The 144179-nt window shown below is 39.8% G+C and overlaps 1 protein-coding gene across 3 annotated transcripts; it reads right to left on the bottom strand.

Moving 5' to 3' along the window:
* Nucleotides 1-45958: 45958 nt before the first annotated feature.
* LOC143887656 (zinc ion binding protein) lies at nt 45959-75399 on the bottom strand. Of its 3 annotated transcripts, XR_013254326.1 has the most exons (8): nt 75091-75399; nt 74815-74889; nt 74205-74335; nt 52441-52966; nt 51672-51785; nt 51452-51574; nt 46654-47066; nt 45959-46546 (listed from the first exon to the last, which is right to left on the bottom strand). XR_013254326.1 is itself a non-coding variant. In XM_077391771.1 (6 exons), the coding sequence occupies exons 1-6, from the start codon at nt 75379-75381 to the stop codon at nt 51506-51508; spliced, it is 1206 nt and encodes a 401-aa protein (XP_077247886.1). In that variant the 5' UTR covers nt 75382-75399; the 3' UTR covers nt 51190-51505. The 3 variants fall into 3 exon arrangements, 1 of the variants encoding a protein (XP_077247886.1); XR_013254325.1 differs by lacking the exons at nt 45959-46546; nt 46654-47066 and adding an exon at nt 51190-51363; XM_077391771.1 differs by lacking the exons at nt 45959-46546; nt 46654-47066 and having other exon boundaries at nt 51190-51574.
* Nucleotides 75400-144179: the final 68780 nt, after the last annotated feature.

Below are 144179 nucleotides of genomic sequence, written 5' to 3'. Positions count from 1 at the left end.
ACCTCCGGACAACCATGGAGGGGAGAAGTCGTGCGGCGGACAAATTGGCGGTGGCTCGACGAACGCATGCCCGAGAACTGGCGGAGGCGCGCGAGGAATGGCGTGACTCAGTGGAGTTCCTTAAGGCCGCGGCCGCGTTCAGTGTGGACGTTGAGATCGATGCTTTTGCTGGATGCCGGCGGCGCGTTCTAGAGGTTGATCCTTCCTTCCCTCTTGACAAGCTGATGCACGAGTCTGAGGTCGATCTTTTGCCGGTACCGGCGGAAGTAGTAGAGTCGGCTGAGGAGGTGGTGGCTGCCTCGGTAGATCATGTAGTCGCCGAGACTTCTGAGGGGGCTTAGTAATGTTTGGATGCCTTAGGAATTTTGCTCTTCCCTTTTTTTTTGGTCTTACTATCGCATTTGGTATGTAATAACATTTGAACTATCTTTCCCCTTTTTTTTTGGTCTTACTGTCGCATTTGGTCTGTAATAACATTTGAACTATCTTTCCCCTTTTTTTTTATATATATGATGTGCTGCGAGCTCTTTGCGCTTTCGATATTGCTCTTTGGGTGCACCCCGTAGGGCGTCTTTTTGTGGAAGGACTATCTTCCCCTCGAGTGATCAGTTCGGGGTTAATGGGTCCCGCCTGCCCTTAAAGGGGAGGTCTTTTTTTCATGGGGAGCGTTTTAGGGTATTCTCGGGGGGATCGGCCCCGATGCTACCTCTGTCTCACTCCCTGTCTTTTGTTTTTCATGGGGAGCTTCTTAGGGTATTCTCGGGGTGGTTAAACCCGAGGTTACCTCTGTCTCACTCCCTGTCTTCTTTCGGGTCCCTTATTTATCGTGGGTCGGAAAGTGGAGATACGCGCTGCTTTGGTAGAAATTCCTTTCTATTAATTTGTTGGGCAAAATACATCTTTGCTTCTAGAAACACAAAAAGGAAACAAAAACACTCGTCATAGTTTTAAAGGAAAACACGGAACTTACCCTATCTTTTTACTGGTAAAACTCTCGGAGGTTGTCCATGCTCCAACTTCGAGGGACTGGGGTCCCGTCGAGGCGTTCTAGTTGGTAGGCCCCGGGGCGGAGTGCTCGAACGACCCTGTACGGTCCTTCCCATTTAGGTGCGAGTTTTCCGGTGTTGCGGGGGTCGGATACCTCCGCACGCCGTAGTACAAGGTCTCCGGGTTTTACCGAGCGCTTTTTTACCCGGGCGTTGTAGTACCGTGCCACCTTTTGCTGGTAGGAGGCGGTTCGGAGGAGGGCTTACTCTCTTTTTTCGAGCACGAGATCGAGGGTGTTCCGGAGGAGCTCGGAATTTTCCTGTTCGTCATAATTCGCGGTGCGGAAGCTGGGGAGGCCAATTTCTAGCGGAATGACCGCTTCGGCCCCGAAGGTTAAACTAAAAGGGGATTCTCCAGTCGCGGTCCGCGGCGTCGTTCGATAGGCCCAGAGGACACTAGGTAGCGCTTCCACCCAGTTTTTCCCGGCTTCTCCCAATCGCTTCTTGAGGCTCTGAAGCAAGATTTTATTAGTTACCTCTACCTGCTCGTTGGCCTGTGGGTGTGCTACGGAGGCGAAACGGTGTTCGATGCCTAGGTTATCGCAGAATCTGCTGAACTCGGCACTTGCGAACTGGGGACCGTTGTCTGTTACAAGTGTCTTTGGAATGCCGAAGCGGCAAACCACGTCGCGATAGAAGAACTTCTCCGTTGCTTTCGAATTGGGTTTTGCCACGGCCTTGACCTCGACCCATTTGGTGAAGTAGTCGATGGCGACGTACATCATTGTATGCCCCCCGGGGGCTTTCGGGAAGGGTCCGAGTAGATCCATGCCCCACATGGCGAAAGGCAGGGGCCCTGCTATCGCGGTGTATGGTGTGGCCGGTTGGCGGGGGGTGGTCGCGTACCTTTGGCATGGGCTGCATTTTTTGACGAACTCCTTGGCGTCCCTGAGGACTGTAGGCCAGAAGTAGCCGTGCCTTACGATTTTCTGGGCCAGAGTCCTACCGCCTCCGTGGTCTCCGCAGATCGCTTCATGTACTTCTCGTAGTGCGTAGTCTGACTCGGAGGGCACCAGGCATCGGAGATACGGCCACGTGTATGACCGTTTGTAGAGCCTGAGCCCGTGGACAACGTAGTGGGCGGCTCTTGCGGTTAGGCGCCGAGCTTTCAGCTTATCTGTGGGCAGTATACCGTCTTTCAGGTATCTCATGATGGGATCCATCCAGTTTGGTCCAGGTGGAATCTCCAAAACTTGCACCTCGTCGATGTTGGGGTGGGGCAGTATTTCTGTGAGCACGGTGCCGAAGTCATGGGTCTCTTCGGCGGCCATTTTTTATAATGCATCCGCTCGATTGTTCATGTCTCGCGGTACCTGGAGGATCTCTACCTCTCCCATTCCCTGCAGTTTTTCTTTTACCTTCTGGAGGTATCTCTTCATTCTGTGGCCTTTGGCTTCGTATATTCCGTTCACTTGGTTGACGACGAGCTGGGAGTCGCTATGGACTTTTAACTTTCCTGCGCCGAGCTCTGCGGCTAGACTCAGTCCTGCCAGTAAGGCTTCGTATTCACCCTCGTTGTTGGAGGCTTTGAAATCTAACCTGAGGGCGTATTCCAGTGTAAATCCTTCTGGGCCGTGGAGGACCACTCCCGCCCCGTGCCCTTTTTTGCCTGCTGAGCCGTCAACGTGCAGGGTCCAACGAATCTCGTTGCTTTGTTCCGCTGAGTCCGGCGCCACGCAGCTGCGAGCCGTCTGTTCGGTGGGGCCCTCGCCGTTCTCCATTGTTGCTGGTTTCGCGGCCAGGGCCGTGGATTCTACTATAAAGTCAGCGAGGGCTTGGGATTTGATAGCTGGCCTCGGGCGGACATGTATGTCGAATTCTCCCAACTCGACGGCCCAACTTACCATCCTACCCGAGGTCTCTGGTTTTTGGAGAATCTTCCTCAGGGTTTGATCGGTCAGGAGCACAATGGGGTGGGCCTGGAAGTAGGGGCGGAGCTTTTGGGCGGCGCTGACGACTGCGAGGGCGAACTTTTCTATGTTTAGGTACCAGACTTCTGCACCGTGGAGAGTCTTGCTCACGTAGTATACCGGGTGTTCCTTTTTGTCGCTTTGCTTGGCCAACACCGCACTCACCGCCGTGGGGCTGACGGCCAGGTATAAAAATAGCTCTTCCCCCGGCTCGGGTTTGGCGAGCACGGGTGGTGTCTGAAGGTATTGCTTCAAGGAGTCGAAGGCCTCTTGGCAGGCCGGGGTCCATTCGAATTCCCGTATTTTTTTTAACTGTTTGAAGAAGGGTTGGCACTTTTCTGCCGATTTGGGCATGAATCGACCGAGGGCCATGATTCGACCTACGAGCCTCTGTACTTCTACCGCTGTTGTCGGGGGTTCCATGTCTAGGATGGCCTGGATCTTCTCGGGGTTGGCCTCGATCCCTCTCTGGCTGACGATGAACCCTAAGAACTTTCCAGAAGTTACCCCGAAGACGCATTTTGTATATGGAGGAGTAAGGAGTGGGATAAAAGTATCCGACTAGTTGGAGAGTTTTGCGTTGCTAGTATCAGTAATCATACTTTGTGGGGAAAAACGCAGATGCTCATGCTTTCCTGCTTTCAGCCATGACCTTTAGAAGGTAGCATCCGCCCCTGATGGGATGATGAAGTCACCCTTGTCGATGAGTTTCTGGATGACGTGCTTCAAGGAGACACATTTCTCAGTCGGGTGGCCCTTTCCTTGATGATATTCATAGAATTCCCACTCATTGTAGTTTATCGGTAGTGGATCTGGGGGAGAGCTAGGTGTACGAGCAATGAGCTTATTGTTCTTAATCAGAAACCTCATAACCGTGACTTGGTCAGATGGTAATGTGGAGAATTCCATGTGGAACCGTGGTGACGGTTTTTCCTCCGGTTTTCTTTTTTTAGCTGAAGCGTTGTTACTTCTGTCCCTGATTCAAGATTCTTGGAGTATGCATGCTTTAGGTTGGAATCGTATTCTGATTCAGAGTTTGGCTCAGAAGAGAGGACAAACTGTTTCTTTTGATAAGGTCTTGGATAGCATTTTTCAAAGCGAGACATTTATCGGTCAGGTGTCCCCTACCTTGATGGTATTCACAGTAATCTCCGTAGTTCCAAGTTCTTGGCAAAGGCTTAGAAGGCGGACGAGGTGTGAGCAAGAACAACTTCTTTTCCCCGGAGAAGTACCCTCATGATGGTAGAAGGATTGGCAGGTAAGGGAGAAAATTCCCTTCGAGGTTTTTTTATGATGGTAAGCACTCGGGGTGTATTGCTGTGTTGCCAGATAACCGGTGGTTCAGAAGCTTTTGTGATTTCCTTTATTACCGTGTTAACTTCTTTGGGGACAAGGGGTTTCTGAATAATAGCCTCTAGAAAAAGTTGAGCATTATCAATCCATCTACGAACCATATGGGCCTCTATTTTGCTTTCCGTGTCTGTGAAGCACTTTAGACTTGCGAAACAATGAACGGCCATGTCACGGGGGAGGGGAGTGAGGTTCTGCTACCTTATCCCAATCCTCTCTTGCAGAAAGAGATCCAATATCGGTGTTACTGGCTGTTGCAAATCCTGAGTATCCTGGGACAGGTCCATTGGTTCTGCCATGATGGTGCGAAGAATTGAAGGACCAGACGATTCTGAAATTTCTACCGAACGAGTGGGTATTAGAGAACTAGGTAGATCCAATGTTTTCATCAGAAGAGCTTGGGTACGAGTCCAGGCTTTTGAATTCTTGGGTGTAATGGTTTTGATTGTACGAACTTCCTACCTGCAGATGGGAATATTCATACACTAGTTATAGAATTTCCATGCAAGGTAAGAAGAGTTACGCAGACATTTAGAAGATTACAAACAAAATTTTATTTTATTTATATGTCTGATCAATATTTACAATTTTTACAACAAGGCATGTGCTAGCCTGACTTCTAATGACATTTTTACAAACATTTACAAAAGGGGAAAGAACAACTTGATATCTTCTATACAGAAGCAGTCCATAGGCTGGTGGTTATGAGCCGAGCGGACGGTAGCAGGGTACTAGATGGCTTCTGGAGGCTGTTTATCCGAAGGGATGTGTGACAGGAGTGCCGAGTAGTAATCTGAATGTATCCTGTCAGGGGATTGTCCAGGGACGAGGGATAGCTACGCGAACCTTTAGACATAGCCAGGGAGATGAGTGTACCGAGAGACGCTATCTAACCCGTTGAAAGTTTCGGCAAGCATGGAAGGTATTGGGCTAGCATCTAATGACAATTGGTCCACAATACTGAGAAGGGCGAGAGAGGCTACAATAGATTCTTGACATAGAAGATACTTTGCGTACACACAAAGTATATAGGCTTCTTGACGACGTTGCTACAATACTATGTCTTCTAGGCCTCCTTCTGGGATATAGGCATCAATGAGCCTACCTACGTAAAGACCATCTGAGGGTCCCCCGGGTCTTGTTCTGGCATGCAAAGCAGCCAAAGACATGTGAATTTGTTGATTCTAAACCCAAGTTTGAGACGGATGATGAGTCTGTTTCGTAGGTATTGCAAAAAGGGTACAACATTTTTTTTAAAAAGTGGGACACACTTCCTGAAGACTAAGGCGAAAGACGTGATACTGGGGGTCCTAGCATTGAGCCGTTGCTTTAAGGAGGTTCCAATCTATTAGGATGGAATCATACAAGGAGAAGGTTTTGCTCATGCTGAGTGAAATGACTGGACCATGAATAGCTTCTTGACTGACCCTAACTTCGTATCCATTCAGACATTATATCAGCAAACATGGTCTGTTCCGTACAGAAGATAACAAGGAAATTTTCAGACAAATAAAAAGATTGATACAATACCTATGCACATACTTTTTATTTGTTCACATTTCCTTTTTCTTTTACACAGAGGCCTTTAACAGGCTATTAATAAAAGAAAAGACGGTGTTCTCTATCTTTCGTGCGGGTTGATCAACGTCCGAGAGCAGTGGTTCCTTGAAGGACATCCCTTCCTAGCAACGAATAATAATTGATTGCTACTTCATTTGCATGTGGAGTAGCCAGCTCATGAGTGGACATAGTCTGCCTGTTCTTCCATTTAAAAGTAATGGTCTTGGCGAGATCATTAGAGAACTCCGCGTTAAAAGTAATGGTCTTGGCGAGATCATTAGAGAATTCCCGCGGAGGAAGGAAACGAATGATTGGTTCAATGACCTCTTGCTTGGCTCCATATTGACGCACGGTACGCTTTGGGATGTAGAAAGAAGTGTTTTTCAAACCAAGGAGTTGTATGTAGGAAGATCCAGGTGTTGACATGACAGTTCGACAATATGCGTGAATTCTCCAACAAATATTTTTAGATTTTAGGCTAGACATCCATGCATAACAGTTGGATACTATCTCTAGGTGTTGAAAATGGTGCCACTCACGGTAATTATAAATGGAAACTTCTAACCGGGTACCTGGGGTGGCAATGTAAAGTTTCAAACAAAGCTAGATGTATAGAAGGATAGGAAAGCCTGTAAACTGATGGGCATGATTTTCTCGGACTTTGTCTAATCCATTTAGAGTTTCGGCTAGAATGTGTAGACACCCCCATTTTGCTCCGCTTTAATCAATGAAGTGGTTAGTGTCTTTCTATCGGTTTTCTAGTGTTTTTTTATTTTCGTGTCCATCTCTTACAATCTTTTCGGTCGTTTCCGTCCTAATATGCATTTTTCCGCTAAATGTTGAGGATAGTTATTCACAGGAATCTAAATAAGAGAGAACTTTGGGATAATTTGCTTCGGGCAGAGTCAGTCGAATGGGGCCCGCGCAGTATTTTGGGGAAGAAATGAGTTTTGGCTTACTGGGATCCAATACTTGAGGTTTCTCGTGGGGGGAACTCACTTTGATGTATCCTAATGAATCTATGGTTCGGATCATACGGGGTTAATTTCTGTTCGCATCCCGTTGTGGCCTCGCAAATGAATGATTCGAATTGCTTGTAGAAATGATTTAGGGGTGCGGTACCAAATCACATCCCATTTATATTGTAGTCCAACAAATGGACAAATTGGATCGTCCTATGGAATTGACTTGGGGGTGTAGCATATTCACATCGCGGCCCATTATTTAGACGGATCAAATCAGCCCATGGAAATGTTCTAACAGGTGCAACCAATTTATGTCAAAGCCCATCAATTGGACCGTTTGGATTATCTCATTTAAGAAGGGGAGCACCCAATTTATATCGTGGTCCACCAAATGAACCGTTTGGATCATCCCACGAATATGATTTATGGGGTACAACATATTTACGCCGTAGCCCATCAATTGAACGGTTTGGATAATTCTAAAGAGATGATTAGGGGGGCCGCAACTAATTTTATATCATGACCCATGAATTGGACAGCTATGATCATCTTATGGAGGGGATTTTTTGGAACGCAACCAACTTGAATTGTGGCCCCACTAAATAGGCAATTCGGATCACCATATGGAACAAACTTTTTTGGCACATAATTATTGCCCACCAAATGAACAAATTAGATCATCCTATGAAAATGGTTTTGGGGCGTCACCTACTCGCATAGTGGATCATAAAATTGATGGTCGAGATCATTTTAGTGTATTTGCATGGTAGCCAATCAATTGGACGATGAGGATCACTTCATAGCTCTCATTTCCACCCCCATTTAGCCGAATAGCCGAATAACCCAAACCCATGCATTATGTGCATTCACGTGATGTGCTCCCCTGAAAAGGCAAGAAAGTATGCCATATTATATTCCTATCCAAAAAAGGCTAGAAAGCATGCAATATTGTATTCCTATCCAAAAAAGGCAAGAGTTTCTTTTCACAACCGCAATCAGTCTTTGGGATTATGGCAATTTCGTGAGATCCATCCTTTGTAGATAATTTTGGTAACTAAACTCGATTTTGTAGCTCATTAAAAGGAATTCAACCAAACTCTTTCTCTGCACTCTTGCTTTATACAAGGCTTTAAAAGGGAGGTTGTCATTAATTAGTTGTGATGTGAACATCTAAGTTGCTACATTAATTGAAGAAGGAATGCCATCCGAGTGCTTATTTCTATCTTGATGATTGTTTGCTCAATATATTAATCAGTGTTGCTAATCACATCGGTACCAAGGTAGGATTTTTCTTACTAATTACACTAGATACATAATGCCCTTATATTTTGAAGAGGAGCTCAATTGGGAAGGACGATAATGAGATTGAAACTTGCTATTATGAGGTAAACAATGGCTGAAATAGAAAGCTAAAATATGATGTATGCAATTTACCCATGTGAATAGAACTATAGAAGAACCTTGCTGATCCTGGAGTATATATTTTTCTGATATTTAAATTCCATCTTTGGATATTTATGGTATTCCAAATTGAAATGTGGGAGAGATTCTTTTTTTGGTTCCTGAAGGAAAAAGGCAAGCCTCAATCTATTCTAATTTTTTTTGCTTGAAGTTGGACGAAAGTGAGGGGGAGGTTGATATATTTTTCAGCCCAACTCTCCCTCATAGAAAAAAGAAAAAAAAGAAAAAAAAACCAAACCGAGCAACCCTTTTTTTGGTTTTGGTTTGGAGGAACAAAAATTAATATCTCAACAGCCCTCTCATCTCTCCCCTCTCTCAACAACCATCTCTCTCTCTCTCTCTCTCTCTCTCTCTCTCTCTCTCTCTCTCTCTCTCTTGGACCCTTGGGTGGTTTGGGCCATCTCTCTTAGTGTTCTCCATTGAAGAACAATTGGAGTTCTTCATCTTCACAACTTTATCAAAGGGGTTTTTCTAGAGCATATAAAAGGGTGCGACAAAGCGTATACCTCGGATTTACGCACCCTAGAGACAAGGAGCGCGATCAACGGTAGGTTCCTTTATTTTTTATAATATCAAAGGTTGAAAAGCATGCTTAGAGCCGTTTCTTCTTTGTTTTCTTCATGATTTTCGTAAAAGCTACCATGCATGATCTAATATGATTTTGGTGGGTCAATTTATTTGATTATCGATTTTGGTAAAAAAAGGAATCGTTATATGAGAAAATTGGGTTTTTAATCGATCGGGATATCTAGTGGTTTTTGAATCATTTTACAAAGTGAGTGTTTTAAAACCAAGGGTTTTTCGCGAAACTATGTTTTCTGGGTTTTAATGAGGTTAAAAGAACACCAAAGATTTAACAATTCCGGTAGATTTCATTTGTTTTGATGGCTCAAAAAATTCGTTCAAAAAATACCCGGAAATAGGATTTTGATAGTCCTAAAAATCGTTCATATAACAAAACAAGTTAACACTGATTGAAATTTGGTCCTCAGTAGATTTTTGATGTTTAAATATCATACAAAAATTTTCAAAAGATTTGGATTTTATTTATTATTTTTACTGGAATTGTTTTCATAAAATCACTGATTTTCATATATATATATGAAGGGCATATCATTAAACGAACTCCTTAAAAGCTGAAATTTGGTAGCAAGATGGACTGACCAGTCAGAATCATATTGTGAATTTCTCAAAAATTTTCGGCATATTTTACTATTTTTTATTGATTTTTAATTGCTCTGACCAGAACATAATATATCTGTTAAAATTAGACAATTATTGAAATAATGTCTGAATGTTTTCTCATAATTTTCTATTTGTCTAAGAATGGTCTGGTAAAAGTTTAGTTGGATTTGGAATTAATTGGCTATATTTGTTAGTGTAATGTCATCAATCTGACCTGAAAGTGGAAAATCAATTAAAAATCGAATTTCAATCTTTAAAATCATGAAAAATTAAAGCAGAATATATATTTCAAGAATTAATCATATCCTAAAATTTGTGGAATAGATAACTTAATTAGCTATAGGCTTCTTTGTAAAATCATTAATCTGATCCAATTGTGATAAATTCATTTAAAAATACAAATTAATTCAAAGCACCTTGAAAATTTTCAGAGAACTCTAACTTTTCATAATCTATTCAATCAATAAGCCATCTGAAACAGAAATCTTAGGAGTAATAGATTTCCTTTGTAAAATAACATGCTAGGATAGTTTAGCTGTTGAGATCGTAATCATAATCGTATACTAATGGCGATCGATCCAGCATAATTCGAGTGCGTAAATTATAATATGTTATTGGCTCCGAGGTCTACTGTCCACGGAAATCCTGAGAAATATGCCAGGCAATAAGATACCATAACTTACGTGCTAAATTATACAAGGGTCGAGAGCATGATTTCCTTCTATGGTTGCGATTCAAGGTCGAAACTTGTGAACCATAGAGCCTTTGGTATTCCTTAGATGTTTAGGAATCGAAAATCCTTGAAATCGAAAATTATCAACTTCAACAAATTGAACTAACTCACTCCAAGTCTTTCGGAACCGTTGGATTGCTGTTTCCCTCATAAGAACCATTAGAGCCCCATTTAGGAACACTTGTGTCACGTTGTGTCTTAAGTTTTAGGGAGTCCTAGAGTTAGGAGTCCAGCCTCATCACGGGCGTTTGCTATGGATAACAACCGTGTCATAGATCTAGTTACACTAGTCACCTCACTTTTCCCCTAGGACTAACCTAGTTACCTAGGATGTAGGTTAACCTGCATTAGTCTAAGGGACGTCTTGCACTTAGATATGACCATATAGCTGTGGGACCCGATCTCGCGAGAGGGTTGAGGCGCGAGCCGCCACGCTCTCTCTTGGTCTCTCGTACCCAAGCGAATGGCGTGTGCTTTTTATTATTAATTTTAATTACCCAACCAAGCAGGCAGCAACCAAGCCATACGGTGCAAACAAATGTGCAACCCAGTACCCATAAGGGCAGGGGTAAGCCGTCGAGCCTAGCAAGGTGTGATTTAATTCATCTTTTCCGTGAACTTGGGATCACTAAGGCAATCCGAATTTCACACAAAAGAGAGTGACACAGTCGCTACCTAGATGAGGGATCTAGGACCCATAATTGACCAGAAATCTAGACTCGTTACCTGGTTACGAGAATGGAAGGTATGGGGAGTTACCACCACATGCACCATTCCTGCCCGATAATCGGTCTTCAATTCCAAAAGTTAACTCTTTTGAATTTCTTTTAAATTGCTCATTTAACTCTATATTAATGTGCGAACTACGTGACATGCATCCTAAGGTCTAATTTCAGTGTAATCCCTAAATGTGTATCTTAATTTTCTTAATTTGTTTGAATTCAATCTAAGTGAATGTTCTCCTAAAATTCTAATTTCATGGAAAGTCCTAAGTGATTTAATTACTTTTAATTTAAGGATTAATGTACAAAACCCCACAACTTATGTGTGGAGCCGACTCGTGATTGGTATGCCATCAAGCATCCAAGCTGCCTACGTACCCAAGCATCACTGGGATCAGAGTCGATCGTAGTTTGGTGCACCTGAACTAAGCTATTTATGCCTAACTCATCTACGACACCGATCTAGACTGGATTGACTGTTTCAACAGTTTTAAGAGAAATTATTTAATTCAAGTTAAAGATTTTATTATCCTAGGACTTCATCTAAGATGCTATATGGTCCTATCTAAGTGCAAGACGTCCCTTAGACTAATGCAGGTTAATCTACATCCTAGATAACTAGGTTTGTCCTAGGGGAAAAGTGAGGTGACTAGTGTAACTAGATCTATGGCACGGTTGCTATCCATAGCAAACGCCCGTGATGAGGCTGGACTCCTAACTTAAGACTCCCTAAAACTTAGGACACAACGTGACGTAAGTGTTCCTAAGGGGCCCTAAAGGTTCCTACGATAGGAGACCGTAATCCAACGGCTCCTAAGACACGGATCGAGTTAATTCGATTTGTTGAACTTAATGATTTTCAATTTTTGAGGATTTTTGATTCCTAATCATCTAAGGAATATCAAAGGCTCTATGGTTCGCAAATTTCGGCCACGAATCGCAACCATGGAAGGGAATCGTGCTCTCAACACTTGTATAATTTAGCACGTAAATTATAGTATCTTATTGCCTGGCATATTTCTCAGGATTTCCGTGGACAGTGGACCTCGGACCCAATATTATACTATAATTTACGCACTCCAATTATGCTGGATTGATCGCAATTAGTATACGATTATGGTTACGATCTCGGCAGTTAAATTGTAACAGCATAGCCAATTTACAAAGGCAATCTATGAACCCTAAGGTTTCTGTTTCAAAAAGTTAGGGATTGAATTTATGATAAAAATTTAAGGTTTTTTGGAGATTTTTACTGACTTTTGTATTGATTTGCAATTAAATTGTGATTTAATATCATTAAGACCAGATTGCTAGGAATACACAGTAACCCTAAGTAATCGAACTCCAAATCAGTTGAAATTTTTCCAGTAACAAGATATGGATGATTGTGGCTTACTGGAAAAATCTCATGAATTATCATTAAGATTTGATATCAATTCCCGATTTTTAAAAATTCAAATCAGATTATAGATTAACACAGTAACCTATAGCATATCAATTTCAAATCAACTTAAACTCTTACAGTATAAAGATAATCATGAGATTAGATTACTGTATGATGTTCATGGATTTTTATGACGATTTGAAGCCCATTTAAATTCACACAAAAATCAGATGAAACCAAAGAATTACTTCAAAAGCAAACATAATGGTATCCTAAAATCAAATGAAAAATTCCAGTAGATATATAATAGATTATATAATTTATTATCAAAATTTCAAAACTTAAAACGTAAATCTCCTCCATAAATTGGTTTTTAAATATAAGAGATCAATTTGTTTCCTAGGCGTTAAAACCCGTTTATTGAAATAAATTGTAAAACCTTATCAAATCTTTGTAAAATTAATTGAAAATATTTCTCTAACATTCCAGTAACCAAAGTTACTGGTTTGTAAAGAAAAAATTTTAAAATATATTAATTTAACAAGAAAAAGAATTATGGCACGTAAAACGGGGAAGCGATTAGAAAACAGTAAAAACCATATTTGTTTTAAAATATTTTTCAGTGGAAACTTTCATTTATTATTAGGCTTTAATTCTGAAAAGTTTCATCAATTTTTAAAATGATTTGGTATTTATTAAAAATAGCCGAAATTTAAAATAATTAATAATCCGATTAAATAAACTCCAAAAATATGAAATTTTTTGGGTGATCTAAAAACCTTGTAAAACTACTGGAAACAAACTTTCACTAAATTTGAACATGATTTGATATACTTTTGGCTACATTTATCAAGAAATAACCCTTTTCGGGGTTATTCTTTGAAAAAAAGAATGAAAAATAAAACGGCTGAACCGCGGTTGGAAATTAAGTTTCCAGTAGTTTTGTATTTTATATAAAACCCAGAAAATATCAGTTTTTAAAAAGAACCATGTTTTCAAACACTTGCTTTGATAATCTAATTTAAATCCATATTGAATAAAAACAAAAGAAAACCATTTTTAAATGGAGAAAAATTAATTTTTTGATCAAATTTTGGATTTTGAAAACTCATAATCTATATTATAACATACTGGAATTTGAAAGAAAAAATCATTGATTTGATCCATCAAAATTAAAACCCTAGCATGCTTTTTCTACTTCACAAAGATGAGGAATCCTTACCGTTGATCGCGATCCTTGTCTCTAGGGTTGGTGATCCAAGATATACGCTTTGTCCAACCCTTTTATACGCTAAAAAAAGATCTAAAGAACCCTCCAATAATCTTTGATTGTGTGATGCCTTGGAGAAGAAGAAGGAATTCAAGAATTCCTTTTGTGAAGAACACTTGAGAGAGAAATCACACCTCAAGAGAGAAGAGGTTTTTTTTTTTCTTGGGAGGAAAGAAAAAGGACGAATTTGGATTTTTTTCAATCCTTTCTAGCATTGTTTGCTTTAATTTTTATACAAAAAAAGCTAGGGTTAAGAGAGAAATAGTAATTTCCAATGTGAGAGCTCCCTTTTTGGCTTGTGTCTAATTTTCCCCTCTTGCTTTCTTTCTTTCTTATTTTCAAATTGGATTTGATTCCATCTTAATTTCTTATCAATCAAGATATGCTATTCTCATTCCACATTGCTTCTTTGGAAGAAAACTTTTTTAAGCAATCATTCCTCTTTTCCTTCTTTCCTTCTTTTCATTTTTTATTCTTTTTATTTTTCTTTTAACAAATATGATGTCACCATTGTGACATCATCAAGGTTGGGTGCTCAACTCATGTGGGTCAACCATGTGGGCCTCCCACCATGGTGGTTGACTCATATGGGTGAACCCACATGAGCTCCATCTTTGCGGGCTTTAGCCCAATGGGCCATTTCACACGGGTTTCGGGTTTTTCCGTAAAAAATCAATAAAATCTTTCTAAATTCAACATTCTATATATGGACCCAACCCATTTGACATTTATGGTGCATCCCTCACACATGATTGGACCATCTTTTTTGGAAAATAACTTTTCGGACCAAAATGCCCCTATTTGACCATTAGACATCCAAACGCGACCCAAAATACCCTCAGATTGATTCATCCCTAAAGGGAAAAATTAAAAATGGAAAGTCTTTGTGGTCAAACTTCAAAAATAGAAACTTTTAAAATTGGGTCATTTCGGTGAGCAATATTAAACAGGATCATTTGGTATCCCCTGAAAATACCCAAAATGCCCTCAACACTTAGAATTTCCAAATTAAGCGAAACAACTGAGAAATTCTAAATTTAGCAGGTTTTTCAAAAGTCAGGAAATCATTCATAATCTGCCAGACATATTTCGGGGATCAAAAGAATTACACAGGAAAAGACCAAATTACCCCGAGGTGCTAGAATTTGGCAAGACTAGGGAAAACCCTGGGAAATTCTAAAAATAGCAGATTTTCGAAAATTTATGAACAGACTAAAGATTTCTTAGACACAACTTAGGGACCAAATATGATATGTTTGGAAATGTCTAAAATACCCCCGAAGTGCAAGACTAAGAGAAAATCTTGAGATCTAAATTTAGCAGGTTTCTCAAATCTTACAAAATTACTCTTAATCCATCAGCCGTACTCTCGAGATGGTTTTGGACATATGAGAAATGATTGAAATATCCATAAGATGATGAAAATGTAGAAACCCCATGAGTTTCTAAAAATAGCAGCTTTTTCAAAATTTGTAAAATCACTCAAGATTTCTCAAATATAACTCGGGGGTCAAATGAGACACATCGGGAATGACAAAAATACCCCTCAGTTCAAAATAGGCAAAAATGAGGGAAACCCTAAAAATTCTAAAAATAGCAGGTTTTTTCATTTGCCTGGAAACTTGAACTTTCATCTTCTAGAGGCCAAAGGAACCCCCTAGAGACCTTCAGGATCGCGAATCAACTTCAAAACTCCTATAATGAAATGAAATCTACCCTAAAATGCATGGATGCCTAATCTAATGCTGAATACGGATTCAAGACTCGATGATACTACCGAATCTTTTGCTTTTTAAAGCGTAGCAAAATAGGGTTGTCTACAGATGCCCCTCTTTGGTAGAGGCGACGTAGTCATCGAATACCAAAGCAAAAAGTGACAGAACCGTTTTGCGCAGCTTTAATCAACAAAGGACTCTAGACAAAATGCAGCCTAAACGAAAACATATACTCCCTAATGCAAGACCCTAAACGAAGTCCTAGAATTGGAATGTAATAAAAAATTATTTATTCTCGCTACCATGAGCTGGTAGTTCAGATTAAATGGAGAAATGAATTCAATCTAAGAGCGAAAGTCACGCAACTTAGAATAAAAAATAATCACGATGCGGCGCTGTTCACAAACGGGCAATGAAAGAATGAGATATCATTTTCGAATGGATTCTGAAGAGAAGGAACAAAGATCGTTCTCAAACGGTTTTTAGAAGAAAATGAGACACCGTTCACAAGCGGGCTCAAGGAGGATAAGAGACCATTCACAAATGGACTTGGAAAACGAGACACCGTTCACAAACGGGCTCAAATAGGATAAGAGACCATTCACAAATGGACTCGGAAAATGAGACACCGTTCACAAACGGGCTCAAAGAGGATATGAGGTCATTCATAAATGGACTCGAGAAATGAGACACCGTTCACAAACGGGCTCAAGGAGGACATGAGACTATTCACAAATGGACTCAGAATATGAGATACTGTTCACAAACGGGCTCAAAGAGGATATGAGGCCCTTCACAAAAGGACTCAGAAAATGAGACACCGTTCACAACCGGGCCTAAGAAGGACATGAGACCATTCACAAATGGACTTCAAAAATGAGACACCGTTCACAAACGGGCTCAAAGAGGATAAGAGACCATTCACAAAAGGACTCGGGAAATGAGACACTGTTCACAAACGGGCTGAAGGAGGACATGAGACCATTGACAAATGGACTCAGAATATGAGATACCGTTCACAAACGGGCTCAAAGAGGATATGAGGCCCTTCACAAAAGGACTCAGAATATGAGATACCGTTCACAAACGGGCTCAAAGAGGATATGAGGCCCTTCACAAAAGGACTCGGAAAATGAAACACCGTTCACAAACGGGCCTAAGAAGGACATGAGACCATTCACAAATGGACTTCGAAAATGAGACACCGTTCACAAACGGGCTCAAAGAGGATAAGAGACCATTTACAAATGGACTAAAAAAATGAGACACCATTCACAAACGGGCTCAAGGAGGATATGAGGCCATTCACATATGGACTCAGAAAATGAGACACCGTTCACAAACGGGCTCACAGAGGATATGAGGCCATTCATAAATGGACTCGGAAAATGAGATACCGTTCACAAATGGGCGGGTAAAAGATAAGAGACCATTCCCAATTGGACTCGAAAAATGAGACACCGTTCCCAAACGGGCTCGAAGACAAGAGACCATTCCCAAATGGATTCGAAAAATGTGATACCGTTCACAAACGGGCTCGAAGAATTTTAAGAGACCATTCCCAACTGGACTCGAAAAATGAGACACTGTTCCCAAACGGGCTCGGAGAAGATAACAAACCATTCCCAAATGGACCCGGAAGATGAGACACTGTTCCCAAATAGGCTCGAAGAAGATAAGAAACTATTCTCAAATGGATTCGAAAAATGAGGCACCGTTCCCAAACGGGTTCGAAGAAGATAAGAGACCATTCCCAAACGGACTCGAAAAATGAGACACCGTTCTCAAACGGGCTCAAAGAAACGAGATAGCTTCGATTGATGAATTCAACAACGACGAATTTAGAGATTTTTCACGAATTTGAATTTGAGGTAAGATTGGATTTGATGAATTTTAGATTTTTTGAACTCAATGAAATCAGGGATAATAGAGATCGTGCCCGATAAAGATATTGGAATTTAAGACTTTGACGAATGATGAGACGACAAACCTTAGGAACGAAGAAGCATGACTAACGAGAATGGTTTAGGAACACTTTCATGAAGCTTCAACAAGACTTTTCGCAAAGAGACTGTTGGTCTTGTCTTCTGGGGATTTTGATAACTGAAACCTTGATCTAAATACTTGAAGTTGGTAATCTAGAACAACAGCTCTCTTGGATACTAACATGGAAAAGTGGGATTTGCCTCTTGACAGGTGTTTAGATAAACATTTCTTGACCAGGATAGTATTTAAGTAACTGGAAGGAAATTTTAAATTTTAATGGTTCATCTTTCTGAGAAATTGGCTCAACCACCATTGCATCTGAGGTTCTTCTAAGCTTTAGGTGCCTTCCTGGGGTAGGATCTTCTTTGGAACTGGGCTTTCCGATGTTTCTACTTCTGAATTCTTCTGAGTTGATCTTCTTTGAAATGAAGCTGTTTGACTAGATTCTCGAGCTCTTTCAGGTACAATCGCAGGGAGCTGACGAGGCCGGGCCTCCTTCACCGAGACAGTTGCATCATTTGGACATAAAGACGACGATGGACTCTTTCTAAAGAGAAAACTTAGATAAAAGGCACTACTCAAAGGATTGAGGAGCTCTGAAGGAGTGAACTTAGAATAACAAAGATTGACTGACTATACTGACAAATAGAGTGATGCTTCTTACTTAATTAATATTTTATTTGGTAAATCTATCCTTTCGAGGAATAGTTTCTCAATTGGTAAATACTGGACTTTTCCCTTAAAACAGTAATGCCTCAAGGATTTAATTACGACTCCTAAGATTGCTTAGTTTCAATGCCCCCAGTTTTGAGGATGACAGTTGAATTTGCCTGAACTTCTGTTGATCGTCAGTCTTGATACCGGCTGTAGCCTTCTTATAATGATTCTTTTACCGTGACCAAGTCACCTCTTCTGAGTTTTTAACTTGGCGGATCGTGTTAGCCTTAACTTTTGCCTGAACCACCTTTCTAGGTTTTCGATCCAGCAGGCTATCCCCTTAGCTTTTGCCTAAGCCGCCCTTTCGGGTTTTCAACTTAGCAGGGGAATGATCTTAAATTTTGCCTAGACCGCCCTTTCAGGTTTTCAGTCTAGCAGATCTTCAAACACCGTTCTTTTTTTTCTTTTTCACTTTTTGTGTTTCGGGACCTAGATCATTAATTCTGAACACTGGAAGGACTTTATAGGTAGGATAGGGCTTTTCAAAGAATGGCTTAAGGTTCAACAAAGATTTCGACCGAACCTGTGACAGGTTGCTTACGTATCCCAGGGTAGGAATCAGGTCGTGCGTAGTTCAGGACGAATGCCCCTAGTTTGAAGATAAATTGTTTGAAGGTTAATTGATTTTTATTTTTTTCTTTCTTTCTAGAATGATTGACTTCTCTTCTTTTGGAACTTGTCCCTCTTTTTTTTTCCAGAAACGATTGAATTTCTTTTCTTTTTTGAATCGATCGAACTCGGTTTAACCGAGCTGCCTACGTACCCCAGTGTAGGGATCAGGTCTTGCGTAGTTCGGGGCGAATGCCCCTAGTTTGATGGGTTTTCAAGAAAATTTCATTCAGGCTCAAAGGATTTGCAAACCGGTATTTTTTTGACATTGGGTTATGATTTTGGGATTTGTTCGGCCAAAGGAGGCCTTCCAATGTTCAGGTTTGGAATTGATCTAAGTTGAAGAGTTCTCTTTATTATTATTTGTTTTTTTTTCGGAGTTTGACGGCATTTTCAGGTAAGAGATAATGGATCTTCTTCTTTCAAGATTATAATATGTGCTTTCGACTTTCGTAGAGCGAAACTTGTTCTTTGACATCCTCCATCTATGGATTTGTAACTCTTGATATTTGATGATCACTTTTCAATGCTTGCTCTTGAACTTCTTATCTTGAATTTGTTGGCTTCATGTTATGAATTTGAGAACCAAGGTCATTGATTGGAAATATGAAAGTTGTTTCCACACTATGCCCCTTGTATAGCATATGATATTCACTTCATTCTTTCTTGAACCTTCTATCTGGGTCTTTCTCATGGCATTAATGGTAGCGCTTACTGAACTATCTCTTTATTCTCGAAATAGGTTTATCAATTCCTCACATTCTTCAGAGGGTAATGTATTTTCAAGCGGCATTCACTGAATCAAAGTTTCAGTGCCAGTGTTTACCACTTCAATTTTATCTTTGAAAGGCTGGGATTGGCGCTCCTCCTCTTGTTCAAGTAATTGTTGTGACTCAAGTGGAGTTTCGTCAATTTTGTCCTCATTTGAGGAGGGAGTCTTACTTTAAGATCAGAAGCATACTTAAGAAATAGATAACTTGCCTGGACTAGGCATTGACCTTGAACTGTAAGGCCGGACTCAACAATTGTACTGACCATGATGACTGACTCAACATAAAATAGTAAATGACTAAAACTTTAACTGCTGCAACTGTCTAGCTTTGGAGGCTCAGCGAAGGCTGGTTCACATTAGGATAGCAGCTACTAGAACATCTTCACCGTCTGTATCTTCTTCTTCTTCAAAAGGATCTGACCCAGACTTTCAATGGTAGGTTCTAAGGCACAGATAAGAGTGAGAGGATCAAAATTTGGGTCTCCTATGGTTATAGCATTGACAACAGCAGCCGGGTTTGCATGATCAGGTAATGGGTTATTGGTAGCATTGGGTTTTGGCTCGAACACAAGGCCTTTATTGTCGAGCAACCTCTGGATTCTGAATTTTAGGGCAATGCAATTATCAGTGAGATGGCCGGAATTTCTATAGTATTCGCAGTGCTGATCTGTTCGCCAATTTGCTGGCAAAGGATTGGGAGGAGCCCTGATTTCTCAAAGCGCGACATCGGGCCTTTTGAATATCAACAGCGCCTATGTGTCCAATAGGAGGGTAAGTGTCGATCAGCTGTTGCATGGACACTTCTTGGCCTTTTATGAAAGAGTCCATGGATTCATCTGGATTATTCATTAAGCGAAGGAACAAAAGACGATAATCCGGCACACAGGATGGCTTCACCAGAGGGCCATCCACAGGATATTCCAACAAGGTACACCATTCTTCAAAAGTGGGACACATTTCTTGGTTGCCAAAACGGAAGACATGATGATCGAGATTCCAACACTCTGATGCGGCATAGAGTAATCCCCAATCGAGCTTAATGGTTGCCATGTAGCCGAAGAGATTTTTCTCCTGCTCACTTATGGCATAGATGTGTGATTCCTTTAATGTGCCACGGATGCAATCGAGAATTTCACGAGTAGACATGGTGCCTGTAAGCCAAGAGAAGGGATACAAGAAGGATCAAGATTACATAAACATGAGATTGGGACATGTTCCTGCCAGTTTAAAGGAAGTATGAAGACATGATCGAATCGTATGAATGAAAGACACCTGATCAAAAGATTAGATGAAATTGCATAGGATTGCTTTCAACGGGTAGATCAAGAATAACTAATCCTATGAGATCTTAGGAAAGATGAGATTTATATCCTAACCCCAAAGGGAAAGTTGGTTTAATCTTTTTACATTTTGACAAGGGTTACCTGAAGGCATCAATCCTAATCCTAATCTAACGGAGTGGAGAGAGGATCTCGACTCATGACTTTGTTTGTGTACCTGAGGACCGATCGTAGCCATTGGAAGATGGACTACGGCCTAATCTAGAGACAAATGGGTAAGATATCCTAAACTAGGCACACACACGTGATGCACGTGTGTTCGTATACTACATGCATGTGTGGGTTAATCTAGGGGTAAGGCCAAGAGTTCCCTTAGCGCGAATCCGTGCTCAATATACTGTACCAGTGTCCGGCGTATCAGTACGTGAACAAGAGATTCGTTTACGTACCATAAAGGTACTAGGCTAAGAGTGGAATGCTTTTATAGCACAGAGGCACCAGGTGATGAAATCCCAGTCAACCATGCTAGATAACACTCCGGGTTCCTGAAATAGGACATGTGTGCATGTGAGATGCAAGGGTTTATATGCAAGTGATGTAAATGTGTGCAATAAGTTTGCGCAATCTATGATGCCTTCAGGTTTTGTTAGATTAAATTTGAGTAAAATATGATGAGAAAATAAAACATACAAACTAATCTAACAAGTATAAGATATAAGATAGAGTTTTTTATGAGCCAGTTAAAATAAATTCAAACGAATTATCTTTTGAAATTTTAATGAAGTTAGGTGATCCCCAGTGGAGTCGCCAAACTGTGGGACCCGATCCCGCGAGAGGGTTGAGGCGCGAGCCGCCACGCTCTCTCTTGGTCTCTCGTACCCACGCAAATGGCGTGTGCTTTTTATTATTGATTTTAATTACCCAAACAAGCAGGCAGCAACCAAGCCATAGGGTGGAAACAAACGTGCAACCCAGTACCCATAAGGGCAGGGGTAAGCCGCCGAGCCTAGCAAGGTGTGATTTAATTCATCTTTTCCGTGAACTTGGGATCACGAAGGCAATCCGAATTCCACACAAAAGAGAGTGACAGAGTCGCCACCTAGATGAGGGATCTAGGACCCATAATTGACCAGAAATCTAGACTCGTTACGAGAATGGAAGGTATTGGGAGTTACCACCACATGCACCATTCCTGCCCGATAATCGGTCTTCAATTCCAAAAGTTAACTCTTTTGAATTTCTTTTAAATGGCTCATTTAACTCTATATTAATGTGGGAACTACGTGACATGCATCTTAAGGTCTAATTTCAGTGTAATTCCTAAATGTGTATCTTAATTTTCTTAATTTGTTTGAATTCAATCTAAGTGAAAGTTCTCCTAAAATTCTAATTTCATGGAAAGTCCTAAGTGATTTAATTACTTTTAATTTAAGGATTAATGTACAGAACCCCACAACTTATGTGTGGAGCCGACTCGTGATTGGTATGCCATCAAGCATCCAACCTGCCTACGTACCCAAGCCTCACTGGGATCTGAGTCGATCGTAGTTCGGTGCACCTGAACTAAGCTACTTATGCCTAACTCAATTACGACACCGATCTAGACTGGATTGACTGTTTCAACAGTTTTAAAAGAAATTATTTAATTCGAGTTGAAGATTTTATTATCCTAGGACTTCATCTAACTCATCTACCGAATTTTTTGCTTAACTCATCTACCGAATCTTTTGCTTTTTAAAGCGTAGCAAAATGGGGTTTTCTACAATAGCATCTTAGATGAAGTCGTAGGATAATAAAATCTTCAACTTGAATTAAATAATTTCTCTTAAAACTGTTGAAACAGTGAATCCAGTCTAGATCGGTGTCCTAGATGAGTTAGGCATAAGTAGCTTAGTTCAGGTGCACTGAACTACGTCGACTCTCATCCCAGTGAGGCTTGGGTACGTAATCAGCTTGAATGCTTGATGGCATACCAATCACGAGTCTGCTCCACACATAAGTGGTGGGGTTTTGTACATTAATCCTGAAATTAAAAGTAATTAAATCACTTAGGACTTTCCATGAAATTAGAATTTTAGGAGAACTTTCACATATATTGAATTCAAACAAATTAAGAAAATCAAGATACACATTTAGGAATTACGCTGAAATTAGATCTTAGGATGCATGTCACGTAGTTTGCACATTAATATAGAGTTAAATGAGCCATTTAAAAGAAATTCAAAAGAGTTAACTTTTGGAATTGAAGACCGATTATCGGGCAGGAATGGTGCATGTGGTGATAACTCCTCATACCTTCCATTCTCGTCACCAGGTAACGAGTCTAGATTTCTGGTCAATTATGGGTTCTAGATCCCTCATCTAGGTAGCGACTCTGTCACTCACTTTTGCGTGGAATTCGGATTGCCTTAGTGATCCCAAGTTCACGGAAAAGATGAATTAAATCACACCTTGCTAGGCTCGGCGGCTTACCCCTGCCCTTATGGGTACTGGGTTGCACGTTTGTTTGCACCCTATGGCTTGGTTGTTGTCTGCTTGGTTAGGTAATTAAAATCAATAATAAAAAACACACGCCATTCGCGTGGGTACGAGAGACCAAGAGAGAGCGTGGCGCCTGGCGCGCTCGCGACCCTCTCACGGGATCGGGTCCCACAGTTTGGCGACTCTGCTAGGGATCACCTAACTTCATTAAAATTTCAAAAGATAATTTGTTTGAATTTATTTTAACTGGCTCATAAAAAACTCTATCTTATATCTTATACTTGTTAGATTAGTTTGTATGTTTTATTTTCTCATCACATTTTACTCAAATTTAATCTAACAAAATCTGAAGGCATCATAGATTGCGCAAACTTATTGCACACACTTACATCACTTGCATATAAACCCTTGCATCTCACATGCACACACGTCCTATTTTAGGAACCCGGAGTGTTATCTAGCATGGTTGACTGGGATTTCATCACCTGGTTCCTCTGTGCTAGAGAAGGATTTCATTCTTAGCCTAGTACCTTTATGGTACGTAAACGGATCTCTTGTTCACGTACTGATACGCCGGACACTTGTACAGTATATTGAGCACGGATTCGCGCTAAGGGAACTTTTAGCCTTACCCTAGATTAACCCACACATGCATGTAGTATACGAACAGACGTACATCACGTGTGTGTGCCTAGTTTAGGATATCCTACCCATTTGTCTCTAGATTAGGCCGTAGTCCATCTTCCAATGGCTACGATCGGTCCTTAGGTACACAAACAAAGTCATGAGTCGAGATCCTCTCTCAACTCCGTTAGATTAGGATTAGGATTGATGCCTTCAGGTTACCCTTGTCAAAATGTAAAAAGATTAAAAAAACTCTCTTTGGGGTTAGGTTATAAATACTATCTTTCCTAAGATCTCATAGGATTAGTTATTCTTGATCTACCCGTTAAAAGTAATCTTATGTAATCTTATCTAATCTTTTGATCAGGTGTCTTTCATTCATACGATTCGATCATGTCTTCATACTTTCTTTAAACTGGCAGGAACTTATCCCAATCTCATGTTTATGTAATCTTGATCCTTCTTGTATCCCTTCTCTTGGCTTACAGGCACCATGTCTACTCGTAAAATTCTCGATTGGATCTGTGGTACATTAAAGGAATCACACATTTATGCCATAAGTGAGCAAGAGAAAAATTTCTTTGGCTACATAGCAACCATTAAACTCGATTGGGGATTACTCTATGCCGCATCAGAGTGTTGGGATCCCGATCATCATGTCTTCCGTTTTGGCAACCAAGAAATGTGTCCCACTTTTGAATAATGGTGTGCCTCGTTGGAATATCCTGTGGATGGCCCTCTGGTGAAGCCATCCTGTGTGCCGGATTATCGTCCTTTGTTCCTTCGCTTAATGAATAATCCAGATGAATCCATGGACTCTTTCATAAAAGGCCAAGAAGTGTCCATGCTACAGCTGATCGACATTTACCCTCCTATTGGACACGTTGGTACTGTTGATATTCAAAAGGCCCGACGTCGCGCTTTGAGATTCTGCTCCTTTGTTAGGTTCCTCACTGTCCAGCCCTCTCGCTTGGCGTCAGCTGTTCTTTTGGATCTCGTTGATCAAATAGATCATGGCGCCAATCCAATTCCTACTATACTTGCAGAAACCTTCAATGGGTTAGATGATATGGCTCGCCTTCGTGCTAGCTCAGATCCAGGTCGTTATGTTCGCTCTTTCAATGGGTCCTTCTCAGGATGTCCTGCATTACTCCAAGTGTGGTTGTGCCACAAGCTAAAAATTGCAGCTCCTGTCCATTTTGATCATACATTGTATACCTTCAGCGAGTGGCGTCATGATGTTTCCTTCGATCATAAAAGCGATTGGGCCGATTGGTTAAGTTCTTGCCAACAAGATCAGATTTGTTGGCAAATTTCTGGAATCCAAGAAGCTGTCTTCAACACTGGAGAAGCTAACTACGTTCGCCTTCTTGGTCTCAAAAAGACTTCCTTTTATGTTCCTGTCAGGATTCTGCGTCAGTATGGAAGGGAGCAATCTATTGTGCCTCTCCTTCGTCATTTTTATTCGCCTGAGGATCTCAAGCCCAAGATCGTCAGAGCCATTTCATCTGCTTGGGATGTCAAAATCATCAAACCTTTAAAGGAGTCAGTTGAGGAAGATTATCATCCGAAGAAAAAGTCTAGAAAGAATGTTTAGTCTTTTTAGTCCTGTCAGTTTATCTGTGATTTAATAAGAGTGAACCATGTACTCAAGCTTTAATGATTGATCAATAAAGTTCATCTTTCTCTCTCATTATCCTGGTCTATGTATGTATCATTGTCTGCTTCCTTCTGTGATTTTAAAATATGTCTTTCAAATATTTCAGGGCAGTAACACCATAGCTAAGCCTACTACTCTTTGGGTTCGGATTTCTTCACGGCTGGAGAGGAAATCGGTCTCTCCACCACCTTCTCTGAGGACCCCGTCATCTGCTTCTTTCTCACCCTCATCCTCGCCAATGGCAGAAAGCCAAGATAATCCTCCACCCGTTGCTGTTACCAATACTCTCACCTTAATTCTCCAGCAACTTCAAGAGCTCAAAGAGGAGAACCGAGTTATCAAGGCTCAGCTTTCTGAGAAGTTGGGGCCGTCGTCTTCCAAAGATAAAGGGCCTATGCACCATGCAGCTACTTCAGCAGCACCTGCCCAGCCAGTGTTCATCCCTATCCCTGATAAAACCGAAAAAGACTTAGAAAAAGAACAGTACAGCGAGGATCGCAGTAAGCCTTCTCAGTCCACGGTTGATAAGACAGTTATGGAGAAACTAGAAAGTCTTACCAGGAAAGTTCAATACATCCAGCTTCAGGACCAGGGCGGTTTCAACCTAAGAGATCTTACATTGTTTCCAGAAATCCGTCTCCCTGCCAATTTTCAAATGCCGGATTTTGATAAATATGATGGTGTGGGTTGTCCAATCACCCATTTACAGATGTTTACCATCATGTGTCAGCCTCAAGGCTTATCTCCTGAGCAGATGGCTCAACTGTTCCCTGTTTCACTTACTAAAGTTGCTAGGAGATGGTTCATGGTCCTAGACAAAACCCGTTATAAGACATGGAAGGACATTGGTGAACAATTCATTAAGCAGTTCAAATACGATGATGGGACAGAAATCACTAGAAAAGATTTGGAGAAAACCAAGCAAGACTCAAAGTAATCTTTTCTAACCTTTGTAAAAAGATGGAGGAGACTAGCAGCGCAAATGATGGAGCGCCCTTCTGAGGAAGAGCAGGTTCAAATAATTATGAAGAATATTTCCCCCCAACTTTAGTATCACATGTCTTTATAATATTATCCGGATTTCAAACATTTCATCGTGGCAGGCACCCAAATAGAGGAGGCTATGGCTCAAGGAATATTTAACCGAAGTAACCCGAATACCAAAGAATTCAGGAAGCCTCCATCAGCTGAAATTAATAACCTTTCCCGCTCCAAGCCTCAGCCTCCAAAACCTCAGAACCCCATGATGATGGACTATACCCAACCTGCTGCCGAACCTCGACCACAGGCCCAGAAAGAATTTACCCCACTCCCTCTTCTACCATCTGAGATACTCAAGGAGTGTCTAGCCTCAGGTCGCATAACCCTACCCGACATTAGGGCTCCTCCCAATCCTTTGCCAGCAAATTGGCGAACAGATCAACACTTTCAAATACCATAGAAATTCCGGCCATCTCACTGATAATTGTATTGCCCTAAAATTCAGAATCCAGAGGGTGCTCGACAATAAAGGCCTTGTGTTCGAGCCAAAACCCAATGCTACCAATAACCCATTACCTGGTCATGCAAACCCGGCTGCTGCTGTCAATGCTATAATCATAGGAGACCCAAATTTTGATCCTCTCACTCTTATCTGTGCCTTAGAACCTACCATTGAAAGTCTGGGTCAGATCCTTTTGAAGAAGAAGAAGATACAGACGGTGAAGATGTTCTAGTAACTGCTATCCTGATGTGAACCAGCCTTCGCCGAGCCTCCAAAGCTAGACAGTTGAAGCAGTTAAAGTTTTAGTCATTTACTATTTTATGTTGAGTCAGTCATCATGGTCAGTACAATTGTTGAGTCCGGCCTTACATTTTAAGGTCAATGCCTAGTCTAGGCAAGTTATCTTTTACTTTTCTTTTTATTTAGAGTTGTGAATCCTGAGCATGTTCAGGATAGGTCGTCAGATGTAATAGCTTTCTCTTTAAATAAAATTTCAGTCCCAATAGTTCATTTGTGTCTATTTCTTAAGTATGCTTCTGATCTTAAAGTAAGACTCCCTCCTCAAATGAGGACAAAATTGACGAAACTCCACTTGAGTCACAACAATTACTTGAACAAGAGGAGGAGCGCCAATCCCAGCCTTTCAAAGATGAAATTGAAGTGGTAAACACTGGCACTGAAACTTTGATTCAGTGAAGGCCGATTGAAAATGCATTACCCTCTGAAGAATGTGAGGAATTGATAAACCTATTTCGAGAATAAAGAGATGGTCCAGTAAGCGCTACCATTAATGCCAGGAGAAAGACCCAGATAGAAGGTTCAAGAAAGAATGAAGTGAATATCACATGCTATACAAGGGGCATGGATTCGAAACAACTTCCATATCTCCAGTCAATGGCCCTGGTCACAGGTTTCACCAGTGACAATGTAAAGCCATCAAATTCAATATGAAAAGTGCAAGGGCAATCATCTCAGAGCGATCATCAAAATATCAAAGGCCACCGATTCAAGGATGAAATGATGTCCAAAAACCAGTATGCACCCTCAAAGTCAAATTATTTATCAATATCCAGAAGGAAGAAGAATCATTCTCTTACCGGAAAATGCCGTCAAACTCCGTGAAAATAATAATAATAATAATAATAATCAGTACCAGAGGGACTATAGTAACCTAGATCGATTCGCAATCTGAACATCGGAAGGCCTCATTTGGCCGAATAAATCCTAAAATCATAACCCAACGTCAAAAGAATACCGGTTTGCAAACCCTTCGAGCCTGAATGAAATTTTCTTGAAAACCCATCAAACTAGGGGCATCCGCCCCGAACTACGCGAGACCTGATCCCTACACTGGGGTACGTAGGCAGCTCAGTTAAACCGAGTTCGGTCGATTAAAAAAAAGAAAAGAAATTCAATCGTTCCAGAAAAAAAGAAAAAGAGGGACAAGTTCCAAAAGAAGAGAAGTCAATCATTCCAGAAAGAAAAAAATCAATTAACCTTCAAACAATTTATCTTCAAACTAGGGGCATTTGCCCTGAACTACGCACGACCTGATTCCTACCCTGGGATACGTAGGCAACCTGTTCACAGGTTCGGTCGAAATCTTTGTTGAACCTTAAGCCATTCTTTGAAAAGCCCTATCCTACCTATAAAGTCCTTCCGGTGTTCAGAATTAATGATCTAGGTCTCGAAACACAAAAAGTGAAAAAGAAAAAAAAGAACGGAGTTTGAAGATCTGCTAGACTGAAAACCTGAAAGGGCGGTCTAGGCAAAATTTAAGATCATTCCCCTGCTAAGTTGAAAACCCGAAAGGGCGGCTTAGGCAAAAGCTAAGGGGATAGCCTGCTGGATCGAAAACCTAGAAAGGTGGTTCAGGCAAAAGTTAAGGCTAACACGGTCCGCCAAGTTAAAAACTCAGAAGATGTGACTTGGTCACGGTAAAAGAATCATTATAAGAAGGCTACAAGCGGTATCAAGACTGACGATCAACAGAAGTTCAGGCAAATTCAAGTGCCATCCTCAAAACTGGGGGCATTGAAACTAAGCAATCTTAGGAGTCGTAATTAAATCCTTGAGGCATTACTGTTTTAAGGGAAAAGTCCAGTATTTACCAATTGAGAAACTATTCCTCGAAAGGATAGATTTACCAAATAAAATATTAACTAAGTCAGAAGCATCACTCTATTTGTCAGTATAGTCAGTCAATCTTTGTTATTCTAAGTTCACTCCTTCAGAGCTCCTCAATCCTTTGAGTAGTGCCTTTTATCTAAGTTTTCTCTTTAGAAAGACTCAATCGTCGTCCTTATGTCCAAATGATGCAACTGTCTCGGTGAAGGAGGCCCGGCCTCGTCAGCTCCCTGCGATTGTACTTGAAAGAGCTCGAGAATCTAGTCAAACAACTTCATTTCAAAGAAGATCAACTCAGAAGAATTCAGAAGTAGAAACATCGGAAGCCCAGTTCCAAAGAAGATCATACCTCAGGAAGGCACCTAAAGCTTGGAAGAACCTCAGATGCAATGGTGGTTGAGCCAATTTCTCAGAAAGATGAACCATTAAAATTTAAAATTTCCTTCCAGTTACTTAAATACTATCCTGGTCAAGAAATGTTTATTATCTAAACACCTGTCAAGAGGCAAATCCCACTTTTCCATGTTAGTATCCAAGAGAGCTGTTCTAGATTACCAACTTCAAGTATTTAGATCAAGGTTTCAGTTATCAAAATCCCCAGAAGACAAGACCAACACTCTTTGCGAAAAGTCTTGTTGAAGCTTCATTAAAGTGTTCCTAAACCATTCTCGTTAGTCATGCTTCTTCGTTCCTAAGGTTTGTCGTCTCATCATTCGTCAAAGTCTTAAATTCCAATATCTTTATCGGGCACGATCTCTATTATCCCTGATTTCATTGAGTTCAAAAAATCTAAAATTCATCAAATCCAATCTTACCTCAAATTCAAATTCGTGAAAAATCTCTAAATTCGTTGTTGTTGAATTCATCAATCGAAGCTATCTCGTTTCTTTGAGCCCGTTTGGGAACGATGTCTCATTTTTTGAGTCCGTTTGGGAATTGTCTCTTATCTTCTTCGAATCCATTTAGGAATAGTTTCTTATCTTCTTCGAGCTCGTTTGGGAACGGTGTCTCATCTTCCGAGTCCATTTGGGAATGGTCTGTTATCTTCTCCGAGCCCGTTTAGGAACAGTGTCTCATTTTCCGAGTCCAGTTGGGAATGGTCTCTTAAAATTCTTCGAGCCTGTTTGTGAACGGTATCACATTTTTCGAATCCATTTGGGAATGGTCTCTTATCTTCGAGCCTGTTTGGGAACGGTGTCTCATTTTTCGAGTCCATTTGGGAATGGTCTCTTATATTTTACCCGCCCATTTGTGAACGGTGTCTCATTTTTCGAGTAGATTTAAACCCTATGATGTTAGATCTAACATTTTTCATTCATTTTCCCTTTAGATTTTTCATTTTAGGCTAGATTTTTAAAGAAACTCTAAAAATAAACTCAAAATCTGCTAACCTTGTGCTCTTCTCTTAAATCTCTCCTTGAAAGCTTCTTCTTCTTCCTCTTTCTCTCTCTAGATCTCATTCTTTCTCTCTCTAAAATTTTTTCTCACTCTAGAATTCTCTCTCTAGAATCTTCTTTCTCTAGAAAGCTTTCTCTTTCTCTCTAGAAAAACTCTCTTCCTCTCTCTAGAAAGCTCTCTCTCTCTTAAGCACAAACCCTAGATTTAGAAGAGAGATCTCCAAATGAGGGCCCTTGATCTCCTATTTATAGAAAAAATATTTTAATTTTTACCCCATAAGTTTCCCCAAAGAACCATCTTTTATGTATATTTTGTGCTTTGACTAAAAAATAGGTAATTTCAAGTAAAATTCTTCATGGACGAATTTACAGGGATAACACACACCCCTTTCTGCTCTAGTGCAAAAACTGGCTGATTTACAGGATATTTCACTTCCCTTTTGCACTCCAATTCTAACTCGGCTCGTCTTATTAGGCAATTCTAATCCGATTTTTCTGACATTTTGCAAGCACCTACTTGAGATCCTAACCTACCTTAGGGAGAAGTTTGGGACCCTAAGTCACTTATTTGGAAGATTTTCTATTTACACAAGGAGGTTTAGGGTTCGGTCAAAATGGGGTGTCTACAGATGCCCCTCTTTGGCAGAGTGTGCTTGTCACATGAATGACAAAGCTGAAGAGACAACACATTTTGGCCGACTCGAAAATGAAGTAAAGCAAATCTTGGATTTTCAATTTTAAAATGGTATTCACAAGGGTAAACTAGTAAAAAGGTCTAAACAAAACAAATTTTTAGGTTTTTGGTTTTAAAACAGTATTCACAAGGGTAAAATGGATTTTAGTTTTAAAATTTCAACATTTAACAGGACTTATGATTAATTTGGTGAAACGCTGGACACATTACTAAGCATTCAAAACATATTGGTGAGACAGTCTCCCACCAAACATATAACTCGGATAACACATCGGTCACACAGGTATTCCTGACTCCGCACTTGGGTGGAGGTACACGGTGGAACGACGGATCATGACTTGACTTTTCATTACTAACAATAAAATAACTAGATAGAGTTACGGTCCAGCTTTTCACCAAATTAGCCAAGAAAGAACAACAGTTGAATGAAAATTGTGATCACGGGTCAATGGCAATAAGCCACGAAGAGCCATGCAGAGAACAAGGGTCCAAGGTGATAAACTACGAAGAGCTAAGCAAACGGGAATCGAGGGTCCGTGGTGATAAGCCACGAAGAGCCTCGCAAGCAGGAATCGAGGGTCCATAGCTATAAGCCACGAAAAGCCTCACGAAAAAGACACATTTTTTTTAGGAAATTGTATATCGAGGGTCCATAGCAATAAGCTATGAAGAGCCAAGAAGTAATCAAGGGTCCACGGCAACAAGCCGTGAAGAGCCAAGCCATAATCTGGGGTCCGTGGTAATAAGTCCTGAAAAGCCCAGCAAGTAGAAATCGAGGGTCCATGGTGGTAAGCTATGAAGAGCCTCGCAAGAAAGATATTGGGTGATTAATGGATTAGAAAACTAGGAATCAAGGGTCTAATGCCATAAGCTATGAAGAGCCACGAAATAATCAAGGGTCCACGGTGACAAACCATGAAGAGCCACGAGACAAATCTAGGGTCCATGGCAATAAGCCACGAAGAGCCTAGCACTAAATTTAGGGTCCGCGGTAATATGCCACGAAGAACCCAACAAGAATAACAACAAGTAATGGAGATGAATGAAATGAGCATGGATAGTGGGTACATGATATATCCTAAAGGACAGATCAAGAAGAGCCATTCGGGGGGCAAAGGTCCATGATGTGCCTGCTTGGCAAACCACGAAGAGCTAAGAATGAATAAGGATAGTGGGTCCATAATACAGCCTTAACGACAGATCACGAAGAGCCACTCGGGGAGCAAGGGTCCATGATGTACCCAAATGGTAAACCATGAAGAGCCAAGAATGTACAAGACTTACACGGAGGACTTATTTGTTGATTAGAGAATCAATTTTTAGATTTTTAGACTTTGAGGAATTCTTCTGGGATTAGCTTTCCCTTGCCGAGAAAATTGGGAGTACGAGTTCCTTGCTGAGGACTGGACTCAGGTAACTTGACGGGGATTTCGGGTATTGTCCCTTCTTTAATAGGTGCAAATCATTCTGCAGAGGTTTGAAGGTTACGGGAGTAAATTCTAGACTCTGCTGAGGTAGTTGATTTTCTTTGAAAGTTAACTCCTCTAAAGAGTGGACTCATATGAGGAGTTTAGAGATTTGGATTGAGATGTGCTCGCATCTCTCTTATCTCAACTTGATGAAAACATTAGCACTGATTGCCTTTGTGTGTTTGATATCTTTTATGACGCAAGTCATAAAAGATGCCCCTTGTGTATTGTACTTCCATGGCAAGAGTCCCAAGGAAAACAGAACCAGGGTAGGTAAAGAAAATTTGAATTTGTATGGGTTCTGTGTTTGGAATAAAGATAGGTAATGGCTAAGCCCGAAAATTTCTCCTTTCATTGTTGTTCATCACTTGAGGTTCGATGTCTATGGCAAATATGAGTGAAATGTCACTTGCCCTTCTTTGATTCCTATACCAGGATTTACTCAGAATTTTCTTCGCATTTCGGAAGGTATACCCCCATTCTTTCAGTACCGGACAACTTTGGACCTTGAAGGAAAACGAATATGAATGAGGAACAGACTTCGAAGGACTCTATAAAAAAAGATGTACATTATTCGAGGGACTCGACTCGCTTTTGATTCACCCTTAGACCTGATGTGTTATATTTATTTTAAAAGATAAGGCTAACCACTCTCAAAATAATCTCGAAAACCATGTCAAGAGGCACTAATTTCTTCCATTAGGATTTCCGTCATGGTTATTACCCCCTTCGGATTGCTCAGTCCTAATGCCCTAGTTTAGAAAGATATCAAAGTAAGTCTTGCCAACACTACTCAGATTCCGGGATCGGGCCCTGTTTGAAGACTGCTTCTCCATCTCATTGATTTCTCTTCTTGAGATAATCGCAACTCTCATGACTTTTGTCTTTCCAGGTTCTCAGTCCAGCAGACCACTCATCTCAGCTTCTGCTTGGATTGTCCGTACCATTTGTACTTTGGAATTCTTCCTGGCTGAGAAACTCCTTCTGCATATCATAAACTCCATCTTTATGAGAAGTCTTCACCCTTGACTAGATTGCCTCTTCAAATTTTCAATCTAACAAACCGCTACCCTCCTTTTGCATAAGCAAACCCCTTTGGTTGTTGACTTAGCAAATGCATGACTCTAAGCAACCTAGTGGGTCTTCAGACTCTCATTCTTTCTTTTCTTTCTGTTTTTGTTCTCATTTGCCTTGAACCCTGCTTGTTTCACCAGAATGACTTTCTAGGTAGGCTTGGGTTCAAAAAGGTTGGATATCTAAGGTTCTAAGGATTTAGACCGAATCTGGTCTAGCCAGACTGCCTACGTACATAAAAAATGGAGGATCAAATCCGCGTAGTTCGCCCTTTTGGGGTTTAGTAAAGAATGGTTTAGCTTTTAGCTTCAAAAAGATTGACAGGGAATAATTTTTACTTTTATCCCGAAGGTTGACCGAACTTGGCAAGCCAAGTTGCCTACGTACCCCTGAAGAGCTGGGGATCAGGTCTGACATAGTTTGGGTATATAAATGCCTTTAGTTTATAATGTGGTTAGAAAGAAATGGATTGATTTTTACTTTTCGGCCCAAAGGGTTACAAATGGGTTTTCCAACATTAGGATTTTGGCAATAAAGGTTCAAACGCCCAAGGATGGCCTCCTTATGATGTTTTGACGTACAAGCTCTTGAATGTTTAAGGTTCAAGACTTTAAATGTTTTTTGTCGAGGAGTCTGGCGGTTTTTGCAGGCAAGACTTCAAGGACGATGCTCCACTCAAATTTATACTCATCTCAGAGATCTTGACATTATGTTCAAGACTCTACAACTCTCATTAGTCTCTAAATGCTGAAGACAATTCATATATTCAATATATCTCATTGACTCCATCTGGGTCTTCGATAATCCTAAGGAGTTGTCTTATGGGGACATTCCCTTCTCCTTCTTGTGTTTTTCTCACGCTTTCTTTTCTTTTGGATGCACTCTTTTCTTTGGACATGAGAACTGTCCCTATCCTCTAAATATAATGACTTGAACTCCCACTAAGATGTACAACCCAAATGCTCTTCTTAGGGATCAAGTCTATGACTTCATTTTCTTAAAATCTTCTCTCAATGTTTTCATCAGCTTCACTTAATGCTTGATGTTCATATCTCTCTCGAATTTCGCCTTTTGATTGAATGTCTAAAGTTGATAGAGTCTTGCTTTTCATCACAACAGGGCATTCCCCTGTTTATCCTTATAGGATCAAGCAAGACTACCTTAAACCCCTCTAAACAGGTTTATCAATTATTCGCCCTCATCGGGAGAAGTTTTGCCAATCCATCTTTTTCGAGTTTCGGATTTCGATACCACTATCGGTAGCTTCGATTTCTTCTTTAAGTGGTTATACTCGACGCTCTTCCTCTCGTTTGACCGTATTTCAGATCTCGAGGGGAATTTCGTCTGCATTCTCATCCGAGAAGGGTGTCTTTTGTTATTCAGTGAATCATAGAATATCAAAGATATGAAATCAACAACTTTATTGAATTGAAACAGTATGTACATCAGTAACACTTCTTTTTTTGATGCGCCTCAATTGGCTCTACGTTGGACTTGACAAAGGACTGAAACATGAACTTATATTGAAAAGAACTAACTGACTCAACATACCGAAGATTGATATTGACACGACTTGACTTACCAACTTTGAAACAAGAGTTGGCACAGACTCAACAACAGACAGACTCTAAAACTGGACACTTCTTCATGAGCAAGAGACTAGCACTAAAAGTTTATAGGCGGCACACCTTCTTTCATGATAATGTTGACTACAAAATTCACCCTGGTGTAGGTCCTATTGATCTGGCTTGAACTGATCTTCAATAACTGGCATTGGTAATAATTTTCCTTGGCATATAATCTCCTGCTGACATTTCAAGCTCAGGCATTCCCAAATGTGTAGTTGAAGCACCCCCTAACTCAAAGGTGGGACAGATAATGACAGAGGGATCTTCAAAAGGTTCAGTTGTCGAGATGGCTTTAGTAGCAATTTGATGAATTGTCATCTGTTTAGGCAAAGGATTCTGAGTAACATTGAACACATGCCAAATGGGACGGTCCTATCTATAAGGTCTTGGATTGCAAATCTGAGGGAGCGACAACGATTGGTGATGTGACCGGGGCCTTGGTGATATTCAAAGTACTCATCCTTATTATAGAATCAAGGAGGAACCTTGGGTGGTGGCTTTGGAGCCATGAGTTTCAATTGCTCATCCTTAACAAGTTTTCGAAGAATGACAGCTGGAGGACTCGGTAATAGAGTAAACTTCTTCTTAGGCTTCTATGCTGGTTTCTCATCTCCTTGACCAGACTTAAGCACAATAACTTGAGGTGCTTGATGGGGTAACTCAATACCACTGATTTTTTTAGAATTAGCAACTGGTTTGTTATCATTCCTTAGATTCTTTATACTTATCAATGGTCAATTTTTCAATCTCTTTACGTTTCTTCACCTGTCCTACTGAAATGGGAGATGGGAGACACTTCTCTTCAACATGTCTCTTTCCCTTAGAATCATCAATATGTGCTACCGTGACCGAGACAGGAACAGGGATCATAAGAGACAACTTCTCAACCTCTTTAGCAAGTTCTTTCTCCTTTCCTATGACAGTGGGAGGTGTAAAACGCTTCTCTTCAGTAAGTTGTTCTTCTTTAGAATCACCAATATGTGCTATCATGGCCGGGATATGATCAAGGGTCACATGAGGATGATTTTGGACTATAGAGTCCTCAGAAGTTATGGGTTTCTCCTTAGCTTCATCTTTCATATGATTGTTTCTTTATTCCAAGAATATATTATTTTCCACATTTCAGCCAGGTATAGCTTATTGTTCATAGTTAGCTTGGCCATCTAGGTGAAGGGAAAACAAATGAAATGGAAGTAGTGACTTAGCCTCAAAGGTTAATAAGATCCAATAGGTTCAGAAATAAAGGCTCTTTTGGTATCAACAACAAGCTAGTGGCTAGAACTCCTGTCATGGAAGTAACAAACACCAGTTTTAGTAGAAGGCAACCACATGGCAATGTTATACACAACTTGAAACATGAGATAATACAAACACTTCTCTCCCCTGGGTAGGTACCAGCAGCATAACAATTGTAAGAAGGATCATGGTATGGTAAACACATGATTTATCAACAACCCTAAAGGATGGCGGTCACACTCAAAATGTTTCAGGGTAAAATTCGGCGGCATGACGGCCTTACAAAAGAATCATGGTATGGTAAACTCATGGTTTATCGACTAACCTAAAAGGATAGCAATCACACTGAAAATGGGTTGGGTAAAATTTGGCAGCATAACAGCTATATAAGGAGATCCTCATAACTCAACATAAGGGTAAATGAATAGAAAGTCGGTAATGCAGGACTCTCAGCAAGGATACTTGCACCCAAATAATAATGGCAAGATAAACTCATAATCGGTAAGCAGAATGATCACTGAAAAAAAGGTTATCAAATGAAGAACTGACCATAGATGATGACATTTGGCAATGGGTCGGATTTGCGACCAAAAGACCGAAGGATAGATCGTGGCTATGATAATGATGACGTGAAAACCATCGATCTGATCATAATTCGAAAAAAATAGATTTATTGAATTGAATTAGATAAAGAACCATAACTAAGAGGAGAACCCTAATCTAGGAATCAAATAATCTGATGATAATTCACAGAATGGATAGATATGAATAATTGATTGGATTAAGAGAGAAAACCTAACTAAGTAGGCCCTAATCTAATAATGTAAATCCATGATAGAAAATACGGATCAATTTTATGACTAATAGATCAAGGGATAGAATATGGATAAAGATCCAATAATCTAATTGATAATCCACAGAATGGATAAATAGAAAGAATTGATTAGATTAGGAAAAGGAACATAACCAAGAAATAAACCCTAATCTAATAATGAATATACAGTATGAGAAACAATGTCGTATGATATACTCAAATTTACGATCAAAGGATCAAGGAATAGATCATGGCCATACGGGTGGTAAGTAAAAGCCACTGACCAAATTTACGTATGAAAAATAAATTGAGATAATTGATTGAATTACATAAGGAAATCTCATTTGAAAAGTAGGCCCTAATCTAATAATCAATATATATATATATATATATATATATATATATATATATATATATATATATAGAGAGAGAGAGAGAGAGAGAGAGAGAGAGAGAAAACGGTTCCTACACATGTGTAGAGAGTTCTCTACACACTAGCTTAAAATACAGTGGGGGCCCACATTGTTTGGGTGATCCAAGCCATCCATTTTAAAGGCCCTCACATAGATAGGGTGTCTACAAAAAATCAGATCCATAGGATCATCCCAACCCTACGATTTATGGAGGCAAAATGGATGTCTTTAAACCTTCACAAATTAGTCCATTTTTTGTCTCCACAGTTCGAATGGTTAGGATGATCCTATGGATTTGATTTTTTGTGGCCACCCTATCTATGTGAGGGCCTTAAAATGAATGGTTTGGATCACCCAAATAATGTGGCCCCCACTATATTTTAAGCTAGTGTGTAGATAACTTATCTACACATATGTGTAGGAACCGTTTTCTCATATATATATATATATATATATATATATATATATATATATATATATATATATATATATATATATACACACACACACACACATATATACAACATAACCAGGGGCACTAACCCTAGTCTAATCTAGCGGAGTCAAGGAAATCTTGACTCATAACAGATAGATGAGTACTAAACAACGGAGCGAATGGCGGCACAAGGCGAACCACTCTCCTATACTAAATAGGTCAAGGCTAGGTTGTAACTAGGCTCACATGTGCTAGTCGCACATGTACGTCCTATATACACATATATTTACTTGTGTCAAAAATATGGCCCCATTATACACTATGAGGGTGAACTATGCTTATATATTATGAATACATAGCAATCCGGCAATGACCTGACTAGTTATCTAAAACTTCGAAAAACCAGTCAGTTCGATTGCGTTCAAAATTCACCGAGCACAACCTCGAGATAAGAACCAAAACCGAACATGCGGTTTAGCATTCTGAAAAAATCGAAGTGTTTCAGCACGGGTAAAACAAAAATCAGTCAGTTCGGTTGCATTCAAAATTTCACTGGGCACAAACCTCAGGATAAGAACCAAAACAGAACAGGCAATTTAACATTCTAAAAAAACCCAAGTGTTTCAGTTTGGGTAAGACAAAAATCAACTAGTTCCATTGCGTTCAAAATTCACCGAACACAACCTCGGGATAAGAACTAAAACTGAACAAGCGGTTTAACATTCTAAAAAAAAACCAAGTGTTTCAGCTCGGGTTAAACAAAAATCAGTCAGTTCGGTTGCTTTCAAAATTCACCAAGTGCAACCTCGGGATAAGAACCAAAACCGAACATGCGGTTTAACATTCTAAAATAAACTAAGTGTCTGAGCTCGGGAAGAATTCAAGCCAACTGTCACGGGGAAACAGTTCAGGACACAACCGGTATTAGAATCCATCTCGTCTCGTCTCGTTGCGTCTTGGAAATGCGTTGTTTATAGCACCTTTGGTCGCCACTGGTGGTTAAGGGGGTTGGTTGGCCAAACACTATAGGAGGAGGTGACCCTGTGACTTGTGACTTCTCCCCCGTTAGGCCCAGCAGGTGTGGGCGGGAGCCTTGGTGGCTTGCTCATGGGTTGCAAGAGGACTTGCTTGTGCATCTGTTGCACACAGTAGGAAATCATACTTCAACTCGTAGGCGTGCCCTAAGGGAGCTTTGGGTGCGGACTGCGAGCTATCCATAGGGATGCTCCAGTTTCTTTGGTTGAGGATGGGGGCCAAAGACAGTGCATGTTGGGTTGGGTTCCCACATGCATTGCGCGGCGGACCGGTGCAGGGGGCTACTTATACTGTTTGCCCCTCTGCACCGCGGTACGTCTCGTGGGTAGGCCATTCTCTAGGTCTTCCATGGGTTCGTGCCGGGACGACTTCGGTTGCCCTCGCGAGGTGTACACCTTGCGGATCAGTCCATGGGGCATCTTGCTCCTTGGATGACCAAGCCCTAGTGCTTGGCGGATTGGTGCGTGGCATCGTCATGCCTCGTACTCGATGGACTTTGCATTAGGCCCCAAGGCCTTATGTTCGATGTACTCGTGATGCAGGCTGATCATGAGTGTGGGTATCTAGAAGCGCATGTCAAGATCTGAGCCAAGTAGCCTGTTGAACAGCTTAGAGTTTGTGTGCACATTTGAAGCATCAAGGGGTGTTGGCGTGCAGGGCCTTTAAAGGCTTGCACGATTGAAGGCTGGCCCTAGCATTCGTGCATGTTGGGGCGCCGCACGGGTTATTCCGTTGCTCAAATATTTGGCCCATGACAGTTGGTATCAGAGCAGAATGTCCAAGCTATGTATTCAGAGTGTGCTTTGAGAATTGGTGCCAGATGGTATCTAGTGCCAGATCAGAGGAGTTATGAATCAAGAGTTTTTCAAGGAGCTATGATACAGTTGGTGTCTGTGTTGGCATAGTTGCAGCAAGTGGCAGTGTTTGCGGCTATGATTAGCGCATCTCTAGTGCATGTTGCTTTGCACAAAGGAACGGGAAATGCTTTCTGTTGTGGCGGAGTTGGAAAGAGCTTGAATGTTAGCACACCAAGTTGGAAGTGCTAAGTTGCGGATGTCTTTGAATCTAACACTTTGAAAGTCCATTAGTCAGCCGAAGAAGAGCTAAAATTGCGTGGGTATGTTCCTTTCTGTGGACTCTCACTTATTCTACTTGAGTCGCGCAACAGAGGCGCGATGGCCTGGAAAGATTAGTACCATCAGTGTTTGTTCAAGCATTGCTCAATGGATTTGCTCGAAGCTTGATACAGTGTTAGAGCTGCAACCATCAGCGAACAGGTTGGCATCTTTCAGTGACCCACCGATGTGTGAGATCGGAAGTGGCAGTTGGGGAGTTGTGAATGCTCCGTTGCAGTGTTGGCTAAACATTGATGTGTTAGCATATGGCCTTAAGGGCTTGCTATGAAAAAAGGGTTGGCTGCTGGTATAAGCCTTCCCCTATCAGATGAGGTGTCGAACGTGTCGGCACCAAAGCGCTCACCGAAGTGAATTTGCTTGCTCAGTGTGATGGCATAAGCAGCTTGACGAATTAGCAGACATGCTCAGGATGAAGAGCTGGTCAATGACTGAAGTACTTTTATGGCAGTTCACAATTACAATCGAGCATGCGTGATGCTCTTCTCAGAAAGACCTTGGAACGAACGCCAAGGCCGCTTAGATTTGATAATGGGTTTGCTGTGCTGATATGGGACAGTGTGGTGAGCTCAGATGGCATATGGGCAGACTGTGTTGGTATGGGACGACATGGTATGTTTGTGTGTTTCTTGCTGCTTTAGAATCTCTTAGTTTGTCGAAATTGAAAGGACAGCTCAATCTGAATGATGGAATATTTGGGGTGGTTAGCAGTGTGAGTACTAGCCGCAAGTGCCCAAGGAGACCATTTGTGGCATAAGGGTTGATTGTTCAAATCAAGTTCTATAGTGTTGAACCGAAGCAGGCAAGACTAAGCGTCGCAGTTGATTGATCCCAACAGGGGATTCTTGGCCTCAGGAGGAGGCGAGACTGATGTGGTGGTCTCTTTGCTTGGGAGTGCTTGTGGACTCCGTGGTTGGTTTGCACTTTGCAGGTGGCAAGTGCTGCACTTGGCCGAAAGTGAGGCAGGTGCTGTACCAGAAGTGGTGGCACATTCAGGGAGAGACGAAGCGGTGCAAGTTGGCCATTTCGGAAGACCACTCCAGAGGAAGCTCGAGTGTAGCTGAGGAGGAACTTGAGAGTTGCTTGAGGAAATGATTCAAGCTGGTCGCTCTGCCCTCATGGAGTTTGGTGGAGTGCTCAGAACCATCATCACCGGTTGTAGGTGAGCCAAAACCTTCCGTGCCGAAAGTAATGGCACGCTACCCGGTTGTAGGTGAGCCAAAACCTTCCATGCCGAAAGTGATGGCGTGTTATCCGGTTGTAGGTGAGCCAAAACCTTCCATGCCGAAAGTGATGGCGTGTTATCCGGTTGTAGGTGAGCCAAAACCTTCCGTGCCGAAAGTGATGGCACGTCATCCACAGCGTTTGTAGGCACCGTCAGAAAACCTTCGCCTAGTTTGATGGAGTCCGGGAAAACCATCGTTGTTGAAGATAACTCCAGCAGAGCTATAGTGCAGTGATTGGCAGAACTTGAGGCAGTGTGGTATGCAGTAGAAGTCAGAATACGCTGATTGTCGAAGTACCAGTGGCAGCTGTTTTCAAGATTGAGAAGTCATTGTTATTGTGGAACTGAGCTTCATAGAGCGTTCAGTGTCGACGAGGGCGTCGACGTTATCAGGTGGGGGAGTGTCACGGGGAAACAGTTCAGGACACAACCGGTATTAGAATCCATCTCGTCTCGTCTCGTTGCGTCTTGGAAATGCGTTGTTTATAGCACCTTTGGTCGCCACTGGTGGTTAAGGGGGTTGGTTGGCCAAACACTATAGGAGGAGGTGACCCTGTGACTTGTGACTTCTCCCCCGTTAGGCCCAGCAGGTGTGGGCGGGAGCCTTGGTGGCTTGCTCATGGGTTGCAAGAGGACTTGCTTGTGCATCTGTTGCACACAGTAGGAAATCATACTTCAACTCGTAGGCGTGCCCTAAGGGAGCTTTGGGTGCGGACTGCGAGCTATCCATAGGGATGCTCCAGTTTCTTTGGTTGAGGATGGGGGCCAAAGACAGTGCATGTTGGGTTGGGTTCCCACATGCATTGCGCGGCGGACCGGTGCAGGGGGCTACTTATACTGTTTGCCCCTCTGCACCGCGGTACGTCTCGTGGGTAGGCCATTCTCTAGGTCTTCCATGGGTTCGTGCCGGGACGACTTCGGTTGCCCTCGCGAGGTGTACACCTTGCGGATCAGTCCATGGGGCATCTTGCTCCTTGGATGACCAAGCCCTAGTGCTTGGCGGATTGGTGCGTGGCATCGTCATGCCTCGTACTCGATGGACTTTGCATTAGGCCCCAAGGCCTTATGTTCGATGTACTCGTGATGCAGGCTGATCATGAGTGTGGGTATCTAGAAGCGCATGTCAAGATCTGAGCCAAGTAGCCTGTTGAACAGCTTAGAGTTTGTGTGCACATTTGAAGCATCAAGGGGTGTTGGCGTGCAGGGCCTTTAAAGGCTTGCACGATTGAAGGCTGGCCCTAGCATTCGTGCATGTTGGGGCGCCGCACGGGTTATTCCGTTGCTCAAATATTTGGCCCATGACAGTTGGTATCAGAGCAGAATGTCCAAGCTATGTATTCAGAGTGTGCTTTGAGAATTGGTGCCAGATGGTATCTAGTGCCAGATCAGAGGAGTTATGAATCAAGAGTTTTTCAAGGAGCTATGATACAGTTGGTGTCTGTGTTGGCATAGTTGCAGCAAGTGGCAGTGTTTGCGGCTATGATTAGCGCATCTCTAGTGCATGTTGCTTTGCACAAAGGAACGGGAAATGCTTTCTGTTGTGGCGGAGTTGGAAAGAGCTTGAATGTTAGCACACCAAGTTGGAAGTGCTAAGTTGCGGATGTCTTTGAATCTAACACTTTGAAAGTCCATTAGTCAGCCGAAGAAGAGCTAAAATTGCGTGGGTATGTTCCTTTCTGTGGACTCTCACTTATTCTACTTGAGTCGCGCAACAGAGGCGCGATGGCCTGGAAAGATTAGTACCATCAGTGTTTGTTCAAGCATTGCTCAATGGATTTGCTCGAAGCTTGATACAGTGTTAGAGCTGCAACCATCAGCGAACAGGTTGGCATCTTTCAGTGACCCACCGATGTGTGAGATCGGAAGTGGCAGTTGGGGAGTTGTGAATGCTCCGTTGCAGTGTTGGCTAAACATTGATGTGTTAGCATATGGCCTTAAGGGCTTGCTATGAAAAAAGGGTTGGCTGCTGGTATAAGCCTTCCCCTATCAGATGAGGTGTCGAACGTGTCGGCACCAAAGCGCTCACCGAAGTGAATTTGCTTGCTCAGTGTGATGGCATAAGCAGCTTGACGAATTAGCAGACATGCTCAGGATGAAGAGCTGGTCAATGACTGAAGTACTTTTATGGCAGTTCACAATTACAATCGAGCATGCGTGATGCTCTTCTCAGAAAGACCTTGGAACGAACGCCAAGGCCGCTTAGATTTGATAATGGGTTTGCTGTGCTGATATGGGACAGTGTGGTGAGCTCAGATGGCATATGGGCAGACTGTGTTGGTATGGGACGACATGGTATGTTTGTGTGTTTCTTGCTGCTTTAGAATCTCTTAGTTTGTCGAAATTGAAAGGACAGCTCAATCTGAATGATGGAATATTTGGGGTGGTTAGCAGTGTGAGTACTAGCCGCAAGTGCCCAAGGAGACCATTTGTGGCATAAGGGTTGATTGTTCAAATCAAGTTCTATAGTGTTGAACCGAAGCAGGCAAGACTAAGCGTCGCAGTTGATTGATCCCAACAGGGGATTCTTGGCCTCAGGAGGAGGCGAGACTGATGTGGTGGTCTCTTTGCTTGGGAGTGCTTGTGGACTCCGTGGTTGGTTTGCACTTTGCAGGTGGCAAGTGCTGCACTTGGCCGAAAGTGAGGCAGGTGCTGTACCAGAAGTGGTGGCACATTCAGGGAGAGACGAAGCGGTGCAAGTTGGCCATTTCGGAAGACCACTCCAGAGGAAGCTCGAGTGTAGCTGAGGAGGAACTTGAGAGTTGCTTGAGGAAATGATTCAAGCTGGTCGCTCTGCCCTCATGGAGTTTGGTGGAGTGCTCAGAACCATCATCACCGGTTGTAGGTGAGCCAAAACCTTCCGTGCCGAAAGTAATGGCACGCTACCCGGTTGTAGGTGAGCCAAAACCTTCCATGCCGAAAGTGATGGCGTGTTATCCGGTTGTAGGTGAGCCAAAACCTTCCATGCCGAAAGTGATGGCGTGTTATCCGGTTGTAGGTGAGCCAAAACCTTCCGTGCCGAAAGTGATGGCACGTCATCCACAGCGTTTGTAGGCACCGTCAGAAAACCTTCGCCTAGTTTGATGGAGTCCGGGAAAACCATCGTTGTTGAAGATAACTCCAGCAGAGCTATAGTGCAGTGATTGGCAGAACTTGAGGCAGTGTGGTATGCAGTAGAAGTCAGAATACGCTGATTGTCGAAGTACCAGTGGCAGCTGTTTTCAAGATTGAGAAGTCATTGTTATTGTGGAACTGAGCTTCATAGAGCGTTCAGTGTCGACGAGGGCGTCGACGTTATCAGGTGGGGGAGTGTCACGGGGAAACAGTTCAGGACACAACCGGTATTAGAATCCATCTCGTCTCGTCTCGTTGCGTCTTGGAAATGCGTTGTTTATAGCACCTTTGGTCGCCACTGGTGGTTAAGGGGGTTGGTTGGCCAAACACTATAGGAGGAGGTGACCCTGTGACTTGTGACTTCTCCCCCGTTAGGCCCAGCAGGTGTGGGCGGGAGCCTTGGTGGCTTGCTCATGGGTTGCAAGAGGACTTGTTTGTGCATCTGTTGCACACAGTAGGAAATCATACTTCAACTCGTAGGCGTGCCCTAAGGGAGCTTTGGGTGCGGACTGCGAGCTATCCATAGGGATGCTCCAGTTTCTTTGGTTGAGGATGGGGGCCAAAGACAGTGCATGTTGGGTTGGGTTCCCACATGCATTGCGCGGCGGACCGGTGCAGGGGGCTACTTATACTGTTTGCCCCTCTGCACCGCGGTACGTCTCGTGGGTAGGCCATTCTCTAGGTCTTCCATGGGTTCGTGCCGGGACGACTTCGGTTGCCCTCGCGAGGTGTACACCTTGCGGATCAGTCCATGGGGCATCTTGCTCCTTGGATGACCAAGCCCTAGTGCTTGGCGGATTGGTGCGTGGCATCGTCATGCCTCGTACTCGATGGACTTTGCATTAGGCCCCAAGGCCTTATGTTCGATGTACTCGTGATGCAGGCTGATCATGAGTGTGGGTATCTAGAAGCGCATGTCAAGATCTGAGCCAAGTAGCCTGTTGAACAGCTTAGAGTTTGTGTGCACATTTGAAGCATCAAGGGGTGTTGGCGTGCAGGGCCTTTAAAGGCTTGCACGATTGAAGGCTGGCCCTAGCATTCGTGCATGTTGGGGCGCCGCACGGGTTATTCCGTTGCTCAAATATTTGGCCCGTGACACAACGGACTGAGTTGCACTCACCATGTGTCCATTAATTAATAATTTGGGAATAAGTTCGTTGGAAATACATAAGCAAAGATGACAAACGACGAACTCAAACACTTATAGAAATTTTGAAGTCTTTCCATTCCAAAATGCCCCTAGGGGCAACGTACACAAAAAGGCCCCCAGGGCCGAGATACAGAATAACAGAAGAGCAGAAAAATGAAAATACACTGCAAAGACCGAGCAGATGACCCAGAAAGATGGAGAGACGAGAGAGACGGCCTAAGGGTCTGCATGGACAACTTCCTGACCATCTTCTTGAGCAGAAGGATCTACGACCTTAGGAGGAGCTGAGTTTCAACCTTCCTCCTCGTCGTCTGCTGATCTAGATGGAGTCACGTCGTCCAGAAGAAGATCCGCATACTTCTTCTTGACATGGGTCTTGCAATCGTCAAAAGCCATCTTGTAGGAATCAGTGGCAAGGGTGACCAGCTCATCCTCCTTGGTCTTGACAGCCACCTCCAACCTGGACTGAATTTTCTCCCTCAGCCTGTCATAAGCACCAACGGCCTTCGCCGTCAAATCCTTCCGAGCTTTCAGGTCTTCCTTCAACTTATCATTCTCCTCGTCTCTCCTGAATAATCTGGCCCATACTAGCCTTGTCCTTCTCCAGCTTCTCGATCTGAAGATTTGAGTTGGTTATTACTCTGGAAAAGTTTTTACACTTTTCTGACATGTTAGTCCAATAACAACCGAGCTGCAGAACCATACAGAACAGAAGGGAAGCATTATTAAAAAAAGAGAGGAAGATTGTACATACCCGAAAATGAACACAGAACGAACTCAAAGGGAAAAAGGAGATACCAGGTACAACATGGCGTAAGAGGCCACTTCAGCTGTCTCATGAGGTTCATGAAGAACTCAGAACCTGTCACTCTTCAGCCGGCTCTTCATGACGATCTCCCGAGCCACATGGTTGTCATCAAAACCGCTCTCATCCTTTTGAACTCCCCAGTTCAGACGGAAAACATTGTCCGCCCCAGAACGAACAAAAGGAGTAACCTCCTGCCCGGCCGTCGAACCACCACCTCCAGTATGACCAGCGTGAGTTCCCTTCGAACTCTTCGCAGCCTTGGAAGTCTTATCGCCCTTGTCTGCGAGAACGGACTTCCCCTTATTGTGAACAGAGGGAGGAGTCAGTTCCAGAGCTTTCCTCTTTTGGCCTTTCCCCTGGGCGGCTTGTCGCAGCCTCGCTAAGGCAGTCTGTTTTTGCATTTCTGCAGTCAAAGAAATTGGCTAAGAGTGAGAGGTCGGATTAATATTTCGACAACATAGCAAACCAGCATGAACAGGATTTAAGATATTATTCTTAGTCCAAACAGCCTAAGACACCTACGTGCCATGGTTGCAGCACTAACACTGATCTCAACCAAGATCTCCTCTTTGGAGAACTCCGGACAGTGAATCAAACCCTCCCTACAAATCTCTTCGCAGATCTCCGCAAAGGTCACCTCGTCCTCACCTTCCAATGGTGATTCGCGACTCATCGCCTTTGTATTAACAGATGACCACTTCAAAGGAACCGGCCACCCTTCCAATGGTGGTTTGCGACTCATCGCCTTCGTATTCTTCCAACCATGAATTGAGGTCGGTATCCCGGTGATCATTTTCACCTCCGGTCATTGGCTGATGTAGATCCAACCTCCTGATCGGTGCGTCTTTAAGTGTGCACACCTTCAGAATAGAGTCGAGGACAGATTCCTCTTCAACCTGTACCGCACCAAATACATGAAGTCGACTAGCTACCTCCAGGAGTTCGGTGCCACTTGAGCTGGGGCCAAACCATAAAACCTTAACACCTCTGCGATAAAAGAGTTGATGGGGAACGTAAAACCGGCCTTCAAGGCCTCCTCATACACATAGACATCAGTATTGTTGTTGCTTGCACGGTCCTCCTTAATAGCCGCCCTCAAAATAAACCTGTCAAGGATACAGTACCGATCCCAAATGTCACCAAGCCTAGACTCGTCCAAGATGTTCTCCTGAGCAGCTGAATGTCGTATTTAGGATCGGCATTCATCAGAGCTGTGGCAACAACATCAGCCGCCCTGCTTCCCCCAAAGGAGCTGGATGTCCCTTGGTCAACATCATCTTCCTCATCACTGCTCAATCCTGCTGCATCTGGACTTTCCACCCGTACAATACTAGTGTTTAAGTCCAAGATAACACCACCCTCGACAATCTCTACATCCTCGTCATCACCTTCCCCCTCAAGATCGATGATCACGTCATCCCCCTGGCTCGAATCTCGACAATCTCTACATCCTCGTCATCACCTTCCCCCTCAAGATCGATGATCACGTCATCCCCCTGGCTCGAATCAGATCTTGTCCTTTCGGAGGAACTAGTTCCAGATCTGCTCGAAGAGGAAGTTTCTCCCGAGGACGAACTGGAACTAGATCTTGAACTAGAACTACTGGACATTAAAAAAGAAGAAGAAAACGCAATGCAAAAAGATGAATTGAAGAAAATTACCTATCTAAAAGGTAAGACCTCCCCGAGCTCAAACGGCGGCAAGTGATGACGAACCGAATAGAAAGAAACGAGCTGAACAGGCAGAGTAAAATGAGGAAAACAAATAGCGAATGAAGAAATGAGGCTCGAAGGCTCCTCTTATAGACGAACCTGTTAGGCGACCGTTCGTATCCACGACTCACATCCCGCCACGCGGCAAAGTACTAATGAGGCGGCCCGAAATACGACGCGACACGACCCTTCAAAAAAAAGAAAAAAGGGCGCAAAAACTACTAAGTGTGATAGTTCGTCCAGCAAAATTCAGATCGTCTGAAGCCGTTCAGGATATGATGCAATCCGCTAAATGACAAAATCCATATCGTCTGAAGCCGTTTAGAATATGACGTAATCCGTTAAACGACAAAATTCAGATCATCTGAAGCCGTTCAGGATATGACGCAATCCACTAAACGAAAAAATTCAAATCTTCTGAAGCCGTTCAGGATATGACGCAATCCTCTAAACGACAAAATCCAGATCATCTGAAGCCGTTCAGGATATGACGCAATCCGTTAAAAGACAAAATTTAGATCGTCTGAAGCCGTTTAGGATATGACACAATCCGCTAAACGATAAAACTCAGATCGTCTCAAGCCGAACTGAATATCAACCTTGGAAATCAGTTCGTCCGATCTTCCAGATCGTCTCAAGCCGAACTGAATATCAACCCTGGACATCAGTTCGTCCATTCTTCCAGATCGTCTTAAGCCGAACTGAATATCAACCTTGGACATTAGTTCGTCCGATCCTCCTGATCGTCTTAAGCCAAACTGACTATCAACCTCGAAAACCAGTTCGTCCAAGCTTCCAGATCGTCTGAGGCTGAGCTGAACTTTTATCCTAAAAATCCCCTTTTAAAGTCAATTTCGGTGAGCCACCAATCACTCAGATCCTCCGGGTCATCTTTTGTATAACCTTTAAGCTTCCCAAGTCATCAAAATGACTTAAGGAATCGGGGGCAACTGATGGGGTGTAAAAAGAACCCTCCAATCACCAATCGACACGTGGCATTGAGACAAAAGCAAAATTACACACTAAAGCCGGGGGTAAAGCCTTAAACTAATCTCTACCCAATCACAGGTTGACACCTGTCCAAGGTTGAGAAGCTCCCACTATAAATAGCCCTCATAAATCCAAAGGTAGGGGTCCGAATCCCAAAATTTACTATTCATAGCTCTGCTTTCCTTATCTGATACATCATACTGACTTAAATATCGGAGGACCTATCTGGAGCTACCACTCCGGGTTGGTCGTCCGACCGGGTGCCACCTTGTGCAGGCCATAGCTACATACTGAACTGACCTCTACGTCCTTTTAGACCAACTTTCACTCACTCCTACCCAGGCCGGACCGGTTCATCCTTGACTACCACATCGTGTTACAGATTTTGGCCATAACACCTATAACACTAGTAATGCAAAACAAATACAACCCAAAAAATTATCTTGAATAAGGTTGGGTTTATGAATCTCAGGTTTTCCCATGAAAAAACCCGACCAGATCTGAATACTTTCTCGTGTAGGGTAGGATTCTGGTAAATCCTACCTGCCCAACCCGAGTTGCAAACCTCAAGTAATATCTTTGGCCATCAAACGTCCAACCCAATGCTCTTGATCTCACCCTCATTGGATGATTGCAGACATTTGATCAAGCATGATGCAAAAGAGATCCTAAAGAAGTCTCTAAGATGTTAATTTTTGCAGGCCTCACTCTTGTGAATGAGATCTTCGCTCAGCCGATGGGTCCATCAGATCAACTGTCTCAATCACAAAAGCCGAGATGGCATATGTGCATTTGATTACGGTTGTTTTCGTTCATCAAGACGAGATCATCTTGATCGTTGATCTCATTATGTACCGTATAAATAAGTCCCGACAGTTTATGCTCGGGCGCCCTTACATCTATCATCCCTCAGTATTTTATGTCTACCAGGGTAAAATTAATTGAACCAATACAACTAACATAGTTTGCAATGTCTAAATTAATGGGGGGACCATGGCAATACCAACTCCCAAATTTAAAAAGAACACTGCTAGAAAAACAGTAATCCGTTTTGGGGAAAAAAACGGGCATCAATCAACAGAGTAACGTACCTTAAAAGACAAAGGGAGCACAAATCCCCATAAAAGCAATAAATACAATTTGAAAAGGGTCAAATCAACGGTCATGTCCATCCCATTTTTATTTTCCACACGCAATCCCGTTTTCAAAGTGTTTCCCATTTAAAAATGATATTTGGTTGCATGGGAGAAACATGAAGATCAACGTTTTAATTTCCTTTTCACATTCCAAACTCGACCATGGAAAATGCCCTTTTCCAAATGTCATTTTAAGTTTTAAAAAAACAATTATTAATAAGGAGAAGTTAGATTGCATGAAAAACATTTCAAAGATTTTCCTAGAAAAATTTCCCCTTCCACAATTTAAAAAGGTCCGTCTTAAGTAAAAATTGAATAGGGTAGGTTCAAGTAATCTTTTTTTTGTATGTAAACAAGTAAGAAAATTATGAAACATTTTTCCTTTCAACTTTTTCCAGAATATTCCTGCAATCCAAACAGGGCCAAAAATTTACTTCATTTTCAAGAAAATTTAAACAAAATGGGGGTGGAAACATGGCCATTTCTAGGAATACACAAACAAAAAGGGAGTGGAAATACTATTTTCCAAAAGAACAATATTAACCATTTCAGCATCCCACTGATTTCTCATGGCAGTATTTCATATCAAAATCACCCCATCGTTGGGATCACAGTGGTCACCAATTTTTTATGGCTTCGATGTGCAAACCAGAGTATAAATTTGGGTAGTTTTAACTTTTAAAGCAAATAAAATCATCCAACATTTACCAGATAATTTAATTACTGAAATTGTTAATTTGCACAAAGTTATTCTAAAAATAACTCACTTAGTCCCGAAGCAGCTATTTAGATCCACCCTTCTAAGCTACTTTCATTTCTTGAGCCTCCTCAAAGAAAATCAATACATGTTTATGCTCAGGTTCTAGCAGTGAAAAGATGTCAAAAACAAATGAGAGAACAAGTTATGATGAATTATTGAGTGAAAAGATAAATAAGAACAGACTACTCACAACAATCCACGGAACCATTTTCTGCGACAAAATTTTGAGTCAGACATCCAAAAGTCATGATGCATTTTTGGGTGCCAGGCGGATGAGCTTGTTATCGAGTATGAATCGAGAACTTGAATTAATCTGGACCATCAAAGAAAGTTGAAGAATATGAATGTAGATCATCCAATTTCTTTCAGTGAGAGAGATGAAGGTTGATGATAACTCATTCTTGACTTACCTTGCGCATGAGTTTGTCCTGGATTTCAGCCTCATCTTGGTTGATCCCCAACTCCCCAAAGGCCTTTACAACTAGCTTTTGCAGCTTTCTCATCTTCAAAACACCATCTGGATTCTGCACCAACATATAAATAAATAAATAAACATAAAAACCTACATGTGTAAGGCTTATATCCAGCAACTATTAATGATGACCAAAAATAAATAAAAAATGTCAGACTTCTCCTTCACACAGATGACAGAATTTGAACAAATCCTAAGAATTGGGATGCTCTGGAAATACAGAATTCCTGATTCCATCCAAGAACAACAAAAAGCTGTCAGCCACTAAATACAAATAGTGGTTATGCATTTGAGAATTGACCTATAAGGAGCTAAGACTATTATTCCCTTACACCTATAAAACCTTCAACCTGCATTAAACAATTCTGGCTTTTCCAAATAATATCTTTAGTTGATTTTTTGTTTGGTAGGTAAGCTGGGATTGAACCTCCAACCTTGTTTAATTGATTTGTATCACAAACATCTCCTATTCAAAAAAGAAAAACATCTCCTAGTAGGTGTAAGGTTTGAAAAAGCATTATTTAATGTATCTGATTGATTACTTTAGATGGATTATTTGAGAACTTAGAAGACTCTACAGAGTACATGTTTAAGATAAAAAAGATTGATAAAATTATTTCCACGGGACTCAGGAAGGATGTATCTCATTTTTAAATAGAATGGAAAATGTACAAAATTAAATGTAGCATTATGAATATGCATTATACCGATTTTAAGATGGAAGTGATCAGCTTCTTCCAGTTAATTTTCTGATTGGTAGCTTCATTTGAATTGCCAATGTCATCAGTCTGATCATCATTCTGCATTGCTGCATCAGCGCATTTGTTTTTCTTCGGCCGACTCCGTGATTCTGTTTCTGCTCTTTCCGCTTGAATCACTTCACCGTTGATAAAATCACCTGCATTGTTGCATTCTGTATTCCCCGCACCCACACTTCCAAGTGCATCGAATTTCCTCTTTTTCTTTGACGGTTTTTCTGCTTTTGTGCTCAATAGAGGACTAGTTTTTGGCAGATCTTTTCTTTTTGGTTCATCCACATTCTTGGTGTTGTTCGCGTCAATTGTTTCTCCCTTCGAATGGCCATGGATGGAACCCTTCTCACTTGGGGTTGATTCTTCTGTCTGAGTGGGTTGCTTGTTAGCAGCATGGAAAGCTCGAGCTTTTGCTCTGTGTTTCTTTCCTTCAGCATGGAGAAGCAAAGTTTGATGACTTGTAGTGTGGGTATTGCAAAGGCTGTGTAGATACAAATCCAACAAGAGAAATAACTCAGCTCCAATTTCCAAAACAATATGCAAAGAAACAACATAAATGTGTTGGTTTTGGTATAATCTCATGCAAGTGACAGATTTAATTCGTTCGGTCAAACCTACCACCAAAAATGGAGCATGTCTGTGTTGTGAACTCCATGTTGCAACTCCTTATTTTTAGTTTTAGAAAAAAAAAAAATCTGGTGGGAGCATCTAATACAAGGAAGACCACTCATACCAAAACGACATCTAATCTGTTTGATAAAGGCGCTTGATGAAGGCTTCCAAATTTCAACAAATCAAATTTGTGGGAAGAACATGCCAACTCACATTGAAATTGAGGAAGTGGAGCAGCATGTGCAACAGTTAGAGCACCCCCATATCATAAAAACTACACAAATTAGAGGAGATAGGACTGTTTGTAACCCTGTTAGTGACTCCAATATGAACGTAACTGGGACCCATTTTCATAGTAGACTGAGATGAAGATGAGAACCCACCTCAAAGTGTCACAGGGTTAGGAGTTTATTTATATTTTAAGTCTTCAGTTATTTATGTTTAGCTATCGTTTTTCTGTCAGTGAGGGGCATCAGTGCTGCAACCTAGTTTCTGTTTTACTTTTGTTGTGGTCCGTCGCTTACTATTCATGAACATTAACATAAACAGTAACAAGTAGTTTAATTGGTTTTGTAACTACAAACAGTTCTAGTAGAACTAGAACTTCTTATGGCAATAAGCGAGAATTATATAATGTACTTTTCAGTTCTTTTTTAGCAGATATTGATTGGAATAAAAAGTTTAGGATTACGTTTCTGGCAGAAACATTAGAATTTGTTATGGATTTGCTACAAGAACCTCGTGGGAATTTTCTTGGAAATAAATTCCACTTTAGAGAGCTTTGCATCTCTAAAAATTGATCTACGGATCTCATTAAAATAGATTTAAATTCTCTTGGCTGCAGTTTGAGGTTGGGTGGATCCCAGCCAAGGATGCATTGGGCATACAATAGTGTAAGTAGTTTAAATTCCTCTTATTAGTTCTTCTTTTCGTGGAATAAAGGAGGGGAAAGAAGGCTTTCTCAAGGTTGCTTGAAGGCTTTGGAATATCTCATGGCCTTAAGAAGGACAGCAAGGTTGAAGGCCAAGAGTACTTGGCTTGGCAAGATACGTAGGCTACACATTGAAAGGGTACACTCCATAATATGATGCAGCCTCGACTATCCCTAAGGAACCTGCTCCACCTACTGTAGATGTTTCTGGGAAGCAGGGTCATTACGGCAGAAGAAATGTTAGGCACCGATCCTCGACTCATCTGAGTTGTGCAAATTCAGTCGCTAACACAAAAGTAGAAAAGGTGCTTCGCACTCTTGCTAGGGGTATTATTGGGCATAATTCGGCCTCAATTACAACTTGTGGGGCATTTGAGATGTACAAACTTTTGGAACAATTTTTTGGACAACAAGCCTGGAAGAGAATTTTAACTTTTCCTTCTTTTAAGGCCTAGGGTATTGCGAGTATTCTGAGAAATGGCGCTATCAGGACGGAAATCATATGAAATTAGTAGTATTTAGACCTTGTACGGGGAAGCATTCCTCTTGGATGAACCTAAATCCTTTTTGCTCGGCGATAGCTGGTATCGTCACCGCCTACATTAATTGGGAGGCGGCGGCTTCCTCGATAATGAGACCCTCTCCTATACCTTAGCTAGGAAGAAAACCAGGGTAGTATCTTTTGTTTCTACTCGTCATGCATAAATTGTGGGGCCCATTTATTGGCAGTTATGGGCGGCAGAGTATACAATATAGTCTCTTGGGTTTCAAAAAAAAGTAGAGGATCTCTCATCAGAAAGGACGGAAAAATGGAGCCAACTTTGTCTACCACCCCGGAAGTTCGCACTTTCAAAAGGAGGAGGATGGAGATTAGAGATTGCTCTTTGTGGATTGAGAATCTACAAAGCAAACACACCCAATAACCAGAAGGGTAACAGGAAAGGGGTCTGAAAAGGGGTCTCCCAGAGGTTGTAAGACTGAGAAGGGAGATTGGTTTCCTAACACGGAAGATGGAAAATGAATTAGCCAGGAAACAGGAAGTAAGAATGGCATCACTCCAATAGACCTTAGGAAAATGCATCTGAAAGACGAGTATGCGAGCCCTATTCAAGAAGATATCGCAACTTCCTCTTGGCAACACCATTTTGTTGAGAGGTGTATACACAAGAGGATTGATGAATGATGCCATGAGAAGCTAAGAATTTATGAAAACCACTCGAAGAGGAAAAATACTCTCTCGCATTATCCGTTCGTAAAAACTTAAGAGGAAACTCATATTGATTTGTAATTTTAGCATAAAAAGTGTGAAAGGCAGCAAAGACTTCAGATCGATTTTTAAGTACACCTATGTCATCCGACTAAAGTCATCCACAAAGATAATGAAATATGTATACCCAAAAAACAACTTGGCCCTCGAGGGCCCCATACATCACAATGGACCAACTCAAAAGGTTTCAAAACTCTACTAACAAGGCTAGGAGGGAACGACACACGATGGTGTTTCCCGGGTTCACCTGACTCGCACTGAAATGGCTGAAGGGTAGAGGAGACAATGGATATCTATTGGAGGCGCTGCAGAGAGGGATGACCAAGGGGAGAATGCCACCGATAGGCATAAACAGAGCAAGGTTTTAAATCTCAGTTTCGGTGTCGGTTTCGGCCACGATAGAAACCAAAACGTTTCGGTTTCGGACCGAACTTTCGGCCAAAATCATGTAAAAATATGATTATGATTTCATTTATTTTTTAATTTCGACCAAAATTTTAGTGGATGGAGTAATAACATTTCGGTGTCAATTTCGTCTATTTTGGTGGAAATTATAACATTTTGGTGTACATTTTTAAAATTTTGGTGGAAATTTTGTAAAAAATGTCCAAAAATAAAATTTCAACCGAAATTTCAATGACATTTTGGCGAAATTTCGGTGACAGTTCGGCGAAATTTCGGTAAAATTTCGGCGAAATCTTGTAAAGAAACGACTTCACGTGGATTTCGTTTCGGTTTGTGCCGAAACCGAAATATTTCGGCCGAAACAAAACGTTTCGGCCGAAATTTGAAACCATGAAACAGGGCTACGCAAAATGGTGGGAGATGGGTGGTACTGAAGATGATAGAGACCGTCCAGTTCACGACCCGATCCAATTGTCGCCACAATCAAGAGATCCTAAAAAACACAATACGAAGGGAAAAATGAGATTGAACAATTCAACGCTTTAGTAAGCTGAAAGATAACAAGTTAAGTGGGGATTTAGGAACACACAGTACATAAGATAAGGTAAGAGCGCATGGGGTGAAAGAGTACCAACACCAGAGATGAGGGTACTCCAATCGGCAAGAGTAACATATCAAAAATGAGAAGGGAATGACTAAAATGAAGTAAGGGCTAGAGAGTTACCAGTCACATGATTGCATGCCCCGGAATCAGTGATCCAGGAGCTGGAGCTAGTAAGGAGGGAGGCAGGCAAACTACCTAGCTGGGCAATGCCCGCAGTGGGTGGGGGGTAGCTAAGACGAAGACATTGAAGCTCCTCATAATCTGCTCTGGTGAACTGAAAGGAATCCTCTGGAAGGCCAAAAACAGTAGAATCGGATGGGCCATCAGCAAGGGCAGTAGCAAAGAGATGTGTAGCCCTGGAAATGCGGAGCTCGGGGTGGAGAGCAAAGCAGGTCTCAACCCGGTGACCCTCCCTCTGACAATGAGTGCAAAAGGGGCGACCACGACCACCAGTACTACGCCCACCTCCAAATATACGGCGACAGCCTTGGCGGCCCCGACCACAACCAAAGGATCCAGTTCCACGGCTAAAGGTTTCCATAGCATCATATGTAGCAAGGGCGGAGCCCTCACCAATAACAGAAGTAGACGAGCCGCCAGGGAGGCACTGCTGGGCACGAGAGTATATCTCCATGAGAAAGGGAAGCGAACCCAAGTCAATCAGATGCTGCCTGAAAGGCAAAAACTTCGGGCCCAAGGAGTCAAGGTAACAGACAACCCTAAGTTGGTCCCTCTAACGAGCTATGTAATACCCAGCCCCACCAAAGGAAACAAATAGAGTAAAGAGTAAAGGGTAAAAAGATGATAATTATGCAAAAAAACTATTCAAGATTACTATGCAAAAACACTATTCAAATCTACTATTCACATATACTATTTACTATTGTCAGATACTATTCAAAGTAATATTAACAATTACTATTCACAGTAGGACCCACCAAGTACTATTCATAGGCAGGGCCCAAAAGCGGATCCCACCAGCGGGATCCATCACTAGCGGGGCCTACCTCACAACCACCACCATAAATTTTCATCTGTCATCGACTAAAACTGTTGGATTTAAATAGTGATTGTAATAAATCACTGACAAAAACCGTTCGGTTTTAATATTAAAATAACAATCGACGGAATTCGTTCGAATAAAAAAATAATAAAATTTATAATAAAATAATATTAGTCATTTACACTATTCAAAAGCCTTCACTATTCAAATATGTATACCTATAGTATTCATTTATTTACGAATAAAATATATTATCGACATCTGTCAAAATTTAATAACGCTTTATATTGTTCACTCAAACTTTTCCTATAAATAGGCAGCGAGAGAAGAAGAAAAATACAGAGTGAGAGAAAGTAAAATAGAGGTAGAGAGAGAGAGGGAGACAAAATATAGAGTGAGAGTGAAAAGAAAAAAGGGGAAAGAGAGAAGGCTAGGAGAATCACCTCTCCCTAATCGTCGTCATCTTCAAGTTCAAGCATCTTCAAATTCCCACTTCTCAGGTTTGATAAAGCAGGTGATAGCTAGACTCAACTTGTATCTTTTCTCAGCAATGGTGATAGTGATGTGATTATATGTTGTTTTATTCTAATATTTCTTATCTATTTTATTGTTTGATTTTGGTAAAATAGGTTTGATTCAAAAAGATGAAATGTTTTTATATTCTTGAAAATGAAATGAAAGTTTAGATTTCATTTTAACGAAAATGAGAAATGAAAGAAATTGAAGAGATAAATGTGCGATAATCTCTCTCGTGTGACGTGTCTGTACCTCTGAGCCGTCGGTTACCCAAAAGCGGAAGCGAGCCAAGTCCAAAGTGGACAATACGTGGGTGAGGCAGATCGTTACAGGAAACTTCAGAAATAGAAACTGTGTGAAACTATTGGGCTTCAAATGGTTTGGTTTTTCACGAACTGGTTAGATTGTTTCTACAAAAATCCTATTAGTATTAGTTTTGAATTCACATTATGTTCTATACAAAATACTGCAAATTTTTATAGAACTGTCTCTTATTATTGATTCCAGCTACTTGTCAAAGCTTCTATATACTTGCTCTCCTAACCCAGTTTTTCCCACCATGATTTGAAAATTTGGATGAGGGAGAATTTGCCAATGAGGAACCTTAGTTATGAGAAGTGTGAAAGCAACTTGAGAAAATATGGAAATGATGAACCTAATCAATCTCCTCGGTTGAAAAAGTTTTAAATATGTTGTATATCAGACTTAGGATTTTTGTAAAAATATGATGTACTTTAACATTCAGCTGCAAATTTCAGAATAAATATGTTTCATTGTTCGTAGCAAATCCGTGAATAAAAATCCGGGTCATTACAAGCTAGCACCGTCAGATCATAAGAGGCATAAAGGCATCGAGCTGCTGGCAGAGAGAGACAAAGCAGCTATAATGGGCGGAGAGGGGCAACTCCTCGCACTCAAAGCAAATCCACTCTAAATAGGTAGCACAAATGCGAGTGAGGTTGTCAACCCTAGAAAAGAGGAGAGCAATGTGATCCCAAATATCTTTGGCAGTCACCAAGTCCACCATCGGCCGAGCAATATAGAAGTCATGCTCTGCCATAGTAAGGTGTGAACCATCGCATCATCCTGGTACCACATGCCATAGGTCGGGTCAGTGGAGAGAGGAGGATCACGCCCAATCAGAGAAACATTGCCCCTAGCAAGGAGATAGGTCTCAACAGCCCGATGCCAACTAAGATAATTAGAGCCGTCGAGGCGCTCTGAGGTCATCTATGGAAACGACTACTCGACAAAGGGAGAATAAACAGTCGGAGTGTAGCTCGAAGAAGGAGCCAATGGGTGAGCAGCCACACTGTCAGCAGGCGAGGGGCAAAAGGATCTGAAGCAATCAGAGGATCCATAAGAAAAAGAGAGGCTCACAACACACCGGGAATAGAATAAAAAGAAGGATAAGGGGAGAAGTCACAGAGGGGACTCTGACATGAAGTTGCAGCTCCGATGACGAAGGAGAATATGAAGAGTCATAGCCCTAAGACAAAGAAAGTTCCCTAAAGAGGAGAAAGGGATGCTAGGGAGACAAAGATAATGAGACGGAGCAGCGGAAATGAGAGGAGAAATGGAACAAGGGATTTAGTCCATAAGGGAAGTGAGAGGAATAGAAGTGTGGTCTACGTAGAGGGGTTTAGGCTTGAGAAATAGGGTTTTAAAGGGTTTGGAATGATAGAAGGTTTGAGATGGGAGGAAGAAATGCGAGAGAGAGAGAGAGAGAGAGAGAGAGAGAGAGAGGCGAGAGAGTGGAGGGAGAGATGCAGTGGAGAGAGAGAGAGAGAGAGAGAGAGAGAGAGAGAGAGAGAGAGAGAGAGAGAGAGAGGAGATGGGAGGAGAAGGAAGGAGGGGGAAGGTAGAGGATGAAGGAAGAAAATCTAAGGCATGGGGTGGCAGATGGAGGTAGAAGATGAAGATGAAAAATGGAAGAGATGGGTCTCCAATGGTGGTCCCTAGGGCACACTAACCCTAAGTATCTGATACCATGTTAAGAGAGAGAGATGAGAGAAGAGAATGAGTTAAGGTCTCTCCCCTTCACTCCTGCATTTATATTAAAGAGAGATAAACATAAAATGAATACTATGCCGTTATGGCACTACATACTTCTAACATAAATTAGTATCGAACTTCAGTTATCTAGTTGATACCTAAGAAGTAGAACAACTCGTATTTGGCATCATACCGTCAATCGTACATTACTCTCATTATTTGGTAGCAGAGCCAAGATGGCTATTAAAAGACCCTTTGGTCCTGATTTTAGTAAAGAGATTCAAGAAAAAAACAATCTTGATAATCTTCAAGAGATGATTCGACAACAACCGGAGAAGCATAATCAAGAGATAAGGGAACATTTCTATTAGCCCAAGGGTTCCCATAGGTTCAACTAATCACCTTGTTTTGATGACTAACAAACACAAATTGATTACACTTCAAGGACTAATGAGTTGCCTTGAGTGTTGTGCTATAGACAGATTATTCATAGGTTGATTCAATCTAGCACAATCACTATACATGGCCTAATGCTTGATGAACCACACAAAGAACAAAGGAGCTGAAACATACTGGACCTATCATGTCTTGGAAGTACAACCAAGGATGAGCTCTCATTCAAGCATTCCTAGCATTTGAAAAGGCAAAAGAAAGATCACTGAAGGCCAAGAGTTCAAGTTGAAGATCTCACAAGCAAGCCTTGCACTCAAGTGAAGATCAAATGAAGGCAAAGTACAGAGGCATTCAAGAGAGTGAGTTTTTTATGGTAGAATGTATTTCCTTCTCTCTTAGATTTTTCTCTTGATCAAGGCACACTCAAAAATCCACCAAAATATTTTCCAAACAAGCCCAAAACCAAGTGGACCCAAACCCCAAGTGCCAAGGCGAGATCAAAGATGAAATAATATCAAATTGGAACTTGCTTGTTGACCACAGACCTTAATGCCATAATAATTGGGCAAAATAATTTTCAAATATTTTTTAAAATATTTTTAACAGATAGATCTCCTTCTCTAGTCCATAGAATACAAGAACGTCAAAATCTGATAAGAAACGAACGAGATATGAATTTTACAAAACCAGAGTAGAAAACTGGAAAAACCAGTTTTTTGCAGAACTGGCCAGTCGAGCCCCCACCGGTCGATCGGTACTATTAAAAACTAGTTATTTAAAATATGAAACAGTGCACAACGCGCGGGCGACCAAGGCAATCCGATCGCCGGTCTTGTAGCGAGAAAATAATCATTGGAGGCTATAGCGGCTAGTTTTTTTGGCATAGTTTTTACCATAATGCCCTCCAACAGCTAGTTTGAGTTTGGGAAAAATGGTTTTCCAACCAAACTTACCCTTGCACAAACACTTGCAAACCAACTTTGGGCAAAACTACTCTCTCCATCTCTTGTGCCTTGATCTTGATGAAACCCTTGAGAGGTTGGATTAAGCTTCGCTTATAATCATATTTGAGAGATTCATTTGCGCTAAAACTTGTAATCAAGCCTACATAGAGGCTAAATCTTCTTCTTCTTCTTACGCTTCATTGTAACGGTGGAAAGGGCACCATTCTTAGATACCTTGGAGACTTGTAAAGGGCGCGAATCTTGGCCGCTAAGGAGAGATTGTTGGTGAGTGCTCGGAGACGCGGAGCCTTCTTCGTGGGCGAGTGTGGAGGACGCAGAGCCATCCTTGTACAAAGTTCTTCAAATACTGGAACCCCTCAAGTACAACCACTTCACACCCCATCTTGGTTGCCAAATCGAGAATTCAATTTCAGTCAGTTTAATGATGCCTTTCCTCAAATCTAACATAATCTAGAGATAAATCGAATTTTGGTTCTGTCAAAACATGTGGAGTTCAATACGAAAGGACTTGAAGAAGAGCAAAGCACTAGGTATAAAACCCAACCCAAAAGTCCTACGAATAAACCCCAACTTAATCAGTATCCCCTCAAACACAATTTCAGCCCACAAATCGAACTTCACTAGAAAATAATCAATGGAAACAAGAAATTAAGATTTAAATTCTCGAATTGTGTGGCGCGGGTTGGAAGCTGAAGAGCATCTTGATTGGCTGACTACGGTGGAGGAAGTTTAATATTAGTTTATTACAACAAGGGACCGATGTATAAAAGGGTGTTGTTAATGACTCTAAGGATCAAAGGACGTGCGGCAGTGTGGTAGCAGTCGATGAAAATTCAATCGCCTCAATTGTTCCAACCCGCGATTGCTACTTGGAAAGAGCTGAGGAGATTGATGGGAGAGGAATTCCTACCATTCAATTACCACCAAACCCCACAAAAGCGGCTCCAGACAAGGTACGAAAAAGGTTTCTCAATATTCGGAAGAGTTCTATAAGTTACTTGCTAGAAATAAGTCAGAAGACACCCAAGAGCAACTAATTGTTAGGTTATTGAGCAGGTTGAGGCCTTCCAACCATGACACTTTATACATCTAGTCTTTTGGGGCTGCTCCCATGTAAAGTCCCAAGCCATTAAAGAAATTCAAAAGAGATAGTCATTTAGAATTTGGACCACCTTTGGTTTTGGGCAGCAATCGAGCAACTTTCTCGTTGGCTTCAAACGTGCACCAAGTCGCCAGTAAGGTCCGAATCAAGGTAATTTCAAGCTTTCTATGCTCTACAACAATACTTCTATAGTTCCACAAGCAACTTCATTCATATAAGTCACTAGCTTAGTTGTCAATTTCATTTCGGTGAGCATTTCGTTTTTGCTCACTGGAATGGTACATTTCGGTTAATTCGTTCGGATTTTGGTCAAAACTTTTCGTTCCGCTACAACGAGGGAATTTTTTTTAATAGTTAAACATATGAAAAAAATCAAACAAAAAATCAGAAATTGTTAGAAAAATATAAGAAACAATTAAATGAACCAAATATGTAAAATATCCAACATTTACTTAAAGGAAAACCAGTATCAGTCACCTGAAATATCTGTGTTGACTGTTGACTAGTGTGTGGACCAGTGCTTGACAAGATGAAAAAAATTTATATACCAAATTATGAGATTTTTTACCGGACTTTTGGGATTTAATAATGTTCGGACATGATAGAATTTATGAATTTTTAAAATGGGAAAAATACCCCATCGTTTGGAACTTAAGATTTTGACCCAGCCCATTTTTTCGAACTTTGTACTAGAATTGGAGAGTTGAATTTTTATCCTTTTAGATTTGGGTCTTGAAACTATATTTAATAGATCCAAATGGGGCATCTTATTTACATGTGAATCTTTACGTATATGGACAATAAAAATAGTAAAGACATTTACTTAAACAACTAAATGGACAAATTTTGGACAAAATCTCGAATTTCGGATTAAATCATGGATTTCGATGAATTTCGTCCGAAATTTCCAAAATCCGGAATGAATGGAATTATGGTCGTTTCATTACGGTTTTCGACCGATCTCGAAATGTTTCGGCCATTTCGCCCGAAACGAAATGAAATTGACAACTACGGTCCCTAATAGAGCCAATGTGAAGTATTTCAGTTTAGACAGATGGGACATATCGCATTCAAATGCCCTCAAGCTCAACAATGGCTCCAAGCACAAGAAGAGATAGGAGAAGACATGAGAGAACATGCCTATGAAGAAGAATTTGACTAATGTAATGGAGGTGATCCGGAAGTAGTGGGTAATGTTTTCTATGTGAACTTTTCTCTACTATTAAGGAGGAAGGACATTGTTTGAGACATAACATATTCTCTGACATGTATTCTATTGCAGGATATAGAGTTGCGAGACTGAATCACATAGGAAGCGGTTAAAATGCGCAACTTGAAAATGGCAGCACACTTCCAAGTTCCAACCATAGAAGTTTAACACGGCTGAATAATTCTAAATGTGGCAAGTGTCTCAATGGTGCTTGGTTTCATTTCCTATAGGAAATAAGTAGAGCTTGGGGCATGAAATAGTATATATGGACACATGTCACATTTTTCTTGGGAGACCATGGCCATTTGATAGGGGTATTATATATGATTGTAGAAAGAATACTTATATTTTTTACATGAATGGTGAGAAATTTACCTGGATGCCTACCAAAGGTGTTTCAAATTCCAGAAAAGGAAAGATTACAGCATGTCTTTATAGACATAAGTTTGAAGATGAGATAATAGAAGTTTTGATGGCTATTCATTAACTCAAATCTAAGAAGCTTGGTCCTTATAAAGTTTTGGAAAAGACTACTGACAATGCCTACATGGAAAAGTGTATTTTGGATTTGGGTGTTAGTGACACCTTCAACATCAAGCATATTTCCCCTTACTTTGGGGAGCATGAAAGTGATAACTCGAGGATGAGTTCTTCTCAAGAAGGGATGACAGATGTTGGACAACCTCACATTGAGGTTGAGGAAGTTGAGCAACATGTGCAGTAGTTAGAGCACCGCCAGATAATAAAAAACTACACAAAAAGATAAGGAGATAGGACTGCTCGTGACTCCGATTGGGATATAACTGGGGCCCACGTACCTAGTTGAGTGTTGGACCAAGATGCGGCCTACCTCAATGTGTTGCAGACTCGCAGGGTTAGGGGTTTATTTCTATTTTAAAAGCCTTTAGTTATTTATGTTTAGTAGTCTTTTAGTGCAGCAACTTAGTTTATGTTTTATGTTTTATGTTTTATTTTTTATGAGGTCCACCAATTACTATTCACGTAAATATTAATATGAACCGTAAGAAGTAGTTTAGTTTGTTTTGTTGCTACAAATAATTCTATTTTTACTAAACTCTATTATGGAAAAAATGAAGGGTTATAAAATACGTTGTAGTTCTTTTTGGAGCAATTTCTATTGGAATAAGTAAATTTAGGGTTTAATTAAACATCTTTATATTTCGTTGTGGATTTGCTACAGGAACCTGGTTGCGAGATTTTCTTGGAAAGAAGCTCCACTATTGAGAGCTTTGCTGCAGATTTCAGTAAAGTTTTCTCCAGAAGTTGATCTATGGTAGTTTTTTTTTTTTTTTGAAAGATAAGAATTGGGAAAAACAACCTAGATCTACAGTTGTAATCAACCTAGATCTAAAAATTTTCGGATATAGTTTTTGTGTGTGTGTGTGTGTGTAAAGGATTTCTGATGTATGACCATATAGCAAGTGAGTTTGTTGTGATTTTGTTTGCAGTAAATTTATTTTAAATCAATTCCAGATTTGAGTTATCTAGTTGATACCAAGGTTTAGATTTCGGTTTGGTCTTGACCAAAATCCGAAATTTCGGATTTCGGTCGAAATTCAAAGCGATGGTTGATACCTGTTACTTAGAGCTACACATTGACTCTAGGGTTTATTTCTGTGATAAATTTCATCATATTTGGTATCAGAGTGTCAATTGTCGATTTCTTCTACATTAGAACATCTAACTGTGGGCAATGGGAAACAAACTGACAATAGTAGGTCGAGAGAGGTGTGTCTCCGCGGCGAAGGTTCATCGACTGAGAATATGTGGAACAGATTTGAAATACGTTGCCTTTCCCGGAGAAGGTAGTAGCAGTGTGATCCCAAACCTGGCGAGTAATGGGAAGGTGTATCATGGTCCCGGAAATCTCAGGTGACATACTCTGCGAGAGGAGAGTACGAATACAGGCATCATCCTGCTCCCACTTATCATAAGTGGGATCACTAGAAGGAGGGGGATCACGACGAAGAATAGAGATCTTGCCCCTAGCAATGAGATAGGTCTCCACAACGACTTTCCAATTTAGGTAATTGGAACCATCAAGCCTGACTGTGGTCATCGGAGGAAAAGAACCATCAATCGAAGAGGACAAGGGAATATACGAGGAAGAGGATGGACAAGTCGGAGGAGCAGTAAATCGAGAATGTAGAACGCAGCTCCTGAGAGAGATGAATCAGATATAAGGCATGAGATAAACCCTGGATGACATGAAGAAGAAAATGGAAATAGAGATATGAGATCGGAGCCGCGAAGAAAAGAGGAGAATGTTTTTAGAGATTTAAGCCATGTAGTGGGGATTATAGATTGCAAAAATAGGTCAAAAGAAGGGATTAGTGAATCCACGGTCGTGAAGAGAGAAGGGGAAAAAAAGAGGAGAGAGAATGGAAACGGTGGCGGGAGAGAGGGGGGCGAGCGTACTGGGGGGGAGTAGTGGTCGAGGGGGGGAAGGGGGCGAGGGTACTGGAAGTGGGCGGGGGGGTTAATGGAGGGACGGAGGGCGTGGGAAGTGGGGCGGGGTACAGGAAGTGGGGCGGGGGGTTTGGATTGGGGGGCAGGGTACAGAAGGTGGGGGCGATGTACAGGAGGTGGGGCGGGGGGTTTGTGGAGAGGGGGGGCAAGGGCTAGAGTTGGGATGAGATGGGGATGGGTTAGGGACAGGATTAGGGTTAGGGAAGAAGAAGAAGAAGAAGAAGAAGAAGGGAAGGGGTTTCTATGGGGGGTCCATAGGGATTCAGAACCCTAGGGCTCTGATACCATGTTGAGGAAGAGAATGAGAGAAAGGAATTGTGTGTGAGTTGGAGAGACTCCCCCTCACTTATGTATTTATATATAAAGAGAGATATACAGAAGACGAATATGCCCATAGGCATAACCAGGGTCTAAAATTTCGGTTTCGGTAACCGTTTTGGACCGCACTAAAAACCGAAATTTCAGATTTCGCCAGGTTCCAAATTCCGGACCCAAATTTCGAAATTCCGAAATTTCGGCCAAAATTTTGTAACACTTTTTTTAAAAAATAAATAATGTCATTAAACCGAAATTTCGAACGGAAATTACCGAAATTTTCCGAAATTTGGTAAATGGCGAAAAATTGAATTTCGGAAATTTTCGGTTTCAGCCCCACCGGTATCCGAAATTTCGGATTTCGGTCGAAATTTTAAACCATGGGCATAACATACACTAACACATTCAATGAATTATGCATGTTTTAAAAATGTAAAATATAACCAAAAACAATGAATTATAAATGTTTTAAAAATATAACATATAACCAAAAACAAAAACAAGAAAATATCCATAAATAACCACCAAATATTGTGAAATCTCACCAAAACCATGCATATTCAACAAATTATTCATGTTTTTTTATGATTTATAATCAATCCCTAGAAAAAGGAGGTGGGGTATTTTATGATCTAAAACCAAGAACACACGGCACACTGATATAGCGCCGTATCAGTGTCATGTTGACCAAAAGGTAGATATGCACTATGCGGTACAATAATGGACCAATATGCCTAATGTATACCCGATATACTTGCGGTGTTTTGCAAATGTTGATAAAGGGGGTCCAAATCATATCCGACCCTCGAAGTCTGATAGAAATCGGCCCATGCTTCCATGTTGTCATCCTTGATTTTTAAAAAATGAAGAGAATTGGCAGTTCAAACTCTGGAAGAATGAAAAGTAAAGTTAAGATCTTTAGATGTACTTCTAGACACAGCAAATAACTTGGCATATGCGCAATCTAAGTACAATTTAGCATAGTTTCCTTTTTCAATGGACTACATATTCCCAATTTCTCATATTTATCATTTACACATACAGTTTCGTTGTGATCTTAAGATGAGCATTGAAGAATTCCAAATTCTTCCAAGTTGGTGTCAATGAACTAACAAGTCCAAGTATCCAACCATCTAAGCAGTGTTGTTGTATCCATGGTTAGAAAACACCATAGGCAACAATATCCTTAGAGGTTAGACGATTCCTTTGAGGAGATCCTTTACACTATTTCAAGGCAGCAGGCTTCATTTTCTCAAATTCATCAACAGGCGAACTCTGAGTGATTCATTGGCTAAAGAGGGTATTAGGGGAATAGTAGTTGATGATTGATTTCCTATTGTAGATGAAGTCATCTAGTTGTTTATTTTCTATACAAGACCAACTCGGTCATTCTATCTGTACTTCTTGTTTATCAATAAATTTCCTACCATTTAGAACAAAAGAATACGGCAGACTTCCATGACACTTGAGAATATACATAGGATGATTTAGGGACTTGATAATCAATTACAATTTCTAGCCACATAATGTATTTTCTTCTAGTTGAGGTTAAATTATAGAGGATTTCAAAGCAAGTTTGAGAAGCAACACTGAGAACCTGAAATTGCTAAAGTAGGACTTTGCGAGAAAAGTAAATGAAACGCAGGTAGGTCAATGACTTGTGAAAAAATGGGTAGCATCAATAATGGCAATCTTTGTCCACCTGAATGGGATCCGGTAGAGGAAAGAATTGAATATAAAGTTGAGGGCTGTAAGGGGAGGTATTTATCCCTCCCAAGCCGTATAACACTGCCCAACGAGCTTCTCTATCGGATATTCCAACATACTTCTTATCTATGTTTACAATTCCAGTCCATTAAAAAAAAAATGTTTACAATTGCAGTCTCAATGACAATTCTGGTCTCAATGACAAAATCAATTCAAAAAAATCCATTGGACCTTTCTTTGGAATGATTACGCCATAACGAAGAAGATGCGTTTGATAAATTGGCAAAAGGCATGTATGCCCATTTTTGTCGGTGGTGATGTAGGATGTTTCTATGGACGGGAATGCTCGAAGGGTTGAAAAGGCTAAGATTTGATTCTAATAGAAAATCAAATGGGAGTCAATCTAGGAGTCCAATGAAATTTATTTAGATATTTGGTTGGGAAAGAAGGGTGGGGATCAGCTGGTTGAATGAAAGGTTCTTGAACAGTAAACACAAATCAATCAAGACAAAAATTAAGTAAAGAAATAAAGAAAAGAAAAGGGAAGAAGATAACCTAAAATTACACTAGGGTTCATAGGAATCTCATCTAGGCTGAAGCATCACATTCCAAAAAAGAAGAGAGAGAAAGAGAAAGAAAGATGGGTAGCATTGTAGCAAGGTTGGAATCACATCAACAAAAATTCAAGGCCTCACACCCAGTGGCTCCTAGGCATCACACCATAGCAAGATCAAGGCATTGCAACATCCACAAGTTTGCAAAGGAACCTAAAAACTGTTTTCATTCAGTCATAGCATCATCTCAATGGCCGTAAGCCTTACAAACATATAGAGTTTCTCTCCAACGACTTGCTAAAGACACCTAACCAAACTTTGAAAGTAGAATCGTATTCTATCTTGAAAAAGAAACTAACTAAAGACACATTTTCTTTAAAACAGAAATAAACAAAAAATAGGAACCCAAATAGAATGAACTTCTCTAGACTGAAACCAACTAATTAGGAAACTAATTGTTAGTTGTATGTGTAGGCCTAAGGGTATATTGGTCATGTGTAACATTCTCTCTTTATATAAATACATAAGTGAGGGGGAGTTTTTCCCATCTCACTAATTTTCCTCTCATTCTCTTATCAACATGGTATCAGAGCCCTAGGGTTGTGATCCCTAGGGAAAACCATTGGCCTCCGCCCTTCTTCTCCACCCACACCCAAACCCTCACCCTAGCTTCTCCACAGCTTCAGTAACCCTAGCCCTAACCAAAACCCCCCTACGGCATCACCTCTCTTCTCGCCTCACTTGAACACCCCCCCCCCCTCTCTACGGCACCCCTTCTCCCCTCGGTATAACCCCCCCAGTTTCTTTCTGTAACCCTCCCTGCCCCTCTACAACACCCCCTTCTCCCCTCCGTCTAACCCTCCACCCATATACCCCTCCCATGGTTCTGTATACGACGCACCCCCCCCCCCCAATTTCCGTATACGACCCCCACTCTCCTCCTATTTCCGTAACCCCCACCCCTCCTCCCTGTTCTTTCTGTAACCCCCACCCCCGCTCCCTGCTCTTTCCATCCCACCCCCCTCCCTGCTCTTTCCATAAACCCCCCACACCCCACTGCCTCCCCCTCCCGTCTTCTTGATTCGTACCTCCTTCCCCTCTCCTCTTCCACTACTTTTTATCTATCTCCTATTCCCTACACTTAAAACCCTAATCCCTTCTCCTCTCCTCATGGTTTAAACACTTTCGGATCCTCTTCTCTACTAACGGCGGCTCTGAATTCGTTTTTTTTTTTTATGCACTAGAGGCTCTCTCATGTGTCCTTGTTGTTTTTCTCTTCCTCTGAGCCGTCTCACCGGTCTTGGGCTCATCTAGTTGTTCTTCATTCTTCGTGCCATCTTTGTGGTTGAGGTTTTTCCGCTCCCATTATCGCTATGAATTCTCCCATCATTGAGGATCGCTCTCTTGGACAGGCCCCTACAGTCCCTGTTCCTTCCAACCCTACGGCTTCTTCTTCATCTACCCCTTCTTCCTCGGTTGATGGATCATTCCCACCGATGACTACAGTCAAATTAGATGGGTCTAATTATCTGAATTGGAAAGTAGCTGTGGAGACTTATCTCATTGCTCGAGGGAAGGTTTCTATCATTCGTCGTGATCCTCCCTCCTCCTCTGATCCCACCTATGACAAGTGGGAGCAGGACGATGCTCTTATTCGCACACTCTTGTGGCAGAGTATGACCACTCTAATTGTACTCATAGTTGGCCCAGATGATCTGCACCGTTCTTTTTAATTGGTAACTTGTCTAGACAATAAAAAAATGAATCACTTGAACTCGACACTCCTTGCAACAAATAAGGAACTCAGCATATCCCATATTGCCTCACAGTTAACAATAAGCTAATTTTTCAGTTTCCTTGGAGCTAACCTATGACATGTATGGGGCTTTTGTGGCTCCTTTAATGCCTTCAATTGACACTCCAGTTGTGTGATCTGTTCAAGAAGCTTCGGCATGATGTTGTTCCTCCAATCAAATGTTGTTCACCTTCGAGAGACCGAGGCTACAGTGTGTAGACACCCCAAGCTTTTTCTCTAATACCAAACTGATGTAGGGCGTTTCTATGGAAGGGAATGCTCGGAGGAAGCTAGGATTGGATTCTTTTAGAAAATCAGATAGGATTCAATCTAGGAGTTACATCAAATTAAGTAGAAAATGAAAAATGTCTATTTTTTGAAAACTAGCCCAAAAGGATGAGTGTCAATCTGACCGTCGGACCCATTTGAAATCTTTATATGTGATGGAAAAATACTTTGGGACGAGAATCTCCAAGTTAGAGATCGGACTGATCACAAAAAGGTCAGATGTGGGCATTTCTTCAAATTTACATATTTTGATAACCCTCAAGTCTAGATTTGATGTAAGTCAAAATCCAATTGTTGGATCTTCACAAAATAATATGTGTTGTAAAGTGTGAGGTCAATCTAAGCATAGGATTTCAAAACTGGGCAATTTCTAGAATTCTGATTTTTTTCAACATAATAAATTGATCCAATTCCATATCAAGATCTAGCTGTTGGATTTGGCAGATATTTCAATATATGTTGTTGGTTTTGCAAAGATGGAAAATATAATGTGATTCGTGAGCAAAGAAGGGGGGATCAGCTCGTCGGATGAAAGGTTCTTGACAGTGAACACAAATCAATGGAGACAGAAATTAAGTAAAGAAATAAAGAAGAGAAAAGGGAATGGAGATAACCAAGAATTACTATAAGATTCCTAGAAATCTTAGCTTGGTTAACGCATCACATTCCAAAAACAAGAGAAAGATAGGTACCAAGGTTTGAATCACACCAACCAAAACCCAAAGCCTCACATCGCAACTTGGAGAGGTCTATCACATCCACAATTTTGCAAGGAATCTAAAAACTCTTTTTCATTTATTCACAGCATCGTCTCAAAGGCCCTAGGCCTTACAAATATATAGAGTTTAACAACTTGCTAAAGACTCCTAACCAAACTTAAAAACTAGAATCGTATTCTATCTTGAAAAAGAAACTAAATAAAGAGACTTCTATATTAAAAACAAAAATAAACCAAAATTGCTAAACTTGACTTCTCTAGACTAAAACCAGCTAATTAGGAAACTAGCTATTAGCTTGATTCCCAATAGATCCTAACTTGGACTCTTGACAAAATAAAGAACCCAAATTGTTTCCAAACATGGCAGCGACTCAAGTGGTTCCTCCCCCAACCTATGAAAACTAAAATAAAGGGAAATACCCTCTTTTAATAGTTTGCCCGAGTCAACTCCTCAAAAATGAAAATTAACCCCTCCACTCTCATGCAGCTTCACATTAGAGTACAGTAAGAGGGGCGAGAAGGAGGTGCCACGTGAGCCCCACTTGACTTTGAATCAATGTTTCTCTTTGTTGCCTTCTTATTGTTGTAGAATGTCCCCATCATGTGGTCCTAGCACATAAAATGCCAAACTACAAAGCACAGCCCACCTTGCCAAATAATATGGATAATCTATGGTCTAAAATCATATATTCCAAGTATGAAGCAGAGGGTACAAGCCTCATGCTCGGGGGATGGGGTGCTGATAGGTGGAGTCCTCCTTTTGGAAAACTTGCCAGAAAGAATTCAAAACCTTTTTCTAACATCTCTATTTGTGAGAAATAGCTCCAAAACATTTTTCTGGCTCACTAGGTGGTGTGAATAGTCATTTCCTGGCTGGATAGAGCATCTGTGGTTAACTATTAGGACAGAGGGCAGGCCCTTCCATTGTCGTTGCTTTGACCACCAGTCATGGGGCCTATCTTAGAATTTTGATGAATTCCTTATCTGGAAGGCTACAAGGGCATTATGTTTCCTCGGTGGATTATCTCAATGAACCAATTTGGAGCCCTGAGGGGGCAAGGCTTTTTCACTAAAATCTTACTATTCGCTCATAGATAATCAATCTCATATGAATTGATTTTCCCAGACATATGGAAATCCAAGGCATCCTGCCGGCTATAACTTTCCTCTTGTGTGCATTGAAGGAAAAGATTCTCACAGGGGACCAAATAGCGAAATTATTTTTTTTAAAAATAAATGATGTCATTAAAAAAGGAGGCAAAGTCAATAAAGAGAACAAAGCAAAAAAGAAAAACAAACAATCATTAGATCCGTTCTTCTGCCTAGCTCTGAGTTGTCTTCCATTAGATCCGTTTGAACCTAGAGGTGCAAACGAATGAGTAACAAGAGGCTGACTTGCCTACAGAAACTTCTATTCTCTTCTACCCTCTAGGTTCTTTGGAAAGAAATGAGCGCAATTATAATGACAGGAGCCACAGCTTAGGTTGTATGATGAACTGGATAATTGTTGAAACTTAGAAGAGGGCTTCAGAATGCCAAAGGTGGGTTTTGAAATATGCAAGTTCAGCAGTGAATGCAACGACCGAGGTCATTGCAGCCAAGAATGGCTAAGCTAATTTTCCGCTTAAATCCCTTATGGATCGAATGTGACTTGATCAACACTATCATCTTGCTCAAGGATGAATCATGTCCCCCTTGGAGATTCTGGTGATTATTTAGAGAGATGGACATTGTTGATACTTTAGAGTGCTCATTCAATCGTACTCAGCGTGAAGGTAATGATTGTGCCCGTTCTTTTCTTAATTTTGGAACTTCTTGTAGGGTGTTGTTGTTTTTTTTGGATCATATACCAATTTTGTAGTTTGGGCTTCCATTTTGCAATTGCGGTCCAATCGTGTTGGACTAGCTGGCTTGGTCGTGTTTTAAAAATTGATTTAGAGTCAATATAAGAACCAATTAATTTTGTTTACTACCTGCTACAAAATTTGAAAATTTTCACTAAGGGACTGTTTGGATACGCCGGATTTTTGAATCTTGGATTTCCTCAAATTCCTTAGACAGACTAAAGAAGAAGGAGACCGTCTATCGTTTTCTGATTTCTTGCCCTTCTTTCCATCCAGTAAGAGTAGGAGATCGTCTTGTATTTCCAGGTTTTAGAAATCTCAGGATGGATGAAAGATTTCTATAACCTGGATTTCTTACTTAAAATTTACTCCGCTTTCAAACTAAAAAGTGGATTCTAAAATCCACGTATACAAACAGCCCCTAAGGTTAGATGATTTTTGATAGATGAACTCAAATGGAGGGCCACTAGGTTGAATTACATTTTGGAAGAGGGAAACATGCATAGAACTTTTTAAAGAAGAATACTCACGCATATACCTTGACTATGACAAGTTGAGGGGGGGAAGGCAAAGAATGATGCCAGGATAAAAGAGAGCTATGAAATGTAGAGGTCAATTTTAATGAATTATCTAGTAATTATCTATTGTTCTATGCTCCAGATGAAATGCATGGAGGGATCTATGGATTGAGATAATTGCAATGCATTGTTCTTTTCAATTCTACTGAAATCAAATTTATGGTGAGGGCATTTCAACAACCAATTCATTGTTCTTTTTTTTTGGCACTTCAGGTTAGTACATCCTCCAATCTATGATTGGGTTATATAAAATGCTGAACAAAATTTCAGGTGCTTATTCTATCATTTTGCACAAAACTAAAAGGTGAGTTTTTATCATGCAGTTTATTGACAGCAGGTGGTCATTGACATCAATAGATTTTATTGCTATATGGAAAGATAAGCGTATACCACAGCAAAAACTAGGATCAGTGCAACTCCAACTTACCTACAAAACCAGGGCGCACGTGAAGATAATCCAACACTTATATCGATGTCTGACCTTTGCTTAGACTCACTTTTGGGCTTAGCTGGGGTACCATTTGAAGCTTTCACTTGACCTTTTGGACCATATTTCTCCTGAAACAAAGATATTGAATCGAACCAGATACAGATAACCGTGTGCAAGGCAATCAAAGAAGTGATATTAAAATTGAATATTGACAAAAAAAATCAAATTTATAAAGCAAGTTCAATAGAAGATAGAATCAAATTTGGGGAACAATTTGCTGAGGAGGAAAATAACGAATTAATTTACTTTCGGTTGCAAGTACCCAGACACAAAAATGGGACTTTTGTGGACCATTTGATACTGTGGTGAGAGCAACAAAGAAGTAGTCTTGACATTGAATATTGACGAGCAATTCAAATTTATAAAGCAAGCTCAATAGAACATAGAATCCAATTCGAGGGAGAACAATTCATCCAAGACGGAAAATGAAAGAAGCAATTCAAAAAAAGACGAAAATAAAATAATAATTCAATTTCAGTTGCAAGTAGCCAGGCACAAAAAATGGGACATTTGTGGACAATTTGACATTGAATTGAGAGTAACAAACCGCTTCTGAAATGCACTGTGTGTGGCCCTGAACAGTATGCTGGCTGAAGGTTTCCCCACAATCAATGCATGATAACTACATAAATCAGAAAAAAAAAAAAAAGAATTAAGTCAAAATTATCCTGAACTGCAGAAAAGACCCAGAAAATACAATCATTTAAAAAACCCATTAAGCACAAATATTCAGGAGTACAGAACAAAAACCTAGAAGGTACATTTATATAAAAACACCATTAACAACAAAAGGCAAAAGAGCATGAGAGTCTAATTGAGCTACCTTGTTTGCAGAGCATATCCTAAAATGGTTAGACAGCTTTGGTTTCTTCAAGTTCTCACCGCAGGCCTCGCACTGAAACCAAACCATCTTTCTCCTTTTTCGATACAGAGATTGAAACGCGCAATAAACTAAAAGTGTACTGCCCGGAGAGCGAGGGGGTAGGGCTAATACGGAGAGATCGTATTTGGGCGTAGTGACCTTTAAGAGGACTGTATTTTTTCGGGGGATTTTAGGGTTTCTCTTGAACACTTTTTGCTCAGAGTTTTTATATGATGCCCGACCGGGCGTCATATAAATTCTCTTTTGCGCAAATGGTGTAAAAGCCCGTATGGTCCGTACCTTTCAAAGAGTTGTTATATGGTGTAAGCCCTTACTGTCCCTTATTTTTCAAAAAGTATAATACGGACAGATGATCCAAACCGTCCATAAGATGGAACACAGCCTAAATAGGCTGTTCCCCAAAAAATCATTCCATATGATGATCACAACCCTCCGATCTATAGAGGAAATGCATGTTATGGAAATCTCTATATATCGGAAGGTGGTGATCATCCTATGGATATGTTTTTAGGGGAACAGCCTATTCACGTTGTGTTCCATCTTATGGACGGTTTGGATCATCCCATGATGTGGTCTGTACAATACTTTTAAAAATATAAGGTACAATGCGGGCTTACACAATATAAAATCTCCTTTTAAAAAGTACAGTATGGCTGGCATTAATCCCAACCCTCCAATCTATCTAGGTTTTAAACAATCAGCTCCTCGAAAGATCGGAGGGCTAGGATCATCCTACGGAGATTTTTATGGGCACAACTTATTTAAGTTGTGGCCCATCAAATGAACGGTTTGGATATCCTATCGTTAGAGAATATGCCCTGAAAAGCCAGTACAATAATATTTTCTTATCAATAAAGATTTATTTCATGACATGAATGGGTATTTAAATTTATGAATGTATGTGATGTGCTTATTTTATTGACACATATTCGTCCTTAGGTAGCGTAGTAAATATGTCATGCTCAAAAGATTCACAGATCCAAGGAAGCAAAGATATGGCATTCCTGTTCTGTGCAAGCCCTAATAGTTCCTAGTTGGGAAAAAGACTGGACATCTCTTTCTGTATACAACTAGCACCAGTCTTGCTTACATGCACGTGTCGCGAGGTGACTTATCTCGGTCATCTGGGTAGTGGACCATAAGCAAGAAGAACAGGTGCAAAGATTGATTGAATCACGCAATCGAACTGGATCAAATAAAGAACAGCTTGTGGACAAGAAAGTATAAAGTTGTTCTTCCAAATAGGACCATTTACAAGTCCTTAGACTTGAGGGATGTTATTGGTCTGTCGGCCCATTCTATCTTAAAGTAATTATATTTTAGAGTCGCATTCGGATAGAGCTATATCCTAGAGCAACCCTCGGGGCCAATAGTGATACTCAATAAGGGATTCTTCGCACTAAAATTTGAGGATTGACATCGACAATTTTGTCAGATCGGTAGGCCTATTAAATAGCTTGGCCAGGCGAATTTGATAAAACGTTTATCGGAAAGTTTTATGAAACATTAAATTGTTTTCAATGGATTTTACAAATGCATTTGGAGGCCGAATACTGCTTGACCAAAATGGTATACCAAGAGTGGGCCAAGAGGGTAAATGGTGTCCACCTCCCATATGACTTAATTGAGTAGATGTAGTTACGAATAAAGGACTTGCACATACATGATGTGATTAGGGGTAAGATGATCTGACTGTCATCTTCAATGTTACGTCTCGATGGAGGCCACTGACCTAATGCGAGTGTAGTTTAATTACAGAGCGAGATCGCAGTAGGGCCCACCATAAGGTTCTGTAGGATCGACCGCCGGATCCCTGCGATGATCACACTCATAACTCGAATGACCCGATAACATCCAAACAGATTAAGATTCCGCATTTTATGTAATTGCACAGACGGATATGATCTGTGAGATTAATGTGGATATTAATTCAGTATATATATATATATAGAGAGAGAGAGAGATAAAAGGGTTCATGCGCTCGAACGCAGATAGCTTATCTGCGCTCGAGTGCAGGAAACAAGGGTGGTGCCACATTCTTGGGGTGATCCTACGCATTCATTTAAAAGGCCCCATCATGGATGGGGTGTGTACCAAAAATCAGCTTCATTGGATCATCATAGGGTGTTCATTTGTGGGGGTGAAAAATGGACAGATACTAGGGGTGAGCATTAATCGGTTAGAACCGAATTAACCGACCGAATTTGGTCGGTCAATTCGGTTCGGTTCCGAGGTGGTTCGGTTCGGATTCAGTTTTAAAGAAATGAAATTCCGGTTTTCGGTTTCGGTTTCGGTTTGCAAGGGAAAAACATTCGGTTTAACCGAAAACCAAAATTTCACTGAAAAGGTTTTAATATCGGTTTTCGGTGTCGGTTTCGGTTTTACAAACCGAACTTATGATCCAACCCCCCTTTCACTTGGTACAGCCCCCACTACACTAGAGACACAAGCCAAGAGGTTGTCCCAAGTAAAACTTTAAATACCCATATGAAAAAAAAAAAAAAAAGTCACAAAACCCTTTCTATTTTTGTTTTTTCCTTTTCATTCAACAAAGCAACCAAAGGTCTAAAACCCAAAGCTAGGGTTTTTTTCTTCTTCTCTACTTTCTACGCTAGATCAGCCGCCTCTCCGAGACTCCGACTCCGGCGAGTGGCGACCCCTCCTATGCCTCACCGGTGACCTCGGATCGAGCCACCATTCCTCCATCCGACTCCGGATCGGCAGATTCACGGCCATTGAAACCCTGAAAATTATTCCGATGTAAGTTTCTACTCTTCAAGGTTCTCTCTCTCGCTCTCTCTCTCTCTCTCTCTCTCTCTCTGATTTGTAGGAACTGATATGTTTTTCTCCCTTCTCTCTTTTTTTCTCCTTTTTTTTTACCTTTTTCTTTTCTCTAGAGTTTCGGTTTCAAGAAAATGTCTTGTTTTCTTTGTCTCAGACTCTCAGGGACCTAGAAACGTGTTTCGTTGATTTGTAAGGCTAGATCTTGCTGGATTCCTTGTTTTCTGCGTATTAGGTTAGGTATTGGTAACATTCTAGATTAGGGTTTTTCTATGGAGTTTTTGAGGAAATGCTTTCGAAAAATTGTAAATCTGGATTTTTAGCTGATTTGAATGCGTTTTTTATGCATAGCTTGGATGAGTTAGGGTTTCTACTTGCTTTGAGTAGATTTATAGTGAAACTAGGCAGATAGTTGTAGTTGATGCATGTGTTGAGTAGATTTTTAGTGTTTGAAGATCTGTATAACTTTCGGCTGTAAAATTTGGATGCCTATGATTGTTTACGTTTTGAGTCCCTTGCCGATTTAGCTCTTTGCAGGAAAATTCTGAAAAAAACATTATAGATCTGTTTTTCTCTCTTCACAGGATTTTAGGTTTTATTTCTCGTTTCTTTTTTACGACTTAGGTGTTTTCTTGATAATCTTGTGTTGGAAAGCTTTCTGCTTTACTGCTTTTGTTTTTGTGAGGATTGATGGGTAGCTTTGGTTGCTGTTGGTGTTTCTTAAGGTAGATTTGAGGGTCGAAGGGAAGGATTAGGGTTTTTGTTGGTGGTATTGAGTTTTAACTTTCAAGAGAAATTTGTACTTCTAGTTTGGGTCTCTCTGCTTCTCTCTATCTGAGATTCTGAGGTAATACATCTGCTTCTCATTCGGTGCTTGTTCAGTTGTTCTCATCCTTTGTAGTCACATATTGCTTTCCAAGGTTTATTATTTTGTATATTTAGCTTTCTAGGATTTTTAATTTCAATTAGATTACCTATCATGCTGATATGAAGACAAATATGGTGTTGACTGTTGTGAATTGTGATTCTTTGAATCTACATTTTCTTCTAACATGCAACAATTGTATAATGTGTTTTCTTCTGTTACAGTTATAGATATTGAATTATGCAAAGCATGCCGTTTTTGGGGAATTCGGGTTAAGCTTTTACCTTAAAATCCAGTAGGGTACACTGGTTCAGATTGATTCCTATTCTTTTTTAGCAAAAGCTCAACCCAACCTGACCCAAGTTGCACCCCTATTTAATTATTTATTGTTGTTCTTCGATGTGAAGATTTCTTTGATTTTTAAGTTTCAATATAGGGTTCTTACTTCTTTATTGATTTTCTTGATTGTTCCACCATAGATTCACTTACCGCGACCTCGAGCCACCACTCAAGGAGTCAAGGGGAAGTTAGTTAGCATCATTCTATCTTCTTTGGCTCTTTGTTATTGGGTACAATGGAAACACTTAATCACTTATGACTCATCTCATTCTTAATTCTTAGGATAGTGATATTTGTGTTGGGTATCTTGCTTTTGCTGCGTATCTTATTTTATCACCCCTAGTCTTATACTCTTATTATCTTATTTCTATAATTCTATTTTTTCCGTAGATGTCACAAGAAGGAGAAGCTCCTAATGTTATTTCTAGCGAGCAATCATCAAACCCCACAAACACAAACCAAACATTTGGGACCGTACAGAAGAGAAAGACGATGAAGTCAAGGTCAGATGTGTGGGACCATTTTACAAAATTTGTTAATGAGGTGGGTGAACATAAGGCTAGTTGTATGTATTGTGAGAGGGAGTTTTGTTGTGATCCGAAGAAAAATGGAACTTCCTCACTTAAGAATCACATCACTGCATGCAAAAAGTTCCCTGGCAATATGAACACATCGCAGTCATAGTTGAATTACCAGCCGATCAAGGGTCAAGAGGGAGATGGTAGTGGCACCCTTTTTATTTGGAAGTTTGACCAAGAGGTCATTAGAAATGCCTTAACCTGTATGGTAATTGTTGATGAGCTTCCATTTAAGTCCGTGGAGAAGGAAGGGTTTAGACATTTCGTATCAATTGCATGCCCTCGGTTTCATATTCCGTCACGTTCGACGGTTGCGAAGGATTGTTATCAATTCTTCGAGGAAGAGTGGTCGAAGTTGAAAAAGTTGTTTAAAAACTCATGTCAAAGAATTTGTCTCACTACAGACACATGGTCCTCCTCTCTACAAAGAGTTAACTGCATGTGTCTCACGGCTCATTACATAGATAGTGATTGGAAATTGCACAAGAAGATACTTAACTTTTGCCCAATTTCTAGTCATAAAGGTGAGGCTCTTGGTAAGGTTGTTGAGAAGTGCCTTCTTGATTGGGGGATTGATAGGGTGTTCACTGTTACTGTGGACAATGCTAGTTCAAACGATGTTGCGGTTGGATAGTTGAAGAGAAGACTTGTCAACTGGGGGTCTAGCATTTTACAAGGAAAAGTTTTACATGTGAGGTGTGTGGCACACATAATTAATCTAGTAGTGTGTGATGGATTAAAAGAAGTAGAAATTGCAGTTGATCGTGTTCGGACGGCGGTCAGATATGTGAGGAGTTCTCCAGCTAGGTTGAAGCTCTTCAAAGAGTGTATTGAGAATGAAAGGATTCAGAGCAAGAGTTTGTTATGCCTAGATGTATTTACTAAATGGAACTTGACATACTTAATGTTAAAGGCGGCTGAAAAATTTGAAAAAGCATTTGATAAATTTGAAGTTGAAGATCCTTTTTTCAGTAGTGAACTTGATTCAGGTGATGTGGATGGGATTAGGAAGCCGGATCATGAGGATTGGGAAAAGGTTAGGAGGATGGCGACCTTACTCCAAAACTTTTATGAGCTCACTGTACGGGTTTCAGGATCATTATATGTTACATCTAATACTTTATTTCCTGAAATTGTTGAGGTTGAGTGCCTTTTGCAAGAGTGGCTTGAGAGTGACGACTTTCACTTGGTAATGATGGCGAGGAGAATGAAAGATAAGTACGACAAGTATTGGGGCAACATTGAAAAAGTGAATAAATTAATTTATATCGCGGTTATTCTTGACCCTCGTCACAAACTAGCTTTTGTGAAGTTTGCTCTTATTTCTATGTATGGAGAGGGAAAAGGCAACGAGTTGGCAGAAAAAGTGTTCCATGCCACAGTTGAATTGTTTAATGAGTTCAACTATAAGAACACAGTCAACACACCTCAAGAGAATCAAGTTAACTTGGGGCAATCAACTTCAAGAGAGCTTTCTGAAGAACCGAGACAACATGTGAGGAAGATGATGAAGGCAAAGTTTAAGAAGCATAAGATTGACTCCGGAGGTGGGGATAACAAATCGGAGTTGGAAAGATATTTAAGTGAAGACACCGAAGAAGGTCCCGATGAATTTGATATTTTAATGTGGTGGAAAGTTAACAATCCTAGATTCCCTGTCTTGTCAGAAATGGCTCAGAATGTGTTGGCGGTTCTCATTTCCACCGTTGCTTCGGAGTCGGCATTTAGCACGGGGGGCGTGTTCTTGATGCATTTAGGAGCTCTTTGACTCCTAAGATAGCACAAGCTCTTATATGTGCTCAAGATTGGCTTCGATCATCGCCAATGCCAGTTAATGTCGAAGAAGCATTAGAGGACCTTGAAAAGTTTGAGAATGGTAAATTTGTATTTACTTTATTTTTTATTTTTTCCGTGTGTTTCTAATTTTCTATATATTGCTTTTGACTTGGAACTCGATGTTTGTTATATTTAACTATTTGTATTCCTATTTTCAGAATTTTCAAATGTTGGGGATGTTTGATGTTTCTTCAAATTTTGAGTGTTGAAGCATAGAAGAGTGGAAGATGGTTTCAGGTTTGTAATTGTGTAGTTACTAGTTATCTTCATATCTTGTGACCCATCTTTGCTTTGTAATACTGGAATTTTTGAATTACTTACAAATTTGGTGTTAGAGATAGAAAGCCATTTTGCAATTCATTTACAACCTGTTCAGTTATTTTTCATTTACAATTCATTTACAACCTATTATGTTACAAACTTACAATTCATTTACAACCTGGATTCTGTTACAATTCATTTACAACCTATTCATTTATAGAGAAATTGTATGATGCCCGACTGTGAAGTACCGTCATGGTGGTACGTCAGAGGTACTAGTAGCACCCCTGATATTTGATCCAACAGCAGCCTCTTAAAAAGTGGTCTGCTGTTGGATTAAATATCAAGGGTGGTACCACTTTGACGGTACTTCACGGTCGGGCATCATATAAAAACTCTCATTTACAAACCTTCTATTCCATTCTTAACCTATATTCTTATTGTCTTTTATATGCAGGTTGAATCTCTTTTGCATATCTGGATTCCTTTGGAGGATATTCATGGCACAACAGCTCTAGAGTCTAGTCTGTAGACTCTCTACTAGGATGTTTGGTGATTTGCACTATTTGTTTCAGCATTGCTTCTTTTTCTTTGCATTTTGGACTTTCGGCCTTTGTTATATGTACCGTTTGTTATTTTACTCATCTCAACACAGAGAATAACAATTGCTATTCTATGGTTGTTTGCGTTTTACAACAGAGAATAACAATTGCTATTCTATGGTTGTTGCATGTTGGCGTTTTGGACTTGCTTGTTGGCTTGCAACTATGGTTTATGGCATTTGAAAATCTTCTCTGAAAGGAAGAAGAATAGAAGATAAATTGATTCTTAGAAAAATTGAATGGCTTCAGGCCATCGGCTTGCTCATATTGTATTTTTGCCCAAATTGAATGGTTTATGCTTAACTTTGTATGGTTTATGCCTAATTGAATGGATTAAACTTTAAATGGTTTGCCCAAATTGAATGGTTTATGCCTAACTTTGTAGAATTGTATTGTATTTTTGCCCAGATGGAATGGTTTAAAATTCAAATTAGGGGTGGCAGGTTCAAACTGGAATGGTTTATGACTTTATGCATAACTTTGTATTGTTCTTTCAAACTTTCAATGGCATGGTTTAAACTTTCAATGGCATGGTTTGCCCAAATTGAATGGTTTATGCCTAACTTTGTAGAATTGTAATGTATTTTTGCCCAGATTGGACGATAATATGATAGAAAAAATGAATTATCGGTTTATCACTGCACTGGCTCATATTGTTAGAAAAAAATGAAGTTTTCTACTAAAATTGAAACCGATTAGCACTAAAAACCGAATCGAATCGAAACCGAAAAACCAAATTATGCTGATTTTTAGTGAATTCGGTTTTCGATTTTAACCGAAAAACAGATTTCGGTTTTCGGTTTCGTTTCGGTTCGGTGGCTAACCCCATCGGTTTCGGTTTCGGTTAAAAAATATGGTAACCGAAATATTTCGGTTTCACAATTTCGGTTAGTTCGGTTCGGTTTAAACAGAATAACCACCCCTAACAGATTCTGTTTGTCACTTTGTCCCCTAATCTGCCCATTTTTTCACCCCACAAATGGACAACTTAAGATGATCCAATAGAGTTGATTTTTTGTGGACACCTTATCCATGAAAGGGCCTTCCAAATGAATGCTTTGGATCCCCCCAACAATGTGGGCCCACCCCTGTTTTTGCACTCTAGCGTAGATAAGTTTATCTGCGCTCGAGCGCAGAAACCCTTTCCTTATATATATATATATATATATATATATATATATATATAGAGAGAGAGAGAGAGAGAGAGAGAGAGAGAGAGAAAACGGTTCCTACACATATGTGTAGAGAGTTCTCTACACACTAGCTTAAAATATAGTGGGGGCCCACATTGTTTGGGTGATCCAAGCCATCCATTTTAAAGGTCCTCACATAGATAGGGTCTCTACAAAAAATCAGATCCATAGGATCATCCCAACCCTACGATTTGTGGAGGTAAAATGGATGTCTTTAAACCTTCACAGATTAGTCCATTTTTTGCCTCCACAGTTCGAATGGTTAGGATGATCCTATGGATCTGATTTTTTGTGGACACCCTATCTATGTGAGGGCCTTAAACATGAATGGTTTGGATCACCCAAATAATGTGCCCCCCCATTGTATTTTAAGCTAGTGTGTAGATAACTTATCTACACATGTGTAGGAACTGTTTTCTCATATATATATATATATATATATATATATATATATATATATATATATATATATATATATATATATATATAGTAGAAGAGAAAAGAAGAGAATTTTTTGAAAATTCTATGAGAATTACACATCAGTTTTTTTGACTTTTTTTAACAAATGCACCCATTCAACTCACATATCTTCAATCCTACCCCCACCTTTATGCTTTTTAACAAAGGCACCCATTAAAGCCATATAATTTCAATCTTACCCCCCTCCTTTATGGATTTTTAATAAAAAATCTATAGGGTGATCTTAACCATCCGATTTAAGAGGAATTATGGAAACCTCTATAGATTGGAGGGCTAGGATCAGCCTATGGAAATGATTTTTGGGGCACAACCTATTTATGTTGTGTTCCATCACATGGACTGTTTGGATCAACCTATGACGTGGTCCGTACAGTTCTTTGTCTGCCCGTGCATCGCACGGGGTATTTTACTAGTGTATATATATATATATATATATATATATATATATATATATATATATATATATATATAGGAGAAGAGAAAATGAAAGGATTTTTTGAATTATTTGAAAATTCTATGAGAATTACACATCACTTTTTTTTACTTTTTTTAACAAAGGCACCCATTAAAGCAACATAATTTCAATCTTACCCACCTCCTTTATGCTTTTTTTATAAAAAATCTATAGGGTGATCTTAACCATCCGATTTAAGAGGAACAACATATTATGGAAACCTCTATAGATTAGAGGGCTAGGATTAGGCTATGGAAATGATTTTTGGGGCACAACCTATTTATGTTGTGTTCCATCACATGGACGGTTTGGATCAACCTATGATGTGGTCCGTACAGTTCTTTGTCGGCCCGTGCATCGCACAAGGTTTTTTACTAGTATATATATATATATATATATATGTTGATATATGTATATATACATGTTTTTGTTAAGTAAGTAACAAGAGAAAGTAAGAATTTTCGAAGACAGATTGGAGCCGAAATAACTCCCATTGGATTGGGTTATTAATTAATTAATTTGTTAATTAATTATTTAATTATTATACATTATTATGTATTATTAATTTGATTAATAATAAGTATAATAATGTGTAATCCAAATGAGGATAGTTATTCCCAAACTGGTTTTGCAAAAGTTGTGGAATTGGAACGGAATTGAGAATTGGGATAGGACTACTGAAATACATGTGTGACAATCCAAGAGGGGGGGTGAATTGGTCAATTAGAAATTTTAGGCTTAATTAAGTGGAAGATGAAAAGTTAATCAATTAATTAAGCACTAATTAATCTAACCCTTATTCAAATAGGCATATTAGTGAAAGCTAGGGTTTAGACATTCTAATCATACACATTTGCTAACCCTTGTTCAAATAAATATTAAAATGCAATTAGAGTTTAAACATTTTAATCAAGCATTTACTAACCCTTGTTCCATTAAAAACATAAACTAGTTAGGGTTAGAGATTACCAATCACCACACATGCAAGAGAAGGAAAAGAAGAGAGAGACAATGAACACAAGATTTATAGTGGTTCGGTCTATCACAAGACCTACTCCACTATTCACGTCCGCGCGTGAGTTCCACTATCTCGATCCTCCTTCAAGGCCGGATTAATGAGCCATTACATGACCAAAGCGAAGCCCATCTGTACGAAGCCTTCGGCGAGTAGACACACCCTCATATCCCGTCTTCACCTTTCTTAACTGGCCGAAGAGAAGACCATCGTCTTCACCTTTCTTAACGGGCCGAAGAGAGGACCCTCTTCTTCACAATTCTTACCGGGCCGAAGAGAAGACCCTCAATGAAGAACAAAGAAAAATAAAAACTCTCATGCCTCTTGATAGGCGGATTACAACTTTGAAAGCTTACAATCACTCCAAGAAAATACAAATGTAAAGCCCTATGGAGTGTCTTTTGATAGGATGTAGAAATGAAAGATCAAAGAGGTTTTAGCTTTTGATTAAAAACTTGAAGCTCAAAGAGAAAATGGGATTTGATCTTTCTCAAATGTTCAAAAGCTTGTAAAGATAGGTTTTAATTATGTATATATAGTGTATTTGAAAATATGACCGTTTGGGGTAAAACTGTAAATAACTAGCTTGAAAAAGTCAAGCAAAAAATGCCCCAACGGCTAGTTTGCCAGACCGTCGCGGTTGACCGAGCCACCGCGGTCGCCTGCCCCTATCGGGTGCCCTTTTATATTTTCAAATTTCTTACAGTCGTGGTCGACCTGCCCGTGGCGGTCGTCCGGCGAGGCTAACCCGTTAGCTCAAAAATTCGGCTAAAAAACCTATCCGCGATCGACCGACCTATTGTGGTCGTCCGCCAAGCCCAACCTGGATGTCTTCTGGATTTTCAGAAAATCAATCCACGGTCGACCGGATTGGCCTGGTTGATCGGCCCGATAAAATCCGTGATGTTCTGGATTTCCAGGTTCCATCTCGCGGTTGACTGGCCCTGAGTAAAATTCTATTTTTAACTTTAAAATGCATGGGCTTTTGGGCCATGGTCTTGGACTTAAGTCCTAGGTTTTCAAACACATTTTTGGGTGTGTTGATGGTTTTCAAAGATGTAAAAAGCTAAGTGTGAAGACCTTTTGAAAGTGCATTTAAACATAAAATCAAGATGACTCTAATTACATTATAAAATGATACCGTTGAGTCTTCTTGTAATGTATTCGCTCATTTTGCACTTTCTTGGACTTCTTCGGCTTGAGTGAACATCTTGAACTTTGTCTTCGCTCTTGTGACTTCCTCCAATCTTCAAATCATGTTGAGAGGTGCATGAGGAGTTACCATGGCATGTTCAACTCCAAGCTCCTTCTTGACACTTGCTTAGGGAACTTGTGGGATCTTCATGATGAGCTTCTTGATTCAAACATCTTCAACTGAGGATGTCTTCACTGTAGGTGCAAGCTCTTGGTTCCTTTGATCCTTGATCCACAAGCCATGTGTTGTAAAGAGTTGTGTAATGGCGATTTATGACATGAAAATCCTGTATACAATACAACATCTCAAAGCAACACATTAGTCCATAAATGCTAATCAATTTAGTTTGCTAGCATCAAAACAAGAAGGTTAGGTGAATGATTAACCCATGGGAACCCCTTGGGCTTACAACTACACATTTGGATAAGGTTTGTAGGACCCACAACACTCCCAAATCAGTTGGAGAGCTGGGGAAAAGAGCCCCAATTGCTCAAGGATTTGAGGTTCACTCAAACTCCTTGTTGGATAAGAATTGTTAAATTGTAGGATCTACAAAGCAAACAATTTGTTTCCAGCACCAACTCCTATGAGATAAGGCCACAAGGGCTGGAGAGAAGCACCCATACACATTCTCCTATGCTTCTTGAGTGTCCCCACACAGCGTTGGAGGTTTGGGAGAGTCTCATTCACTCGAGGAGTCTCAATTCAAGTTGGTTTCTCAATTGGATAGGAATTGGGAGAGAGAAATAAGGATTTATCAAAGCAAAACTCTATTTTCTATAAATGATAGATGGCTGAACGAAATTTAGAGTGAGGAATACTAAAAAAATTGTTCTCTCTTGCTTCCCCCTTTGGAAAAATCATTTTCCATCTCTCTCTATCTCTCTTCCAATTGAAATAGTTTTAAAGAGAAAGGCTTCCAATCAATTTCTATGTTCTCTCAACAATGGTATTGATTAGATCAGACCTTAAAGAGGTGAATAAGAGCTATGCACACCCACAATAGTCCGATAAAAAAAAAGAATCCATCAGTTCATTTTGCGGGGTTCGCGAAGTTCAAAACGATTGCAACCGTTCGAGAAGTATATCAAACAGCGTGGTTCCTTAATTTCTTCCTCAAAGAGGTATTTCTTTATCTTTTATTAACATAATTAACTAATCTAGACCCTAGGATCTTGGACAATTGCAAGATCGAAAAGAAAAATTTAAAGTTGTATGCGATTTTTATCCTGCTGCGCATAGCGATCTTGCCGGAAGTGGATAACCTTCCTTCAAGTGGTATCCGAGCAACTAGGGCTCAGATTAGGAGATTAAATTAACCAAAGATAGATCATGCGGTATATCCACTGTGAGTCCAGACGTTCTATCCCGGCTATCCGAGGTTGTTAGTCAGTAGTGTTAATTAATTAACATATGAACTGTTGTGTAAAGATCAATAATTTCGATCTACTCAATGTAATTTTTTTATCTGATCAACCATGATGGTTAAAAAGTAGACTCGAATACGAGTCCAATGTATCAAGAATTATCAAAATTTGATGAGCGGATTGGGAGATATGATTTTTACAAGTTAGGCCATAGGTGCAGTCTTTTGCTGATTTTTATTTTGGAAATTACATATTTTATTTCAGAATGGCTCCAAAGTTGTAAGAAAAAATTATAGCCAAGATTAAAATTTTCAAACATTATTGGGTATATTCTAAGCATAATCAGTAACTAATATGGTAGTTCGAATAATTTCTCTCCCACTTAAAATATTTGAAAATTATGTTATTCTGAAAGGGTTCCTAAAAACCACTATTTTGAGCTTTTCTTGCTCAAACAATTTTGTTTCTACAAAATTTTTTGTGTGGTGACTTCTGACATCATAATGATTGATTTTATCATGTTTCTTTAGATTTCAGTAGTTTTAATGGCTGAATGAAAAATTATTTAATTTAATTTCAGCATGGTTTGATCTCTATTGGTGAAAATTGGTCAAAAATGATTATTCGTACTCTATCCATGCATGAGATGCATATGGATAATATTTGTGGATGTTTGTTATTTATTTTTATGATTTTATATTGCTGAAAGGTAGCAATTAAAAGTCTGTAATGTAATAATTAATGATTTATTGGTTTATGTACTCCATCTAGGCAGTTGTGCGGACAGCTGGTTTTCCATTGAGAATTTCTTTTGATGTACATATTATTTAGGCTAGTGTAGGACACTAGGGTAGTTTATTTTTTTATTACATCAGAAGTAATGAAAAAAGAAAATCGCTCTTTAAGTGGTCAATCAAAGAATCAAAGAGAATTTGGACATGGCGATGCTTCAAGAAGGCTACAAATGATGGCAGACCTCGATTCTATCGATTCAATAGAGGGCGGACGCATTCTTTATGATTTTTACTCATCTAAAATAATTCATATGATAAAGTATATCAGTACCAATACTTTTGAAAAATTGCCTTGAGGTCAGCGGATTTTTCCTATTGAGAATAGCGAATAGTTGCCCAAATTTCACCTTTAATTTTGGTAATATGGAATTATGAGGATTAACTAACTCTAAAATGGTTAGATAATTCTTAAATGGTTAGTGGGAGAATCCCCATAAATCCAAGATGCCAAAATTAAGCTTATGAATATGGATGGTTTACTTTTCGTGGTTTAGATGTGTGATGGATGATTGCATTTTCCTTTCCGTATGTATGTATTTCCATTTGATGGTTTGTTTTAGATGCATGCAATGGAATAAGTATTTTCCACTTAAGAGAAACCCTATTTATAAAATATTAAGTTGCAAATGGGCTTTTAAATCGAAAGGATTAATTTTCATGGCCTTCCATAGCCATCTATTGGTTGGCTAGTTTAAAGAACAAGACAGTCAAATGCCAAATCAGAAGCGGATCTTAATTTTCTATTTAGAGTAACTAATAGATTCCTATAAGGATAAGGGATATTTACAAAATACATTAGTCACATTATACATAGTGATGTATATGGACCCATTTCTCATCCGGCAAGAGGAGGACTGATATACTTCGTGACTTTTAAGGATGACCGTTCAAGGTACATATATTTGTACCTTAGCGACGTAAGTCTGAGACCTTTGAAAAGTTCAAAGAGTTTAAAAATGAGGTAGAGAATTAGTTAAATAAAAGAATAAAGAATCTTTGTTCTCATAGAGGTGGAGGGTATCTCTCGGATGAGTTTAGGGATTACTTAAAGGAAAATGGAATCATCTCTCAATGGACCCCACCCGCAACACCATAATTGAATGGTGTTTCAGAACGTAGAAATAAGACTTTGTTGGATATGGTTTGGTCTATGATGAGTTTCGCAGAAGTACCTCTTTTTTTATGGGGCCTTAGAAACAACGCTTTATGTCTTAAATCGTGTCCCAACTAAATCAGTATCATCTATTCCATATGAGATTGTGGGACCCGATCCCACGATAGGGGAATGTCCTGCGGCCTCTCTCTCTTGGTCTCTCGTACCCACGCGGTTGGCGTGTGCATTTTATTATTGATTTAATTCGTCTTTTCTGTGAACTTGGGATCACTAAAGCAATTCGAATTCCACGCAAAAGAGAATGACAGAGTCACCACCTAGATGAGAGATCTAAGACTCGTAAATGACCAGAAATCTAAATTCGCTACCTGATTACGAGAATGGAAGGTATGGGGAGTTACCACCACAAGCACCATTCTTGCCCGATAATCCGGTCTTCAATTCCAAATGTTAACTCTCTTGAATTATAAAATGTAAATAAGGAATATAAAATGTAAGCTTGACATTCAAGGTGCGCTTACTACTTAATGACTGAAAGATGATTATGGGCTAAACAAGCAATTGGAATGACAAAGTGAATCTTATAATGACTGAGACATGATTATGGCGACAAGAATGCACTAGGGAATGCCCCTAGTTTAAGTGTCGTGGGAATAGACTCTGAGGGGCTTATCGAAATAATCTTGTAAAAATGTTACCCCTAGAGTAAGAAGAGACCAAGGGTACAAGTATGATTAGATCATCAAGATTGCACAATCAAATGATTGAAACACAATTCCTACCAATTGAGAAAGGGAATGAAGACATAATCAAATCACACAAGAGGCGAATGATAGACACATGATCAAAAGATTAGATGAGATCGCACGAGATTGCTTTCAATGGGTAGATCAAGAAGAGACTAATCCTATGAGATCATTGGAAAGATGTGATTTATATCCTAATTCCAAAGGGAAAGTTTTTTTTAATCTTTTTATATTTTAACAAGGGTTACCTGAAGGCATCAACCCTAATCCTAATCTAGCGGAGTGGAGAAAGAATCTCGACTCTTGACTTTGTTTGTATACCTAAGAACCGATCGTAGCCATTGAAAGATAGACTACGGCCTAATCTAGACACAAATGGGTAGGATATCCTAAGCTAGGCTGACACACGTGATGTACGTGTGTTCATATACTATATGCTTGTGTGGGTTAATCTAGGGGTAAGGCCAAGAGTTCCCTTAGCGCGAATCCGTGTTCGATATACTATACCAGTGTCCGGCATATCAATACGTGAACCAACGAATCCGTTTACGCACCATAAAGGTACTAGGTTAAGGGTGGAATGCTTCTCTAGCACAGAGACACCAGGTGATGAAATCCCAGTCAACCATGCTAGATAACACTCCGGGTTCCTAAAAGGACGTGTGTGCATGTGAGATGCAGGGGTTTAGATGCAAGTGATGTAAGTGTGTGCAATATGTTTGCGCAATCTATGATGCCTTCAGGTTTTATTAGATTAAGTTTGAGTATGATGTGATGAGAAAATAAAGCAAGACAAATAAACTAATCTAGCAAACATATAAAAGCTAGAGTTTTTGTGAGCCAATTAAAATAAATTCAAACGAGTTATCCTTTGAAATTTTTAATGAAGTTAGGTGGTCCCCAGCAGAGTCGTCAAACTGTGGGACCCGATCCCGCGAGAGAGGAATGTCCCGCGGCCTCTCTCTCTTGGTCTCTCGTACCCACGCGGTTGGTGTGTGCTTTTTATTATTGATTTAATTCGTCTTTTCCGTGAACTTGGGATCACTAAAGCAATCTGAATTCCACGCAAAAGATAATGACAGAGTCGCCACCTAGATGAGGGATCTAGGACCCGTAAATGACCAGAAATCTAGATTCGCTACTTGATTACGATAATGGAAGGTATGAGGAGTTACCACCACAAGCACCATTCTTGCCCGATAATCCGGTCTTCAATTCCAAAAGTTAACTCTTTTGAATATCTTTTAAATGGCTTATTTAACTCTTTATTAATGCGCGAACTATATGACATGCATCATGAAATCTAATTTCAATGTATTCTCTAATATGTATCTTGATTTTTCTTGATTTGTTTGGATTCAATATAAGTGAACGTTCTCCTAAAATTCTAATTTGAGAGAAATAATATATTTAGTTAATTTAGTTAAGAATTTAGAAAAAATTAATATACAAAACCCCACAATTTGTGGTGAGCCGACTCGTGATTGGTATGCCACCTCAAGCATCCAAGCTGCCTACGTACCCAAGCCTCACTGGGATCAGAGTCAACGTAGTTCGGTGCACCTAAACTAAGCTATTTATGCCTAACTCATCTAGGACACCGATCTAGATTGGATTGACTGTTTCAACAGTTTAAAGAGAAATTATTTAGTTCAAGTTGAAGATTTTATTATCCTAGGACTTCATCTAAGATGCTATATGATCCTAGCTAAGTGCAAGACGTCCCTTAGACTAATGCAGGTTGTAAGCCCAAGGGTTCCCCATGGGTTTATTCAATCACATTGTTTTGATGATTAACAAACACAAATTGATTAGTCATTTATGGACTGATCATTTGGCTTTAGTGTTGTGCTTTAGACATGTCCTACACAAGTCAAATCATACTAGCACACACCTTGTTGGCCATTGCTTGAAGATGAACCAAACACAATGGCAAAAGAGCTCGAAACATACTTGGACCAATCACACCTTAGAGGTACCAAGGAGAAGCTCATCATCAACCATCTCAAAGCATTGAACAAACAAAGGAAGATCAATGAAGGCCAAAGCTTGTGGATCAACAACTTGCAAAGGAGCTTGAACCAAATGGCGGCATCATCCTTGGAAGGTGTCAAGCAAAGAAGCTCAACCTTGAAGATCCCAAACCAAGCCATGCACTCAAAGAGAAGATCAAGCAATGGCTACCTCAAGAGTTCATTCAAGAAAGTGGTAAAAATGGTAGATTGTATCACCTATCTCTCTTGTGTTTTCTCTTATCAAGGCACATCTTAAAACCCCTAAAAATATGTTTTTCAAAGAGACTAACACACCCTTTAAGGACTTAAATGGATAAGTGAATGGCCATGGTGGTGTACCAACATGTTGGGACCCATATGGCATTCAACACAACATTGAACAAAACAGAGTTCCGAAGCAACAACCTGGACCAGCAACTAAAACCTATCAAAAATTATTTAAGACATTTTCAAATATTTTTGAAAATATTTTTAACTGATAGCTCTCATTTTTCTCATATCCGTAGAGTACAGGAACGTCAAAATCCGACGAGAAACGAAGGAGATATGAATTGTTCAAATGAGACATTGTTTGCTGGAAATCCAGTCTCGGAACTCCGAGAAATTCTCGGAGCTCCGAGAAATGATCCAGGTTCTAAAATTAAAAGCTCTCTTTGAATTCTCGGAACTCCGAGAATTATTTTTCTTCAAAAAAAATAGCCGTTGTGGTCCAACGGTTAGTTGACTATTTGACCCAGTTTTGACTGTTTTGCCCCCCAAACGGTCACATGGAGTTGGGACACCATATATACCCATCTAATGGGTCTAAAACATAAGATGAACATTGTCCAACTTCAACAAACCCTAGAAAATCATTTGTGAACTATTTTTGGGTTAAATTCTCTCACCAACCAAACTCTTTGTGTCTTGATTTGAGAAAATCATTTGAGATTGGTTTAGGCTTAAATTTGTTTATTCTTGAGAGCATCCTTGGAGCTTCAACTTGCATTGTAGCCTACATAGCGGCAAAGCTTTTATCTTCTTCTTTATTCGATCGGTGGTAAGGGCATCTGTTGTTTTTAATTCTCTTGGTTGAACCGCTTAGAACTCGGCGGAGAAGGAGAGTCATTGTAAAGGTGGAATGGCATCCTTATTTAATTCCCGGAGTGTAAAAGCCTTGAAGCCGGGCGTCGTGGAGGTCTCAATAGTGGAAATCCTCGAGTGCGACCTTGAGTAGAGTGGAGTAGGCCGTTGGCCGAACCACTATAAATCCTTGTGTCGCTTGCGTTGGTATTTCTCGATTTCTCACTCCCTCTATCACTCTCTTATTTGTGCTTGTCTTATTATTTAGAATTGAGTGAGTTAGCATTGCCATCAAACGTAATATCTTTACATTGTTAATTAGCCCACTAAATCTCCTAATTAAGTTGGTTGTTTAAACAACGGTTTTTAAGCTTATATACATTTGTGAAAATTGGTTAAGCTTAATTAATTCAACTTAATTAACCAAGGGATAAAACTAGGGTGAAATTAGTAAAAGTTTTCAAAAGGTAAAAGTTTTTTAAACATCCTATTCACCCCCCCTCTAGGTTGCCAAACCAAGTCACTACTTGGATTTCAATTGGTATCAGAGCTTGGGCTCTTGATTAAGACCCTAACCGGTTAAGAGTTAAAAGATTAATTTTTTTTTGGCAACTTAAAAGATGGGATCTAGACTACCTATTTTGGATGGTTCGGATTATGGATCATGGTTGATCTATATGAAGACATACTTAAAATGTCTAGATAAAGATATGATAAAGATAATTGAAAATGGTTTTGTTTTAAATGTTAAATCTAAAAGATTAAATGATTATGAGAAAAAATTATCTTTACTAAATACAAAAGCCCTAATTGCAATATGTTGTGCATTACCACCTAACATTTATGAAAAAATATCCTCTTGTAAAAATGCTAAAAATATTTTGGACTCTATTGAAAATCTTTAAAATCAAAACATGTGCTTAATGAGATTATCTAATGAAGATCCACAGGATAATGCCGAATTCACATTTGAAGAACTCGTTGAAAATGTCCAAGAATTACATAAGAAACTTGAAGATCAACCAGCTAAGAATTCAAACTTGAAAAACAATTTAGCTAGTATTCACAAGGAGTTTAGGTCACTAGAAATAGATCATGCACATCTTAGTGAAGAAAATAAATTTTTTTAAAAAGATTTTATTGAACTAAGTGATACCATTGCTTCACTAAGAGAGGAAAATCAACTCCTTAAAGAAGAGGAAGAGAAAATCAAAATGTTTTCATCTCTTGAATTATTAAATTTTAAAATGGAAATCAATGACTTAAACATCAAGAATGAAACATTAATGTTGGAAAATCATTATTTACAAGAAAGTGCAAAACATAGTTTTCATCATAGTCATTCTTGTAAATCAACTTGTTCATCCCGTCCATCTACCTACTCATATATGTCTTGTGATTTTTGTGGAAGATTTGGACATTACAAATCTAAATGCACATTTAGATTTGTAACAAATAGTTCGTTGGGTTAGAAAAGATGCATCAACTAGAACAAACTTGCTTCGAACCAACATGGTTTGGGTTCCAAAATCCCCTACTTGAATCACATCATATGATTAGTAGATTAGGGGATGCACTTTAATGTTAGATCATTTTAAAATATTCTTTGGATACCATATGCTATTCTTGTTTGATTCACATGTATCCATATTTGTGCTTTAATGAGAAATCCTTTTGTTATAATTCAAAGTCTTTATGCTTGAAACTTAGTTTTCGCAAGACTTTGATATTTTGCACTAAAATGTTATATCTATTGGAAAAGGTTCCCTAGATATTTTATTTTTGATATCTAGTTGATATGTGTTTCATGATCACATCATTTGTGACAAAACAACCTATAGATACAATATACTTATATTGTTTGACTTGTATGTATCTATATATATTTTTGCTAAGTGCACACATTATGACTTAAATCTTATCGCACTTAGAATATGTCATTCATCCACATGACAACCACAAGAGAGCATTCAATGTGAAAATCATAAATTGATCCTTATAGAATATACAACAACATCTATTGCCCATGTGTTCAAATTAAAGCTTCAAGTATATCATCATATTTGAACATTATTTTCGTAGTTGCTAGAAGCTAGGTTGTACGATCTATCACATCTCTCTAGCAAAACCAAAAAGAGAAGAAATTCATAGGTTTAAAGACTTAAACTTAAATGAAATTTTTTGGCAATCAAATATTACTTACAAAAATTTGAGGAAATGCCAAAGTATCATTCTTTAAACTCTATTTTGGACAAATACGGCACTTGCTAGATAATTATGTACTTGATTTGTTCTAATATATCATTTCTAGCAAAACTAAGGTATTAAATGTCATGTCTAAGAAAACAACTCAAATCCCTTCTCAGACATCTTTTTATGCCTTAGGTGAACAAACATGTCTATTACTTTGCACCTAGTTGTCCTATTAAAACTCATTCTATTACATGCTTAATGATTTTCATCAAATCTAATAAGAATCATAGATGGGTTAAAAATTAGTGTATTTCCAAAAGCTTTAATTGGATAATCTCATGACTAAGATGAACCTTAATATGTATAGATATGTTATATGTATTTTGTTCAAGTAGTCATGAAAGTTCATAAATGGAATACATGTGTCCAAGGTAGTTTGCATCATTTGATACATATATATTATAAAATCCTTGGATCTTTCCCTAAGTTCATAAAAGGATATATATTATATAGGAAAGCTAAATCATGAATCTAGATTCAATGTATGACTTGAAATGAAAATATCATAGAAATCTAGAATCATATTTGGGCATTTACTTACTTGAGTAAAATTAAAAATCACTAAGGTGGTTGTATACATTAGATTGTGATGGGAACATGTGCCTCCCACACATTTTTGGTTTTCAATGGGCTTATGCACTTTGTGCCTAATGCCTTGTCATTTTACATATGGTTGTGGATGTAAATGTAATGTTTGGACCATACACATTATGTGTCATGTCCTTTGTGTCCAAATATGGTAGATTATCCATGAAAACCTTGATGATCATATCTTTCTCATAAGGTATACTCTCACCTTCATGAATCATGGATGTCTCTCTAAGACATGGTATTTTATTGACCATTCTCACTATGTCTTAGTCCTATAGAATTGAACTCAAATTGGTATATACATATTCGATAGTTATCACCCATTGTTTGATAATATCTACACATATGAGATGTTAAACCTTAATATTAAAAGTCACTCAATTGGTGCCCTTAGCCTTCGTAGATTCTAAGAGGGAGATAGTACATTCACATTAATTAAAATATCTAACAAATTGGCCTTGTGCCAACATCTCAAACATGAATAGGTATACATTTATATGTGATCTCCCTAGCTAGTTATGTATATTACATACTTAGGGAAGTAAAGCTTGAATTTAAAAAATTATTATATCACATTTAGGGGGAGCATGAGCCAAAGATTGAAAATCTTTTGTGCTATGCTTGTTTATCATGATGAGCTAGACTATGGCTATCATTTTATCATGATAAACCAACACTTGGAGAGTAAGTGTCATTGTAGCCCAAGGGTTGAGTTTAACTTGGTATCTTTTGGAAAATATATCTAAAAACCTTTGGAGTCTATGCAAGGACATCCATTTGGATTCATGCATTGCATGATTCATTTTCAAAGGGGGAGCTTAAAGGTAAATTTGTCCTTAGTTACTTATCATATGATTTCTAATGTGGTTATCACCTCACATATGATAAGTACACTCATTTGGAGCATGATTGCTCCACATGGGTTGTTCGGGCTTGTCTTGTGCTTTTATGTGTGTTTTAGAGTTTAAGACAAGAAGCCCATAGCCTAGGTCTTACAGTCATATCCTTCTAGGCTTGTGACTTATCTTGGATGATCAAATATGATATCATCTATTCCAAGAATAAGTTTTGGTGGCCAAGTATTCCATTGTCATATCTTTGGCCTATTATGTCATGTCATTCCTTAAATCTTAGGTATATCTAAGGCCAATGACAAATACTAAGTGGGGAGAGCTAATTGTTGCTATCTTTATGTTTATATGGATCATTGTAAGATGCTAACACTATCCATTCAAATATTTCCTCACTAATTATGCTAAAAATTGCATATCATTTGGATTAAAAAAGAAAAAGAAAAAAATGGGGGCTTACATGCTAAACTTTAAACTTGCTTGTTTTCTTTCATGATAAGTAAAATATAAGATTTAACTTGCTAATCTATTATTATATTACGGGTCATAAGGTAGAATTATATTGGATTTATATATATATACAAAGATACACCCTAAATTTTTTTACTAAAGTTGAAATGTCTCTTTGTTTTGCCAACATAGGCTTGATTTGTTTTGTGATTATTCATTTCCTATGTTGATTGTCTCTTATCATGCCATATATACTTTGGATTATACTTTAATTTTAATTGGTAACTCCTGATAAGAAGTTAGGGGGAGCATCATATTCTCATTGAATATCTTTGATGCTTTATGTAATTGGGCTTAAATGCTTAATCATTCTTTTTTGCTAATGCCAAAAGGGGGAGAATTTGTGTAATTGATTAGATCCATAATCATATGCATTCTTGTACAATAATTTGTTAAATATAACTCATGCATATGTTGAGGGGGAGTAGTAATGATTAAATTGTCTATTTAATCCTCATAAGAGGTTCCTCCCACCTATCTAATCAATTTGATTTGTCATCATAAAAAAGGGGGAGATTGTAAGCCCAAGGGTTCCCCATGGGTTTATTCAATCACCTTGTTTTGATGATTAACAAACACAAATTGATTAGTCGTTTATGGACTGATCATTTGCCTTGAGTGTTGTGCTTTAAACAGGTCCTACACAAGTCAAATCATACTAGCACACACCTTGTTGGCCTATGCTTGAAGATGAACCAAACACAATGGCAAAAGAGCTCGAAACATACTTGGACCAATCACACCTTAGAGGTACCAAGGAGAAGCTCATCATCAACCATCTCAAAGCATTGAACAAAAAAAGGAAGATCAATGAAGGGCAAAGCTTGTGGATCAACAACTTGCAAAGAAGCTTGAACCAAATGGTGGCATCATCCTTGGAAGGTGTCAAGCAAATAAGCTCAACCATGAAGATCCCAAAGCAAGCCATGCACTCAAAGAGAAGATCAAGCAATGGCTACCTCAAGAGTTCATTCAAGAAAGTGGTAAAAATGGTAGATTGTATCACCTATCTCTCTTATGTTTTCTCTTATCAAGGCACATCTTAAAACCCCTAAAAATATATTTTTCAAAGAGACTAACACATCCTTTAAGGACTTAAATGGATAAGTGAATGGCCATGGTGTGTACCAACATGTTGGGACCCATATGGCATTCAACACAACATTGAACAAAACAGAGTTCCGAAGCAACAACCTGGACCAGCAACTAAAACCTATCAAAAATTGTTTAAGATATTTTCAAATATTTTTGAAAATATTTTTGAAAATATTTTTAACAGATAGCTCTCATTTTTCTCATATCCGTAGAGTACAGGAACGTCAAAATCCGACGAGAAACGAAGGAGATATGAATTGTTCAAATGAGACATTGTTTGCTGGAAATCCAGTCTCGGAACTCCGAGAAATTCTCGGAGCTCCGAGAAATTCTCGGAGCTCCGAGAAATGATTCAGGTTCTAAAATTAAAAGCTCTGTTTGAATTCTCGGAACTCTGAGAATTTGCTCGGAACTCCGAGAATTATTTATCTTCAAAAAAAATAGCCGTTGTGGTCCAATGGCTAATTGACTATTTGACCCAGTTTTGACTGTTTTGCCCCCCAAACGGTCATATGGAGTTGGGACACCATATATACCCATCTAATGGGTCTAAAACATAAGATGAACATTGTCCAACTTCAACAAACCCTAGAAAATCATTTGTGAACTATTTTTGGGTTAAATTCTCTCACCAACCAAACTCTTTGTCTTGATTTGAGAAAATCATTTGAGATTGGTTTAGGCTTAAACTTGTTTATTCTTGAGAGCATCCTTGGAGCTTCAACTTGCATTGTAGCCTACATAGAGGCAAAGCTTTTATCTTCTTCTTTATTCGATCGGTGGCAAGGGCATCCGTTGTTTTTAATTCCCTTGGTTGAACCACTTAGAACTCGGCGGAGAAGGAGAGTCATTGTAAATGTGGAAGGGCATCCTTATTTAATTCCCTTGGAGTGTAAAAGCCTTGAAGCCGGGCGTCGTGGAGGTCTCAATAGTGGAAATCCTCAAGTGCGACCTTGAGTAGAGTGGAGTAGGCCGTTGGCCGAACCACTATAAATCCTTGTGTCGCTTGCGTTGGTATTTCTCGATTTCTCACTCCCTCTATCACTCTCTTATTTGTGCTTGTCTTATTATTTAGAATTGAGTGAGTTAGCATTGCCATCAAACGTAATATCTTTACATTGTTAATTAGCCCACTAAATCTCCTAATTAAGTTGGTTGTTTAAACAAGGGTTTTTAAACTTATATACATTTGTGAAAATTTGTTAAGCTTAACTAATTCAACTTAATTAACCAAGGGATAAAACTAGGGTGAAATTAGTAAAAGTTTTCAAAAGGTAAAAGTTTTATAAACATCCTATTCACCCCCCCTCTAGGTTGCCAAACCAAATCACTACTTGGATTTCACAGGTTAACCTACATCCTAGGTAACTAGGCCTGTCTTATGGGAAAATTGAGTTACTAGTGTAACTAGATCTATGGCACGGTTGCTATCCATAGCAAATGGCCGTGATGAGGCTGGACTCCCAACTCTAGGACTCTCTAAAACTAGAACACAACGTGACGTAAGTGTTCCTAAGGGGCCCTAAAGGTTCTTACGATGGAAAACCGTAATCCAACGGTCCCAAGGACAAGGATTAAATCAATTCAGTTTGTCGAAGTTAATGATTTTTAATTCTTTGAAAGTTTTCGATTCCTAAGATCTATAGAATACCAAAGGCTCTAGGGCTTGATTAGTTTCACCCTTGGATTGGATCCATGGAAGGAAATAGTGCTCTCAACCCTTGTATAATTTAACACATAAGTTATAGTATAATATTGCCTGGCATGTTTGTCAGGATTTTCATGGGCAGTGGACCTCGGAGCCAGCAACATACTATAATTTACATATTCAAATTATGCAGGATCGATCACAATTAGTATACGATTATGGATGCGATCTCGGCAGTTGAACTATCGCGATATAGCAAATTTACATGGGAGATCTATGAACCCTAGGGTTTCTGTTTCAAATAAGTTAGGAATTGAATTCATGATTAAAAGTTAAGATTTTTTTGGAGATTTTTATTGACTTTTATGTTGATTTGCTATTAAGTTGTGATTTATTAACATTAAGACCAGATTGATAGGATTACACAAAAATCCTAAGCAATCAAATTCCAAATCAGGTGAAACTTTTCCAGTAACAAGATATGGATGATTGTAGTTTACTGGAAGAATTTTATGAATTTTAATTTAGATTTACTACCAATTTCCTATTTTCTAATATTCGGGTTAAATTGTAGATTAATAAAGCCACACATAGCATATGAATCTCAAATCAAGTCAAACTATTAAAGTATAAATATAATCATGAGAGTAAACTACTGTAAAACTTTCATGGATTTGTATTACGATTTGACATCAATTAAAATTCACACCAAAATCGGATGAAATCAAAGAATTAATTAAAAGGCAAACCTAATGATATCCTAAAATCAAAGAAACATTCCATTAGATATATAATAAATTATAAAATTTTCTATCCAAATTTCAAAACTTAAAAATTAAGGCTCCTCCATAAAATTGATTTTAAATAGAAAAGGTCAATATGTTTCCTAGGAATTGAAACCCGCTTATTAAATTAATCTTGTAAAACTATATCAAATCTTTTCAAAATCGTTTAAAACTTTTTCTCTAACATTCCAGTAGCCTAGGTTACTGGTTTGTGAAGAAAAAATTTCAAAAATCCACAAGTTTGGTACGAAAAAGAATTCCGGCACGTAAAACGGATAATCGATTAGAAAACAGTAAAGAAAACATCTTTTTTGAAATTGACTTCAATGAAAACTTCACTTTATATTTAAACTTTAATTCTAAAAAGTTTCATCAATTTTCAAAAACTTTTGGTATTTATTAAAAATAGGCCGAATTTAAAATAATTTAAATTCAGATTAAAAAAATCAATAAAATCCAAAAATTTTAAGGTGAACTCGAAATCCAAAAATCGGTTTGGAAACAAATTTTCATGAAATTGGGACGTGATTTGACCCGTTTGTTATTTTATTTTTCAAGAAATAACCCTTTGCCATGTTATCTTTCGAAAAAAATGGAAATCGAGGTGGTCAAACCGTAGTCCATGATCTTATTTTCCAGTAGTTTTGAAATTTTATTATCCTAAAAAAAATTTGGTTTTTGAAAAAGACCATGTTTTCAAACACTTGCCTTGAAAATCCAAATTAAATCCATATCGAAGAAAAAAAAAGAAAATCAATATTTATATGGAGAAAAATTATTTTTTTGATGAAATTTTAGATTTTGAAAACTTATAATCTATACTATAACGTACTACAATTTCAAAGAAAAATTCATTAATTTGATCTATAAAAAATAAAACCCTAGCATGCTTTTTCTACTTCGCAAAGATGAGAAATCCTTACCGTTGATCGCGATCCTTGTCTCTAGGGTTGGTGATCCGAGATATACACTTTGTCCAACCCTTTTATACGCTCAAGAAGACCCAAAGAGTGCTCCAATAATCCTTGATTATATGATGCCTTGGAGAAGAAGAAGAAGTTCAAGAACCCCTTTTGTGAAAACACTTGAGAGAGAGAGAGATGAACACACTTGAGGAGATGAATGAATTCCAAGGAGGAAGAGAGAGAGAGAGAGAGAGAGGGATGCATTTTCTATAGCCAGGCCAAAGGTTGTGCTTGCTTTGTTTTTATAAAACAGGTTAGGGTTAGATTGGATTTGGAAGTTTCCAATGTAAGGACTCCTACTTTTAGTTAATTTCTAATTCTCACCTATGTCTTGCTTTTTCCTTACCTTCTAAATTGTATTTACTTCTAATATTGATTTCTTGCAAGCAAAGCAATGCTAAATTATACAATGGAGATCCTTCAAGATCAATCTAGAAGCTTTCTCACATAGGAAACTAGCTTTTATGAATGATTTTCGTCCAAAAAGGGCTGCCCGACGTTTGAGCTCATTTTTTATGAACCCAACCCATATGATATTTATAGTGCACTCTTAAGACGTAATCAAACCATCTTTTTTGGGAAAATAACTTTTCAGACGAAAATGCTCCTATTTGACCATTACACATCCAAATCCGACCAAAATACCCTCAAATTAGTTCACCCCTAAAGGAAAAAATAAAAAAATGGAAAGTCTTTGTGGTCAAACTTAAAAGATAGAAACTTTTAAAGTTGGGTCCTTTCGGTGAGCAATATCAAACATGATCATTTGGTATCCCTGAAAATATTCAAAATGCCCTCAACACTCAGAATTTCCAAATTAAGTGAAACCCCCGAGAAATTCTAAATTTAGCAGGTTTTTCAAAATTCAAGAAATCATTCATAATTTCTCAGTAGTTAGTAAGATGACCAGGACCCCTGTGATACTCACAATGTAGGTCAGTTCGCCAATTTGCAGGTAGAGGATTGGGGGGAGGCCGGATGGCAGGTAGGGTTATGCGACCTGAGGCAAGACACTGCTTAAGTACTTCTGAAGATGGAATAGGAAGAGGGGTAAATTCTACATGGGTTCGTTGCGGAGGTGCGGTCGCGGGTTGGGCATAGTCCATCACTAGAGGTTCCTAGGACCTAGAGGACTGAGCATTGGAACGAGAAATATTACTAACTTGGGCTGGAGGGGACTTTTTGAAATCTCTGATGTTTGGGTTGCTACGGTTGAATACACCTTGAGCCATAGCCTCTTCTATCTGAGTGCCTGCCACGATGAAGTGTTTGAAGTTTGGATAATATTGCAATGACATGTGATACTGGAGTTGGGGGGAAATATTTTTCATGATTATTTGAACCTGCTCTTCCTCAGAAGGGCGCTCCATCATCTGGGCTGCTAGCCTCCTCCATCTTTTCACAAAAATTAGAAAAGACTCCCTCGAGTCTTGCTTGGTTCTCTCTAAATCCTTTCTAGTGATTTCCGTCCCATCATCATATTTGAATTGCCTGATGAATTGTTCACCGATATCCTTCCATGTCCTATAACGAGTCTTGTCTAGGACCATGAACCACCTTCTAGCGACTTTTGTTAGAGAAACCGGGAACAATTGAGCCATTTGCTCAGCAGATAGACCTTGAGGTTGGCACATGATGGTGAACATTTGTAAGTGTGTGATCGGACAACCCACACCGTCATATTTGTCGAAATCTGGCATTTGAAAATTGGCAGGGAGACGGATTTCGGGAAACAGTGTAAGATCACTTGGGTTGAAACCACCCTGGTCTTGAAATTGGATGTCTTGAACTTTCCTGGTAAGACTTTCTAATTTCTCCATAACAGCCATATCAACCGCGGACTGAGGAGGCTTACTGCCATCCTCGCTGTACTGCTCCTTTTCTAAGTATTCTTCCGCTTAATCAGGGATAGTGATGAACACTGGTTGGGCAGGTGCTGCTGAAGTAGCTGCTTGGTGCATAGGCCTTTTATCTTTGGAAGACGACGACGCCAACTTCTCGGAAAGCTGGGCTTTGATAACTCGGTTCTCCTCTTTGAGCTCTTGAAGTTGCTGGAGAATTAAGGTGAGAGCTTCGGTAATAGCAGCGGGTGGAAGATTATCTTGGTTTTCTGCCATTGGTGAGGATGAGGATGAGAAAGAAGGAGATGCTGGGGTTCTCAGAGAAGGTGGCGGGGAGACAGATTTCCTCTCCAATCGTGAAGAGATCCGAACCCAAGGAGTAGTAGGCTTAGCTATGGTGTTACTTCCCTGAAATATTTGAAAGGCATCTTTTAAAATCACAGAGAAAAATGGACGATGATACACACATAGACGAAGATAATGAAAGAGAAAGATGGACTTTAATGATCAATCATTAAGGCTTGAGTACATGGTTCACTCTTATTAAATCACAGATAAACTGACAGGACTAAAAAAAAAGACTAAACATTTTTTCTAGACTTTTTCCTTGGATGATAACCTTCCTCAACTGACTCCTTTAAAGGTTTGATGATTTTAACATCCCAAGCAGATGAAACGGCTCTGACTATCTTAGGCTTGAGATCCTCAGGCGGATAAAAATGACGAAGGGGAGGCACAATAGATTGCTCCCTTCCATACTGACGCAGAATCCTGGCAGAAACATAAAATGAAGTCTTTTTGAGACCAAGAAGGCGAACGTAGTTAGCTTCTCTAGTGTTGAAGACAGCTTCTTGGATTCCAAGGATTTGCCAACAAATCTGATCTTGTTGGCGGGAACTTAACCAATCAGCCCAATCGCTTTTATGATCGAAGGAAACATCATGATGCCATTCACTGAAGGTGTACAACGTATGATCAAAATGGACAGGAGCTACAATTTTTAGCTTGTGGCACAACCACACTTGGAGTAATGCAGGACATCCTGAGATGGACCCAACGAAAGAGCGAACATAAGAGCCTGGACCTGAGCTGGCACGAAGACGAGCCATATCATCCAATCCATTGAAGGTTTCTGCAAGTATAGTAGGAATTGGATTGGCGCCACGATCCATTTGATCAACGAGGTCCAAAAGAACAGCTGACGCAAAGCGAGAAGGCTGGACAGTGAGGGACCTAGCAAAGGAGTGTGAGACCCGATCCCGCGAGAGGGGTGGGACGCGAGCCGCCACGCTCTCTCTTGGTCTCTCGTACCCACGCGGTTGGCGTGTGCTCTTTTATTATTGATTTTAATTCGTCATTTATGTGAACTTGGGATCACTAACGTAATCCGAATTTCACACGAAAGAGAGTGTCAGAGTCGCCACCTAGATGTGGGATCTAGGACCCATTATTAACCAGAAATCTAGACTCGTTACCTGGTTACAAGAATGGAAGGTATGGGGAGTTATCCACCACATGCACCATTCCTGCCCGATAATCGGTCTTCAATTCCAAAAGTTAACTCTTTTGAATTTCTTTTAAATGGCTCATTTAACTCTATGTTAGTGTGCTAACTATGTGACATGCATCCTAAGATCTAATTTCAATGTAGATCCTAAATGTATATCTTGATTTGTTAATTTGTTTGAATTCAATCTAAGTGAATGTTCTCCTAAAATTCTAATTTCATGGAAAGTCCTAAGTGATTTAATTAAGAATTTACAAAAAAATTAATATACAAAACCCCACAATTTGTTGAGGAGCCGACTCATGATTGGTATCCCATCAAGCATCCAAGCTGCCTACGTACCCAAGCCTCACTGGGATCAGAGTCGACGTAGTTCGGTGCACCTAAGCTAAGCTACTTATGCCTAACTCAACTAAGACACCGATCTAGACTGGATTGACATTTTCAACAGTTTTAAGAGAAGTTACTTAATTCAAGTTGAAGATTTTATTATCCTAAGACTTACATCTAAGATGCTATATGTTCCTATCTAAGTGCAAGATGTCCCATAGACTAATGCAGGTTAACCTACATCCTAGGTAACTAAGCTTGTCCTAGGGAAAGATTGGGTGACTAGGGTAACTAGACCTATGGCACGGTTGCTAGCAAACGCCCGTGATGAGACTGGACTCCTAACTCTAGGACTCCCTAAAACATAGGACTCTCTAAAACCTAGGACACGACATGACGTAAGTGTTCCTAAATAGGGCTCTAATGGTTCTTATGACGGAAACCGCAATCCAACGGTTCCGAAAGACATGAGATAAATCGATTCAAGTTCTTGAAGTTAATAAATTTCAGATTTCAAGGATTTTCGGTTTCTGAACATTTAAGGAATACCAAAGGTTCTAGGGTTCACCAATTTCGGCCTCGAATAACATCCACGGAAGGGAATCGTGCGCTCTTCCCTAGTGCAATTTAATACTTAAGTTATAACACCTTATTGCCTGGCATATCTCTCAGGATTTCCGCAGACAGTAAACGTCGGAGCCAATAACATGCTATACCTTAAATACTCAAATTGTTAAGGATCGATTGCAATTGGGATACGATTATGAATGCTATGGCCATTTTACAAGGGAAATCTAGGGCTCCTAAGATTTCTGTTTCAATAGATTAAGTAGTGAACATGTGACAGAAATTTAAGGTTCTTTAGAAATTTTCATAACGATTTTGATTGATTTCAATTTTTAATGATTTTATCAATTTCAGACTACCTGAGCGATTTTGCAGGTGAACACATTGCATACAAATTCTAAATAAATCAAAATTTTTACAGCAACAAGATATGAAGGAATGTAGCTAACTGGAAAATTTTTATGGATTTTTATATTAAGCTCCTATTAATTTTTGATTTAATAACAATGAGACCAGATTGTTAAAATAACACAGAAACTATTAGAAATAGAAGTCTAAATTCATTGAAATTTCTACAGTAGTAAGATATGAGTAAACATAGTATGCTGTGAGATTTTCACGAATTTTAGATACTATTTACTATCAATTTCGGATTTTTGAATTTTTAGACCAGATATGAATTTACACTACATCCCTTAGGAAAAAAATTCCAAATCAATTGACAAGTTTACAGAAGAATGAAATCTGGAATATAAGACCACTGTAAAAATTTTGAGAATTTTAATTGTGATTTGATGTCAGTAAAAAATCTCACAAAATCTGATTGTTTCCAAAGAAAATATCAAACAATATACCAAATAAAATCCTAAAATCATTAAAAATTCATGGTATAATATATCAGCATCTTATTATTTTTCATGAAATTTCATTAATTTTAGAACCTATTTGGTATATTTTTCATTTTTCTTCTTCAAAAAGATGTTTTTGAAGAGTTTTCTATTTTTAAAACATGATTTTTGAGAAAATTACGACTTTGGAAAATGTCCTTTAACATTGTTCTGATGTGATGAACATAAATTTTTTTTTATATTCCAAAAAATAGGTCATCCTAAGATAGCTATTTTTTTCAATTTCTCAATATCTCAGTCATTATTTCAAATAAAATTATAATCTTCACTCAAATTCTCGAAATCCTTTGATCCAATGTCCGATCCGATCCGATAGTTTTATTAGTTTATTTAAACAGATCAGTATATTAAATTTTGAGACGAATCGGACTTGAAACACTCATGTAAGACACGACTTTGAGTCCACCCACATAATATTGAATTAAATACGCTTAAATGCTAAAACCAGGCAAAAATATAAAAAAATACAGAATAATTCTGGAAAATCTGAGAAGAAAGAACCTACCTTTAATCGAGATCCTTGCCGAATCAAAGAGCCTAAGAATCCGAGAAAGTTCGCCGACGTGCAATCCGATTCCCTTTCTTTCTCTTTTTCTTTGTTTTTCTTCACCACTGTGGAGAGGGAGAGAGAGATAGAGAGAGATAGAGAGAGAGAGAGATAACAGAGATAACAGAGAGAACAGAGAGAGAGAGAGAATGAGAATGAGATAACAGAGAGATTGTGAGAGCTAGAGAGATAACAGAGATGACAGAGAGAGAGAGTGAGAGTGAGAGACACGACAGAGAGAGAGTTGAGAGAGCTAGAGAGATAACAGAGAGTGAGATAGATATAGAGTGAGAGAGGTGACAGAGAGAGAGTTGAGAGAGATAGAGACAACAGAGAGGGAGTGAGATATACAGTGAGAGAGACGACAGAGAGAGAGTTGAGAGGGATAGAGACGACAGAGAGGAGAGTTTGAGATGGTGAGAGTGCTGTATGGTAGAGATTAAAGAGAGGAGAGTGAGAGATGGTGAGAGGGCTGTATGGTAGAGAGAGAGAGATCAAAGTTTTTCTTTCTTTCTTTCTTTTTGGGAGAACAACGAGACTCTGTTTTTTTTTTGTTTTTGTGAAATGGAAAAGACGATACTTTGTTTTTTCTTGAAATGGAGCTTGGGCTTTGTTGTTTAGAAAGATGGAGATCTTCCGGCTCTATTTGGAGAGATGGGATGAGAACTGCCGTTTCATCTATGGAGAGAGGTGAGTGGGCTTGATATCTAAGAGGAGGAAGTGAGAACGAGGGATGCTCTGTTATGGGTCTTTTTTCAAAAAACCGTGAGATGGGATAGGGATATGTAGGGATGAGAACTGTTGTGGAGGGTGTAGGAAGAGGGAGATGAGAGGGATGAAAAGAGCTGTTGAGAGTGGGTCAAAATGAGAGAGAACCGAGTGAGAGAGAAAAATACCCCAATGAGAGCTTGTTTTCACAGCCCATAGAGACCAAAGCTTTTTTTTTTGTTTCCTCTTTTCCCCAGTCTGCCGCCTCCTCCCTTTCTTGCCTGACCAAGAGTTTTTTTTTTTTTTTTTTAAAGAAAAAGCCGAATGTTGCTACCTTTAACATATTGTCTTTCTCTCTCTGGTTTCACCCCAAGTCGAGCAACAGAATCTAACGTTGCCCCATTTGCCAAAGAAAACTGCCATAGCTTTTTAACGGTATGTTGCCCGAATACACTTACTTGCCAAAAATAAGAAAAGAGTTTTCTTACTTACTCGCATAAGATCATTATTGCCATTTTTCTTGGGACAAATTCCTTTTGAATTTTCTTTATATTTGACCTCTTTTTAGTATAATAATATACTTCTGATACTGCCCTTGATTATAAATCTTCACTAATCAATACCCATGCTGAGATAACCTTAAAGTGGGTCCCATACGTGTAGTCTCCACATATTGTTTTCAACATTAGCCGAACTATACATGCTGTAACAAGATTTTGATTTTTAAACATGGGTCCCATCTGTGTTAACCAAATACTCTTGAAATTCATTTGGCTTCCTAAATAATGGTGGGCCCCACTTCGAGTGAATTCTTCTTGCATTGCACTACTTGCATTCAAATCCCCTCCATTGGATGATCTCAACCGTCCAATTTATGGGTCACGGCCCAAATACATTGCGCGCCCCAAATCACTTCCATAGAATGGTCCGAACTGTCTATTTGCTAGGATTCGCCCTAAATGGTTTGTGCGCCAAAATTATTTCCATGGGATGATCCAAACAGTCCATGCGATGGACTGCGGCATAAACAGAATATTCCTCGAAATTGATTCAAATTAGAATGATCCGGACCATTGATTTGCTAGGCTACCATGTAAGGTTGCGCCCTCTAAATAAATTTCGTGAAATGATCCAATCTGTCCAATTGATGCAATATAATGTAAATTGGTTGTGCTCCATAATGATCTCCATGGGCTAATCCGAGCCAACAAATGCCGAGATAGATGTGAATTGGTTGCGCCCCCTAACTCATTTCCTTATAAAAATCGAGAACTTCCCATTAATGGACCACAAAGCAAATTGGCCGTGCCCTCTTAAACCTTTTCCATCAGATGATCCAAACCGGGCTGCAATGTCCATTGGCCGAAATACACTATGCCCGTTATGAAAACAACGCAGTTCACACTAGCTTGATCCAAATCTAATCGAAATGTTCAATGCGCGGCCACCCAGTGGGTCCAAATTCTCTCTTGTTTTGATTCTTGCGAATAACCCTTCTCAACACTTAGCAAGACAACACGAAGCATGACGGAAATGACCGAAAAGATTTAAAAATGTAAGAGACGGACGCGGAAAGGAAAGACACTAGAAAACCGATAGAAAAACACTAACTTCTTTGTTGATTAAAGCGGAGCAAAATGGGGGTGTCTACAGATGCCCCTCTTTGGTAAAGATGATGTAGTCATTGAATACCAAAGCAAAAGTGACAACACCACTTTGCGCAGCGTTTTGCCAACAAATGACTCTCTAGACAAAATGCAACCTAAATGAGAATGCATGCAACCTAATCATAATGCCACACCCTAGATGAAGTCCTAGAATTTGAACATTTATCAAAAATCATTTACCCTAAACACCATGAGATGGCAGTTTAGAATAACAGAAGATGATTATCATGCGGAGCCGTTTTCGAACGGGCAATGAAGGAATGGGATACCATCTTCAAACGGATTTTCGGAGGGAAAGGAATACCATTTTTGAACAGTTTCAGAGGAAATGAGACGCTATTTTCAAATGGTCTTAGCGAGAATAACAGATGATTTTCGAAAGATTTTTTAAAGAAAACGAAGCATCATTTTTTAACAGACTCAGATAACATATGATACCATATTTGTATGGGTTCAAAGGACTAAGAGACCGTATTTGTACGGACTCAATAAGAATGAGACACCGTAGTTGTACAGGCCCACCAGGAATGAGATATCAGAATGAGACACCGTCTTTGTACGGTTTCCCAAAGAATGAGCAACCAAATTTGTATGGATCCCAAAGAGGAATAAGAGACTATTTTTGAATAGACTAAAAAGGATGAGATACCGTATTTATACGACTCTCAAGAGAGTAAGAGACCATTTTTGGATGGGCCTGGAGAGGATGAATCAATCGTATTTATACGAATTCCAAGAAATGAGAGATTACATTTATATGATGTTGAAAGAGAAGAGACTATTTTTAAGATGGACTCAGCGATAATGAAATACCATATTTATACGGATTTCAAGGAAATGGGACACCATATTCGTATGATGCTCAAAGAGAAACAGAGACAATTTTCGAATGAACTCAGAGAGAATGAAATACCCTATCTATACGGATTCCAAGGAAATGAGACATCACATTTGTATGATGCTCAAAGAGAATAGACCATTTTCAAATGGATTCAGGGAGAATGAATTACCGTATTTATACGAAGCTCATGGAAATGAGATATCACATTTGTATAATGCTCAAAGAGAATAAGAGACAATTTTTGAATGATTTGAAGAGAATGGAATACCGTATTTATACGGACTCCAAGAAAATGAGACATCATATTTGCGCGATGTTCAAAGAGAAGAGACCATTTTCAAATGGACTCAGAGAGAATGAAATAACGTATTTATACGGATTTCAGGAAAATGAGACACCATATTCATATGATGCTCAAAGATAACTCAGAGATAATGGAATATCGTATTTATACGAATTCCAAGGAAAAGAGACATCATATTCGTATAATGTCCAAAGAGAAAATACCATTTTCAAATGGACTCAGAGAGATAATGAAATACCGTATTTATACGGATTTCAAGGAAATGGGACACCATATTCGTATGATGCTCAAAGAGAAACAGAAATAATTTTCGAATGAACTCAGAGAGAATGAAATACCGTATTTATACGGATTCCAAGGAAATGAGACATCACATTTGTATGATGCTCAAAGAGAACTCAGAGATAATGGAATATCGTATTTATATGAATTCCAAGGAAAGGAGACATCATAGTTGTATGATGTTCAAAGAGAATTAAGAGACCATTTTTGAATGGACTCAGAGAAAATGAAATACCGTATTTTTACGGATTCCAAGGAAACGAGACATCATATTTGTATGATGTTCAAAGAGAATTAAGAGACCATTTCTGAATGGACTCAGAGAGAATGAAATACCACATTTATACGGATTCCATGGAAATGAGACATCACATTTGTATGATGCTCAAAGAGAATAAGAGACCATGGTTGTATGGACTCGAAGAGAATGGAATACCATATCTATACGGATTCCAAGAAAATGAGACATCACATTTGTATGATGCTCAAAGAGAATAAGAGAACATTTTCGAATGCTTCGGAGAATGAGACACCGTTCACAAACGGGCTCAAAGAGGATAAGAGACCATTCACACATGGACTCGAGAAATGAAACACCGTTCACAAACGGGTTCAAAGAGGATACGAGACCATTCACAAATGGCTCAGAAAATGAGACACCGTTCACAAACGGGTTCAAAGAGGATACGAGATCATTCACAAATGGACTCAGAAAATGAGACACCGTTCACAAACGGGCTCGAAGATAAGAAACTGGAAATGACAATTTAAAAACTGGAGGACTCGATTACAGGAGAATTAGAGGCTTAAGGACTTGAGAGCCGGAGAACTGAGAAACCGAATAATCAAATAGTGGATGGACTGTAGAATTGGAAGACTGGATAACTTGGAACTGGAGGATTGAAGATTTGATGAACTGAAGAATTGAAAAACTGGAGAAGTAGAAAATTTAGGGACCGGATATTTGCAGAGCTAAAAATTGGAGAACTGGATGATCAAGGGACTCAATAGTTGGATAACTGAAGAATTAAAGAACTAAGAAGTTAAAGAGCTAGTTCACTGAGAATTGTGGAACTTGATTACTGAAAAAATGGAGAGTCAAAAATTGATAATTGGTGAACCGGAGATTAGATTGGATTGACATTTTGATTGGTTCAATTGGGATTGGAATTTGATCACTGGATGTTACGACTGGAAACTGGAAACTGGAATCTTGATCTAAACATCGGGAACCGGAAATCTAGAACGAAGACATACCGGATACTAGAATTAAAGTATTGAAACACCGGATTTTCGGACACTGGAATTGGGTGTTGGAATTGGAGTGTCGAAATACAGGGAACAGGAATACGAGTACTGGAAAATGGAACACTGGAATACTGTTGATAGGGATACTGGACATTAGAACTGTGATACTGGAATATTGGATACTGGAACTGGAGACTAGAACTGGCATAGTGAAATACTGGAATACTGGAATTGAAACTGGATACTGGATGCTGGAACTGGAATACTAGAATACTGGAGCTGGAATATTGGAATACTGGATACTGGAACTGGAACTTTGGAATACTGGATACTGGAACTGGAACTGAAATACTGGAATCGGTGAACTGGTACTGGCGAATTAGGAATTGGTAATTGATGAACTAGTAAACTGGTTCTTACACAAGTTTATTAGCATTTTGAATTGTTTACTGGGGATGAACAAGAAAGTCTCACAGGGCTTGAAATTTCTTCGATCAAGATCTTCTTTACCGGGGATATGAATTGGGACCTCGGAATATTTGGACACTGGTACAGAGGATTCTTCTTTTGACAAGCATTCAGACAAATATTCAACTGACTGGAAGGAGATTCCGATTTTTAATGGTTCATCTTTATGAGAAACTGGCTCAACCACCATTGCATCTAGGGCTCTTCCAAGCTCAAGGTGCTTTTCTAGGGTATGATCTTCTTATGGGAACTGGTTTTTCTGATTTTTCTGCTTCTGGATTCTTCTGGAACTGACTTTGCTTAGACTGGATTTTTTTTTCTTAACTCCTGAAATCCTTGCCTACGGATTAACTTAGCTCTGGAACAATTGCAGGGGGTTAGCTACACCAGGCATCTTTTACCGAGACAGTTGCAACATTTGACTAACAGGACAATGATTGACTCTACTAAAAAGGGGAAGATGGTAAAAGACACTATTGGATGAACGGGAAGTTTCTAAAAGAATGAGCTAAAACGAACAGGAATGGACTGACTGGACTGATACACAGTGATGCTCCTGACTTAGTTATCGTTTTGTTTGGTAAGTCTAGCCTTTGATAGAGTAGTTTCTCAATTGGTAAGCACTGGAAATTATTTATTTATTTTTTATTTAAAAAAAAAAACAGTAATGCTCTTAGAATTTGATTATCACTCCTAGGATTGCTTGGTTTCAATGCCCCCAAGTTTCTTGGATGACATTTAAGCTTGCTCGAACTTCTTTTCTCTTTTTCAATCTTGATACCGCCTGTAACCTTCTTATGATGATTCTCTTACCGTGACCATGTCACCTCTTCAGGGTTTTTAACTTGGCGGACTGTGTTAGCCTTAACTTTTGCCTGAACCACCTTTCTAGGTTTTCGATCCAGCAGGCTATCCCCTTAGCTTTTGCCTAAGCCGCCCTTTCGGGTTTTCAACTTAGCAGGGGAATGATCTTAAATTTTGCCTAGACCGCCCTTTCAGGTTTTCAGTCTAGCAGATCTTCAAACTCTGCTCCGTTTTTTTTTTTTCACTTTTTGTGTTTCGGGACCTATATCATTAATTCTGAACACCGGAAGGACTTTATAGGTAGGATAGGGTTTTTCAACGAATGACTTAAGGTTCAACAAAGATTTCGACCGAACCTGTGAACAGGTTGCCTACGTATCCCAGGGTAGGAATTAGGTCGTGCGTAGTTCAGGGCGAATGCCCCTAGTTTGAAGGTATTTCAATTTTTCTTTTCTTTTCTTTTTGCATGAATTTTTTTTCTTTTTTCTTTTCAATTTCTTTTTGGAATGATTGAATTTCTTCTTTTGAAACAACCGAACTCGGTTTGACCGAGCTGCCTACGTACCCTAGTGTAGGGATCATGTCATGCGTAGTTCAGGGCGGATGCCCCTAGTATATTGGGTTTTTGAAGGAAAATATTATTTAGGCTCAAAAGGATTCGCAAAAGGTTATATATTTTTTAATTTTGGGTTATGAATTTGGGATTTATTCGGCCAAAAGACGGCCTTTTGGTGTTCAAGCATAGAACCTCTTGAGTTGATCGAGGTTTGTTGGTTCTAGTAATATTTCTCCATTTAAATTACGAAGCTTGACGACTTTCCGGGTAAGATTTGGTCTACAATGTATGGTCCTGACCAATTTGGCTTGAACTTGCCTCTTGGGTCAAACACTAGTGCTCGATTCTCTTTCAGAACAAGATTGCCTTCTTCTAAATCTCTGACCTTAACCTTTTTATTAAAAGCCCGGGCTATTCTGCGCTGGTAACCCTGCACATGGTAAAGCGCCTTTAACCTCTTCCCATCTAGCACGCTCAACTCTTTATATCTGGCATCTGCCCATTCATTTTCTGGCAACTTAACCTCTATCAACACTCGAAGCGAAGGTACACGGATCTCAACAGGTAGCACTGCTTCCATCCCGTAAACAAGAGAGTAAGGGGTTGCTCCAGTTGAAGTTCTAATTGATGTTCTGTAAGCCCACAAGGTGTACGATAACTTATTCGACCAATCCTTATAAGTTTCTGACATTTTGCTAATGATAGTCTTGACATTCTTATTTGCAGCTTCCACCGCTCCATTCGTCTGCGGTCGATAAGGTGAGGATTTATGATGCTTAATCTTGAACTCTCCGCAAAGAGTGATTACTTCCTTCTTGAAATGAGATCCGTTATCTGAGATAAGTTCATGAAGAATTCCATATCTGCATATGATATTGGTGCGTATGAATTTAGCAATTGATGCTGATGTAAGCTTTGCGTAAGAAGCGGCCTCAACCCACTTGGTGAAGTAGTGAATCGCAACAAGTATGTACTCGTGACCATTAGACGACTTGGGAGAAATCTTGCCAATAATGTCAATTCCCCACACCGAAAATGGCCAAGGAGAGGTAAGAGAATGCAATTCGGTGGGTGGTACATGGATGAGATTCGCATGTATCTGACATTTATAGCATTTCTTCACAAATGTGTGACAATCCGCTTCTAATGTTGGCCAATAGTACCCCAGATGTAGGATCTTCTTTGCCATCATTTTTCCATTCATATGAGGTCCACACACCCCTTCATGAATATCTGTGAGAATTTCTTCTGCCTGATCTTCAGTGACACATAAAAGTTGAATTCCATCGAAAGACCGTCGATACAATTCCCCTCCACAAATGACAAAATTAGCTGCCAATCTCTACAAAGTGCTTATTTCTTTACTCGACGCCTCATTGGGATGCCCCTGGCCTGAGATGTAGTTCTTTATGTCCGTGTACCATGGCTTACCATCAAGACATCTTGCAGCTATTTCTATAGCATCAACATATGCAGGAGCCCATTGCTCCTGAACCGTGATGGGCCTCATCTTCATATTGTGAGGTATGTCAATCATAGAAGCTAATGTTGCTAAGGCGTCGGCGAATCTATTTTTCAACCTTGGTAAATAACTGAAAGTGATGCACCGAAATTGTCGAGCAAGAACATCCAAGTATTCATGATATGGCTATAGCTTTTCTTCTTTGGTTCTCCACTCTCCTTGAGTTTGGCAAATGATTAGCTTCGAATCTCCATATACGTCAAGATTCTCTATGCCTAAGGCCAATGCGGCCTCAAGCCCAACAATGCATGCTTCATACTCTGCCATATTGTTGGTGCAATTAAATTGCAACTTAACGACAAGGAGAACATGCTCATTTCGAGGTGACACAAGCAATGCCCCTACTCCTTGACCTGTTTGGTTTGCTGCTCCATCAAAATAGAGGGTCCAACCAGTTTCTAGATATTCATCTTCTATCATCATGATCTCTTCATCTGGGAACATCGGCTTGAAAGGCTGATTTTCTTCTCGGAGTGCTTCCGCCAATTGCTCAGCAATGGCTCGGCCCTTTACTGATTTTTGGGTTACATGGGTGATGTCGAACTCAGACAACAATAATAACCATCTGGCAGTCCTGCCTGTCAGGGCTGGTTTTTCAAAGAGATACTTCAGAGGATCCATTCTTGACAACAGCAGGACCTTATGCGATAAAAGGTAATGCCTGAGTTGCTGAGTTGCCCAAACCAAGGCTAAGCAGGTTTTTTCTAGGACAGTGTACTTCTGTTCATACTCCAACATCTTCTTACTAAGATAATATACAGCCTTTTCATGCTTGGTTTCTGGATCTTGTTGTGCTAACATACAACCCATGGTGGTTTCTGTTACTGACAAGTAAAGCAGCAATGGATGCCCCGGTATTACTGGTGCTACTATCGGTGGTTCAGCCAAACTTTGTTTTATCTTCTCAAAGGCCTGTTGACATTCCTTCGTCCATTCTTTGAAAGTATTTTCTTTAAGAGCTTAAAGATAGGTTCGCAAGTTGATGTAAGATGAGCAATGAATCGCCTTAGGAACTGTATCCTTCCTAGGAATCCCCGAATTTCTCGGTTTTAGGCGGCGGCATCTCCTGGATAGCCTTAATCTTCTGAGGATCTACCTATATGCCCCTTTGGCTCACCATGAATCCTAGCAATTTACCAGAGGTAACCCCGAATACACACTTGCTAGGATTTAGGCGAAGCTGGTATTTGAGTATTCTTTCAAAGAACTTCTTAAGATTCGGGATATGATCTCTCCTTGCCTTAGCTTTTACAATCATATCATCGACATAAACTTCGACTTCTCTATGTATCATGTCATGGAGTAAGGCTGTAGCTGCTCTTTGGTATGTCGCACCGGCATTCTTAAGACCAAATGGCATTACCCGATAGCAATAGGTCCCCCATTGTGTAATAAACGAGGTTTTAATCATGTCCTCGGGTGCCATCTTAATTTGATTGTAGCTCGAGAAACCATCCATGAAAGACAGTAATTCATGCCCGGCCGTATTATCTACCAGGATATCGATATGTGGTAGAGGAAAATCATCTTTTGGACTTGCCTTGTTCAAATCCCTGAAATCTACACACATTCTCACCTTTCCATCTTTCTTAGGTACAGGTACTATGTTTGCGAGCCATTCTGGATATTCCACTACTTGCAGAAACCCAGCATTCAACTGCTTAGTAACCTCTTCCTCTACTTTCAAGACCCACTCGGGCTTCATTCTCCTTAGCTTCTGCTTTTTAGGTTTAATTCCTGGTAACAAAGGTAGCTTGTGCTGAACAATGTCTTCACTCAACCCGGGCATATCTTTGTAGGACCAGGCAAAAACTTTTTTATATTCCTTAAGTAGGTTTATTAATTCATCACGCTCTTTAGGAGATAGAGTATTTCCAATTCGTATTTCCTGTTTTAAATCTTCTGTTCCGATGTTTATAATTTCGATTTCATCCTTAAGAGGCTGGGCTCGGCGCTCCTCCTCTTGTTTGAGCATATGCTGCAATTCAAGGGGAGTTTTGTCGATCCCTTCTTCCTCGTCTGAGGAGGGAGTGTTATCATTATTAAAGTCAGAAGCAAACACAGAGACATACTGAGAATCGGATTTCATTGACTTGAAAGAAATTACATCATTATCATTGGACTCATCCTGAACAGGCTCAAGATTCACATTATAAATAAAATCAAAAAATGACTCACCTGGACTAAGCACTGACACGGATTTAATCGACTTGACTGGACTCGACTTAGCAATAAAATAAGTAGGAAAAGCATCAGAACTCCAGTTTGAAAGGTTTTCTATTGCAGGTGCAATCTGACTCTGAGGTTCAGTAAATGTATCATTGCTCTGAATAACCGCTACTAGCACATCTTCACAGTCTGTTTCTTCTTGCTCTTCAGAATGGTCTAAAACTGGCAACTCCTGCCAAGCAACATCAGGCACATTTTCTTCAAACAAGGACCCCAACATATCTGGCTCAAGGTAGACTAACCAGTCCTCAACAGTTTTGTCAACATAATATACCAGCGGTTCTGTTTCTGGGAGAGCAAGGCCACTGAATATTTCAAAACCAAGTATCATGATTCATGTCACCGAGTCATACCATGGTTCAGAGAACCCATAGTATGGAGAAGTCTCGCCTTCTTTGATAAAGTGACCATTCATCAATAAGGAATATGGAGCCATTGGGAGTACCCTTCCGGTGCGGCGGATTTCTTCCTTCAATTTCAACAATTCTTCCATGGCTTCTTCCTCCTCCTCATTAGGTGCATATCCAAGATCGAAAATTCCATGGTTTGCTTTGATTGGGCGCCAGTGAGATGCCTTGCTTGGATCACGGCCCAAATTCATACCAGGAAAGTAATTCATTTTTCTCATCATCTTGGCAACCACAGGACTGATGGCAAAAGGTAAAGACAACTCCTCCCGAGAGGCCTCTTCATAGGAAATAGCAGCAACGTCGAACGCGAAACCATTCAAGTTATAATCTTCTGCTTCTGCAACTGGAAGGATCAGAGTTTCTCCTGTTATTTGTCCTATTTCTGGCTCTTCGTCACCTCTGACAGTGATCAACTTTCCATCTTTGATGAACTTTAATTTTTGATGAAGGGTTGAAGCGACAGCGCCTTCTTTATGCAACCAGGGACGTCCCAGAAGCATATTAAACAAGGCCTTGATATCAATGACCTGAAATTCAACCTCAAATTCTTGACCGCCTACAACAATCCTGGTGGTAAGGATCCCGACTACATTTCTGCGGGTGTTGTCATATACGAGGATTCCAAGGGTTGATTCGGCAAAATCAGTGGGACCGAAACCCAAAGTAATGGCGGTTCTCAACGGACATACATTCAACGCAGATCCGTTATCTACTAGCACAGACGACACTTTCTTGCCTTTACAGACAATAGTGACATGAAGAGCTCTAGCATGATTCCGACCTTGAGGAGGCAGCTCCTGATCTGAGAAACTAATGACTCTGGTGGCCTGGGTCAGAGCGACAACTTCAGCCAGTTGCTCTGGAGATATCTCTGAGGACACCTGCGTTGTATTCAATTCTTTTAATACAGCTTCTCTGTGTTTCTTTGATGCTATCAACAATCCCCAAACAGATATAACGGCCTGAGTTTTCTTCAACTACTGCACAACTTCATCATCTGGGTCTTTCACATATTGCGGCTCCTCTCCTCGAGCCAATGCCCCTGGATTTTCGACTCTCAATTCAGCAAGTTTGAAAATTCTTCCGCCCCTTGTAACATGTCTAACTTCATCCAATTCTGGCTCATCATAAGTAATAACTTGAGGGGCTTATGGCTCATAGGTGATCACCAAGGGAGGTATAGACTCTCTTAGGTATGACTCATCACAGAAGATGATTTGGGGTTCAGAAATGGGTTCTAAGGCACATATGAGGGTGAGAGGGTCAAACTCAGAATCTACTATGGTTATGGCATTAACGGCAGCAGGAGGGTTAGCATGACCAGGTAGCGGGTTTTGGGTAACATTCGGTCTTGGCTGGAATGCAATGACTTTCTCGTCAATGAGTTTCTGAATTCTAAATTTCAAGGCAATGCAGTTGTCAGTAAGATGACCAGGACCTCTGTGGTACTCACAGTGTAGGTCAGCTCGCCAATTTGCAGGTAAAGGATTGGGGGGAGGCCGGATGGCAGGTAGGGTTATGCGACCTGAAGCAAGACACTGCTTAAGCACTTCTGAAGATGGAATAGGAAGAGGGGTAAATTCTACCTGGGTTCGTTGCTGAGGTGCGGTCGCGGGTTGGGCATAGTCCAACATTAGAGGTTCTTGGGACTTAGAGGACTGAGCATTGGAACGAGCGATACTACTGACTTGGGCTGGCGGGGACTTTTTAAAATCTCTGGGGTTTGGGTTGCTACGGTACCTTGAGCCATAGCCTCCTCTATCTGGGTGCCTGCTACAATGAAGTGCTTGAAATCTGGATAATATTGCAATGACATGTGATACTGGAGTTGTGGGGAAATATTTTTCATGATTATTTGAACCTGCTCTTCCTCAGAAGGGCGCTCCATCATCTGGGCTGCTGTCTCCTCCATCTTTTCACAAAGATTAGAAAAGATTCCCTTGAGTCTTGCTTGGTTCTCTCTAAATCCTTTCTGGTGATTTTTGTCCCATCATCATATTTGAATTGCCTGATGAACTGTTCACCGATATCCTTCCATGTCCTATAACGAGTCTTGTCTAGGACCATGAACCACCTTCTAGCGACCTTGGTTAGAGAAATCGGGAACAATTGAGCCATTTGCTCAGCAGATAGACCTTGAGGCTGGCACATGATAGTGAACATTTGCAAGTGTGTGATCGGACAACCCACACCGTCATACTTGTCGAAATCTGGCATTTGAAAATTGGCAGGGAGACGGATTTCGGGACAGTGTAAAATCACTTGGGTTGAAACCACCCTGGTCTTGAAGTTGGATGTCTTGAACTTTCCTGGTAAGACTTTCTAATTTTTCCATAACTGTCTTATCAACCGTGGACTGAGGAGGCTTACTGCGATCCTCGCTGTACTGCTCTTTTTCTAAGTCTTCTTCGGCTTTATCAGGGATAGTGATGAACACTGGCTGGGCAGGTGCTATTGAAGTAGCTGCTTGGTGCATAGGCCCTTTATCTTTGGAAGACGATGGCGCCAACTTCTTGGAAAGCTGGGCTTTGATAACTCGGTTCTCCTCTTTGAGCTCTTGAAGTTGCTGGAGAATTAAGGTGAGGGTATTGGTAACAGTAACAGGTGGAGGATTATCCTGGTTTTCTGCCATTGGTGAGGATGAGAAAGAAGGAGATGCTGGGGTTCTCAGAGAGGGTGGCGGAGAGACAGAATTCCTCTCCAATCGCGAAGAGATCCGAACCCAATGAGCAGTAGGCTTAGCTATGGTGTTACTTCCTTGAAATATTTGAAAGACATATTTTAAAATCACAGAAAAAATGGACGATGATACACACATAGACGAAGATAATGAAAGAGAAAGATGGACTTTATTGATCAATCATTAAAGTTTGAGTACATGGTTCATTCTTTCAAAGATAAACGGATAAGATTAAACATGGAACTAAGCATTCTTTTTAGACTTCTTCTTCGGACGACAATCTTCCTCAGCTGACTCTTTTCAAGGTTTGATGATTCTGACATCCCAAGCAGATGAAACAGCTTTGACAATCTTGGGCTTGAGATCCACAGGCGGATAAAAATGACGAAGGGGAGGCACAATAGATTGCTCCCTTCCATACTGACGCAGGATCCTGGCAGGAACATAAAAGGAAGTCTTTTTGAGACCAAGAAGGCGAACGTAGTTAGCTTCTCCGGTGTTGAAGACAGCTTCTTGGATTCCAGGGATTTGCCAATAAATCTGATCTTGTTGGCGGGAACTTAACCAATCAGCCCAACCGCTTTTATGATCGAAGGAAACATCATGACGCCATTCGCTGAAGGTGTACGACGTATGATCAAAATGGACAGGAGCTGCAATTTTTAACTTGTGGCTCAACCACACCTGGAGTAATGCAGGACATCCTGAGAAGGACCCAACGAAAGAGCGAACATAAGAGCCTGGACCTGAGCTGGCACGAAGACCAGCCATATCATCCAATCCATTGAAGGTTTCCGCAAGTATAGTAGGAATTGGATTGGCGCCACGATCCATTTGATCAACGAGGTCCAAAAGAACAGCTGACGCAAAGCGAGAAGGCTGGACAGTGAGGAACCTAGCAAAGGAGCAGAATCTCAAAGCGCGACGTTGGGCTTTTTGAATATCAACAGCACCAATGTGTCCAATAGGAGGGTAAATGTCAATCAGTTGTTGCATGGACACCTCTTGGCCTTTCATGAAAGAGTTCATGGATTCATCTGGATTATTCATTAAGCGAAGGAACAAAGGACGATAATTTGGAACACAGGATGGCTTCACTAGAGGGCCATCCACAGGATATTCCAATAAGGCACACCATTCTTCAAAGGTGGGACACATTTCTTGGTTGCCAGAACAGAAGACATGATGATTGAGATCCCAACACTCTGATGCGGCATAGAGTAATCCCCAATCCAGCTTAATGGTTGCCACGTAGCCGAAGAGATTTTTCTCTTGCTCACTTATGGCATAGATGTGAGATTCCCTTAATGTACCACGGATCCAATCAAGAATTGTATGAGTAGACATAGTGCCTGTAAGCCAAGAGAAAGGATACAAGAATGATCAGGGTTATATGAACACGAGATTAGGATAAGTTCCTGCCAGTAAAAGAAAGTATGAATACATGATCGAATCACATGATAGAAGATTGAAAGGCATACGATCAAAAGATGAGATGAGATAGCATAAGATTGCTTTTAATGGATAGATCATGAATGACTAATCCTATGAGATCTTCGGAAATGATGGGATTTATATCCTAACCGTAAAGGGAAAGTTTTTTGATCTTCGTACATTTTAACAGTGTTACCTGAAGGCATCAAACCCTAATCCTAATCTAGCAGAGTGGAGAGAGGATCTCGACTCATGACTTTGTTTGTGCACCTAAGGACCGATCGTAGCCATTGGAAGATGGACCACGGCCTAATCTAGACACAAATGGGTAGGATATCCTAAGCTAGGCTCACACACGTGATGCACATGTGTTCGTATATTACATGCATGTGTGGGTTAATCTAGGGGTAAGGCCAAGAGTTCCCTTAGCGCGAATCCGTGCTCAATATACTGTACCAGTGTCCCGTGTATCAGTACGTGAACAAGAGATCCGTTTACGTACCATGAAGGTACTAGGCTAAGAGTAAAATGCTTCTCTAGCACAGAGGCACCAGGTGATGAAATCCCAGTCAACCATGCTAGATAACACTCCGGGTTCCTAAAACAGGATGTGTGTGCATGTGAGATGCAAGAGTTTAGATGCAAGTAATGTAAATGTGTACAATAAGTTCGCGCAATCTATGATGCCTTCAGGTTTTGTTAGATTAAGTTTGAGTATGATATGATGAGAAAATAAAACAAGACAAACTAATCTAACAGGTATATAAGAGATAGAGTTTTCATGAGCCAGTTAAATTAAATCCAAATGAGTTATCCTTTGAAGTTTTGATGAAGTTAGGTGGTCCTCAGCAGAGTCGCCAAACTGTGAGACCCGATCCCGCGAGAGGGGTGGGGCGCGAGCCGCTACGCTCTCTCTTGGTCTCTCGTACCCACGCGGTTGGCGTGTGCTCTTTTATTATTGATTTTAATTCGTCTTTTATATGAACTTGGGATCACTAAGGTAATCCGAATTCCACACAAAAGAGAGTGCCAGAGTCGCCACCTAGATGTGGGATCTAGGACCCATAATTAACCAAAAATCTAGACTCGTTACCTGGTTACAATAATGGAAGGTATGGGGAGTTATCCACCACATGCACCATTCCTGCCCGATAATCGGTCTTCAATTCCAAAAGTTAACTCTTTTGAATTTCTTTTAAATGGCTCATTTAACTCTATGTTAGTGTGCTAACTATGTGACATTCATCCTATGATCTAATTTCAATGTAGATCCTAAATGTATATCTTGATTTCTTAATTTGTTTGAATTCAATCTAAGTGAATGTTCTCCTAAAATTCTAATTTCATGGAAAGTCTTTAGTGATTTAATTAAGAATTTACAAAAAAATTAATATACAAAACCCCACAATTTGTTGTGGAGCCGACTCGTGATTGATATGCCATCAAGCATCCAAGCTGCCTACGTACCCAAGCCTCACTGGGATCAGAGTCGACGTAGTTCGGTGCACCTAAGCTAAGCTACTTATGCCTAACTCAACTAAGACACCGATCTAGACTGGATTGACTGTTTCAACAGTTTTAAGAGAAGTTACTTAATTCAAGTTGAAGATTTTATTATCCTAGGACTTCATCTAAGATGCTATATGATCATATTTAAGTGCAAGATGTCCCATAGACTAATGCATGTTAACCTACATCCTAGGTAACTAGGCTTGTCCTAGGGAAAGATTGGGTGACTAGTGTAACTAGACCTATGGCACGGTTGCTATCTATAGCAAACGTCCGTGATAAGGCTGGACTCCTAACTCTAGGACTCCCTAAAACCTAGGACTCTCTAAAACCTAGGACACGACATGACGTAAGTGTTCCTAAATAGGGCTCTAATGGTTCTTATGACGGAAACCACAATCCAACGGTTCCGAAAGACATGAGATAAATCGATTCAAGTTCTTGAAGTTAATAAATTTATGATTTCAAGGATTTTCGGTTTCTGAACATTTAAGGAATACCAAAGGTTCTAGGGTTCACCAATTTCGGCCTCGAATAACATCCACGGAAGGGAATCGTACGCTCTTCCCTAGTGCAATTTAATACTTAAGTTATAACACCTTATTGCCTGGCATATCTCTCAGGATTTCCGTGGACAGTAAACCTCGGAGCCAATAACATGCTATAGCTTAAATACTCAAATTGTTAAGGATCGATTGCAATTGGGATACGATTATGAATGCTATGGCCATTTTACAAGGGAAATCTAGGGCTCCTAAGATTTCTGTTTCAATAGATTAAGGAGTGAACATGTGACAGAAATTTAAGGTTCCTTAGAAATTTTCATAATGATTTTGATTGATTTCAATTTTTAATGGATTTTATCAATTTCAGACTACCTGAGCAATTTTGCAAGTGAACTCATTGCAAACAAATTCTAAATAAATCAAAATTTTTACAGCAACAAGATATGAAGGAATGTAGCTAACTGGAAAATTTTTATGGATTTTTATATTAAGCTCCTATTAATTTTTGATTTAATAACAATGAGACCATATTGTTAAAATAACACTGAAACTATTAGAAATAGAAGTCTAAATTCATTGAAATTTTCTATAGTAGTAAGATATGAGTAAATATAGTATGCTGTGAGATTGTCACGAATATTAGATACTATTTACTATCAATTTCGGATTTTTGAATTTTTAGACCAGATTATGAATTTACACTACATCCCTTAGGAATCAAATTTCAAAGCAATTGAAAATTTTACAGCAGAATGAAATATGGAATATAGGACTACTGTAAAAATTTTGAGAATTTTAATTGTGATTTGATGTCAGTAACAAATCTCACAAAATCTGATTGTTTCCAAAGAAAATATCAAACAATATACCAAATAAAATCCTAAAATCATTAAAAATTCATGGTAGAATATATCAGCATCATATTATTGTTCCACGAAATTTCATTAATTTTAGAACCTATTTGGTATATTTTTCATTTTTCTTCTTCAAAAAGATGTTTTTGAAGAGTTTTCTATTTTTAAAACATGATTTTTGAGAAAATTACGACTTTGGAAAATGTCCTTTAACAATGTTCTGATGTGATGAACATAAAAATATTTTAATATTCCGAAAAATAGGTCATCCTGAGATAGCTATTTTTTCAATTTCTCAATATCTCAGTCATTATTTCAAATAAAATTCTAATCTTCACTCAAATTCTCGAAATCCTTTGATCCAATGTCCGATCCGATAGTTCTATTAGTTTATTTAAACAGATCAGTATATTAAATTTTGAGACGAATCGGACTTGAAACACTCATGTAAAACACGACTTTGAGTCCACCCACATAATATTGAATTAAATACGCTTAAATGCTAAAACCATGCAAAAAATATATAAAAAATACAGAATAATTCTGGAAAAATCTGAGAAGAAAGAACCTACCTTTAATCGAGATCCTTGCTGAATCCAAGAGCCTAAGAATCCGAGAAAGTTCGCCGACGTGCAATCCGATTCCCTTTCTTTCTCTTTTTCTTTGTTTTTCTTCACCACTGTGGAGAAGGAGAGAGAGATAGAGAGAGAGAGAGAGATAACAGAGATAACAGAGAGAGAGAGAGTGAGAATGAGATAACAGAGAGATAGTGAGAGCTAGAGAGATAACAGAGATGACAGAGAGAGAGTGAGAGTGAGAGAGACGACAGAGAGAGAGTTGAGAGAGATAGAGAGATAACAGAGAGTGAGATAGATATAGAGTGAGAGAGGCGACAGAGAGAGAGTTGAGAGAGATAGCGACAACAGAGAGGGAGTGAGATATACAGTGAGAGAGACGGCAGAGAGAGAGTTGAGAGGGATAGAGATGACAGAGAGGAGAGTTTGAGATGGTGAGAGTGCTGTATGGTAGAGATTAAAGAGAGGAGAGTGAGAGATGGTGAGAGGGCTGTATGGTAGAGAGAGAGATCAAAGTTTTTCTTTCTTTCTTTCTTTTTGGGAGAACAACGAGACTCTGATTTTTTTTTGTTTTTGTGAAATGGAAAAGACGATACTCTGTTTTTTCTTGAAATGGAGCTTGGGCTTTGTTGTTTAGAAAGATGGAGATCTTCCGGCTCTATTTGGAGAGATGGGATGAGAACTGCCGTTTGATCTATGGAGAGAGGTGAGTGGGCTTGATATCTAAGAGGAGAAAGTGGGAACGAGGGACGCTCTGTTATGGGTCTTTTTTCAAAAAACCGTGAGATGGGAGAGGGATATGTAGGGATGAGAACTGTTGTGGAGGGTGTAGGAAGAGGGAGATGAGAGGATGAAAAGAGCTGTTGAGAGTGGGTCAAAATGAGAGAGAACCGAGTGAGAGAGAAAAAATACCCCAATGAGAGCTTGTTTTCACAGCCCATAGAGACCAAAGCTTTTTTTTTGTTTCCTCTTTTCCCCAGTCTGCCGCCTCCTCCCTTTCTTGCCCGACCAAGAGTTTTTTTTTTTTTTTTTTTTTTAAATAAAAAGCCGAATGTTGCTACCTTTAACATATTGTCTTTCTCTCTTTTTTAGGATGGTTTCACCCCAAGTCGAGCAACAGAATCTAACGTTGCCCCATTTGCCAAAGAAAACTGCCATAGCTTTTTAAAGGTATGTTGCCCGAATACACTTACTTGCCAAAAATAAGAAAAGAGTTTTCTTACTTACTCGCATAAGATCATTATTGCCATTTTTCTTGGGACAAATTCCTTTTGAATTCTCTTTATATTTGACCTCTTTTTAGTATAATAATATACTTCTAATACTGCCCTTGATTATAAATCTTCACTAATCAATACCCATGCTGAGATAACCTTAAAGTGGGTCCCATACGTGTAGTCTCCACATATTGTGTTCAACATTAGCCGAACTATACATGCTGTAACAAGATTTTGATTTTTTAAACATGGGTCCCATCTGTGTTAACCGAATACTCTTGAAATTCATTTGGCTTCCTAAATAATGGTGGGCCCCACTTCGAGTGAATTCTTCTTGCATTGCACTACTTGCATTCAAATCCCCTCCATTGGATGATCTCAACCGTCCAATTTATGGGTCACGGCCCAAATCGATTGCGCGCCCCAAATCACTTCCATAGAATGGTCCGAACTGTCCATTTGTTAGGATTCGCCCTAAATGGTTTGTGCGCCAAAATTATTTCCATGGGATGATCCAAACAGTCCATGCGATGGACTGCGGCATAAACGGAATATTCCTCGAAATTGATTCAAATTAGAATGATCCGAACCATTGATTTGCTAGGCTACCATGTAAGGTTGCGCCCTCTAAATAAATTTCGTGAAATGATCCAATCTGTCCAATTGATGCAACATAATGTAAATTGGTTGTGCTCCATAATGATCTCCATGAGCTAATCCGAGCCAACAAATGCCGAGATAGATGTGAATTGGTTGCGCCCCCTAACTCATTTCCTTATAATAATCGAGAACTTCCCATTAATGGACCACAAAGCAAATTGGCCGTGCCCTCTTAAACCTTTTCCATCAGATGATCCAAACCGGGCTGCAATGTCCATTGGCCGAAATACACTATGCCCATTATGAAAACAACGCAGTTCACACTTGCTTGATCCAAATCTAATCGAAATGTTCAATGCGCGGCCACCCAGTGGGTCCAAATTCTCTCTTGTTTTGATTCTTGCGAATAACCCTTCTCAACACTTAGCAAGACAACACGAAGCATGACGGAAATGACCGAAAAGATTTAAAAATGTAAGAGACGGACGCGGAAAGGAAAGACACTAGAAAACCGATAGAAAAATACTAACTTCTTTGTTGATTAAAGCAGAGCAAAATGGGGGTGTCTACAAGGAGCAGAATCTCAAAGCGCGACGTCGGGCTTTTTGAATATCAACAACACCAATGTGTCTAATAGGAGGGTAAATGTCAATAGCATGCTATCTAGTTGAAGCATTCTCAACTAATGTTCCCACATATGTAAAGCAAGAACAGCCAAATTGATAATCCTTCCTTTCACTCGGTCGTTTTCCAGAGGAGTAAATAGTAGGATTCCAAAATGAAGAAATCTTGAGATCTTCAATTTCTTTCAAAATTGCCGCATGTATCTTCCCTCCACCAAATAACTACATATATAAGCCATTTTTCTAACAAAATCAGTTCTTTCCAAATCAATATACATAAAGGAGTCTTTTTTTATAGAATCCGTCTTACTTGCCCATAGGACAAGAACCTGCTTTTAATCTTGAATTTAGATCAATTCCAAATGGGACCCACGCATGAGCTTTTGTGACCGCACACAACCTTTCTATACAAGTGTGGATGGATTAGAAAAATATTGTCATGAGAATTCAACTCACACAATTTCCCCACAAGATAGAGCTTATCTTGTTCAAAGTGGGCCTCATTCCAAGTGAACCGAACACTTGTGGAAATGAAAATCAATTCTGTAAAATTTTGATGAGCTTTTGCAACACTAGTGGACCCCACTTGGCTGCAAGGACTAAACTACCGAACTCTCATTTGTCTTAAAACCAATACAAGGTGGATAACACAAGAGTAATGCTTATGTGTGGGACCCCATCCAATAATGACCTAATGTATGTGGTTGGAAATTCTTATGACTGTGGGTCTTCTCAATGTTGGCCCAATACTCTTTCTATTGGATAATCCAATCCGTCCAATTAATAAGCCACGGCCCAAATGGAATGCACCCTATAATTGTTTCCATAAGATGATCCGAAATGTTCATTTAACGAGCCATACATGGGTCATAGCCCGTAAATTACTTCCCTCTGATGATCTAGTCCATCCAAATGATGGGCCAACCCATAGATTGATTGTGACCACCTAAATCATTTCTATATAATGATCCTAGCTATCCAATTGTTGGGTCGCGGCATAAATGAATTGTGCCCCACCAAATCATTTCCATTAAATTTCAATGCTTTTAATCATGGGCCCCACATAAATTTGACAAATTTCATCACACAACATCCCATCTTTAAGTGGGACTCAAAAGAATAAGATAAATTTAAATCACTTTGGATAGGGCCCACAGATATTTAATGGACCACTCGATTTGGAGGGTCCACCCATGGAAAGCGATTTTATTTATTAGATTCAATAAGCTCAAAACTCATATTTTTCATGAATATCAATGCAGGGCACACCTGCTTGATCCCATTCCAATCGAAATGTTCAATGTGAGCTCACCCAGTAGGTCCATATTCTCTCTTAATTAGATTCTTGTGACTAACCTTCCTCAACACCTGACGGAAAAATGCGAAAATATTGGAAATGACAAAAAAGATCGAGAAAACATAAGAGACGGACACCAAAATGGAAAATACTGGAAAAGACAGATAAAAAAATACTAACTCCTTCGCTGATTAAGGTGGGCCAAAATGGGCGTGTCTACAGCGCTGGCAAGCCAGGGGGACGGCCCAATCCTGCAAAGGAAGGTTTTATCTCCATAATGATGAAAAGGGCCGCACACCTCCCTTTAAAATGGAGGGAAAGGAAGAAGAAAGGGATGGACTTTTTCTCTAGAAAAAGGACCTTCCTCTGAAGAAAAGGATTTTCACCCGTTCTCCACTCCGCCACACCGGAAAAAGAGGCGAGGCAACAACAGAGGAGGCTAGGAACTCAATCCTACTCTCCCTGCTAGTCCCCTCCGACCCACTCACTCACGCACCCAGGAAAAATCCCGCGCGTTGCCCCTGGTAACCCTGATCGGAACCCCTTCCCCCCTCTCACTGTTCTTTATATTGATTGGTCGAAGGATCTGACTTGGGTATCGAAGCGGTCGTCCGGGACCCACCCCGGACCCCCCTGACCCCCTTTGTTTGTGATTGCAGACCCCGCGGAGGCCCTCTACCGACAGCGCGATCGCAGACCCGGATTCAGACGCCATCAAGGAGGATATCTTGATTTTCTCTTTTGATAAATAATGTTTTATCCACCTTTCCGATCTCAAAACCTTTTTCTATTAGGAAGGTGCAAAGCCTCTCCTACCAAGCTCTAGGAGCTTGCTTCAACCCATATAAAGCTCTATCAAGCTTGAAGACAAGATTTGGATGTTTGTAGTCTTCAAAACCTGGAGGTTGCTCAATATACACTTCCTCTTGGATATAGCCATTTAGGAAGGCACTTTTGACATCTATTTGATATAATTTAAATCCTTTATGAGATGCATATGCTAAGAGTATCCTAATAGCTTCCATACGAGCAACATGAGCAAATGTCTCATCATAGTCTCTTCCTTCCTCCTGATTGTACCCTTGGGCTACAAGCCTAGCTTTATTTCTAGTGATAATTCCATTTTCATCCATTTTGTTTCTATACACCCATCTTGTGCCAATGACTGGATGATCACTAGGCCTAGGCACTAGCCACCACACCTTGCTCCTTTCGAATTGACTCAACTCTTCTTGCATAGCCATCAACCAATATTCATCCTTTTCGGCTTCCTTGATGGACTTAGGTTCTAATTCAGATAGGAACGCCAAGTTGTTACTCACACTTCGATAGTATGATCTAGTTCTTACCGGCGATGTGGCATCACCTAAGATTTGGAATTCAGGATGATCTACCAATATTCTCCTATCCCTAGGTAATGAGTCATCATCTACACTCTCAACTTCCTCACTAGGTAATGTATTATTTGTAGATGCATGGGGAAGAGCATTTGTCTTAGGTAAGAGGTGTTCAATAGGTTCATCCTCATCATGTGGCATTTCTTGAGGTGTTGGCTCTCTCTCATCAAATGTAACATGCATGGATTCTTCTACAACTAGGGTTCTTCTATTAAATACTCTATATGCCTTGCTATGTGTAGAATACCCTAAGAATATGCCATCATCCGACTTCTTATCAAATTTGTGTAAGTTATCTTTGATGTTCAAGATGTAGCATCTACAACCAAACACTCTAAAGTAGCTTATATTTGGTTTCAAGTTTTTCCAAAGCTGATAAGGTGTTTTCTTAAAAATTGGCCTCATATACACCATATTTATGATATAGCAAGCGGTGCTAACCGCCTCCGCCCAAAAATATTTAGGGTGATCATTCTCATGTAACATGGTTCTAGCCACATCTTGGAGGGTTCGGTTCTTTCTTTCTACAACCCTATTTTGTTGAGGTGTCCTAGGTGCCGAAAAGTTGTGTTTGATGTCATGTTCATTACAATAAGTGTCAAAGTGTATATTTTCAAATTCCGTTCAATGGTCACTCCTAATGTAAGATATGACAATACCTTTCTCATTTTAGACTTGATTACACAACTTAAGAAAATTTTCATAGGTTTCATCTTTATGTTCTAAAAATATGACCCATGTAAATCGTGAGTAGTCATCCACAACAACAAACACGTACCTCTTTCTACCTATGCTACTTGTCTTCATTGGTCCAAAAAGATCTATATGAAGTAGTTACAAGGGGTAAGTGGTTGAGATCATACTTTTAGGGGCAAATGAGCTCTTCAATTGTTTGCCTAATTGACAAATTCTACAAATGTGATCTTTGGTGTACTTGAACTTAGGCAACCCTCTAACACTTTCTTTTGAGGAGAGGGTTGAAATGAGATCCATTCCGGCATGACCCAACCTCCTATGCCATAACCAAGAATCTTCACTAATGGCATTAAGACAAGTTATATTTTGGAGTCTAAGATCATCTACCCCAATAGTGTAAATGTTATTGTCTCTAGAACCTATGAATTGCACTTTTCCATCTATCTTATTTTTAACAATGCATTTGTCGGGGTTGAAGACTACTTCAAAACCATTGTCACACAATTTACTAATGTTAATAAGATTATGAGATAAGCCATCAACATAAAGTACATCATGTATGGGAGAGGTAGAGTTACCTATGGTGCATTCTCCTTTAACTTTTCCTTTCTTATCATCTCCAAAGGTAACATCTCCACCATCCTTGAGTGATAGGGATGCTGTAAGCCCAATGGTTCCCACCTTGGCATTCCCATCTTCTTTTGATGATTCCAATACACAAGTGATTTTATATCACTAATGTGTTTGATTGTCTAAGTTGTAGATCATGATTGTATTAAGTCAAGATTGCTTGGATTGAGGCCAAGAAGCTCTGATTGGACCACATTCGGAAGGCCAAAGACATTGGAGATCCAAGACGCATGAAGACTTGAAGCATCGCAATTGAAGATCGAAGTCGTTTTAGAATGTAAAGATCCAATCCTAGTGTAGATGTTTTGAGGCATAAATAAAGTAAATAATCTCACACACCCTTAAATGTTTAAGAGATTGTCCTTGTGGTGTTCCAACACTTTGGAACCCTCATAACAATCCCAACTTGGTGTAGAGTTGGAAGCCCAAGAAACAGAATTGAAAATCTGCTGGAAATAGGCTTCAAGGAACTCCGAGCTCGGAACTCCGAGAAATGGTCCAGTAACTTTTTTCCAACTTCTGTTTGTATTCCTGGAACTCTGAAAGAAATTCTCGGAACTCCGAGAATTTCTCGAAACTCTGAGACCACTATAAGGGGAAAAATATATCCGTTGGGGAACTTTGCCAGAATTACGACTATGCCCCCAAACGGTCATATTTGGTTTTTTCTATATATATGGGTATTCTAAACCTCCCAATTATCAATCCTAACACTCTAAAAACCTATTGAAAAACCCTAAGAGTGAATCAAGCTTGTTTATGCATCTCATCCTCTAGAATTAGGATTTGGATGATTAGGCTCAAATTTGTACATCTTCTACAAATCTTTGTAAACCCTTGTGAGGGATTTTTTTGTTCTTTCTTTCTTTATTCAAAAGATTGTATTCGGGCGAGTGTTCGGAGAAGCAGAGCCCTCTCTCTGTGGTGAGGATTGCCACAAGGTTAAAGGCAATTGGAATTCTAATCGGCACCGATCTTCTCCGAAGTTAACAAGATCAAATAGTGAAGCCATCAACGAGTTTGGTTGGTGGAGTGGAGTAGGCCTCGCGTTGGAGGACCGAACCACTTCTAATCTCGGGTGCACTCTCTCTTATCTCTTGCTTTACATTTGCACTGCACTTAGGATTTAACTTGTGCGCTTAATTTTCATCTTTGATCTCTTAATCTTCAAATTTGGGTTGGAGTTTTCAAAAGATTAAAACTTGTTAAGTAACCTAAATTTTCCCTCATCATTAGTTGCCAATAGAATAAGTACTCGGACCTACCCTTGGAGTTTCACTTGGTATCAGAGCCTTGGCTCTTAAAAGATTTTCTTTTCTTAAAATCTTTGGTAATTTTTTTTTTTAAATTTTAACAAGGGAAAGATGATAAGATCATTGGCAACTTTCTAATTGTGAAATGGCAAACATAAATGGAATCAGACTTCTGGAAGGCCATTCCACAACTAGACCTCCTTTCTTTGATGGGTCCAACTGTGGACATTGGAAGACAAGGATGCGCATCTATCTTCATTCGATAGATGTGGAGCTTTGGCATATTGTAGAAAATGGATACACTTTGCCTTCCAAACCATTTGAAGAATGGAATGTTGTAGAGAAAAGGCATGCAAATTTAAATTACAAAGCTATAAACTATTTGTTTTGCGCCTTATCTACGAAGGAGTTTAATGGAGTAGCTCTTTTTTATTCCGCCAAGGTTATTTGGGATACTCTTGCCGTTACTCATGAGGGAACATCACAAGTCAAGGATTCCAAAATAAACTTGTTAAAGAGCAAATATGAAATATTTAGAATGGGTCAAAATGAAAGTATTTCCGAAATGTATACCCGATTTTCTAAAATATCAAATGAATTGGCTAATCTTGGTAAATCTTATCCTACTGATGAGCTTGTGAGTAAGTTGCTTAGGTCACTTCCTCCATATTGGGATCCAAAGGTCACCGCTATACAAGAATCAAAGGATCTCAAGACGCTAACTATGGAGGAGCTTGTAGGATCTCTTATTACTCATGAGATGCTCCTCAGTAGCCGACAAGAGGAGAAGAAGCCAAAAGAGAAAGAAAAAGATAGTAGATCATTAGCACTCAAGGTGAAAGCGGACTCATCTTCCTCAAGTGAGGCGGATAGTGATGAAAAAGAAGCTTTGAGAAAATTCATAAGCTTATGGAGAAAGAAGCACAAAAAGGATAAAAAGAAGAAGAAAGAAGAAAGTGAAGTAGGAGGAGGAATAAGGTGTTACAATTGTAAGAAGACGGGACACAAAAGACCGGAGTGTCCACTTCTCAAGTCATCTTCCTCAAAGTACAAGGGAAAGAAGGATTGGAAGAAGAACAAGGGTCTTGTAGCCGCCTGGGATGCTTCTAGCACTTTGGAAAAAAGCTCAAGTGAAGGGGAAACTAATAAGGATGATCTTTGCTTCATGGCACTCACCTATGAAGATGAGGTAAATTCTAACCCCTCTTGTAATTCATCAAGTAGTGATAGTGGAAACATATCTTATGATGAATTGTGCATTACTTTGCATTCTCAAATTTCAAAAAATAAAGTTCTTAAAAAATCTATTTCAAAATTAGAAAATGAACTTGATGTTTTGAAAAATGAATCTTCTTCTTCCAAATCTCAAGCTAAAGTAAAAATTGAAAATTTTAAACTTGAGATTGAAACCCTTAAGGGTTGTTTGGATGAGAAATCTTGCCAAATTGCTAAACTCCAAAATGTGACAAGCTCTTCCAAATCTTATGAAGATGACACTAATGATTTTTTTAATCAAATAACCCATCTTCACAATGAAAATAAAAGGTTAAGATTATGTCTCCATAGATTCCTAAATGGTGATAAAATTATTGACATAATCTTGAAGAAGGCTAGTCATAGACCTAATCATGTATTTTATGATAGGACTAGTCTATCTAACCCTCATGTTAGATGCAATTATTGTGGAATCAATGGTCACTACCAATTCCAATGTGCATCTAAGATTAGGGATTGTGGTGGAACCAAGAAATCTTGGGTTCCCAAAGCCTCCATATGATTCTCTTCATATGTGTTCTTTTTGGATTAGGGGCTTGCACTTAATAATTTGTATATCCTTATCTTTGAATTTTAAAATCCCCTCCTGTATTGAATTTATTTTCCCAATAGGGGGAGTTCTATGTTTGACTTAATCCTTGAAAAAGGGCGAGCCTAAAATTGAAAATTTTATCCCTTTGATTTTCTTTTACCCCATCTTTTTTATAGATGCCAAAGGGGGAGAAAAATCTAGTGTAAGGAAATATATGTGTGCTTTTATTGAAAAATCTCTTGTGCTTGTCATCATCAAAAAGGGGGAGATTGTAAGCCCAATGGTTCCCACCTTGGCATCTTCTTTTGATGATTCCAATACACAGGTGATTTTATATCACTAATGTGTTTGATTGTCTAAGTTGTAGATCATGATTGTATTAAGTCAAGATTGCTTGGATTGAGGCTAAGAAGCTCTCATTGGACCGCATTCGGAAGGCCAAAGACATCGAAGATCCAAGACGCATGAAGACTTGAAGCATCGCAATTGAAGATCGAAGTCGTTTTAGAATGTAAAGATCCAATCCTAGTGTAGATGTTTTAAGGCATAAATAAAGTAAATAATCTCACACATCCTAAAATGTTTAAGAGATTGTCATTGTGGTGTTCCAACACTTTGGAACTCTCATAACAATCCCAACTTGGTGTAGAGTTGGAAGCCTAAGAAACAGAATTGAAAATCTACTGGAAATAGGCTTCTCGGAACTCCGAGAGATTCCTCGGAGTTCGAGAGATTCCTCAAAGCTCCGAGAAATGGTCCAGTAACATTTTTTCAACTTCTGTTTGTATTCCCGGAACTCCGAGAGAAATTCTCGGAACTCCGAGACCACTATAACGGGAAAAATATATCCGTTGAGGAACTTTGCCAGAATTACGACTATGCCCCCAAACGGTCATATTTGGTTTTTTCTATATATATGGGTATTCTAAACCTCCCAATTATCAATCCTAACACTCTAAAAACCTATTGGAAAATCCTAAGAGTGAATCAAGCTTGTTTATGCCTCTCATCCTTTAGAATTAGGATTTGGATCATTAGGCTCAAATTTGTACATCTTCTACAAATCTATGTAAACCCTTGTGAGGGATTTTTTTGTTCTTTCTTACTTTATTCAAAAGATTGTATTCGGGCGAGTGTTCGGAGAAGCGGAGCCCTCTCTCCGTGGTGAGGATTGCCACCAAGGTTAAAGGCAATTGGAATTGTAATCGGCACCGATCTTCGCCGAAGTTAAGAAGATCAAATAGTGAAGCCATCAACAGGTTTGGTTGGTGGAGTGGAGTAGGCCTCGCGTTGGAGGACTGAACCACTTTAAATCTCGGCTGCACTCTCTCTTATCTCTTGCTTTACATTTGCACTGCACTTAGGGTTTAACTTGTGCGCTTAATTTTCATCTTTGATCTCTTAATCTTCAAATTTGGGTTGGAGTTTTCAAAAGATTAAAACTTGTTAAGTAACCTAAATTTTCCCTCCTCATTACTTGCCATTAGAATAAGTACTCGGGCCTACCTTGGAATTTTAGATGCAAATTGAGTGAGGTCTCCGGTCATGTGTCTAGAGCATCCACTATCAAGGTACCATGTGTTCTTCTTGTTATGACTTTTAAGGCATACCTACATATGAATAGGCAAGTGAGATCCCTTAGGTACCCAAATCTTCCTAATCTTGCTAAGTTCATTTATTTTTACTTTAGCGTTCAACTTGATTTTATCTTGTTTAACATACATGCAAGCAACCTTATAATGTCCTTCTAGACCACAATAAAAACAAATTTTAGTACCACTAGAAGAAGCCTTCACAAATTTGTTCTTATAGTTTGATATTGTAGTATCCCATTTATGTCCAAGTCCAATCTTATCATGTGACATTCTTTGAATATTAACAAGCCTATCCAAGTTTAGTGAACTATTTTCAAATCTTTCAAAAAGTTTCTTTAACTCATCATATTCATGATATAGTTTACTATTTTCATGCTTTAATTTGTTGTTTTCAATAGATAGTTCTTGTCGATTTTCATTTAAAATCTTGATGGTAGCATTTAAATCATGAATTTCAACTTTACGTTTTTTCATTTTCATCATCTAAAAACTCATGATCTTTCTTTAACCATCCAAATTCTTTTGTTATGCTAGAAAGAGAATTTTCAAGAGATGCATTTTTATCTAGTTCAATCTCAAGTTCATTATGTGCACTTTTTTCAAGGATTCAAGAACTTCTTTTAAAATAATGACATCATTTAAAGTGCTTACCTCTTGATTGTCATTTGTTGAAGCCATGAAGCATACATTTTTTGCTATCAAGCAATCTTCTCCATCATTTGGTTCACCTTCACTTTCATTGTCCTCATCCCATGTGGCGGTCATTCCTTTCTTGCCTTCTCTTCTCTTAAAATGATTGTTTGAAGTAGGCTCATTGTTGAGTGGACAATCCGGGCGAATGTGTCCAAGTTTATTGCATCCGTAGCATCGGGGTTGAGATGATCCGTCACTGAGCTCTTCTTTCTTCTTGAATGGAGGATTGGCCATTCTATTTCTCATGCCTCACATATTCCTTTGAAAGAACTTGATCCTTCTTGTTAGGAGGGCTACCTCATCTTCCATGTCTCCCTTTGCCTCTTCATCATCACCTATATTGCAAGCAAAAGCAACACCTTTTTCTTTTTCAATTTCGGGTGTTTTTGTTTTGAAAATTATCTCATGGGTTATCAAGGACCCTATTAGTTCATCTAGGTTTAATGTGTTCATGTCCTTGGCTTCGGTGATTACGGAGGTTTTGGATTCCCATGATAAAGGTAGGGATCTAAGGATTTTGGTCACTAAATCTCTATTTGAAAATTGTTTTCCAAGTCCCCTTAGTCTATTTACTAGGTTAGTAAATCCAGTGTACATGTCGGCAATAGTTTCATCGGGTATCATTTGAAAATGTTAATATTGCCTAAATAGATGATTCATTTTAGATTCCTTAACTTGGATAGTTCCCTCATGGGTAACTTCTAAGGTGTCCCAAATTTCCTTAGCCGAATTCAAGTTTGAAACTCTATTGAATTCTCCGGGTGACAAAGCACAAATTAAAGAATTCATGGCTTTGGCATTGTAGTTTGAGGCTTGTTGTTCGGCTTCGGTCCATTCATTTAGAATTCTAGTGGGCAAGGTATATCCATTATGAATGGCTCTTTACATTTGGTAATCTTGGGTTAAAAAGATTTTCATTTTGGTTTTCCAAAATCTATAGTTTGTTCCATCAAAATAAGGTGGCCTAGTGTTTGAGTATCCTTCATGGTGTTGAGGGTAGTTTGCCATCTTTAGAATCTTTTGTCTAGACCGGTTAGGGTTTTAAACAAAGTAGAGACGAGGCTCTGATACCAATTGAAATTAGGGTCTTTAGAACCAATAGGGGGGTGAATTGGTTTTAACAAAATTTATACCAATTTAAATTTAAGTATTAATCCTAATTTGATTTTTTCTTCTCTTGATTAGATTTTGGTTAGTTCAAATAATATCAAATCAAAAAGGAAATTCCAAACCAAATAAAAATGAAAGTGCAAGACAAGGAAGGAACACACCGATATATAGTGGTTCGGGCAAAGCCTTACTCCACTCTTCTTGAGATCGTCCTCAAGGATTTCCACTATATGAGACCTCCACGATGCCCGGCTCCGAGGCGATTACACTTTCAAGGGGTATTAAATGAGGATGCCCTTGACACCTTTACACCGACTCTCCTTCTACACCTAGTTCTAAGCGTTACTCCTTAGGGTATTAAAAACAGGATGCCCTAGCCACCTTTACAATGAATGGAAGATGAAGATTGCTTGGCTTCTCTTGAAAGCTTGATGCACAATGAAGTCCCCTTGAGTGCTCTCCACAATAGGTTGCAAATGCAAGTCCTAAATCCAAACTCAAATGATTTGCAAGTGCAAGGCAAGTTTGGTGGAGAAGAAAAACAAAATCTCAAGCTAAAAGGGGTTTGCAAGTTCTTTGAATGCTTAAGGATGTTTTTCAAAATATTCAAGAGAGGAAGATAATACTCTTGAATGAGTATTTATAGCCTTTAGAAAAGATATGACCGTTTGGGGGTGTGAGTATGAAAAGCCACCAAAAACCAATTTTTAATTTCAAACCCAACGGCTCTTTTCTATGCTGTCGCGACGTTCTCGGAGCTCCGAGAAATTCTCGGAGTTCCGAGAGAATGGCCAGAAGATGAAAAATACTATTGGACCATTTCTCGAAGTTCCGAGAGAATGGCCAGAAGTGGGAAAATACTACTGGACCATTTCTCGGAGTTCCGAGCTCGGAACTCCGAGAAAAATCTAGGAGTTCCGAGCTCGGAGCTCCGAGAAGCCTAAAATCAACAGACTTTTCTGTTTTTGTTGCTATTTGACTTTGGGCTTTTGGAACTCAAAACTTATGATAATTTGGAATGTTATGAGGATCCCAACATGTTGGTCCACCACATAACCATTCACTTAACCAATTAATTTTAATACAGGGAGTGTGGTTAGTTTTGAAAAATATATTTGAAAGTTTTTGCCTTGACTTAGAAATCAAAGAGAGAGGATGTACAACAAGTCTAAATATGTTTACGCTCCTCTTTGGTCTTGGTCTTCAAGGATCTTCTATGGTGTCCTTGCATTGCTTGAGTGTGTTGAGGTGAGCTCCACATTGATTGTTCTTCCAAGTTGAGTTGTCTCATGTGGTCTCTAGCTCCTTTGACTCTTGTGTGGTACATCTTCAAGCATGACCAAGTGATGTGATGGTTCCTTCTTATGATCACCCTACCTTATCACAACACTTCAAGGTAAATTGATTAGTATTCAAGAACATAATCAATTATGTTTAGAATCATCAAAACAAGATAGGAGAGTAGACCCTTGGGCTTACACAAATATAGATAGAGCTCTTCCCCGGGCTCGGGTTTGGTCAGTACTGGTGGTGTTTGGAGGTACTGCTTTAAGGCGTCGAAAGCTTCTTCGCAGGCCGGGGTCCATTCAAACTCCCGTATGTTCTTTAGCCGCTTAAAGAATGGCTGGCATTTTTCAGCAGATCTGGATATGAAGCGGCAGAGGGCGGCAACCCGCCCTACGAGCTGCTGCACCTCTGCCGCCGTTGCCGGGGGTTCCATGCTCAGGATGGCTTGGATCTTTTCGGGGTTGGCCTCGATGCCTCTTTGACTAACCATGAATCCTAAGAATTTCCCATAGGTCACCCCGAAGGCACACTTTGCCGGGTTGAGTTTCATCTGGGCTCGCCGCAGAGTGTCAAAGGTTTCTTTGAGGTCGGAGATGTGCTCATGGGCTTCCAGACGTTTTACCAACATGTCATCCACATATATTTCCACGTTTCTGCCTATCTGCTTCTGGAACAGCTTATTCACGAGCCGTTGGTATATGGCCCCCGCGTTTTTTAACCCGAAGGGCATGACAATATAACAGTAGACGCCCCGGTCAGTGATGAACATTTTTTTTGGAATATCCGGCTCGTGCATCTTTATCTGGTTGTAACTGGAGAAGGCGTCTAGGAAGGTGAGGAGCTCGTGCTCGTAAGTGGCATCGATGAGCTGGTCTATGCGTGGCAGTGGATAGGGCTCTTTTAGGCAGGCTCGGTTCAGATCAGTAAAATTTATACAGGCCCGCCAACCTCCATTGGCCTTCTTGACCATGACCACGTTGGATTGCCACTCGGGGTACCGGATTTTCTTGATGAATCCGGCTTGTAGCAGTTTTTCCACTTCAGCTTTGTTGTGAGTTTGTCGTTCTGCCGTGAAGTTTCTCTTCTTTTGTCGGACGGGCTTGAGGGTCGGATTTACGTTCAACTGGTGAACCGCGATCTCCGCTGAAATACAAGGTGACAACCGAAGAGGGGAGGTGAATTGGCTACTTAGAAATTTGGGGCTTAATTAATTGAGTTACTAAAATTAATTTACACATTTAGCCTTAACAAGTTTAACCCTTGATCAATCAATAAGGATATTAAGAGCAAGGGTTTGGATGTTACTTTAAATATGCATTCACTAACCCTTGTTCAATTAAAACATAGACATAAGTTGGGTTAGAGATTACCAATCACCACAATGTGCAAATGAGAAGGAGAAGAAGAAAGCATCCACAGGGCATAAGATTTATAGAGGTTCGGTCACAACTTGACCTACTCCACTCTTCCAAGTTTTCCACCTTGGGATTCTTCACTAACCAATAACATTCTTCAAAGGGCGAATCTCAAAGCCTTACACCAACTCCTTCTTCAAAGGGATCACACCCTTTTCTGCCCGAAGCCTTTCCGAGGACACCTTCCTCGTACAATTGATTTACTTTTCTTTCCGGGCCAAATCAGAGACCCTCAAACATAGAATGAAGAAATAAAAAGAAAGAAACTCTCAATGCCTCTTGATAGTCTGATTATAACATATAAAGCTCACAAACTCTCCAAGGAATATATACAAATGTAAAGCCTATGGAGATCCTCTTGATAGAATGTAAAATTACAAGTTCAAAGAGGTTTAACCTTTCATATAAAAGTTTAGGTTCAAGAAGATGGGATTTGATCTTGCAAAAAGTTGTGTCTAAAGGTTTTTTATTGTGTATATATAGCCCACAAGGAAATATGACCGTTTGGGGGTAAAACTGTAACTTACAGGGTTGAAAAAGTCAACCTGTGAAAGCCCCAATGGATCTATTTCCCAGTCGCGGAGGTCAACCGAGGCACGGCGGTCGCCCACCCTTATCGGGTTCTTCTTTTGAAATTCAAAATTCATACCGACACAGTCGAGCGGCCCAATAACGGTCGCCCGGCAAGGGCTTACTGTTTGAATTAAATTTTCGCTCAAAACACTATCGCGGTCGACCGGACCCATGGAGGTCGACCGCCCACACCATACTGGATTGTTTTTGTCTGAAACAGAAACGTATCTGCGGTCGCTCGGCTTGCCCCGGGCGACCGGCCCGATAGAATTCGAGATGGCTTAGATTTCCAGGTTCCGTCCCGCGGTCTACCGGCCCTGAGCAAAATTCCATTTTAACTTTAAAATCCAAGGGCTTTTGGGCTATGGTCTTCGAGCTTTAGTCTAAGGTTTTCGAACACATTTTTGAGTGTGTTGATGGTTTTCAAAGATGTAAAATGTTAAGTATAAAAACCATTTTGGAAACTTTTTGAAGGTGCATTTTATATAAAATCAAGAAGGCTCCAAATACATTCTAAAAATAAGAACCTTGAGTCTTCTTGGAATGTCTTGGCTCCTTTGCACTTTCCTGGACTTCTTCGGCTTGGGTGAGCATCTTGACTTTGTCTTGGCTCTTGTGACATCCTCCAATCTTCACTGCATGTTGTGAGGTGCATGAGGTGTCACCAATGACTTGTTCAACACCAAGCTTCTTCTTGACACTTGCTTAGGGAACTTGTGGGATCTTCTTCATGATGAGCTTCTTTACTTGAACATCTTCAAATGAGGATGTCTTCACTGTAGGTGCAAGCTCTTGGTTCATTTGATCCTTGATCCACAAGTCATGTGCTGTGAAGAGTTGTGTAATGGCGATTATGATATGGAAGTTCTGTATACAATACAACATCTCAAGGCAACACATTAGTCTGTCAATGCTAATCAATTTGTGTTTGCTAGCATCAAAACAAGAAGGTAAGGTGAATGATTGAACCCATGTACACCTTTGGGCTTACATTCTCCCCCTTTTTGATGATGGCAAACAAATTGATTAGGGAGGAAGGAGATATCAACCAATAGATGAATAAGCATGATATGATATACACAATAGAGCATAGATCCCCCCCACTATATGCACAAGTATAATTAATAGCTGTAAAACATATGAT

Source organism: Tasmannia lanceolata, unplaced genomic scaffold (genome assembly GCF_043159265.1).
Source record: "Tasmannia lanceolata isolate RefF3 unplaced genomic scaffold, GAP_Taslan_0.1 ptg000012l, whole genome shotgun sequence".
Lineage (NCBI taxonomy): Eukaryota > Viridiplantae > Streptophyta > Magnoliopsida > Canellales > Winteraceae > Tasmannia > Tasmannia lanceolata.
Note: the sequence above shows the minus strand (reverse complement) of the source record. Positions and strands in the feature narration are given on the sequence as shown.

Excerpts from the sequence above, each read along its gene's own strand:
- LOC143887656 (XM_077391771.1), bottom strand. The coding sequence starts at position 75,381 with ATGACGCCCGGTCGGGCATCATATAAAAACTCTGAGCAAAAAGTGTTC. Across the intron at positions 52,967-74,204 it reads CGTGCGCCCTGGTTTTGTAG|CCTTTGCAATACCCACACTA; the intron begins GTAAGTTGGAGT and ends GTATCTACACAG. Across the intron at positions 51,786-52,440 it reads TCACTTCCATCTTAAAATCG|AATCCAGATGGTGTTTTGAA; the intron begins GTATAATGCATA and ends ATGTTGGTGCAG.